General features: G+C 37.3%; 3 protein-coding genes across 4 annotated transcripts; 2 read left to right on the forward strand and 1 right to left on the reverse strand.

The window, feature by feature from the left end:
• Nucleotides 1–6572: 6572 nt before the first annotated feature.
• Nucleotides 6573–68997, reverse strand: LOC139979123 (non-lysosomal glucosylceramidase-like). Of its 2 annotated transcripts, none has more exons than XM_071989817.1 (18): nucleotides 68739–68997; nucleotides 67111–67351; nucleotides 53437–53525; nucleotides 50442–50557; nucleotides 41185–41412; nucleotides 38234–38349; nucleotides 30611–30734; nucleotides 24864–24966; nucleotides 23069–23222; nucleotides 22176–22301; nucleotides 21354–21523; nucleotides 20302–20406; nucleotides 19405–19512; nucleotides 18316–18467; nucleotides 17266–17372; nucleotides 15737–15879; nucleotides 13817–14133; nucleotides 6573–13143 (listed from the first exon to the last, which is right to left on the reverse strand). In XM_071989817.1, exons 2-18 carry the CDS (start codon nucleotides 67296–67298, stop codon nucleotides 12943–12945), a joined length of 2547 nt encoding a protein of 848 aa, XP_071845918.1. In that variant the 5' UTR covers nucleotides 67299–67351; nucleotides 68739–68997; the 3' UTR covers nucleotides 6573–12942. The 2 variants fall into 2 exon arrangements, with proteins under 2 accessions (XP_071845918.1, XP_071845919.1); XM_071989818.1 differs by lacking the exon at nucleotides 68739–68997 and adding an exon at nucleotides 68511–68702.
• An 11720-nt stretch (nucleotides 68998–80717) lies between these two features.
• LOC139979125 (uncharacterized) lies at nucleotides 80718–90207 on the forward strand. The gene is made up of 6 exons (XM_071989820.1): nucleotides 80718–80914; nucleotides 82476–82548; nucleotides 84973–85131; nucleotides 87406–87537; nucleotides 88802–89056; nucleotides 89742–90207. Exons 1-6 carry the CDS (start codon nucleotides 80819–80821, stop codon nucleotides 89969–89971), a joined length of 945 nt encoding a protein of 314 aa, XP_071845921.1. The 5' UTR covers nucleotides 80718–80818; the 3' UTR covers nucleotides 89972–90207.
• Nucleotides 90208–105401: 15194 nt separating this feature from the next.
• Nucleotides 105402–122930, forward strand: LOC139979124 (uncharacterized). The gene is made up of 6 exons (XM_071989819.1): nucleotides 105402–105607; nucleotides 106670–106742; nucleotides 115143–115301; nucleotides 117376–117507; nucleotides 119465–119722; nucleotides 120414–122930. The coding sequence occupies exons 1-6, from the start codon at nucleotides 105512–105514 to the stop codon at nucleotides 120641–120643; spliced, it is 948 nt and encodes a 315-aa protein (XP_071845920.1). The 5' UTR covers nucleotides 105402–105511; the 3' UTR covers nucleotides 120644–122930.
• The last annotated feature ends 10697 nt before the right edge of the window (nucleotides 122931–133627 follow it).

Raw genomic sequence — 133627 nt, forward strand, 5'->3', positions numbered from 1 at the left:
GCCACACATTATTTTATCGGCCCTACCGAAACTGCCGAGTGCTGTATACTGTAACAATGTATTTAATGTGTTACTGTGTTAGTGCCAATTTGTAATTTACATTATTCGATTTGCATGCATCATTCCAGGATTTTGAGCAGTAAAGAAATTACATCGGCATTGCCATTGCATATTGTTGAATTACACGGGGGGGGGGGGGGGTGTCATATGTCAGTATATTGAATTTAATTATTGATATACCCAATATGCAAATTTGGCTTTCGTAAATCGTTTCTCAATTCAAATCTCAATCTCAAATCAATTCCTGAAGCTAGCACTGTAGCACATTCCGCGGATTCATCACATGCAGAATTGAATCGCTAGTTTGTTAGCTCCAGGATTCGTAACCTGTGCTGCGAACCATGTGCTAGCTCTAGCTCCAGTTATTCTGCATGCTTCATGCTACTATGTTAATCACAAATTCGACTTAGATTCGAATCAAATAGGCCTATTTTTATAGAGCTGTTGTGGGGGAATAATTTCGATTAGGGTTGTGCACATTTGTCTGCAAAAACGACAAAAAAAAAACTAAGGTCTGGGAAAAAGTGGGGGGGGGGCAAATGCCCCCTCTTGCCCCCCCCCGTAATCCCGCCCATGGCGGCAACTGTTCGTTTTCATTTATCTAATTTGCGCGAGAAATGCTGCGTATTCGGTTGAATCAGATAATTATGTTCGGCGCTATTACAAAATTGTTGATCTTGACTAACCGTGTCTGGATAATATTTTGCTGTATTATTAAGATGCATCTAAAATTTTATTCTTCTTTTCGTAGTAGGCCTACTACAGATAAGGAACTCTATAAAAGTGCGATAAAACAAGAAATTAGTCACAATTTATAGACATAAATCCCCAGTCTGTGTTAGCTATAAGTTGTGTTTGTTTCAAGGGTATGGATGAAGGGAAGAATGATAGTAAACTTTATATCAGTATTTTTAGTTTCCCACAGTTCTGTCGCAATTAAGATCGTCCTTATTTGTTGTGCTGGGAATAAAATATTGCTACGCTAGGCGATATATCAAAGAACTGATAGTAAGATAATATAGACTAACACTGTGTTGTAGGAAGAATTATGTGAAATTGCGCGCAGACGATGTACAGAATCCTTAACGTTGAGGAAGTCTGTTTGGGAATCAGTTGTTAAAAGCTTACAATGCACCTGGCGACATAAAAAGATTTGTCCTTCGGTCTTTGGTGCATAAAAAAATACGTAGGCCTACGCCATTGGTAAAAATTTCCTTCAAGGACTGAGGAGAAAAATTTCCACAAGGTTAATTAGGGGGAAGGGACCCAGCCTCTCCATACGGGGTAGGGTGCTAATAGTTAATATTTTGTAAGTAGGCTACATGGGCTAGACAATCTTTCGTCGCTGCTAATGTGGGGAAGGTAAGGGTGTAGCGAGGTACAGGCAGAGGTTCAAGACAGAGGCGGTGAAGATGAAACCATACTGCACCGCAATGCTACATAATAAATACACTTTACATCCCTCAACTAATTCTCTTGATATGGTATGAGATCTTGTATTCTCCTGTCAAAAAAAAATCATTTCATTCGATTAAAATAAAAGAAACCAAATGAGAATAAGACGTGACATGACGAGAATGAACTCAAGAAAAACAAATACACACAAAAAAAAAACACGAAAATCTCAATAAAAATATTCAATTCGAAAAAGTTTCAATAGCTATATTTTTGATCACCATCTAAATCCACACACGATCGGCGTGTGGACGGAGTATGCCAACGCACCAATTTTGTAAGAAAAGCTGTACAGAAGAACTTAACAGTATATAGTATAAGAAATGTTTCAAAATAATCACAAAAATATTGAAAACCGTATATATACGATGTGGACAAAATCAACCCGTTCAATAGAAATATTCTAACCGTGTACATCTTCTTAAAACCTTAGACAATGATCAATAAACATATGTTGTAATTTGTAATCATAACTTATGGGTCAAAGGTCACGCATGAACCCCCCCCCCCCCCCCCAATTATAATAGCCTAGATTGTTCGAAGGTGGTTATTAAGAGTTCTAACCATCTTATTTTAAGTTAGAACAATATATTGAGAAGCGCTCGTCAGAGATGATTCAGTCTCAGTTATCTGAGGGTGACCACTATCACACTGAGTAGCATATTTGGAGGGGGAGCTAGGAGTTGTCGTGGAAATCTGATGACTCTGAATCACGTGACCACGCTTGGTCACTACTTTTTGAATATTCTACTGATAGACATCTTTCGAACGTGACCTAAAAGTTGCAACCAATACGGCGACCAAAACGGCGACCATGGGAGGACACACAATCAGCAAATAACGGGGATAAAGAGAAAAAGAATTATGATTTTTAGAAAAATTCTTCATACGCCCATGAATCTACCATTACTTTCTGAAGACATCAAAAACGGGGGGTGGGGCGGCGATACAGCGGTCTCTAGGCCCAACCTGGCATTCGGGCCCGACCTTGCATTAGGCGCCCCTGGAAAAGCTTTTGACAGTGTAAGCATTCCAATGTATAAGCAATTACACCTTTCCTCTACTAGTCCATGTCTTAAACGGAACAAACCTATAATCAAATTGCCAGCAAGTCTCAATAATTCATTTCGTAAATATATCGACTCGATTTAACCCCAAAATTATTGAAAACAAAATCATTACAAAAATAAAGCCTTTTTTGTTTGTTTATAGGTTACTATGCATGCACGAATACCATCGGCGTTGCCAAAATGATCATTTCCAGCCCCAGTCACTTGACATTAATCTTTGGAGTAAAGCATGCGGCGACGACGACGGCGTTGTTTCTGCATATATTGCGCTACCACCTAACTGTCATGAAAAGTAACAGCTATAGCTTGATCTTGTACAGAAAAAGCTGTGCGGGAGAAACTTGAATAATGGTGACGGATAAATACTACAGCTGACGTCACCGGGAGGGTACACGATATGTGAAAACACGGAACGGAATGGTCAACCCCGATTAAAAATGTATCTGTATACCTTGAATTTAAACAACCTTGTTTAATCCACAATGTCTGATATAACGCATCTTAATACATGTATATAATTAATTTTTTCCCCTCTTTTTTAGTATTTCATAGTAAGTTTTGTACACCAAAATATCCGATATTTGATAATAACATTTTCTGATTATTATTGATAATAATTAAAGTAATTTTTGTGACACTTTTTTCCCCTCACCAAAGTGCACCAATGCTATACAGTCATGTATTACTCAAATTATATTGGCAATTCATCACTTCTTGTATATTTTTGCTTAGCACATTAAAGTTTACTAATATGTAATTAAATGATGCCGTATTTGTTTTCTTATTAAACATTTTGTCGCCCGGACAATTTGGCACATTAATAATGATCAAAATGCCCAAAAAAAAAATCAAGAAAAACATGAAAGCTTTCAAACTTTGCCTTCTTATTTTGCAAAAAAAAAAGGAAGAAATTAAAAAGTAAAACCTTATGTTGATAATCAAACTTAAACTATATTTTTTTGAAGCGTTTTAGTATCCACTAGTAACGCAGAAACCCCACATTTGTGCCAAAATTATGTATATACAAAAAGTTCACAAATTACAATGAAATAAGTATTGTGCCCGTCCCTCCTCACAGTGTTCATGCCCCTCCAGTTCAGAATTCCTAAACGTATGAAGAAGCTTATGAACACACAACAGTTATGCATCTTACAAATAGCAGGTTATCTATTGTCTTCTTTCTTGAGATAAAATAAAAGCGTTTTCAAACTGAGGTGATGTAAGAGTGATGTCATACCCGATACTATTCCGAAGACAGAAAATACTAGTCTCTGGTATCTACTGCTCTTTACCATTAAGGAAAGACCCCTTGTTTTACTATACTTGTGAAAAAGTAAATTTAATTTTAAGAATAACATCTTAAGATTGAAGTTAGTGCATGTGATTAGATTAATATTATCAGGAACTGAAACAAAAATTGGCTGAAATATCAAGTAACCCCCCCCCCCCCAACCCCACAAAAAAATCTGTATTAAAATCGACTATATAAAATGTCTATTTTGCTTTTACAAAGTAAACGATTGTCATGAGTGAATAATGGGAGTCAATTAATAAAGACACCCCCGATGGGTAACCCCCATTCATCATATAATCACATTACCATGCAAATCAAGAGATTAAACTGTTTAACATTTCATATCCACTGATAAAAAAAAAATCTGTGTATGTTGCCCCTTCATTGTAAGTTTACACTTGAATTTTGATCGATAAAGGCAGGGTGGCTCCACTTTAATTGATTAAATTCGTCACAAGTATGGTTTATATCTTTCAAAATCAAAGAAAACACAGGCAAAATGCTGCATTTTCTGTTATCTTTCTCCTCCTTTCCATTTTCATTGGTGTTTGAGATTTCAAAACTTTTTGAAAAATATATATTTTGACAGTAATGATTATACTGCTTTTCTTTAACTATCAACACAAACCAGACGACTCGAAGAAGAAATACGGCCATCTTTACAAACGTTTCAGTAAGTTATGCAAAGCAAACGGTTTGAGAGTTTGCACATACAAGAGCTGCATAAACAGGAGCTGCACACACAAGAGCTGCACATACATTCAAAGATAGTCCATATGTACATTTTTATATTCATTCTCCTCTGTGAGCTCTTTCAGTTTTTGTGATATTAAAGAAATATTCTGGGAAAGAAGAGATTAAACTGATAAATTATGTTAACTAATCAAGGGCGTAGGAACCGGGGGGGCTGGGGGGCGCCAGCCCCCAGTGAAAAATATGGAGGGGCGGAAGTATCATTCCGCCCCCCCCGCTTCGCAAGTCAGAAAACCCCTTTTTCATTTCCAAATGAGAAAAAAAATCTCATTTGGAGCACCAAATTGCATCTAAGGCCTGGTGAAAATACAAAATTAAGTTTACAAAATGGAGTGGGTGTCGAAGTGTGCTATATTGCACCAAATTGCATCTGAGGCTACCTGGAAATGCAAAAAGATTCCAAAGGGGAGGGGGACACCCCCTCCCCTTAAACCCCTCCCCCAGGCCGGCCATCAGTCTTCAGCCCCCCCACTCAAAAGTACCTTCCTACACCACTGTAACTAATATTTGACTATGCCTATATATATATTAATATGATTTGAGAAAGAACCCAAGAATACGCTGTACATGATTAATCGTCGACAAGGATTTGTGCATTGGAAGGGGAGGGGGGGGGGGGGATACTGGCACTGATATTTTGTGACTTTGGTGGGATAGATACAGCAATGCCACCCTTCTAAGAATCAAACATTTTCATTGCAACATTTTGGTGGGAATAGAAAGGAATGAATAAATAAAACCATTTTGAATAAATTTAGTGTACAACACAGGAAAGAAAAATTAGTAGATGAGGTAAATATTAATTGATTGTTGAAACACATTAAAGGTCAATGTAACAAATAAATTTGTGAAAGATTCTACAAGAGTGCCATGTAAGTGCAAACGATTCTACAAGAGTGCCTTGTAGAAAGATTCTACAAGAGTGCCATGTAAGTGCAAACGATTCTACAAGAGTGCCATGTAAGTGCAAGAGATTTTACAAGAGTGCCATGTAAATGCAAATGGTTCTAAAGGGATGCCATGTAAATGTATACAATTCTACACATATGTCATGTAAGTGCTAAAGATTCTACAAGAGTGCCATGTAAATGTGAATGGTTCCAAAGGGTTGCCTTGTAAGTGTTAACAATTCTACACATATACTATGTAAATGTGAAGGATTCTACAAGAGTGCCATGTAAGTGCAAACGATTCTACAAGAGTGCCATGTAAGTGCAAGAGATTTTACAAGAGTGCAATGTAGGTGCAAAAGATTCTACAACAGTGCCATGTAAATGCAAATGGTTCTAAAGGGATGCCATGTAAACGTATACAATTCTACACATATGTCATGTAAGTGCGAAAGATTCTACAAGAGTGCCATGTAAATGCAAATGGTTCTTAAGGGATGCCATGTAAGTGTAAACAAATTCTACACATATGCCATGTTAAAAGTGTGAAAATATTCTACAAGAGTGCCATGTAAATGTGAATGGTTCCAAAGGGTTGCCTTGTAAGTGTTAACAATTCTACACATATACTATGTAAGTGCAAAAGATTCTACAAGAGTGCCATGTAAGTGCAAAAGATTCTACAAGAGTGCCATGTAAGTGCAAGAGATTTTACAAGAGTGCAATGTAGGTGCGAATGATTCTACAAAAGTGCCATGTAAATGCGAATGATTCTAAAGGGATGCCATGTAAATGTATATTCTACACATATGCCATGTAAGTGCGAAAGATTCTACAAGAGTGCCATGTAAATGCAAATGGTTCTTAAGGGATGCCATGTAAGTGTAAACAAATTCTACACATATGCCATGTTAAAAGTGTGAAAATATTCTACAAGAGTGCCATGTAAATGCGAATGGTTCCAAAGGGATGCCATGTACAGTAAATGTATACAATTCTACACATATGCCATGTTTAAAAAAAGTGTGAAAAGATTCTAAACGAATGCCCTGTCAGTTTGAAAGATTCTTAAAAGGATGCCATAACATATACAAATATATCACGTTAAAATAAAGGCGAGGGACGTAACAGAAAATCAAGACCTCTGTATATACGTAAGCTCACAAAAAAAGGTGACACACAAAGACAATAAGATATATTAAGACTTTTACAACAAAAGTGCAAACTGATTATAAAGCTTTTTCACAATAAAATGTTGAAAAAACAAAAACCAATGGAGAGGGAAAAGAGAAAAAGGAAGATATCTGCACAAAAAAAGATTGAAGATAGAAGTTGCACAAAGTTTTATCTACAAACAGAAAACAGCATTAAATTTATCAGTGCCACTATGCACAAAAACCATACGTTATTATACCAGCAGTGACATATCCATTACCAGACTGATGTCATGGAAGAAGGGGTGGGGGGGAGGGTAGGGAGCGCAGGATCCCTTTAAAATCTTTATTTGCAACTGATCCACAAATCCTTATTCTACCAGCTGTGTAAACTAGACAATCTACAAATAACAAAGATATTTTTTAGAGTTAAATTGTTATTTGGTTCACATTTTTGTTGTTTTGGTATTTTTAATCTTTTATTTTAATCTTTTATAAGTCATGGTTTGTTGACATTCAACTACAACATCTACTCTTCTTTGCGGTACACATAACAGTTCAACCTTCATTCCCTTCTCAACAAGATGAATTATTTCTTTAATTAGTGCACTTATGTTTTTTCTTTTCTTGTCATTCCATAGGATATTAAAAATTTAGCAAATAAATCATATATTTGTATTAAAAGTTATTACAGTTTTAGTAAATCAGCTACAATTCGTACTTTCATTTCAAAGTATAGATGAATCCATACATAAGCCAGCTGCATTTAGTCAAAGCACATACTATATAAGTGTACTGCGATATCACTGTGTCAAACAATCTTACTTGAACTACGGTGATCAGAAACAGTTTTTAAAACGGAGGAATAATTAGTTAACTCGGAAGCAAACATGGCACTTGGTAGTCATTAAGAGACAATTGTTCTTTACCTTGCTAGTTAAAAAGAATGAAAATTAACAGTTGTTACCTTTGTACTACTAGCATAGGAATGCATTCCTTAATACTAGCCCATTAACAATTAAATGCACTCAGTAACAGCAAAGGTATCTAAGTATTGTACAAAGGTTACATACACTGGTTACCTCAGTAGTAAAAGAAATGTACTCCATATGTTACCCTATTTCCAGCAAAAGTGTTGCATTAAGCTACCTACCTAGCAATAGAGGTACAGAATAGTTTCCTAAGAGGTAGTAGTAGGGAGGAGGGTACACAATTTGACCATCAAGGTACAAAACGGTTAGCTTCAAGAAACACTTGTAAGTTACCTCACAGGAACAAATATACACATATAATGTAACAGTTCCAAGTTTCATTCAAAGCAATTAAATGCACATAAGCGTTACCTTAAATATTGGCATAGGTATTTAGTTACCAGTTACCTTAGAAATAGCAAAGGCACAACAAAAGGGAAGACACAACAGAAAGACTCAAACATTTCTCCCCCCACCCCCCCCCCCAAACAAAAACTGGTTTGGACGAAATTATGAAAATGCAATACTGGAAAACTGAACAAAAATAACACATACATTATTGCACATATCTTGCCTATTAAATGCTCAACCAATATCTTTCTCCTTAAACTTTACAGTGAAATCAACAATGGATAGTTTATTATTATTTGTTGTTCTTCTTCTTTTTCTTCTTCTAATTCATACAGCTGCTTCTCAAAACCATCTTTCGAAAGATTCAGTTATCATAGGTTGATAACAAAACTTGTAGAAAATATGTTGAGAATGATTATCAACATAACCTAACCAATGAAGGCCTGCCAAGTTTCTCTTTCTAAATAGTAAACAATTGCATCCAAACACTCATTAACAAACTACCCTGGGTTTCCTTATTTGAAGAAAGCTCACCCCAGCTACACAGAAGTATCATATGGATGATTCTACCTTGAATAAGTAATGACATTTAACCCTAAAGCACACATCCCAGTTGGATCTTTTCCCCCTGGAGGTGCAAATGAAAGGACTGCATGTTTTTTCTTTCTCAGACAAGTACACATGCATATATGTGTGTATGTATAGATGTGTATGTATATATGTGTATATACATATATATACATATAATTGAAATCCTAGTGAGTTGGAAATCCAGAACAGTGAAAAAACTTCCAGCCTCCACCGGGATTCGATCCCGGGCCTCCCGCTTTATTTGCGGACACCCTAGCCACTAGGCTATGGACGCTGATTATATCTCCAGAGGTTAGAAACCAGTAAGAATGGTCGTAATTCCACTGGAGGCATATATACATACATATACGTATATACACATATATTTCTACAAGATATTATTAACTCTGGCAAATACATGTCCACCTTACTCTCCTCCTTTAATTTCTCAGAATGCTTCACTGTCCTACAGGGGTATCATTAATTAACTAATAGCTGAACTTGGCACTTTTCCCACAAATTAACTTCATTAAAAAAGACTTGTTCTACATTCCTTGGCAGTTTGATGTAGGTCTACAATGACTTGTTTGAGTTTGCCCCTTTTGGCATGTTCATTTAGCTAAAACTAAAATAAATACAGTTTTCCTGTAAGTGTTTGCAAGATTTAGGTAGGATGCCAGCATTGTGATAACCAGCATGAGCTTACTCGGAGAAAAAAAGAAAGAATTCTCTGCAAGTTGTTTGCATTATAATCTAGTTTGAAAGTTGGATCCATTTTTTTGTTATCATTTACAGCATGGCTGGATGATTATCAGTTAGGACACAAAACAATATACTTCTTCCAAAACAGTACTGAGTGGTGGTATTCAAAAGTTAGTCTATTTTACTTGAACGGATGTTTTGAATATAAAATGAGCTCAAATTGGGGGGAAAAATGCACAAGATATTGGTAATAAATAACAGCCATTATGCCAAAATAACTGTACAGAAACCAAAAATCTCAAAGAGTTAAAGAAACTACGAATATCTTACAAACAAGATAAATTTGACGCAGTTCTCTTAAAATGACGGGAGTCTACAATCAGCAACAAGACAAAATGTAAGCCAGTTATAACAAAGAAAACGAAAAAATAAAATGCATGAAAGGGTACCAAAAAATACATGGGAGTCTCTTCAGTGGTATACAGATCATTTTTAATACCACAAATCATTGGTTTTAATACAAAATGCAAAAATATTAGCAGTTTCTAAACTTAACGAGACTGAATCGCAATGGACAGAAAAGATAGGATTTTCATAAATATGGGATAAAATCTAATGAAATACTCTTTCAGCTGGGCTCGACAAAAATAATTGATAAAGTTAAGAATCTATGGACGAATAACAATACTGCATTTTAGCCTTTGCTGTTTTGGTCATGTCGAAATCTATATATCTAGCAAAATGGCAAATAAATAAAACTTTATAAACAGTATTAAATAGCTCTGCAGTCAAGTTTTTCGATACCACAAACGAAGCGTTAAAAACTCTAAAAAAAACTTTTTTCAAATAATACAGCCGAAATATTTTCATGGGAATGACAGTCCAGTAAAATACACAAACTTATGAAGTACTCTTTCAGCTGGGATCGACAAAAATTATCGATAAAGCTTAGAATCTACAGATGAATTACAATACTGCATTTTAGCCTTTGCTGTTTTGGTCATGTCGTAATCTAAATATCAAGAAAACAAGGCAAATAAATTAAAACCTTATCAAAAGTGTTAATAGCTCTGCGCAAGGTTTTTGATAACACAAAAGTAGCTTTAAAACTCTAAAAAATCCTTTTTCAAATATTTCTTAATTGTGTAAAGTTTTGTAGAGATGCATGCATTTTATAATTTTAGTTTGGTGGTTTATTTATCAGTCAAATTTTTTAACTTTGGTCATAACAATATATATTGCTTCCATGTAATGTGTCAATTAGTGAAATTTCACAAAACAACTTCAGTAACATTTACCAAACTAATCACAACCTATTATAGTAATTATGGGACAGATTTTGTAGTATTTCGGCACACTAAAATCCATGTTCTGGAACATAATGGGTATAAAATATACACATCCACATCCCAACAACAACTAGCAATAATTAAATGCAAACACAAAGCGGGAAGGAAGGGAACATTTAAATAAGACTTACTACATGACACGTAACAAGTCGCATTTCAGTTCAGGGTCAAAAGTCGACTCATTACCCGGTTAGAGATTTTCACGACACTTAATATAGTCGAGTCATTCTCTCAAGTCACTATATTATCTCTACAGGGAAAAAATGTCATAAACTTCTTGAGGGTCACTGCACCCTTAATATTTTGTGACTCGAGTTATGACTTGTAAGGACGTTCGTTTACTTCAAAGTCATCCATTTATTACCATAGCTTAGATATGGTTTATTAATAAAGTTTGTAATTGATTGTTGATGAAAACATTAGTACGTTTAATTTACCATCGTGTCTAATGTCAAACGTTTCTGGAAGGAAGTTTTATGCAATTGCATGAAAGGAACTCATAATTTCAATTTGACTAATATTTGCTTTGGGAGTTTTTGAATGATATAGGTAAATACTGTGAAGGCTTTAATTTTGCATGCCCAAAAAATATACTTAAACCTGCAGATTAAAATGAAACCCCAAATGCTGACGAATTTTATGTTAAATTTTGCTCCTCTGTATTGGACCTTCATTATGTTTTATGAAGAAAAAACAACAAATAATGTGCAACTTAAAGATTATTGTGATTTTTTCATGTACATTTAAGGTTTTCTCTCTCTTCAATATTATATATGTTTGGGGGCTGAATTGTTGCTTAATATGTTAATAGTATGGCCTAATTTCAACCAGAGTGACTGATCTATTGAAATCACATGGCCAGTGCAGCTGTCAAAAATCCTGACAAATTTATTTCATAGAGAGCTAAAATGGCAACTTCTGCTCATGTGATTTATATCAAAGTTAGGCTGCTAGCCTTTCATACATCTGCTGTAACATTGAATTATGCCTTGGAAATAGTATTTGTGATGAATTATACAAGACTCTTTTAAGGTATTTTAACAGGGTATTGTGACCAGGCATGACGAAAGAAATTGGGGGGGGGGGTGAGAGGGGATGGTCCGTAGCAACAGACTATGGACCTGACGTCATTTTAGAAATTGAGGGAAATATGGGCAAAAGAATGTATTCTCATATTTAGATTATACTGACAGACATCAGAAGGGAGGAGGGGGGTTTCTTGATGCCCTGATTGTGAAATGTCAATGGATTGGACTGAAAATATGTGTTGCACATTAGGGAGATTGCAATGGCTCATAGCAAAATAAGTGAGTTGTTCTACTAGCCAAAGCTGCAGGTAAAAACATTTCCAACTTTATATATATATCCAATTTAAAATCTGAAACATGTTAGTAGTCTGCTTTTAATGTAGCAAGAAGATAGCTTGAGTATAACAAATTAGTCATTGCACCTGTTAAAACAATCATACGTTGAGACAATTTCCTAGATGCTAATACCACTCAATACTGTCCTCCTATATCATGCTTCAAAGCACTCATACTGACAGTGTCAACAGTTCCTAACCTTTATCTGATAGAAACATTGCATGACGTTAATAGTATACTGCTCATACCGTCAGTACGAGCGCTTTGAAGTGAGACATGAAAGAACAGAGAAGAAAAAATTTGTCCCAACATGGTCAATCCATATCCATTTAAAAAATACTGCTTTCATACAATTTTTATAAAAGTCTTCTTCAAAATATTTGTATTAAAATATGACTTTTCAAACTCTAGTAGTACAACCTGGGGAAAAAAAATTAGCCATACTAAGAATTTATTCAAACCTGGAATTAACAAAATAAAAGAATATGCATTATCACATATCCCCCCAAAAAAAAAACCCAAATACATTCAAATCAAAATTAACAAAAATACAATTTATACCCTGGTATAATCAATCTTTCAAATCTTTATATTGTATAAACATAAAAACAATTTCCATAAATTGAGGAAGTTAATTTTACAATTGAAAGAAACTTTATTGCTAATTTTTTTTCTTTTTTTTTGGCCTTTCATCTTTTTCATGACATGACATTCCATGATTTTTTTTTTTAATTTCTCATTTTTTTCCTTTTTTTTTCACGATAAAATTGTACTTTTTTTTTTAACTTGTACCTCCTCCTCTGGTCTGATTCCTAATGAATTCTGATATGATTTGGTTGGACTTAACTGATGATTTCGTTGGGGTTATCCCAAAAGTTTATTCGGGTATTATGTGCACACAATTGTCTACAACAACAGTAGCAATGAGGTAGGTTTCACCACGTTTGATCTTCCAATTCTCATTCACTGCCCTTTTTTTCTTTGGCTTGAGTCTCGAAGGCATATTGCATGGCCCATATAGACAGCGGTCTCATGTAACCTAGGGAACGGTACACCTTCCGCTTCATGAACCCTTCGGGGGTCTGGTAGGCCAATCCTGCCCTGTTGAAACAGGTGTGGTATATACCGGAGGCTGTCTGGAAACCTTCGTCCAGCATTCCCTACAAAAAAACCAAAAAAAAAACCAAAAATAAAAAATATATATATCACCACTGACATAACATGTTAATCATTTCATCCAAAGTTCTATTCTTTGAGAGTACAATGCAACCATAGGTTTTCTCCTTTCTAAATTTTTTTTCCAAGCTCAGGCATACACCTCAAGTACTGGTGCTTGATAAATAAACTGAGGCTCTACTCTGTAGTGTAGCCATTCTGCAGTGTGTAACTGATATCATCAACCTTTGATTGACTGATTCTCTCAGATATAATAAATGTATTTGATGTCTGTCCCTCACTGGCAAGGGACAACATAATTGGATCACCCAGATAGGTTCCTTCATACACAGTTTGACCTCTACTGGCACTTTAATCTCTACCAAACATAGGGGATTTTTATATTTAATAGCTGTATGCAAATATAAGATGCTCAATTTTGTCTCCTTCATTTGTCCCAAATTTTTATTTGCCACTTTGGGCTTTATTTAAGATGACTTTTCCTGACTCATTTTGTAGGCTACGGCGATACCGTGATATATATCCGACATGATGTAAATCTCGACAGAGAGTAAGTTTTGTCGGAGCATTAAACGATGATACGCTCTGAGGAGTAATCGGCAATTTAATATGAAAAGAGAAAAAATAAAAATAAATAAAGAATGTAGCTGTGTGTACCTCTTGTATCATGTTTGCAGCGAGAGCGTATGTCACACCAGTCCATATTTCTTCCCCTTGAAGACTTGTGGAATCCACTTTGCCATTTGGGCGCATCCCGTTGATGGCGCCAAAGGTGCCGTCTTTCATACTGAGGACGTTCATCTCGTAGATGGTTCGAAGGGCAGATTGGACGTTGCTGACCGGAAACACGTTCTCTGTGTCACTGTTGGGCACGACCAGATCGCAGGCTCGGAGGTACCAATGTCCAGCGGTCTGGTCGGCCATGATGCTGTCGCTGTACACCTTGTCACTGCTGTCGTAATTATAGTACCTCCCTGTGTAGGGTTAATAGATATCGTTGTAGATAACAATGAGATGCAACGTATGTATATGTTCGATGTAATGCAAGTATCGTTGTAGTTAACAATGAGATGCAACGTATATATGTCCGATGTAATGCAAGTTATCGTTGTAGTTAACAATGAGTAGCAGCCTATGTAAGAAGGATGTAATGTAACTTATCGTTGTAGTTAACAATGATATGCAACGTATGTATGTCGGATGTAATGCGAATTATTGTTGTAGTTAACAATGAGATGCAACTTATGTAAGTCGGATGTACTGCGAGTCTTGTTGTAGTTAACAATGAGATGCAACGTATGTATGTCCGATGTAATGCGAATTAAATGCAAATCAAAGCAATTGTAATTATTGTGAATTATCCGGCTGGAAGTGATACAATTTCTAGTAACTTCACAATACGAACACAACTGCATGCTTTTGATGCTAACCGAGATTTCCACAAATCCCCTTAAGTAACGGCAGGGCCCAGACCTCACCTTTGCTAATGTCTATTTTAGGAGCTTAAAAATCTTTGCCTGCCACTTTCAAGATTGAATTGGAATGACAATGGGGTTTTATTCCCCGGTCAGGTTGTCCCCCTGTTACCATGCCTTTCTTACGGCATTGACGGATAGTCAAGGCTTGGCTCTAGGCACAAAATTAATTCGGACAACCATGCAAACCCTTCAAGAGACAGAATAGCTATCTGTTCAGGTTGTATTGCTATGAGACGTCTCATTTTTGAGATATGACACTTTAACAACTAAAATACTGGATTGACATTTAAACCTGCACTGAGAAGCCGAGGTCCCTGACAATTTTGCATCAGAGGACCAATCCAGAGGTTTAGCATATCGTAAAGGTGAATACCTTGAAAACCATAATAGCTATAGAGACGTTCCAGCAGCAAAATTTTTTCATCTTGTTTTTTTCTTGGATTCTGACATATCAAGACTTTACATTCTGCATATCGGTTACCCCTTATAAAGGGTGTGAAGACTCTCGCAAAAAGAAACGTCTAATGCCGGTAATCTGACCTAGTTTCGAATGAGGTGTAACAGAAGTGTTAGACACCACCTATCCCAGAAAATACACACACAGCTTGCAACCGTCGGTAATTAGACACTAGTGTACAGTCAGTACATAGGGCTGCGGTGGATACCCACAGCACAGTGTACAAACGATACAGCGATGGACATCTCAGGTCCAGCTAAAGATAACAAGGTATCTCGTTTCATTACTGTTTGCATTTTTTAGCGACACTAACAAAACGTCACTTGCAAGCAACAGAAAGTTAACTTTTTCAGATGGCCGCACACGGTTTGGGGCGAGTCTTCAATGCCTTTAAAAGGGATAACCAGTTACCTAATGGTTAATTGGTATAGCTTATTACCTAAAGGTTAATTGGTATAGCCAAAGCATCCTCAGAAATTGCATTCTTACTTTTGTTTCTTCTTTTTAGTTTGCTTTCTTGAATAATCCAGTTCTAGCCAATGTCACCTTTTTCCTGTTTCTTAAAAATTAACCAATTCAGCTTCTTTTTTCCAGTTCTGATTGGGATATAAAGAAAAGGTGAACACAAACCAATCTACTTACCATTCCATAACTTCTTGTCATAGGAAACTTTTCCCCTGTCGAGAATGCTCTGATAATCCTGCAATGCATCTTGGTGATCCAGTATTCTTGCCATCTCACACATACATCTCAGTGCAGCAAGCCACAGGCCACCACAATAGGCACTGGTATCAGAAAGAGACAAATATGATATAACAGCTCTTCTGGTGGCTAAAGCTGATGATTGATTTAGCAAAAATTTGCTAACAAGTGTTTCTGCATTTATTGAGTTAAAAACCCCACAACACCGAAGCATTTGGTATCATTAAGATAACTACGAATTTTTCTGATATTTTCATTCAATTTTCAATTTTTTTTTTCAATTTCTTTATGCCAGTATAAATTACAAAATTTATAAATAGGACACATTGATTCTTTGTAAATGCTTTTAGCACACGACACGCACATGATTGCATCGGGGCAATTGAGTTAAAAATGTCTTTTTTTGTTTTCCTTTATAAGATTTTCAATCATTTATCAGTTTTAACTACAGAGAGAACACTTACAGATAAGCACATATGACAAACGTATCAGATTTCAAGGAGAAATGAAACAAGAAGATTATAATGGTCTATTACGTCAAGATTTTTTTGAAGGAAATTATCCTGATGATGTCACAGACCACATACTGTGGGAGAGATTTAGCTGTTCAAAAATAGCTGACATTAAACCAACGATAATAGGAGGTGGGACAAGACGTTTCGGGCAATATTTCAATTTTTTAAACATCAGAAAAGGTACATTCTTTAGTGTTACAACCTACAGATTGGGCAAGACATTTCACTGTGGCCAGATCTTATTTGTCCCTGACCCCTGAATAAGATTGTTCAATTCAACCAAAAAAATGGTCAAGTACAAGCAGCTTAGTTGCTTATGTATATTTTACAGCTTACGCCACTGCTCAGTGACTACTGCAGTTCCCTACGATTGCTGTCAACTATTTCTTCTCAAACACAAAAGGTGCAAATTTAAGTCAAGATTTGAAGGATTACAGTCTTGTATGAAGGCAAGTTTTCAAAATTCATCTTTAACCCCTGAATTTAATTAAAATCCCTGGTGGTTCGTAACTTTGTCAGGCCCACACAAACGCAAGTGTATTCAATTTGGACAGTTGCTATCCAAGTACCACATCCGAGTGGCCTCATGCACATGTCCCCTGGGTGACAATTTCTTTAGGGTGCAGCCATGGAATGGTATACTCAACTTTATTATACAACAATATCTTAATGTTAAGTCGTCTGGGCTGAGGAAAACATGTCTCTGACCCAAGGACACAACATAATGATCTGAAGGTAATTTGCGAACCTGCGATCCTTACATCGAAAGTCCATTCTCTTAACTAACTTGACTAAACGCTCTCCTCTGTTTAACTGTTTTTAAATGTTGAGAGCTATGCAATGGTAAGTGCCTTTGCAAATTAATCCATCTGCCTTGAAGTATGAAATATGCGTTGTGATATTAATGTGGCAAATCCCTGAAAGAACGACAGAAGTTTATAAGCCTAAATGTACCTGGCTCCAGTGACTACCCAGACGTCGTAGGTTTGGTCGGCTTTACCGCAGTTATCAATGACACCATCGCCGTCCGTGTCATGTTCCTTGGCACTCTCCATGACGATCTGGAAGAGGGGGGGGGGGGAAAGAAATAAGAAACTGATATTTCATAGAAAGAATTCCTTTTCTGGGTCAGGGTCCTGAATGAATTTAAGAATAGAGATACTGACACAAAACAACCACCCTTGTTAACAGCAAGTAACACTACAAGATTTCACAATTTGTATTTTTGGCTTTGAAGTTTCCACAAATAAGCTGGTGGTACCCTTGCATTCTTGAGAGATACAGGGATGACAAAACTACCTGAATAAAATTCTCTGTTCCTTTGGGCCATTTTTCAAAATTTAGACCTGGGAATGTGTTGAACTGAAACATGAACTCCACAATATTTCATTGCTTATGACGGGTAAAAATGCAAAATTGCTCCCAAATGGAGTAATGTCTCTCTGATACAGTTTGGCTGACATACAATCACCATAAGCAAGTGTACCAAATATTGAATGACTGGCAAGCAAACTGCAATTATATACTGTTCTCTTCACAAGAAATCTAACACACAACTAGGTACAGAGGAAGAGGGCTCAGTCAGAGGGAGGAGGTGGGGTGGGTGGGAGGAGGACTTTCAGAGGCAGTGGGACATGCAATTTGCATCTGATGGAGCAAACCACAAAGTTACCCCATATTGTTCAGACAAAATGGACCCAGGTTGCATTCTGTAGCACAAATTCCACTTTTTGAATGGTTTTTAATAAAAAAGCCACTTTTTGAATGACATTTTCTTTAAGTTTTCTGCAAGAGGATATTTTTCGAATTGTATTTTTATATATATACCAAGAAAGGGCATTTCAAGTATGACAAGGACTTTTGAGCTTTTTTCACAAAATTGATGCTACCAGGAGGGAGGGGAGAAGTGGGGGGCTGTGGGGAACATGCTCCTTGATCCCCTTGGTACCACTGCATCTGCAAATACAATGATTAAATTCAGCCTGTTCTAAACCTTTTATGTACCTTGCATTTTGGCCACATGTGTGTCAGAAACTGGAGATCCTTGGTAAACTGGTAGTCTCTGAATACCATGAGTACAAACTTGGAGTTGAGATCCCGCCAGTGAGTGGTGTCGTGTAACAAATAGCTGTTCACCTTCACCCAAGGCTCCTCCTCTGTGAACACATCGAGAAAGACAAGAGAGGGAAAGAAAGAGTGAGGAAAATATCTGAAGGGATAAACATAGAGCACTTAATATGTTCAAATTTGATTCATTTCTCTGAGTGAAATTACCCTATGGGTCCCAATCAAATGCTTGGATTTTTAATAGGTCGCAAGATCGTTTCAAACTTTCAAACCTAGCTTTATGGATCGCCGACTTGCAAAGTAAACTGTACAGCCCGGGATCTTTTATCAAGCTTTCTTTCGTACTTCAAAGTTTTGTAAACTGTGGCATCAATCTCAGAATTGCATGATGGCATCTTCAGGCCAAGATCCATGAACAGAAAGCAGAGTCAACTATTGCAATAGCAACAACATCTCAGTGGCATTGTAATGATGGAATTGGCAGAGGTGGGGGGGGCAGGGAGGGTTGGTGGTGAAGATTGATCGGTCGTGGCCCAATGCCAAATTGTTGGCTGGGTTGTGGTTGCAGACTGCTGCTTTAAGGTTATCGATATATGCGTACCTCAGTACTTACCTCAATGTCACTTTCAAAGCTCTGTAAAATACCCACAAGGATGTAAACCATTATAGTCTGACTTGCAAACTCTTATTTCAAATATTGTACACAAAACTCAAAATTTTGAAAATATTCCCCAATAGCTTTTACACTGTGATTTAATGCTAATATGAAAAGGTTTCTGGGTGACACACTTATGTGAAGCTCATGAAATCACTGATCACAATGCTAATTAAGCATTTATTTGGCGACAAGATCTACTATGGTTTCTCAATCTGATCAACCCGAATGTAAATTTTTGCACTGTGATTTTTGTAATTTTTGTTTGAGTAATTTTTGTTGCAGACAGCTACTTTAAATTAAATTAATACTGTATTCCAAAACAATGATAAAATTAGGTCACAGGGAAAGAAATGTCGAGATTTCCTCACCTGGGTCTCCGATATCGTGTGGAATACTGCCAATGTATTTTCTTTGCGCTCTGTTTCCTTCGCTGAGATCGGAAAACATCTCTTGGTCCTCGTGCTCAACTAGATTGCCTGAGAATTAAACAAAGAGCACATAAACAGTCAAATCTAAATCATATTCAGAAATCATCAAATCTAAATCATATTCAGAAATTACATTGCAAGTGCCATAATGTATTACAAATGCAATCTGTACTTTCTCTTAATGTAGTAATGCATAATTTTATGCTTCCTTGTCACTCTGGCCAAGCTAATGAGACATTTGTGTTTCCCACAATACCCTAGTTAAGACAGTACCCTAGACAAACAATACCCAAGGGTCAGTTATGTTCTAACTTATACCCTATAATACCCTAGAATGACAGCACCCTAGACAAACAATACCCTAGGATCAGTTATGTTCCAACTTATTCCCTATAATACCCTAGAACGACAGCACCCTAGACAAACAATACCCTAGGGTCAGCTATGTTCTAACTTACGCCCTACAATACCCTGGTCGACAGCACCCTAGGCAAACAATACCCTAGGGTCAGCTATGTTCTAACTTACGCCCTACAATACCCTGGTCGACAGCACCCTAGACAAACAATACCCTAGGTTCATTGATGTTCTAACTTTACCAAGCATATTTTAAATGTTTATACCTGCTTACATATTTCTTCCACTCAGAGAAGAAATTCCATTCCCTTAAAATTTAAGATAAATTTTCCCTGAACAATTTATACAAAACCATTACAACTGACTGGATGATGATGTTAGGTGCATTACTGACCAAAGTGAATAACAAAATGAAATCTACTCCGAAAATTGCTACCAATCGCAGATCCAACTGAAACCCTCGCTACAGCAGTGACTTACCGAAATCATATTGCACACCGAGTTCAAGCTTTGGCCAAAGCATGGCTAGGGCAAACGATGCATAGAAATGCACATCGTACGTGTTGTACATCCTGTACTCATGACCTGCAAGAAAAACATTTTCAAGTTTCAATTGAAATTTGGAATTTTTTTAAAGTACTATAAAAAAAAAAATCTTTCAATTTGAACAAAAATTTAAACAGTTGAACTTGTCCTTCAATGCCTGACCTAAACTTTACATAACGTGCGAGGTCCTGTGACAGTAACCTTTATAACTGACAGCCACACTTTGATCTAAGGTTACACACTTTTGAAGCAGCAAAACCTTGAAGAATTGACTGATTAAGAAATACCAAGAGTTCATAGATGCTAGCTAGATCAGAAGAAAAATAATTTCATTCAGCTTAAAATGTCTGAAACACATAAACTTCACCATGTGTCTTTAGTTTTGAAATTTTAGCAGAAGTAGGCCAGACTCTGACAGAGCAAAGGAATTTAAAAGTCAGGTCATGGGGTTTCTATAAGTAAACATGGCATTTTGCATTAGAATAATTGAAACTTCTGGAAGGCTCCTTTAAGGCAAACTTGGATGAGGACCACAGTTTGTTTATGGTAGCCTTTTTGTTGAATTGTATCCAGATTTGATTAACTTCTGTAAACAAAAATTGTTGTAAAATTTGCTCAAAATAAATGAAAGAAGCACTTTCGAGATGATATTTAAAACACCCTATGTCGTCGAAAGATTTCTCATATATTGAAAACATGGCATTGAGTTAATTCTTTGTTTCTTATTCTATCTATTGCTTTTTTTCTTTGCTTGCTATTTAAGAACAAAAGAAATAGCCATGTTATGCACTACGTGAGGCAGCTTGATTAATTGATGGGTCTCCATTGACGGGCAGTTTCTCCACAACGAATTAAAAGCAGTACTGGGAATGTATATTAAACCAACACATACAGGCACGTTTGACTGACCTTGTGGACATATGAGTTAATTAGTCTAACTGGGGTGACTCTACGATCGACACCGATGTTAAATGCCTGTTACCTACCCTCCAGATAACCAAATCTGCCGTATTCTCTGACGAGCTCATGTGACCAGGTGTGCTTGTGCCTGACCCCATGTGGAAATTCTTCCACGGACTCCACCCAGACGGTACCTCCATCGCTGATGAAGTAGAGCTCGTTGAAGAGGGCGGACTTGTACCAATGTGGCAACGATCTGTTGGGAGAGAGACCAGTCAAATGACAGTTATCTTCTACTAACTTGACGTTACCAATAATGAGAGCTGCTTGATTCAATTGGGCATTTCTGCTCAATCAAGACAGAAGTCTTGAGCAAGTCCAAACAAGCGGAAAAGGACAACAGATGATAGAGGTTTCTTACAAATCACTACTGTTTTAAGTACAAGTGAATTGGCAAACTTTGAAACTACAGATATGAAAATTATTGAACCATACTTGAAAACTGTTATGGCATTCAGTGAAACATAGTATTTCAGTGACAACAAGGTTTTTTTTCACCAAGTATGACTGGAGAAACCAAGAGACTAAAACAATTCACTCCCTGATGACACAATGACATATACATTGGGAAAAATCCAGCCTCCACCAGGATTCGAACCTGGGCTTCCCGCTTAATATGCGGCACCCTAACCACTAGGCTATAGACCCTGATTGCATGTCCAGAGGTTCGAAACCGGTAAGGAAGGTCGTAATTCCACAGTAGGCGTTTGTCACCTGTATCGAACAATACTAGTTCTGTTTTGGTGACATATTTGCCTTACTCTAGAGATCAAACAAGATGCTAACCAACTCGAAAATCATTTGTGATTCCTAAAGCCGGATCTCGAAAGAGAATACTTATAGCATACTTGTCTTCCAGGACTGGCAGCTGCCATTTGTCAATCTTTTGCTCCCAGTCTTGATGATTTTCTAAGGCATACAAGGAAAGATCTGCTGTAGCTTGGCAAGATGATCCAAAGAATTTGGTGTATCTCCTGTAGGAAAGCATATTACACGAGTGGTTTATTACTACTTTAGTTTCGATTTGAAAAAAAAATGAATGATGTACCATGAATGAAATACCAACAATGATTGTAACAATCAAAGGACAACTGTGATGATTTCACATGTGCTATGGGCAAACATATTAATGCAGATGCCAAAATTCATACTAGTGCAGTACAAATTCTTCTTTTACTGAAGAAAATAAAATTGTCTCAAGTTTTAGAAATAATCAAAGAACTTTATTTCTGAACAGAGTGATGTAAGTTGATGGAGAATACCTGGTTATTCTTCTTTGATGTGTTTCCTAGTGTAAACATGTCTCACCAAAAATATGACTAAAACCAGACTGGTGATTTGTCACAAAGTGACCTTATCATCCCCACTGTCACAGTATGCCTTCCTACAGTTCTGTTACTTCCTAAACTTACACAATCATTAATTTTATCATTAATTTTTTTAACTTGGAAAACCAGCAAATCTAGAAGATTTTTTGTAAATCCTCACCAACTCACATTTCAATCAATTAAAACCCGATTGAAAGAGCTCCAGTCAGCTAGTAAACTTAACAAAGAAAAAAATTTCAATAAAATTTGATCTAATTTTGAGTTAAATGGCATTTTTCTTGAGTAATAGAAACTCTCCTTTGGCTTGGGGCAAATGTCAAACACAGTTGTTCTCACAATCATACTGGGAGCCGATGGCGCAAGCCGGCGATATTTTACCAGTCAAATGAGCACCGTCACATGAAACACGTTACCTATTGTACTTGAATCCGTTTAATTTGAAGTTGATTTGAGGCATATCCCATACGACGACAAACTCGGATGTTTTCTTCCCGGCCGGTTCCACCGTACACGACGTACACACTGCTGCCGCGGTCAGCCTGCCTTTGTCTGTCTTTGCACTCATCTCTATGGGGAGTGAATCGGAAAACAGATCAGGCGTAAAAAACTGTGCCGAGGTGATGCAACGGTACGATGAATACGAGTATAATTAACATGAAAGTTGAGCAGCATTTTTACATTCCTGAAAGCGGCTCATCCTGTTTGTGCATCAGGTTTTTGTAGACATTCCCAGAGCAATACCCAATTTTACATTTTCAAAACTGATCAATATAGGACACCCCTCCCACGTTTCTGTATAAACCACATGTAGGTTAATTGAGAGTATTTTAACGGATGGATTTTGATTCAATTCTCAACCTTTCGTGACCCGAGAAACTTGCTCGTGTCAGCATCGATCACGTGTAGACATCTCCGTTGATAAAATTTCAAATTTTTTATTTTTTTCTCTCTTACTGTACTTCAGAATTTGAAATGAAGAGTTGTTTACAGAGGTAATGAATGACCGATACTGTTATATGATTTTATGATATACTGAGTAGCAGTAAAGTGGAACCGATCTGTTTTAGAATAGCAAACTATAGTGTTATTCCATTTCACACTTGATGAAAGTGAAATAGTCTAATGATCAAAGGGAAGTGGCTATAAAGGGTTTTGAGTACCATCAAGTTGATACAACATCAAAAGTAGGAAGCTGAAGCGGTTTGCGCGATCAATACGTTTAAAAAAATTCATCCACTCTGGGTTAAGTACACTGACAGTTGTTTTGAAATGGAAGCGACTTTTTCAGGTCGAATATCTAGCCAAAACCAACTTGACAAAAAAAATAGCATTTCAATACACCCTGTTCACACTCACAACTATTCCAACACTGAAATGTTGTTTTTGACAAGGAGTGGTGAAGCATCTATTTGTATTGCATATTGTCTTATGGAAATCTCAAACGAAGCAAACTAAAACACAGAACATCATCCTGTTCCCATGCAGAGATGTTACAACTTTCAAGTGACACTGTCAAACATATACAAAATGCCAACGGGGAAATTTTAACGGTATCTACCGGCGGAAATAAACCGAAGAATAAAAAACATTCAATTTGATAACATTCTCCACATTTGCTGCCATACAAAAACGATCCGTCCAGCTACATCATACCAAAGAATAACAATGACAGAAAGATTATGCTTTGATAATGTGCCTAATATATATTTCCTCCACCCCTATGATCCCATCCCATCCCCATCCATTTCTTCATTCATATGTTAATTACACTGAACAACTTTTCATGAACAAATTCTTCCAATTTCATATACATATTTTCATGACGTTGCATCTTACTAGCAGTCTCTCTTTGCAATGCATGGTTATTAACATCAGACCAGATCATGGGTGAGTGACGGTTGGTACAAATTAATTTAAACAGAATAATAAATAATGATGGGCCTTCTCGATTACCTCCCCACCCCATGCCCAACCCATGCCCTCCCCCATGCCCCCCACCTTTCCCCTGAGTCCTAACTCTTCCTTCACACTGAACAACTTGTTTGAATCCTATCATTGCTATCAATTTTTGGCATCTTTTCAGATGTGCTACATTTTCACAAATATTTATTCACATCAACAAAGATTATCATCAGAGATGATTTTTACAAATGAATACAGTTAAACAAACAGTCAAGAAGACGGTTCAATTGATAGTAAAATACTGACCAGAGCTTGAACTAAGAGCACCATTTTCTAGCAAGTCCTTCCAAAGCTCTCCAGCCTCTCTTTCTGGGTCAAAGGCCACGCACTGAGAGGTATGCACCTCTTCCTGTAAGAGAGAGACGAAACAAGGAAGGATGATTCGACTACGTAGACTCTGTCATCATCATTTTTATGATAAGAATAGAACAAAACCTCAGGCTTTCTGAGTTTAAACGACTGGGCGTTTACACTTTTTTTCAATTCCGCTACTTCCCTGTTCTTTCATGTGTTTTTTTTTCAAGACTTAAAATTTTTTTTTTTCCAATACTTCAACCGACGTTGAGTTCATGTACAGTTCATAATATCAGCTGCTTTCAAACATAAACACAAAGTTGTCAGAAAATATGATCATTAATAGTTGAAAAACAAATAAGGAAGTATATTGCACTCATGATGTGTACACACAAAGCATTGTTTCCATTAGAAACACTGCATATATACTTTCATGGTCAAGTCTCCCCAACAGATATATAATGTTTGATGTGAAAACATTTGACAAGTGAGGTTGACATTAAAGATAGATTACTACAGAATTGGATTGTTAAATATATATATTATTATTATTTTTTTATGAAATATGTAACCAGCTGCGTTCAACACCATCTTCATCCTACATCACAGACAAGGATGGCGAGGAACAACGAAATGAAAAATCTCTTCACATACACACACACGCACGCACACATGCATACTCATTTCTAGAAACAAACACACATATGAATTTAAATAAGCCTGGTAAGCCCCCTCTCCTTAGTTTTCTGCAGAATACAATTACACAAGCCACAATGTAAAAAGTGTAGCAAATAGAGAGACAAACTCTAAGAAAATAGTCACAGGATAGCTTTTCCAAAGGGTGCATTGAAGGATACCAAACTTTAATTACAATATTTTACAAAGAAAAGGAACAGACATACAGACAGACAAACAAACGGACAAGAAGAGAAAGAAACAAAAGAAGATTCTTCCGATGAGTACGTGGGTGTTACCACTAACTGAAGATCTTGTTTTCCATAGACTGAAACATTTTAACAAACAGTGTGTGGAAATTATTTCTCTACGGCAATCAAAAATTTCAGTAATAATTACTCATTCAGAATAATTACTCATGCCAGTCCAGGGACTATATAGATATTGGTTCAAGAATGGGGGGATAGATTGGTTCATGTACAGGGACTACAGGGTGTGGTTCATTGATAGGGGATACATTTTCTGTGGCAAGTACAGCATATAGGCTGGAGCCTGGTATAAAATAGTTCAAGAATAAGGGAAATATATTGCTTTCAAGTATATTTAGTGGTTAAGGGTCTGGTCCAATTATAAATATACAGAGTCTGCAAGGATGTGCTTCAAGAATGCAGGAGAGTACGCTTGTTGACTTATAATAGGACAGAGAACACAGGGTCTTGTTCTTGTTATATATCTTAGTATATAAAGGCTATAGGACTTGATTCAAGAATAGGGGATAGTATACTAGTTCAACTATATGAGTGCATAGTCTGTTTCAGGTACTGAGGACACAGGGTCTTGTTCTTGTTATATATCATAAGTATATATAGGCTATAGGGCTTGATTCAAGAAGAGGGGATAGTGGTCAAATAAAGAGGATATAGCATATCGTTCAAGGATATGGGATACACGGTTTGGACAACATATTGAGAGACCATAATAAGGTCTGATCCACCAATAACAGATAGTGTGTCTGGCTGAAATATACAACAGGGTTAAAGATGCAATATCTGGTTGAAGTACCTGAAGGGATATAACCTTTTGTTGAAGGATATATGGTTACATGGTTTGGTTCAAGTAACCTACATATAGAGACAACAGGATCTGATCCACCTATAACAGATAGTGTATCTAGTTGATATACGGCAGGGTTAATGATGCAATATCTGGTTAAAGTACCTGAAGGGATATAACATCTCATTGAAGGATATATGGATACATATATAGAGACAACAGGATCTGATCCACCTATAACAGATAGTGTATCTAGTTGATATACGGCAGGGTTAATGATGCAATATCTGGTTAAAGTACCTGAAGGGATATAACATCTCATTGAAGGATATATGGATACATATATAGCGACAACAGGATCTGATCCAAGAATAAGGGATAGCTTGTCTGGTTAAAATCTACTCACAAGAGTTTGATTTATTGCTTGATTCAAGCATCGGTGATATTTTTTTAATTTTTTTTTTTCTCAGCGCATCGAGATGTTTTTCATGTTTTTTGCGCTTTATAAGAACTGTATATTATTATTACTACTATTTTTATATATATTGTAGGGTCTCATCCATATACAGTATAGCAGTGCCTTGGGGCTACCTTATAGGATCTGGTTTCAAGAATAAGGAAACTTCGTACAGTAGTAAGATGCCCTTTCCGTGATTGTTTTGGAGTATAATTTTCTCCCCCCCTGCAATGAATGCACCACTAGATGTCAATATGCCATTTCCGTTTTTTGTTTTATAAGTTATGAGCCTGGCATTGCTTTACATGCCTGACATCTGTGGCAGCTACGTAGTCATATGCTTTTAATACGTCACTGTTACGGTAGTTAACATTGAAGCTCTCTTCCTTGTTGATCTGAGTGATACTTGTATTTTAATAAGCCTGATGTGCAGGCAAACAATGGGAATGTTTTCATAACTTTATAAAGCACAGCAGGTCAGGTTTTTCTGTTTCTGGCATCTTATTAAAAGTTGCAGCTAGGTACGACTCTTCTATGTATAATAACATGTCTGTTGATATCAAATCTGATCCAGCAAAGGATAGATAAAGTTACCTAAATAAAACCAAACAACATGATTTACAAGTTGAGTCCACCAAACTTTCACCGACACTATTAGTGTAAATCAAGAGGGTGTAGTAGTGGATTTCAAATGTCCATGTAATTGTATCAAGCCAGGGGAATACCCTGCAGATATTAACTACCGTATTTCCTTGAAGCTGTTCATAAAAGTCTATACAAAGGTGATATCTCCAGCGTCTCAACAGAGGGCGCTGTTATATTGGTCCCGATGTGTGCGATCTGTATTGCTTTATAATGACCTCTGGATTAAAGTAACATGATCGTGTGAAAGCGCTCAGGAGATGCGAACATGAATTTGCATACTGACTAGGTGGTCCAATTGGTAGATGTCGGTTCCACTCGATCAAATTTGACCCTAATAAGACAAATCTGCTCTACAAAACAGGAATAAAGGAGCTTAAAACATTTAGCTTGACTTGAAAACTTGGTAAAAAAAAGTTCAAAAGATCTCTTCTTCGATAGTTAACAAACGAAATTCGCATTCACTGTTGGTGATCAACTCATGGTACCGTTATGGGTCTGCAGTCAAGGAAGTGCAGCTGGTCAAGTTTCGCGTAGGACCGATATGACAGCGCCCTCTATTGATCTTGGGTGTGGACAGAGCCCTATTTGATGGGATCATACTCCACCATACCGGGGAACGATACGTAACCAGATAACTTAAATCTGTTATTTATGGTCCACCAAAATCACTCTAGAGACATCAAAACTAGGAATAAATTTAAGTGATTTTGCCAATAAAAAGCTATCAGACTATATACAATCAATTTGTTGGGACACAACATTTCTGTGCATTGGACCAAACGATTTAAACTACGAATCTCGCAAGTTCAGAGTAGCCAAACATTTCTGAGGGACATAGACTTACTGGTTAGGGTTTAGGGATGTATGCAATTATTCATAAATATTACCCTGCATGGACAGAATTGAAGAGCGAAACCTGACACACCATGCAGAGCTGCTTTAAAGCATGTCCTGTTTTTGCAACTGCAACATACAGTATAAGCACAGTGTTTCCAAGGGGAAGAATGTAATTTAAAACCATATATGATACCTGTAGTGTACATGAAAACCACCAATATCTAAAAGGGAATACTGCTGGAGCTGCATTGCATTGGAATTTTAAAGCAAACATATTTACCTACGGCAGCTGGTTACAACTTTTTTCCTGTTATGCATACATAACTTAATGTATATTTTAATACAAAGCTTCCTTGCTTCCAATATTTTAGTTTCAAAAACAGGATGCGCCTTATCAGAGGGAGGGAGAACTTGGATCATGACTAGACCTGGATTGAGAACATAATGGTACCTTTACTGACTGTTTGGTTTCAAAACTTTAAGGGTTTACAAAGCTACTAACTGTAGAATTATGAATACAGCCAGCTGATCTTGTAAAAAAACATACAGAAGAGCTGTTTGATTTACTTTATAGAAAACAAAACAAACTTAAGAATTGGTGAGTTCGATTCGGTTATCAAAGATCGTTTACCCCATACAATTTTTTCGCAAATCAGTATTAATGACATGCATAAAACAAACTTAGAAAAATTGCTGTTAATACTTAATTTACATCATAATTTGAAATGAAACTTCATTAGCCAAGCTGTAACAAACTACACTGCTGTGGGAATTTAGTGTCATGAAGCAAATGAAAAATTTATCAAAATTAACTCAAAGGACCCTGGTGTCATATAAATGTTGAGTTCTTGAATAACTGGCATTCCATGACAACATGTAGAATTTAATAATCAACTTTTTTTGGGCATACCTGCTTGTATCATGAAATTAAAAGGAATTTTAAATTATGAGGCTTTCACTCTACTCAATATCTACATTCTTAATGGCTCAGTCAAAGAGGAACTCTTACGTTAACAAGAGAATTTGAAATCTAATTTATACAAGATCAACTGTCAAAGAGTTTCAACCATGTCTAACAAGGGGAACTTTAAATAAGCTAGGATACTAATGATAAGTTTGGTAATGTCTCTGAATTTCAAATCCAGAAAATTTAGTTATTTCATTGAACTGTTTACAAATTTCGTACTGCGCATAACTACGTTACTTACGGTATGATTCTTTTTTTTTCCGTGACGCAACCTGCTAGTAACTTCAAGAATTTTGGAGGAAACTCCACAAAATTCCGCACACGTTAAACAGAGCATAAAATTGATGTGGCTTTGGGGCAATCTGCCAAAGACTTTGTTCCTGAAGTGGCTGAGTTTAACAATTTGTGAGCAAAAAATCATACATTGGCAGCGCACAGAATCCCTTGTGTTTTTCGCTTCATATACTGTACATGTGTATTGCGCTGTTCCAAACAGTTGGGCCTGTTTAGGTGTTGAAAAATTCTCTTAATCATAGGCAGCAGCCAGACACCCTTTAAAAGTTCGACTTTTAATATGTTAAATTTCTTCATTTTGCTACATATTTATATTTTCAATTATTCTTTCTTGGAGGTCCTCGCGATTCAAAATTGCTCTCAGACATTTTACGAGGAATGGTACAGTAAATGACAGAAAGTGACTGGACACCGATAGCCATTTAAGGTATTAATCAAAGGTTTACCCAGTTCACTCTAAACACAGTAAATCTAGAGTGCTGACTACTTAGGCTGAGACAGGTAAGGAAGGAAGCAAAGCAACTGCAAGACACAAATACCTGGTCTGTTGAACTTAACATGCTGATAAGATTTTAATCAATAAATGAGAATCCTCAATTGTTACTAAAGATCCAGCACAAAATAAGAAAGCAATTATCACCTCATTTTTTGGTATTTGGAAAATCAGGTCAGAGGCACAGAGGGAATAACTTATTAACAATTCGAGGAGATGTCTTGCAAAAATAATAAACGCATATATTGCTTATTGGGCAATACGTCTGTGTTGCTTACATTTTCAACTGCAGATATACCCATGGTGCAGTTCATGGTAGGGTGGGCCTCGTGAAGCTTTACCCCATGGACGGTCGCCTTCTCCCCTTCAGCCTTGAAAGACTCATTCCATCTGCCACCAGATCTGGAAGGACAATCAATCCAAATGGATACTGAATGAAAAACTCTACACTGTAAACACTTGTGGACCTATCGCCTAGGCGATAGGCGAGGGCATCAAAAGCAATGATACACAAGGAAATCTGATAATATCAACACATATTCCTGAGTTAATACTAGTTAGTTAGTTAAAGAGCTACTGTATATCATGTTAGGGTATGCACACTGGAGGGGGGGGGGGGTAATTGCTACAACATATTTGCATCATGTTTAGCCAAAGAAACAAAAACAAAAAAGGCTGCATAAATTGGTGACACTAGAATAAAGTCATTAAATATTATAATAGGGGGTGGGTAATAGGGGGTGGGTGTTGACCCAGAAGAGGAGGGGTTTGACAAGGACACAGGGGCTAAAAATTGTTACCAACTAGTCGACTTGGCCAATGGGAAAGTATGACAGTAGAGTAGAGGCTGGTAAGAGAGTAGCCTATTTAAATGTAAATTATAAAACTTACTGGTTTATATATTTACGAGTGACCCACTTACCTGTCTCCCCACAACCTATGCACCGCATTCTACCGTGTCTAGAATGCCCTGGTAATCTTTTAACACTGTACACCCTCACTGGCCCAAATGGCCTTCCTTCATTTTGAGACCACTTTCCCACAAAGTGGCCCCTGACGCGACCTCGGGGAGGGTGGCGGGTAAACCCTGCCACCCGCCGAGCTCGCCGAGAAGGAAAAATCTAACGCTAACAAAGACTGCTGACGCCTCCAGGCGGAGCCCACCCTGAACAGTCGGGGTGGGGGTCCGCCCTCCGTCACCCCGTAGGCGTGCCTCCCCCTACACTAACAGAGGCCTAATTGAACAAGGGGACGAGGCCCATACTACCTTAGATGGTAAAGAGTAACCTGGTAAACCGAACTAAGGAAACAACACCCACCGATAGACAAGAAGCCGCAGGCGACCCAGGGGGTGGCGATGTCTATCGACGAAACGCGAGGAGTCATGAGTCAGGTCGAACGACCGCTCCCCCGTCCGGCTGCGTCCCACCTCCCTCGGGGGAGGGTGGCGGGAAATGGAGACAGGTAAGTGGGTCACTCGTAAATATATAAACCAGTAAGTTTTATAATATTTACTTCGTTCCCCACTTACCTGTCTCCCCACAACCTATGCACCGAGTGGCACTGTCCGATGGTGGGAGGCCCGAGGGGTGGGACCCTGGAGCTCGTATCATCGAGCGACCAAAGCCAAATCGGCCTGTGATATGTCCGATAAGTAGCAGGCGACAAAGCAATTGGAGTCTTCCACGCCGTCGTCTTGCAGATGTCCACTATTGGAAAACCTGCGAACAGGGCTGTAGAAGCAGTGAAACCCCTGCTGTTGTGAGCCGTGGATCTGCCTGGACCTGTAGCCAGAGGGCGGACGGCTTCCACCAAACAGCGGGACAAGGTATCCTCCCAGGCTGCTGAGTGGGGCACTCGAAGGAGGAAGAACAGAGATGTCGAAGTACCCAAGAGATCTTGTGTTCTGTTGAGGTACCACTTCAGTGCCCTAATGGGAAACCATACTGTAGTCTGTCCTCGGGGATCAAAGAGAAGGTCTTGATCTCTGGGATGATGATGTCTCCCGGTAGGAGAGCCCAAACCTGGTTCTAGCGAAGGAGGGGTCGAGAACTATCAGCACCCCACAAACCGTAGGACTGAAGGCACCTTAGTCAAGGCGAGCCGTTGCTGCCTGGCGTGGAGCCGTAGGGGAAGCCCCTGATGGAAGGCGGCAACAGCCGAACGAAAGTTTTTGATCGTCTAAACCCTGCCTCCCTTCTTGGAACAGTGGGTAAGGAGTCGGCGATCAAGGTTAGAAAGGCCATGGTAGGCAGAGTCTGTCTCGTTCGGCATACTCCGAATCTCCGTAGGCAGAAAACGTAAGTACCAAGGTTGTTCTCACTCTGGCGGCCAAAGTCCTTTCTGTCTAAGGAAACACCAGACAATTTCCAGGCACCTAATTGTAGGCCCTTGCTGTCCGGGTGAGCCAGCGCCCCGTCTATGGGACAACCGACTGTGGTTTGTCCGGCAGGATCGCTGGCTCGTCCGCTAGGAGCTGGATAACTTTTGCCCGAACCGGGGTCAGCGGGGCCACTATGATGGCTGACCATGCCAAGAGGGGGAAGATGTAAGCTTCCGGTCCGTTTCGCGACAGGGACCTGGCGTTATGTGGAAGGCCTGCGGGTGGGCCGCCTGAACAAAGATGAGCAGCCCATTGTTGCCCTGTGTCGCAATCAGGTCTATCAGAGGTCTGCTGAACATGTGGAAAAACCTACTTCATGTTCGTTGCAAAAGGGTCCACTCGTCAGGGTGGAGCTGTCCCCTGGGCAGAGCATCGGCCATCACATTCTCCTTTCTGGCTATCTGAGAGACTTGTAGGGCCATGCTAGATTCTGTAGCTGTGGTGAGGGTCTCCCTTGCCAGACGGCAATATCTCTCTGACCTGGTGCCACCATGTCTGTTGACGTAGCTACAGTATGTTACCACCGTCGTGTTGTCTGAGAGGATGGTAGTCAAAAGCCCTGTACCTGGGCGCCGGAGGGCTCCAGAGAGCCCAACCCTGTGTATCTGCTGCTAAAGAAGTCAAGGACAGCGGCCTGCTTGGTGACCTTGTTAGTGCTTGCAGGACAGCCGCACTCGCAGTACTGATTCAATACCACAGTACCGTTGATGACTCCTTCAGTTATCAACCCGTTGCAATCAGAAAACTCTGAAGAAAAGGAATGTCCTGATGATGCTAAGCTGTACCCTGTAGGGAGGTTTAATGGAGGTTCTTTCCATGCTAAAAAATATTAATCATAATATTGGGGAAAGAAAAGGCGTAGACCTATTGAAAGATAATGATGCCTGAGGCGCCTAACAATATTACTCCGGTCAACGAAAACCTGTCAAGCATAGAGACAAGTATCTTCTGGATGGGAAGCTGCACTGACAAAAAAGTGCCTTGCCCAAGGAAACAACTGAATGATCCGGCCAGGACTCAAACCTGCAAGCCTTAGATCACCAGTCCACTGCCTTCACCACTTGACCACAGTACTCTCTAAAAATGAGTACTGAAGGTACAGAATCTCACTCTGCTGAGTGAGTACGGAATCTTAAACAATGCTGCCCTGCTACAAAAAATGAGACTGAGTACTGAATGGATAGTTTGCTTCATCAGAATCTTAAACAAAGCTACAATGCTACTGTTTATGTGACTCCTACAATTATATGTATGTATTTAAGAACGTATTTAGGATCATCCTGCAAGTAGGAGCATGAGAAGAAGCCTCACTGGCTTAACCAAGCTGCAAGCTGACTGAAGTCAGTCTCTTACATACAAATTTAACATCCATGATTATGAAAAGTCAACAACTCTGTAGCTGGACAACATACATTAATCTTGGGGTGGCCTGAATCGGGGACCTTATGAGTGAAAGGCTTTAACCCTGAGCTAACTGAGCTATAGACCTACTCATCAGAAACAAACTCCCAACAGGGGCTGTGAAGATGGTGAGAGGGTGGGTTTGTAGAAAATCCACCTCATAAATCCCTGGCTGCTTAACGGAGCCCGGGGAGTTACTCAGCAAACACAAAAGCGTTACTAAGCATGTAGTGTTTTGTTATGACAACGTTATGAGTGGTGTAAGAGGTATGTCACCGAAAACGTTTTCAGGCTCATATTTCAAAACGATTTACGTTAAGACAATAATATAACATTAATACAACATTAATATCTCATAGAAACGTTATGTCGACGTTTTTACCACACCACATTTAACGTAATAAACACGTAATAAATGTTATGATAACGTACCCGTTACTCCTCAAATCTCTCCATGTCGAGACGTGTCAATTTCGTAGTGTAGTACAGTAGAAGTATCCAACTTCCTATTGAAACCACCTAGCGCATAGCCACGACTAGGCTATCAGGTGCTACGAAATGCAACTGTGCTTAAAATGTCGGGAACATCGAACATTATTCACGAAGCGCATACTGTATGCTCGGAGCGCGTTAGCGCTTGTACCTTTGTTGGGGTTTTATCCTACCCCTTTTCCAACTTACTACTAACGCGTTTGTCTTGGAAATTCACCCAAAAAATAGAGAGAGAGGTTTATTCCATGGGATCGCTCACGTAGTCGACAGCTCGTTGCAGCAAACGTTGAGCTTACACGTGTCAATCCAGGTGACTGCTTGGCCCCCCTCCTCTCATAACAAATACACAGCGCGGGAATATTGTCTTGGCAGTTTGCCAAGACTCTTGGAAGGCTTCGTTTTCCTGGCACTTTGCCAAGCTTCGAGAACGTTCTCTTCTTGGCAGGTTGCCAAGGTACTAAGTAACGAGACTGTACTAGAATCGCTTCAGTTTGCGCCTTTTAACATGCTCTGGAGGGGGTTCCACCAGCGTTTTAAACAACAAAACATATGCAAGGTTTCAAACCTAGACATATGGCGATGAATTATAACGAGAGAGAAATATAATTAGCGAGGAGAATATGACCCATGAATGCACAGGAAATCTATGTCATGTCCTGGTTTCTGCTGGTACTTATTAAACACACATTCGGGATGTGTAATGATAAATGGTGTAGCGATTGCAGTGTCTTTCCGCAATTGATTCGAACCTGTCGTCGCAGCTCAAGCTGCTAGTTCCGGGGGGCAACACTCCCCTGATGAAAGAGACTCTTCCCCCTCTTGGAGGCAGGATTAACTTTGAGGCTGGGGATAAGTATATCTCCGTTTGCCGTGGGAACCTCGCTCCAGCCGGCTTTCCTTTCGGATTGGGCGTTTGCCCTTACTACCCCGTTCTGGGGGCCCAGCAGTTGTTGATCTCATCGGTTCCCTGCTCCGGGACCGACTCCTGGGATCCGGAGTGGAACCTCGGTTCCGCACTCCCTGTGAGGTCTCGCTGGACCCGTGGTCTCTCGGAGCCCATCTCTGTGTGCGTACCTAGCCGGGTACCACTCCTCTCGACCCGGACATTCTGTCCATTCCGGTCGGAATTTCAAATGGGCTATTTATTGGCCTTGAGCCTTGCCCTTGCCTTCCCCCTTGGTCATAGAATCCGGACGGTGCCGGGACCTTGGGGGGCAATATCTCTTTCTCCTCTCTCTCTCTCTCTCCTCCGGCCTCTCTCGCCGGACTCGGGCTCCCGGAGCCTATCTCTGTGTGCGTACCACGCCGGGTACCACTCTCCTCGACCCGGACATTCCGTCCGTTCCGGTCGGAACTTCTAAAGGGCTTTTTATTGGCCTTGAGCCTAGCCTTCCTTGGGTCGGAGGGGAACGTCTGTTCCGGGCTCCTTCTGAGGTCTCGCCGGACCCTGGCTCTCCGGAGCCCCTCTCTTTGCGCGCACCACAACGGGTGCCGCTCTCTGCGACCCGGACGGACTGTCCGCTCTGGCCGTCTTTGTCATGGGCTTTTGGTTGGCCTTGAGCCTTGCCCTTGCCCTAGCCCTTGGTGGTACATCCGGACAGCGCCGGCACCTTGGGTGGCAAAATCTGCATCTCTCTCTCTCTCACATGGGCTTTTGGTTGGCCTTGAGCCTTGCCCTTGCCCTAGCCCTTGGTGGTACATCCGGACAGCGCCGGCACCTTGGGTGGCAAATCTCCATCTCTCTCTCTCTCTCTTCTCCGGCCCTCTCCTGGCCTCTCTCCATCTCAACTCCCACCAACTCTCTCACTTCCTCTTCATCTCCTGTCTCTCCTCCGATTCCCTCCAGGGGAACTGTGGGTTCGGTGATAGATCTAACCTGTCCCGGCCTGCTAGCCAGGTGTCGATGTGCTGCCACTGTCTGGTGTGAAAACAAAACAGACTAGACAGAGGTCTCGGAACAGTTCACACATTTAAGGTGGCTTCGAGACATGTCTGAGAAACCCACGTTAAGGAGAGACTAACGGCAAATAGTCTAACGTATCAAACGGAACGACTATAAGGAGGAAGTAGGGTGGGAGTATGCTAACAGAGAGTAAAGTTACGTGACAAAAACAACGCGCCCCGCTAGAGGCTCGCGGCTTACAAGGTACGCTACAATAGTGAAAAACTTCCCACACTTAGAAGCGAACACGTAACCAGAATACATGAAGGAAAAGGACGAAGCATGTAAACAAGGGAGAGAACCCCTCTATCCGCGTACAGAGCGGGAAGGGAGGAACAAGGCTACGAGATACGCCCCAAGTGAAAACTCCCGACACTTAGGAGGTGCACGAGTAGCGAAACCCATGGAGAACATGAAAATATGTACAAATATATGAAGGTTCAAACAAGAACAACAACAACGTAATCGAACCGCCTAGTATTGGATAGGAGTTCGCGGCTTACAAGATACGTTACAAGGAGAAACACTTCCGACATATGGAAGCAACGTAACTAAACAAATATGCATCGAAAACTTGTAAAAGGACGAAACATGTATATAAGGGAGAGAACCCCCTAACCGCGAACCAGCGGAGGGGGGAACAAGGCTACGAGGTACACCCCAAGTCATGAGACTCAGGGCGCGCACGTAGCAACAACTGGAGGAAACATGAAAATATACAACAATATATGAAATCAAGGATACTCCCGTCTTAACATGAAAAACAACGAAACGAGCCGACTATCTCGACTAGTTAGGAGAAAACGGAACGTGGCAACAACTACGCTACAAAAGTGAAAACCCACACTGAAAGCGTAAAAATTAACGAAGTACATGAAAGCAAAACATCTTATGCTAAGTAAGAAAAGCTGAAACACATGTACATACGGAAAAACATGCCTGTCCGCGTAAACAAGGCGGTATAGGCAACGCTACAAATTACGCTACAAGGGGAAAACCCACACAAAGGCGTAAGAAGTAACGAAGGTACATGAAACAAGCAAAACATATTATCTTTTAAAGTAAGAAAAGCTGAAACATGTACATACGAAAATATATGCCTATCCGCGTAAACAAGGCGGTATAGGCAACGAACGAAGTAGTCTCGCAGAGCTACTACCTGTTACCCTAAAAACGTTACGTAAGAAAAAACGAACGCATGGGCGAGAGTGTACACTAAAAACAGCCCCCAAAAACACCCTTCCCTACAAGAAAAGGATACTTATCAGGCTGGAAAAGATCCTTGGAAGTGCAGAAGTCCTGATAGGAAACTTCTAGAGTATAAATCCAAGGTAATCCGGGCGAATTTCGCGAAAATTTTTCTAACTCCGAAAAACACATTGAGACACTTTGTGGGTAGAAAAATGAAGGAAGGCCATTTGGGCCAGTGAGGGTGTACAGTGTTAAAAGATTACCAGGGCATTCTAGACACGGTAGAATGCGGTGCATAGGTTGTGGGGAGACAGGTAAGTGGGGAACGAAGTAAATTAATTTGTATACAATCGGTCAGAGCCCTCATTATGTTACGAGATGCGAACAACGTATGGAGTTGGGTCTCGGGAGATGCGATGTTGCAATTAATGCATCGTCCTCTCGGGCTTGTTTCGGAGAGATCGATTCTACGCGTAAAACATCTGATCTTACTTGTCAGTCTTCTTTGCCATCCCATTTAGCCAGGTGAACATGATGGAGACATCGACTGCTTCTTCTCCTTCATTGTAGACATCCCAGAGGAACACTCCCAATGGTAATGATGAATTCTGAGAAAGCGACAAACACAAAAACCATCGATACCGACTGGAACTAAAAAAAGATGCTCTTCTATATTTATAGATACTAAATGTAGCTTATAGCTATAATTTCATGAGTTGGCAATCATGGTAGCCTCAAGATTAGTCAACAGAAAGGTAGGGTGCTTTCAAACAATAATTTTATGTGGAAACGGAACTAAGTACGGTAAGTAAGTAGGGAAGCAAAGTAAAACACAATTTAAGAAAACTAATGACACCTCAAGAATCTCCAGAGCAGTTTACCATTGCAGAGCAGTTTACCAGGAGTAGGAGAGGGAAGTATTCTGATACTGTAGGTAAACTGAGAAGTATCGACATCACACCACACTCACTCTACAAAATTTCATTTGGTAGGTTAGATGCGGCCCTGTCATGAAGGGAGGGCGGTGTGCAGAGAGCTTGCCTGATTCCTCTCAAGATGAGGTATGCACCGTAACAACAAGAGTGCTATCACGGTGAAGCAATATAGATAGATACAGTAATTGTACCTTACTACAGCTTAGGTTTCTACATTTCTAGATGATTCTTACCCACCGACTGAAACGAATAGATTGATACAGTATTTAAATGACTGCCCAGTCAAGTAACAGAGTTTCTACATATTCGTACAGAGTCTTTTGCAAGCCGTGGAAATCTTGACGATTTTACTAAATTAGTTCATAAATATCCCCTCCTGCTCCCAATTGTTTTATATTTAATTATGATTTCATCTGTATTTAACTAACTACGCATATAAACATGAATGATTTCAGTAATTATTTTTCCAGTTAATCAGTGACTGTGGTTTTAGAAGCAGTTGCTTATGTATCTGAAATTAATTATTTAATATAAATGAATAACAGATTAAGTGATCTGAATACACCCACCCAGTCAGCATTATATTAACACTGACTAAAGGAGAGACAATGTACTTGATTCATAGATCATAAACTTGTAATTAATGACTAAGCTATTCTAATTGTTCCAGACTTTAATCAACAACACTAATGCACAGCAATCTACCTGATAAACTACAATCTTCCTAGAAACATGAAAGGCAAGAATGGAAGTACTGCTGTTAACTTCAACTCACTGAGTCACCAAAGAGTATATTTACATAGTCCTTTTAGTACCATACCCTTGTTTGTCTAGTACTGTTTAGTCGGTTATTAGGGAGGGAGGTTTGTGGTTGTACAGCTTGACTTGTTTGTCTACTGAGGTGGTTACAACCACTAAGTCTGTGTGATCGACTTTAATAGTTAGTTAAACTTTCCTGATAAACAGGGGACAATACCCTAAGCTTCAATAAATAACCACATTTTCTAGGTATTCCTATTCCAGATGATGATTGCTAAAATGTAATGCTAAAATTTAACACAGGGTTCGTGTTAAGTTAGACAAAATGTTTTTTTTTTGGAGGGGGGATGGGGGATAAAACATGGTCATTAACACAGAGAAATGATAAAACATACTGGTCCAGTGTTATGTGTTAATTGTAACTCATAGTATTTCAGCCTCTGAAGAAGATCCTGCTAGGATCAAAATGTCGGGTCCACTTACTTTTACACACTGTAACTTATACTGTAGTGTCTCTTTCCAGTGAGACGAACCCCACAATAACACTTAACCATCGACTGGCTATTTCTGTACTATGTATACTTTTTGTATAAATTTGCATTTCCCAAATATGGCAACAGCTCAGTACAATTGTTGAAGAGACAAAAACTCTGTCTTTGATTATTCATAAATTTGGTTATAGAGACTCTGGATTGATCAAAAATCTAACCAACAAGTTCACTCGCAGAATAAAGTACAATCCTACCATAAACCTAGTCGTCCGTGTGAAGGCACTGCACTAGTACAAAAAGGGAGGGAGGGCCAAAATTCCATGGGATAATAAACACCTTTATGTACAAGGATACAGTAGGAAACCTTGCATAAATGGACAGTTAACTTTTAAAAGCCGTCATCACAATGAGCATACTATTTTGTATATTTTTTTCCTCTTATATGATTTAGAAGCGTTACAGGCCTAATCACAGGCCATGTAAAAGAACTATTTACTTTTAATCACTATTTACTTTTATTAATAACTATATTTAGAAACAAGACTGTATCTATCCTGTGGTAGATTACAATTGTCCAAATACACTCAAGGCATTCCTGACGAGTGATGAAGCTAGTGTAGCAGGAACTTCCTGTACGGTACACCTACGAACCAGGCGCCCCCTTGAGCATATATTTTTGTATGATTTTATGATATCACTAGTAATTCCAAAAGAGAAAATTGTAAGATGCAACTAACAAGGCCTGGGAAGTGCCATTTCCAGCGATCTGAGAGGCATTTTCAGCCAAAATTTTCTTGTATACTTCGCGCCAACCCATGGTGGCGCTACGCTTAGATACTGTAGTTTGCAATGCCGTATCTACGGCTCTGATAGTTTGGCAAATTCTTCGCTACTGTACACGCCTGCTACGAACAAGATAATAAAAGCCATCACGGCAAGTAAAAGAAATAGATTCAGATCTTGAACTCGCAATACAAACAAAATGCAAACTTAAACAGCTGATTGCTACAGTACAACAGCCAATCTGCTAGAATGTTTCCGCTTGTTGCTGATCCAACAATTTAATACATTGTTCGGAATCTCACTGATCGATATATATAGTTATTCTTCTTCCGATCCAGTCGATATACCGTAGATTCAGTAGAGAGAGTGCAGTAGTGTCGTGGAGACAGGTAAACGAGGGAGCAAATCATTTAACCTCACAAACCCTTCTGAAAACCGAGCAGCCACTGGAAACAGATATATACTGTATACCCACCTTGTAATCGCCGGGAATTATCGGTGTTATTTGTCGACAGACTAGTTTGATCTGATGTTCTGGTATCTCGTAGACGGTCCAAGCTCTTGGGTAGAGTCCGGTATACGACGCCTGAGATCCCGGGAATCCCCACTTCCACGATGACGATAAATGTTTATTTTTAGGTTTTCTAGATGAAAGCACTTGTTGGTATATGGTTTGGTTGTTCTTTCGTATACAGACCGTGAACTGCAGTTGGAAAGGAAGAGAAAGATCGGCTTAACATACATATCTAGCTTGATGTTGAGAGTTAGTTTTTCTGTGACAAGGACATGCACATGCCATCCATGATAATTTACAAGGTTTAACAGGCCACATGATTTCGATCGAAATCACAAAGTGAAATTCCACTTCAATCCTAATTATGTATTAATGTATGAAATTTAAAATTTTGGGATGGTACAGCATGGGCAAAATAATCTCTTTGCAAGGCATGAGCAGAGTGATGAAATTTCATTTGTTTGTTTATCTTTTCCAGACATTGTCCTTTATCAAAGGTGAAGGAGGGGAACTGTAGTACTTCATAAGGAACCATGTGGGTATAAGGTACTGCATTGAACAAGTATGTACTGTACATGGCTGCTATGTTGCAGTTTAATAAAACACATCAGTTCTAGGGACAAAACTCTTTAAGGTTGCCCATTTCCCATGTAGGTCTCTTTCTGAAATCAGACACGAGAGCTGGTTACTACACATTTCTACCCCCTCTTCATGAATGTTTCCCACTGTTTGTTCCTTGACTTTCCAAACTAATACCTTTTAGTAGTTTTATCACAGTACTACACTGCATGTCCAAGTGTACATATATACAGTATATATATATACGACAGACAGGCCTGAATGTTTTTATAGAGCTTCTAAACCCGAGTACTATTGTACTTCAAGGTAATCCCTAGTAAAGGAAGTCCTTACGATCACATATATGAGATCAGTGACACTACTCCATACACACTCATTTCCTACATTATTGAGCTTACAAAGTTCAAAAACACAAATACCTGTTTGTGTTGTTTTTAGTTAAGAAAAAAAAAAGAAGAAGAAGATTAAGTAGAAATTTCACATTTAAAGTGAAACTAATATCCACGGCTTTTAATGGAATTGATCCATGATGCATACCGTAACTTTTTCAATTCAAATTAATTGACTGTAGGCAACACATGTTTTATATTATCCGTCGCTGTGGGCGTAGAGTCAATTAAAAACGTTATATCCAATTTACTCTAGAGGCAAGAAAAGAGCCTTGGTGCTGACTGTGCAAAGGTTGTGAGGAGATATGTACAGTAAGCAAGAAAGTGAAGTATAAATACATCTATTTACTTTTTCATGTCCATCCTTAAAATCTTTGAGACAAAATTATCAACACTTAAACAGTTATGGTGAAACAATGATCATATTGAGAGCTTGCAGACCTAATATTATATTCCAATTCCAACTTTCTTATTATTATTACTTACTTGATATATTGGGGGGGGGTTAGTTATATTTTCTTTAAGGATGAAGGGGAGGAGGGGCATATGGGATGGAATGTGAGGATTTAAAGAACAGACATTCCTCTCCCCACCCCCTCCCCATCCCACCTGTGTTCAGTACATTAATCAGTATTACATCCAGTTTGCAAAATACTGTACTCTCTACATTTTAAGCTCAAAAGTTGGTCTCTTGCTATCAAACTAGAATATTTCACATCTCAGGTTTACTATCAATTCTCATAAGTGTTCTTATAGTACTGTACATGTACTGTATCATCTTTCCTCTTATTTTTATTATTTACTTTTTTTTGCACCGAAGTATTTCCTTGTATAATATCGCCATCCTACATGTAACAATTCTCGGAAGAATAAGTGAATGTAGAATAGAGTTTACCTACAGGATGAACATTTGGGAATTTAACATCTAGGGGTACAGTATACTACACTATAGTCCGTCCATCAATGATATTTCAGCTCTTACGGGTATCAGGCAAAAATTCAGCAAAACTCTGAATATGTTTTATACTGTACTGCTGCCTACTGTCAGGTATCGCTGCAATTTCAGAGGATATATTCTTCCGAAGAATAGAACCTGCAATTTTTTACATACCTACGTCATCGGTGTAGGGTTACCCACATCTTTGTTACCTGACTCTTCTCAGAGGTGTAATTATGCGCACTTTCGCCCGTGATCCCAAAAACTCTTAATATTCATTTCAATGCTTGATGTATCAAGTCAATAATGTACACCCTTTATGTACTGTACAAGTATATCCATGGGTCACTTCTGCAAACTGGTCTTTTTATTGACTATTTCCAAACGGAATTTCAACATATACCACATAACAGAATTACAATTTATGCAGGCCAATACCTGAAAAGAGAGTTATCGAGAGCAGTTTTCGATGTAATTTGTTCTAAGTACAGTGACTCTGTTGCTATAAAACTCATTGTACCCTCAATTCCTGAAACCTGTATTTTGCATTTGTTTGGAATTTTTTTAACACTCTTCCACCAACCTTGACTATCCACAGGTGCAGTATATCTGCATGGGAATCCCACCCCCAACCACCCACACCCCTACCCCACCCTCCTCTCGCCCTTCCAGCCTCAATGTCATTAAGGGAGATTCTGTACGTATGGTTTTAAAGAAAACCTGGCTGTTAATGATCAGAGGTGCTTTTTTTTATTAATTCAATGACGAGAAAGTTTGAGCAACGCAAAAATTCAAATTCATGTAATATTTTCTTTCCTGTTTTTCACTTTCAGTCCTTTGAAGTTTTTTTTAAGATTCCCTAATTTGATAATTGATTCCTGGTGCGATTTGAGTTAATTGAAATGGTTGTACAGCTAGTATACAGGATGTATGCTAGACAGTCACATTACAGTATCTGTTTTTCATTTTATAATTGGTTGAGTAACAAGGGGGGGGGGGGGGGAAATGTAAAATTGTGGCAAATTCAACAGGTTTAAAACAACAATCAAACATTGCTACATAGTTGATTAAATTTAGTTAAGTTAAGCATCTCTCTACATGACATTTTGAAAAAAAAACAAATCTTTGTATTTACCTGGTTATATATCATAACTTAGTGACACAACATTAGACTGTACTATGGATGTCTGGATTTTAGCTTTAAGTCAAAATTACTTATGATGCTGACTTTACATCTTGAAATATATAACGGTTGTTATTGTTAATGTTACTTTCAATTCACTACTATACTTTATACATCAGGAAGGGAAGATTTCCTGGAAAAGACTGTTTTATGTGACGCACAGCGTGCATGTCCAGTGGTACAGCATGATAAACAGCTTGTGTATACAATATACATGCTTGCAATCATGTTTACGAATTCGTCCTTTCTTTTTAAAAGTTCAATTTACTCCTAAACTTTATACATCAGCAAGGAGGACGGGGAGGTTGGGGGGGGAGGGGGGAAGGTGCTTTCTGGGAAACAATTTGTTATGAAGCACAGTTTGCATATCCAGCAGTACAGCATTATAAACAGAGTGTATGCTTGCAGTCATGTTTACAAATGATTGATTCTTTTAAGAAATGGTTGAGTCAAAACAAACCAAGAAAGTAAAATTGTGGCAAAATTCAACAAACAGTGGAGCTTTCAAACGACAATCAAATATGCTTCTGTGTTTCATGAAAATTACCACAAAAAAAAACAAATCTTTTCTTTGCATTTACTTGGTATATAAAAACACAAGAGGACAATATTTTAGTGTATCGATGTTTGGAGTTCAGCTTTAAGTCTAAATTACTTTATAATGCTGACTTTAGATCTTGAAAAATAGAATCTTGTTAATGTTACTTTCAGTTCACTCCTATACTTTATACATCAGGAAGGAAAGGTTTCCTGGCCAAAAAGCTAAGATAAACTCTTTTTAATGTCTTGTGGTACAGCAGTCTACAATTGTGAAGGACAAAATGTGCTATACTGTACTGTACATTAACTATTTTTTTCCTACTCTTTTGTTGTGTTTTCATTTTTGCGATAACTGTTTATGTTTTATTGTTCAAATGCAAGATTATTATCCTGGGAAAAGACAGCATGTCGGTCACTGAGCCACTGCTTTGTTTTAACTCTCCTTTGAATGACTATATGTTCAGATACAGTGTTAATAATTAGCTGTAGAATTTTATATTCATTGAAGGAGTAACTGAAACTGAATTTGAAACAATCTGCGCACAACCTGAAAGTGTACCTCTGTAGCTGTAACATCGATAAATTACAACTTACATACGAGTTGAATGCTAGAAACAATCACAGAAACTTCACAAAAAGTATTCAACATCTCATACCATATTGTGTTGAAAACTCTGTCACTCATAACGATGAACACTGATCGTGCAAACTTCTACTTTCCCACGATTACCGTACAAGCGAAAAACTAGTATTCACACAATGTGAGACCCTCTTTTGAAATTCTAGCACATTTCCTGGCAATAAATAACTGCTGACCTTGTATATGTGAACCCCCTCCTTGCCCCCCTCCCCAGGGATAGGAAGCAGACACAAGCACATTTGAAACCAAATCTGTTGTATGTAATGATCAAGGATGACCACCAGCTACAGTAGATGTACTGTACACCAAAGCCTAATCTCTTTAAGTTTGGACTAGTGAGCAGATGACCTTGCAGTGTATTACAGCTACTGAACATACGGTATGGGCATTAATGAAGTTCTCTCCAATCCATTGAGAGAAAAGAAAACATTAAACATCAGTTCCTAATTTCCAAACCAGAATTACCAAATCCATAAATGATATCTCAAGAACATTGCTAAGCAGCAATTTTAAGAAGGTCAAGGGAACCTGGTTTAATGGCAAAGTTTTAAATGAGGAACCAAAAAGGTTGTGGGGAGTATCGACACTCTTTTAGGACCTTCTTTGCACCTCCAACCAAAGCATAGCAATACTGCATATCAAAAAAAAGAAAAAACAGCCCTTACTGAGATTCTATCTAGCTAAAAGGGCTGGATTAAATGCTGGATTTCAACAACTTCCTGTTACAATGTCAACACTGTAATGGTATACACAGGGTACTGCAACTTAAGAAGCTTATCTCTCTGTGGTTTGGGATAACAGAAACCACTGTACCTGTACATGAGAACAAGGGCCACTTATTTGTCAATACTATGCAGGCATGTTTCCAGCCATATATAATGCATTCAATTATAAGCATCCACCCACACAAACTGGATGTATATATCAAAACAGTTTATTTTTAAAATACTTTTAACAGCCAGTTGCCTACAATCACAATATTATTTTGAGGTACTGTACAGTGTATATAAACCCAGTTCCAGAGAGGTATAGCCCTTTGGAAACAATGAGCATATTATGCTTTTGTTTATAAACAAGTGAATGGAAACAAACAAATTTATACACCCAATATAAATAGAACTTATTATATTTATGCATTCACTACAAAGTGATAAGGTCAATATATGTAAATACACAGGACAGCCATGCAAGGTTAGGACACGTGTGCAATCTTCCACGGTCTATTACAGTGTTCCAGTGCAACACTGTACGTATGTAACAATATTGTGTGTTCCAAATAAATCCTTTACAATACTACACAGATCTTGTACGATACAGCCTTAAAAAGCCACCCTTGGCAGCCCAAGTTAGCATTAAAAATGCTGCAGTACAGAACAGTACCTAGCTCTATATACAGTAATCATTCCTGAGGTTTGACTGTTTAAAGCTTTATTCGTCAGACACTGACATTTTTCGGTTAGCCACTTTACACTGTACAGTAAGTTACTGTGCATTGTACAGTCACTCTGTATGAAGTGGGCCGTAGGAAACCGCTTGTTGGAGTTTTAGCAGGAATTACTGCAGTATTTAAAACTTCTTACATACTGTACTGTACTTTACTGTGCTGTACTGTACTACACTGTGCTGTACTACACTGTACTATGCTGTACTGTACTGTACTATGCTATGCTGTAGATTAATGTGTTAGCAAAACTGGTGAATTTCTATACAAGACTCAAAGCACACACAATGTCATCAAAAGTAATATGATATTGCAATGAGTGATAATAAGGAGAATTCAGTGTCTGTAAAAAGTAAAATCATGCAGTGATAGTACACACAGCTGTTGCAGGAGGGATCAGGTGGTCAGATACTGTATGCCTCATGTACAGTACTGTAGTACAGTAGTAGTACTGTTTATATAATATGCAGATTCCAAGAGCAGATTTTGAGTGAAACTTGTCCAGTTTGTTGATCACAGACAGGTTCATAAACTGTCACTGATTTTATGTACCAGCTTTTACACATTCTGCCACTGTAGTGGTAACAAGAGTTACAGGTATAGTTCAGCTGTAACTATATGTACTGTATGTACTGCCATGCACAATACATCCGTCATACGTAACTTGGTGTCAGAAAATATCAGGGACCGATTGTTGTCCTTCTTCTACCCCTTGACATAACGGAGATTATTTCTTCACTTATTATCATTATGACTAAATTTCGTGATTTAGATTTCATTGCCGGCAAACTATGACTAGCTGTGTCAGTTACACAATTCCGAAACATAACACCGATGGCATGGCAGGATAAAGTAATAGACTGATGCTGGCAGACTCTAACCATATATGTTATGTGAGCTAATATGCTGTATACGTTAGACAGGGAAACCTGTCAGCCTTGCAGGATCTTACTGTACCCATATGAGATACAGATTATTAATACTGACCAGGTCTAGAAATGTTTGCAGGTTTCCAAAATATGCAAAGTTTACCGCCCCGATAATCGAGATTAGGCTTGATTCTCCAACCTTTTAGACAATCTCTAGCCGGGCTGAGCTAAATGAGTATTTGAAGAGACTATTTCATCTCAAAACTATTTACTTTTTCATCCCAGCTACTTTTTTTATCAGATCAGATGATGATTTAGCCTGAGGCTGAAACTTTGTTCAGCAACCTCTCCAAGTTTGACCACTTTGCCACAGTTTATAGTGATGTGTGCATTTGAAAACTATTAATTTTCAAAGAATGGAACTTCGATTAGGCGGCTTATCTGACGAGCCATGAAAATTGAAGATCATACTTCATGAGTACAGTACGAAGATAATACTTCATGAGTACAGTACAAAGATCATACTTCATGAGTAAAGTACGAAGATCATACTTCATGAGTACAGTAGTAAGATCATACTTCATGAGTACAGTAGGAAGATCATACTTCATGAGTACAGTACGATGATCATACTTCATAAGAACAGTACACATCAATTGACATTCAATGATGAGTGACATGACAAACTACACTGTAGATACTACGTGTACCTCTGTAGAGCTAAATACTGTACCACTGTACATATCCAGATCATCAAGATTATTTAAAATAGTCATACTTTGAAGGCACTGGCTTTCTAACTTACTGTCACTGTTCAATCAACATTTACATGACTTCAATACCATGCATGCAGTGTCAAAGCTCCATGTGGCCTTGATATCTTCATGTTCTTGAGTTTCAATACTATTATTTACTGTACATGCCAATATTATTGATTCTTACATATGTATCTTTCTGATGAATACACTGTCTATACATGTCAGTTACACACTACTCTATAGTATAAAGGTGACGATATTGCATGTGCTTGAATAATATCATGTTGAACAAGTTCACTGTTTTGTCATGAAAAAAGAGAAAAAAAGCACTCAACAAAACATTTTGCCCTTGAGCTATATAGCGATATATACAGTAAAAATATGAACTTAATAAATACTGAGTTAACAGCAGAAGGGAAATGTACTTTCTTGACATCAAAATACGGGTTAGGTTTATGATAACAAAGAATTTGGGGGATTTTTTTTTTTTTCTTTTGGCGAATCGGTTAATATCATAATTCATTCGAATGCATAAATGATATGAAAATTTTTTGGTGAAGAAATAAAAATTATTAAAAAGAGCAACAGGAATAAAAAAAATGTGACATAGTTCTCTTTCCTTGGGTCAGAAAATGTCATGGCTGTATTCATAATTTTATATTGGGTTTCTAGTGCAAGACCTGTGTGTTATTCTACACTCATGTTGGGTACAGCGCAGTCATGTACAAATTCACTTTCTTTCGGACACTTTTAGACATTTAGACAGCGTAGAGCTAAGATAAGATCAAAGTTAGTAAGGTGACCAGGTGACTCTCAATATAACGTACTGTCAGAGTGCTATCAATATTGTTACTAGGATTTTACAAATTGCAACTCCATTACATAGCTTCGATGAAAATGGTATGGGCTATGAATTTCACAATAACAGGAAATGAAGCTTTGTCTGAGTAAACATTCCAAAATCAAACATTTACAGACATGAAAATCACTTTATCATGACTGATCAAAGACAGGCAGTTTGCGAACCTTTAAAGTGATGATCAGTCACCATGGCGACAACAACAAAATGAAATACTAATTCCACATCCATGGCAATCGAGGAGAGCACCTCATTATTGACATTTTCACTTCTTTCATATATACATTATGGTGTTAAAAGAGCTGTATCGCACAGCCGTGAAAGGAACACAAAGAGACAAAGTGTTTTAATGATATATTGCATCGGTAAATAATAAAATAAATAAATCCTCTCAAGATTAGTGTAACGTTAACGTTAACGTCTACTCAAAGGATAGTCGAGGTGAAAATTTACTTTTCGCTGATGGAAAACAAACATATTCTAAAGGGTCTTGGTTAAATTTGCATTCAATTCTTAGAACTTCTTACCTATTATATTCTAGATTATGACAACATTTGAATGTTGCCATGTTTTTGTACCAAAAGTGAGCTCGAGGCAAACAAGTGCACATGACATCTTGCAAACATGCATGTACAAATAAACTGGTTTTATTTATTTTTTCATTAATATGTACATCCAAATTAAAATTGGGAAGCATCACCTTCATATAGTATGAAAAAGTCATGACTACTGGGATATTGATCAATTCACGTGCCGTACTGTACTCAATAAAGTAAATTTACAGCTCTCTACAATACATAGTCAAATCAATAAAATGAACAAATAAAAGGAAAACAACATTTTGCTGTCATTGTGCAACCATGAATTCACATAATTTCAACTGTCATTATCTCAAAATGCAATTTCAAAAATTGCACGCTAATTTCAGGATGACAAGGATGATAGCATGATAAGTGTGTAAATTGAAGTTAGTAAAAATAAATTAAAAATTTTCTGGAAAACCTTTTAAAACCTCAGACTAACCTGGTTTACTTCCACAGTTTTGTAGGTGTATATACCTGGTGTGAGAGACCATCTTGAAAAGTCTCCCTTCCAGCCTCTGTTTATAGTTCCAGCACCAATCCCTCCTATTGGAACACCTGTTGTGCAAAAAAAAAAAAAACAAGAAAAGGTTTAACAACACCTTTATGAAATCATGTATATAACATTAAAGCCATAAGGCAAATTTTAAAAAATCAAATAAATATGCTCCGAAGCCTATGTTGCTATGTACTGTACATATATACATACCAACAAACTTGCACATTAAACAGTACACAATGAAAGCATACTGTACACAAATGATAGTCAAGTTATAAAGTAAAGGGCACATAGTCCAGAGGTAAATTTATTTTTGACTAATGAAAGAGGAACATACTCTTAAGCATCAAGGTGAAATTCAATTCTCACGTTTTTTTTTAGATCTATACAGTAAGTACTACAATTGCTGCAGTTGTCACAGCATGTACTGTTGATCTCCACGCAAGCAGGGTTAGAATTACAGTTACGTATATTAATAAACCCAAATACTTAGTTGGCTGACTTTGTTTCTGGAACGACACAAACGCTAATCGTCCAAGGTTAATGTGATGTACTGCATGGAACGGCAAATGTTGTATGATTTAGTAATTTATCGATGGGGCGTGGTGGTGAATAGTGTACTAGTACTTATAGATACAATGTATGCAGGTAGTACTTTCACTGACTTTACTGTCCATACTGAAACTATCAACAGTATCTGAAACAATACAGTACTGTAGGTGTACACAGTTTATCTGTATAGTGTCTACTAGACATTAGTAAGGCTCTGAAACAATCTCCCCATCCCTTATCCCTCTCCTCTCCTCTCAACCCACCTCCCCCGCCCCCCCCCCCCCTCCCAACCCTCACTTCCCTACAACACTCCTGTGCCCATGCACGATCAAACCAAGCAGTTTCCATAACAACTGCCTGATCAAACACTGTGCATTGCATCACATTCATTATGTTATTATGTAGTATACATATCAGTAAGTATGCAGTGCAGTGCTGTGGTGGTAGTGATCAAAGTTACAGACTTTACGAGTGTTTGTGGTCGCAGGTGCAAATGGATGGGCATTGATTACACGTCCTTCTACCAAACTAATTAACCAACCATCTGGTCATTCACTCTGGATTTTCATGGATATTCAATATACTGTACTGTACTTAACTCTTTATCTTCATTCAAAGTTGAGCAATCGTTACCATGTACAGTATCCATTTACTAAAACAATTTACTATATTACAACTCAAACTTGAAACCTGTATTTACAGTTTGAATGAATAAGTTAGGAACACTGTAGGAGGTCATTAGCCTTTGTCTTAAAATTCTATCACATACAAAACTTTAAGTACTGTAAACATGATTATGGTCCCAAAGCTATGGTAGATTGAGTGGGACAGACATCTAAATCTGATGATACTGTGCAATAAGACATGCATACAAAAGTATGATTTACTGCATGCTTATTATACAATCCCCCCCTCTCCCCACCCCCAAACTTTTTTATTATTATTTGAGGTCAAAATATGTCTTCAAGACTTTAATATGATTCATCAAGGTTTTGTTTTAAAGACATCTCAAGCTTCTTGAAATTCATGATTCAGGTACCAAAAGCTAGTTTGATTCTATCCAAGGAAATTTCCAAAGTTTATTAAAATAATAACTTTAGTACTATATATATTATTATATTTAAGGCTTGTTTGACTTCATACAGAAAACATCATTGATCACTCTGCCAGACAACAATATTTAACTTGGAAACAATCCCTTTCATTTCTTTATTTCCATTTCAACTACATTTTTAACCATCAGCTGATTCAACACTGATTTACAACGGATGCAAAAGGAACAACTTTTACATTATTTCCTCTCCCTCTTCAAATGGATTAGCATTCCTCTCAACAGCTGTATCAACTATAGAATCCCAGTCCAAAGCTGGCAAAGTGTGATGTTGACGATGACGCATGATTATGCTAATGATGATGAGGTAATCTACTCTAAGTATGTACTGTAAATATAGACTATCTATGCAAGGTGCAGGTCACAGAAAACCAGTGTAGTATCGACCCCCACTTGTATAACAGAGAGCATTTAACCATTATCTCCCCTTCCCCTTACCCTAGGTTAACCTTTATAATCTCTTAGCGAGCAGCACAGACAGGAAGTCCTCCTACTGTACATCACACTTCCCAGAAAGATTGCTAATAGTTTCCATTTACAAGCCAACAATAAACATGATAACATACTTTTCTAACCTCTAAACCTGTAGTAGCCGTGCTTAGCATGTTTCTCTCAAGCTCACTTTCTCCTGACACACTCACTGTACTCAGTAGATATCTAGCCAGTTGAAGATCTAATATACCATTTAATTCAACTACTTTGTTCAGGTCTTTAATTCTTGGTCACATACAGCTGGGACAATTGTACTGTACAGTTAGATATCAATAGTGCACTATACTTGTGTTGTACTGAGATATCCTTTGTACATACAGTTTACATATTACCTGATACTGTTTAAAATTACATTAAATTGAAAATTTATATCTAATTTGTTGTCCCTAACTAATAACTAAATAAACAGTGTAACTTTGGTAACAGTAAAAGTCAGCACTAAATGTAATAGATTATAGGCCACTGTTTATGGGTACTATAGTGATACTGTTCACACAATGAGATAAGTAAGTGACAAGTAATTGTTCCAATTATCTCTTTAGGGTTTTGAAAATCAACTTTGAAAGCACTAAAGGTAAAAAAAAAAAAAGATGATAACACTAGATAGCAACAGAAAAACAACTAGATATTGTATCTAAGGAGGATGGTTAATTTTTATGTTAATTATTAAACAGATCATGTACAGTATGCTCCATCAAAGATGATAATGGGAATAACTTGTGTACCCTTTTAAAAAGAGAATCGGATATAATTTGAATATAATTTGATGGGATATCATCGTACCGTAGATGGGTTTATGTTGCAAAGGCCTAACTGCATTGATGAATGGTCTTCGTCCTTGTCTCCTCAGCCTTCGAAATAGCAGAAGAAACCTGCAGAGAAAAAAAAATGAGAGTATAATTAATATTCATTCATAAAAATATTGATACCACCAGATGTAATGATTTACATACTATAAAATACAATGTTATAATAATGTACAGATTTGAATTGAGCCACAACTATGTCCAGGACTGTTTTTTGCACTTTATTTTAAAGTTTGTCTAAATCCACTGAAGTGTTCATCAACCATTTAACCAACAGTCCCATTCTTGATCCAGTACCCACAAAGATTTAGAACAATTGGTCAACCAATCACAGAATGCTTCAATTAATTGTTACATCGTTCAACATTTCATAGGCATCACAGAGGTAGGGGCATGCAGACTGTTTGTCTGTACTGTACATGCCTAGATACACTGTAACCATTCTATCAAGCAGCATATATATTGCAAGTCTGTATGTCTCTATAGATACCGCAAATTTATGGCACTGTTAGGTCTGCAAGATAATTTTGAGCAAAAATCAATGAAGGCCATTTTCGACAAAAGTATCAAGTACAGTGTAATACTATAGGTGTTATAAACTGAGGCCAAGCATAGTGTATGTATGCATAGTTCTGCAATTATGTAACAATAATTTATTTACTGTACTGTAGGTTTCAGTATTAGACTAATACAATATTAGTTTCAGTTCATTTCTCCACATAACCTTAGTGAGGTATAAGAAACATTTACAATTAACATTTTAATAACAATCCAGAGATTAACAATACGACAAATAACATATAACTGATAGCCATAGGGAGTAAAAAGAAAAGAGAAAAGAATGACACAATTAGTTCTTGCAACGATTTGTGCTGAATAGTAGTTTGAGAGGAGAGAGAAAAGGGGGGGGGGGAGGAAGACTTTGGAAAAGACTAAAATTGAATCATATGGAACCAGAGACTGTTAAGAGAAAGAAACTTCCTTAAGAGACAAAAGTTTACTACAAAATTTACTTAGATTTACAAGGATATTTTTACCCGATGACTGAAACAAATGCTTCAATCTAAAATAGAACTGGGCCTTTTCCTAGAATATGGTTTCAAGAACTCAATCCTATTGGCTGAAAAGTCAGGACATTCAAAAATGTAATGTAGGTACTATATAGTTCCATTCTGAATTTAATGAACTTTATGTAATAACAAAGGAGATTAATTAAGTAAATGAACTTGAAATACGGACTAGCTACTGTATAGGGTACTAAAAAATATGACCACAGTAGATTACCGGGTAAAAATACTACTTAGTTTGTACACATTATACCTTACATTTTACAGCTTGAGTAAATTGCAGAGCAATATACAACATCTAGACATAGCTGAACGTGTTCACCTGAGGTTTGCTGTACAGTAGGAAGTACCACTGTAAGTGTTAGGCTATCTGCCTATACTTTGTGTTCACAATGTACAGTAGTATAGATTACTGGGGTTAGTCTGTGGAACTCAACTTATAGTATATATCCATGTGTGTGTGTGTCATGGTACATGTATTTATTCAGGCAGATTAATACTGGCAAATGTGCAGAGCATTTGTTAAGTACAGTATTTCCTTCTGTTCTGGATAAAAGCTACGTAGCTACGGCAACGATAGCTAATTAACAGTACAATATACCAGACGTTACCACAGGTACATAGCAGTTCGAGTTGCATAGATCTAACAAAGGAAGAAGATGCATTTAAGGGTTGCATATATGAAGAAGGTAAAGTGAACGCAATGTGAACACCCCCAACCAATCATCTAATATTGCCCATTAACTATACCTGCCAATTCAACGTACGCTTCATTTAGTAAAAAAAATCCTTTTAAGTATCGATTTCCCTTTCTCTGTCAATAATGGAATCATATTTCATTTCTTTCCTTAAAAAAATTATGAATATTTATTGGAGAGGGAAAAAAACTAATATTGTACATGTATGATACAGAACTAGTTAATTTACAAATGAAAAGAAACCACCTTACATGCAAGAATCAATTTCAAATGAGTTCACCAAGGAAATGTAGATTTAAGGTTGCACAGGTCTACAGTACAGTAAGCACAGTTTACAATACTGTAGGGGCATGTACAGTAACATGCACAACAAAGTATGCATGTACACTGGCTCACTGGACACTAAAATACAAAGCCTATAATCAGGATAATATTTAAAGTTGAAGGTTGACAGTCTTGTTTGAGGCCAAGGCCCCCCCCCCCCCCCTCCTCCTCTAACTACTGTACTATACAACTTAATCCCTGGTGATTGGTAACTTCTCCAACCTCACACCTTAGTGTGCACAATTCAAACAATCCTAGGACACTGCAACTAGTGCACCACATCTATGTCCCCTGGGGGACTTCCCATGGGGTACAATCACAAAACCTGCAGACACAACTACTGTATACATACATAAGTTACCTTCCTAAGTTCCCATTTATAAACCTGGGTGAAGAGAGTCAATGAAGCTTTAAGTGCCTCGCCCAAGGACACAACGTACAATTCATGATCTGGTCAGGACTGGAACCTGCAAACCTTAGATCACAAGTCCAATGCCTTAAACCACTAGACCTCAATGCTCTCCATACTTAACACAGTTTTGTAACTGCACATGTTTGTAAATTAAGTCTTCAAATTGGTTTTACGGTTTGTTGATTGGAATGTAGGTCAGCCTGTATGAAATTGAGGGATTCAAGCAGCTGATTCACCGTCAACAACAACTGGTCCCAACTTCTTTCCTTTAAACTCCACTTGGTAGATTATTAGTTTTTTTGCCAAGCATGTAGTTTAGCACAAAGATTTTCCAATTCAATCTCACACACTCTTCTTTTCCCCCCACCCCTTGCCCACTCCCCCCCCCCTTCAAATTGACGGAGGTCATTCGACTTTTAGACCATGGTTCATTCATTCAGAAATCCTGGAACAAATAGAAACCAACACCATTTGGTTTAATTCAATGAGGAGAGGGGAACTTTCAAAATTTGAACAATTACCAAAACCTCACACCCATTCAGTGACCGTTATATTTATTGCCAACACCTTCATCACAAGTACCGCAACCAATAGATATGCCTGTCCATTGTACTTGGGGAACAAATTAATTAATCTATCTAGCCCTCTCAAAAGCAAATAATTAAGGATTATCAATCATTTATGTTTGTCATCATAATCTTGGGTTTGCTCGACAAATAAGTACCCAAAAAGTAAGAAAGTCAACAAGTGATCAATATTTTCTGTGGTTTTAATTTACTGTAGCTCAGCAGTTTTGCTTGGCCACCAAATAAAGCTGGTAAATGCTGTTACTTATTAAACTTAAACAGGCAACTGTATTTACCTGCACTTGGTAAATATCTTCGCAGTCCACAGCTATATACATGTTCATTGTATATGTGTATTACTACTTAGTATGCCAATGTTATGTACTAAAACAATGCAGAGAGAGAGAGAGAGATATGGATAGAGAGCCATTTTGATACACCTGCACACTGTAGAATATTAGTAAGTGATAAAAGTGAGTGAGTAAGTAAGTGATGTAAAATGTAAACACTACATTATTCCAATAAAATAAATAAAATTATATCACTTGACAGTTGTGAAAAGAAATTTGAACTTGTAAAGAATATATACTTGATGGTAATGCCTTTCTTTCATTATTGGCTCAAGGTATTTATATAAGAGCTTATATAAAAAATGCAATAGAGGTCTGTTGACCAAAGTTATCTAAAGAATGTCCATGACATAGAGAAGTTAATTCCAGACAATTATACCAGGAAAGAGCTTCCTGTGGGCAAGACCTCGTTTCCTGATCAAATAGCAAAGCAGACCAAAATGTTTAACAGGTCTAGATCTTACAGAAACTGATGTTGGTGGTTGGTCTATTTTTAGTGCATAATTTGTAAAAGAACCACTGCGTTGTTTCTATTCAATCTTTCAATGCAGTACTCTACAATGACTGGACGATCAAGCATAATAGTTAGTACAGTACCTAAAGGACTTGACTTGTACTGCATGTATCTCACGGGCTGGTAGAAACATTATTATTGACTGCAAAGACATTTGAGTAGACAGAGGAGCTGAGAGTACTTGCACAGACTATACTTGAAGAGACAAGTTTTTGTAGCCTAGAGTAACTTACATTCACAGCAACAACAACAAGCATACGGCCTTGTAGTTTTGTCTAGTTCAGTAACTGATAATAATAACAATAATACAAAATTTATATAGCAAGTAGCAACCGAATCAGTAAACACTTGCTCTAAAGCGCTTTACAACGAGAATAAATTACTGAACAAAAGAGACTTAATGGGATAGATCCGAAATAAATACGATTTAACTTTACGTCCAAATTTAGTTAAAGAGTTTGCGTCTCTAATGTTTTATGGTACAGAGGTCCACAGGTTTGCATCGGCCACACTGACACCCTGGTTCGCCATAATACTTTCTACGACTTACAGGTACTGTACATTGAGCAGGGATTTGTGGGAGGATCTAAGATTGAGTTTAGGGCAATGGGTTATTCCATGTCAAATGACCAAATTTTAGAATATGTTGTAAATTTGACCTCTTTTAAAACTTACCAAATTTATTGTATGTTTGGAACACCATGAAATAAGCATATTCTGAAAATTTCAGTTGCATTGCTTCAAAATTAGGCTGATTTATGACCCTTTTTTCCGCCACTGTGGCGTTTTGTTGATTTTTGAGGTCTGATTTCTCATGATCAATTAAACATCCTATTACCTTTCTATTACAGAAGCCTATAGACTCTATCCCATACAATAAAAATTACAAAATACAGGCTATAAAACCATTGTCTTGTGGAGTAAAAGGTAAACTTAAAAATGCCAAAGTATCCAATTTTATAAACGTCAAAGGAATATGTGTAAATGAAATCGGACACTGTCAAATAATTTCTCACAACTCTGATGATCGCAATTTTAAGCAATCGACTGATAATATCACAAGGATCTGTTAGGTTAATTGAGAATGTGTAAAAGTAAGTTGGCCTGACGTTTCGATCCTAGCAGGATCTTCTTCAGCTCGGCTAAAAAAAAAATTTTTTAAAAAGAAGGTTAATTGAGAAGGAGACTGACAGTATGTTGTTTGAGCATTGTTTGGTATGGTAAGTGGTTCAACGTGATTAAAATTCAAATTTAATGTAAAATAAATACAGTGTAAATTCTGTATTACTGAGAATCAACTAAATGCACTGTAGACTCATTTTTGAAAGTTACCTGGGCCCAGTATCTGTCTTTTAAAACTGTTGCCATCTTAAATTTGTCTAGTAGTGTACTTCACATTTCCCGAGCATATATCTACGGACACTGCACAATTGCTTCCTCAGGACTTGTGAATGTAAAGATGGCAAATAAAGTGCTTATAATTGCAGTCATTTTGCATGAATTTGGCAGAACTTTGCTATGGGCTGGCCTAGTACAGTAGGTACTATTCCATACTGTACATGTACTGTAAGTCAAGTTTAATAGCGCTGTTCACGCTTGAAAGTAAATACTTATGGGAGGGTGCTATGAGGGAAGAGGTATGTTGCTCTTGAATTCTTTCATGATGCATCAAATTGGTCGCAGTTTTGGGTTACTAGTCGACATAACATTTGAAGAGACAGATAACTGTACCGTACGCTTTACAGGCATGTATGTTGTAGATGTTCATGTGCACTGTCTACACACAACATGTTGTACAGTATACAGTAACGTTCCAATATATCAGAAAATTAATGCAAATGTATACAGACCAGTCTGCAGGGGTATTGAAAGTGGCAGAGCGGGTAGGCCCGGTGGGTGTAGGGGTGGGTGTATTTAGTGGTATCTCAGTAATAAGGAAGATGTATGTAATAAAGCAGTGTTTCACAACATTTGATACCTATCAGGTCTTGGTTGTAGTCATCAATTTGAAATTTGTAGTACCGTGGCTCAATTTAATACCAGTTTGGGTATCTAAATATTATCATTCTTTGTACATGCAGGCATCCGGTCCTTAAATTAAATAGTGGAATACACACATATGCAAACCATGTCAGCAAATGAAGCCTTCCTTGTGCAATTGGTGGTTTAACAGAAAAGTCAACATTTGGGAATTAAGTCACCATGAATGAAACAATTTTGGGCAAACTGTGTTTGTAATGATAGAATTAACAGTACAGTAAAGATCAGAAGGAATAAAAAGTGAGAAAATTGGGGTTGGGGTTGAAACCTTCACTGTGGGGTAAAACTACACTGTAGCACTACTCAAATGTAACAGAACTTCATTTAGGCTGCCCAGTGTAAACTGTATCAAACCATAAAACATTTTCAAACTTTTAAAAACAATATCAAAATTTAGCACTAAGAGTCTGATATATCATGTAGTAGTGCTATGCACAAGTTGCCTGTACAGTAAAAGTAAAACAGACACTTCTTCAACTGTAGTTACTGTCACTGTTTACCATTTGATCACAAGAGCAGCACTTGGTAAACAATGTCTGGAATTCTCTCAAAGTGGTAAAATGTACATCTGCAATTTTGAAGTACTTTCAGCTTTGACAGAACTGGCACTTTCGTTTCATGAAAACATACATGTACTGTATCATGGAATGCAACAGTACTATGGGACAACAAATACTAACTTTTAGTTCTAATCAGTAAAAGGTAATGTACAATACTGTACACAGTGGGGTAACAATGCCTCCACCCCCCCCCCCCCCCCCCAATGCAATAAGAGTCAGCCCCTACTATACCCAACAAAAAGCAATTGCCAGAAAATAAATTATATTTAGAATATTGGTCATGCTTGCCCACCCTAGGAAAGGTGAAAGAGACACAGATGGACAGCCAGTTTTAAATTGGACAAACGAGCAATGAATATAGAGTAAACAATGGCACAACAAAGGATGGTAGGAGGTAAGATGAAAGGAAAGAGTGATGAGAGGATTAAGGTCTTAGTGGAGATAAACTTTAAGGGATGTAACAATGGGAGGTATATGCAGGTGGAAGGGAAGGAAAGGGAATAAGGAAGAAACTCTATGAATGTGGATTGACTAGATAGAGAGGATGGGGGATGGAAGGGGCAGGGAGACTGGAGGATAGGAGGAAGGGGAAGGGCACAGGAGAATGGAAAGAGGGGGAGGAGGAGGGATTTTCCTTCAACAGTCCTGTGCTAGTGCTGAACAGTATGATATACTGTATCTACACTAGATCTGACAGTTGTTATTCTGAATATCAAAATAAAATTAAACTGTTAGCAAACTGCTTATCCACTAGAGAGCCTGTGTAATAGAATGTGTTTAAAAGTAAGTTGGTCTGACGTTTCGATCCTAGCAGGATCTTCTTCAGCTCAGGCTAAATTGAAGAAGAAAGAAGGGGAGGAGGAGGAGGAGGGATTTTCCTTCAACAGTCAGGTGCTAGTGCTGAACAGTATGATAGCCTCTGAAGAAGATCCTGCTAGGATCGAAATGTCAGGCCAACTTACTTTTACACAGTTGTTTTTCTGAACAGCAATTCCCTAGTCAGATTATGACAATTTGAGCTTATTCAGTATAACACTTAGCTTTTACAGGTCATTGATATGGTTTCAGAATTTCTTGTTAGATTTTTTTTTTTTTCTTTTCACAAGTAGTTAAAGTATCAATGCAACATTTCCTGGGAGTTCGCCTTGATACTAGTAAACTTTTGTCGCGGTGTGTGTAAATGCTTTCGGGTCGGCATTTTAACACCTGATACGTTTATTTGTTAACTCACACCGTAGTAAAATTACCATTACAGTATAAATTGTATGCGTTATACTGTATACTCCTAACATAATAACTGGTGGAAGCTCACGGTGCAAAGATAAACCGACAGCTGGTTAATGCAGCTGCATTGCACAGATTGTGATATACAGTATACTAGTCCGGTGGGACTGAGGGTCAAACACACGTGCGTCGGGCACATATATAATCATCACTACTGTACATTTTCCAGACTATTAACACCTTATAAAGAAACACCTCAAAGATTTCATCGCTCACAACATAATCTTAATTGGAGGAAATGATTCGTTATCCTCGTTAATTGATGCTGAGTTTTGTAGTAGCAGCTGTACAAAAAGGGGAGTAAAATGAGCCGGTAAGATTGATCATAATGAGCAGAGTACATCATATCATTGCTGATCATACATCCAGACAGTTGAAATTTGTTAAAGTTCTGTAAATGAGTATAGAGTGGATCAAAGCTACAGGGGGAGAACCCTTAAATTCACCTCAGAATACAGAATTTAGTGAATAGATCTACGGCTATATAAACAGCAACTTACAGTACAATCAAGTATTGTCAAGTTGGTTTGAAAAGGTTTATACAATTTTCAAATTTTCAACACAAAAGGGACAATCAACCTTTTGCTGAACTGAACACTTACACAGTTATCAGGAATTGCTGTTCTGCAAACTGTAGGAAAACTTGAAAGAGTTCAACGGAAATTCCGCTTCTAATGTATACTTTTATATCTACAGTATAGTGCTATATACAGAAAAATGCAATACTGTACACGCTTCAATAGGTTTTTACTTTCCAATAACATCCCTCACACTGTAACAAACGAGTCTTTGAAAGCCATTTGAAATTGAACACCTGAAAGCTTATTGTAAGGTCCTACAGTATCTGTACTGTGCAGATTATATACATATACATGTAAATTCTATACGTGTACAGTAGTTGTATGCCAGAAGAATCTTGACAACAAATTTAGGGGGGAAATACTTTATTGTACTTTTTCGTTAAATTCTCCCTTTTCATGAAACAAATGCACAGAAGATCAAGTCGCATGTAAACTGATTTTAAAAATGTTCTGTAATTGGCTGGAATAGACAGATAGTAGAACTGCCCAAAATAAAGACATTTGGACTACTTTAATACAGAAAGTATCATGTTTTGGGCGTGAAACGAAAATGAACAATTTCCACAGTTGCAGTTCTCCTCGGACTACAAAGCTGTGTCTGTGCTCGTGCACACAGTATATTACTGTACAACACAGGAAACAAACAGCTATGTAGTAAGTTGTAGTACATGAATCCAACCCAGCTTTCCGCAAGCTGATGAAGTACACCTTCTCAATCCTTGTGTAACATGATTGTTTAGCACTTTAGCCTTTAAATCGCATTTCACAGTCCATATCGCTCTTGTTTTTTCATCTGTAAAGGATCAGTGATTCATAGCCAGGGCCAGTGATCTAGACAAAGTCATCGCGGGGGGTGGGGGGGTGGGTCTGGGTGAGTTCCAAGGGGAAAGCTCCTGGCCAGGGGTGAAATGAGCAGAAAACCCCCCATAGAAAGTTTCAACATTTTAGCGCTCATTTTAGTGATATATGTAAGCTACAAAAGCATATATGACTCTATAAAACAAAATGAGGAAGAGAAAGTGCCACTCACCCCGCTAAGTTTTCCAATTACTAGCTGACTCAATGACAGGAGCCGGTAAAGGCTTCAGTGTAGGGCCCAATAATATAACCACTAATCAAGGCTACAGTGTAGGGCCCATTGATATAACCACTGACCTATTTCATTCAAACAGGCCCATATCCATGACGCAAAGTTCCAACAAGCATTGAAAAATGTTTCCTCAGTTTTGTAAAGTACGGAAATTATCATTTATCTTCAACAACTTAAGTCAGCTTCAACAATCATTAGAGGTCAGGCCTAGTGTTATAGAAGCACATGTGAATAGGGTTCATAACACTGAAGCTCTAGATTAAGATGCAGGTAAAGAGAAGGTTTACTGCTTTATTCTCTCAAGTGCTGGCGCGAAAATTGACCGGGGTCATTGGTAAACTCAAATTCAATGTTCAAAACTGCAGACCATTAAAACATCCTTCCATGAAGCTTACAGTAAGTACCGGTATACCATGGACACTCCCCCATCCCCTGCCCCTACCTCTCCATGCATTCAGTTTCAAGTTAACAGATTGTAGACTGTTGATTTGTGGATTTTTGAATTTACTTGTTCAAGCTCAAATACACTCTCCGTATAGAATGGTATTCTAAGCCGTACAGTGCATATAACTCATCATTATCAGACGATTTCTACTAAATAGCTCATACACGTATGCAATTTTTAAAATGACCCTCTTTAAAGCATGTGAAGTAGGGTGATATTTCCATGGTTCAAGCAGAAAAAGCTTCTATGGTTATTAAAAGTGGGGAAAAAAAGAAGTCAATTTGCTACTTGGAGTTAACATAATGTCCCTGAGTAATTCATACTGTACAGTATATTATATGACCTTGATGTCCTAAGCAACCAATAATAATTATGTAATGCCCAAATTTAAATTCTTGATCCACTGATCAGTCAGGCTCTTCACAGTACTTGCAGACTCAATGGTGAGTACTACACTGCAATAAACATGTAAAGTGCAAGTATATCGTACAGTAGTTCCAGTTTGAGTGTCCCATCGTCAGAGTGGCCTGGAATAGTGTGTTTTAAACAGGAGTTTAAAACAGACAATAGGCAGAGTAGATGCGAACTTGTCATACTGGGCCAGAAACAACCACAGTACTTAATGAACATCAGTGTGCACTGCATCAGTTAAACTGCATATGTACTATATATAGTAATACGTTACTGTAGAGCTACATACGTTTAAGCTGTTCAAGTCAAACTTTGGTTTTATGGTACAGTATTTAGCATGGCAGCACTGTACTGCCACAGTACTTAATGAACATCAGTGTGCACTATATATTGTTATACTGCATATCATGTACTATAGTAATATGTTACTGTAGAACTACATACAGTATATCTTTAAGCTTTTCAAGTCAATCTTTGGTTTTTATGGTATTTAGCATGGCAGCACTGTACTGCCACAGAACTTAATGAACATCAGTGTGCACTGCATATCAGTTATACTGAATACGTACTGTATAGTAATATACGTTACTGAAGAACTACACATGTATACCTTTAAAAGGATTGTCTGGTGGCCCAAAGAAGTTACCTTAAAAAGTAGTAAATAATTTTCCAAACATGTTGTCAAAAGTATGAGGACGCTAATGTTGCATTTGACAGAGAAACGATTTTTTAATCTTTATCGATAGACATTTCAAATATGATTTGAACAGTACAATACGTGACGTCAGCTCTGCCATAGCAGATTGCGTCATAACCCACCCTCCGCACAGTACCTATACGGTAATCACAACAAAAACAGCGTTTGTATACAGATAAATTTCTTCCTTAATTTCTGGTGAAATTTCTTAAAAATTAGATATGTTTTCAAAAACTCCTTAAGCCGCCGTGTACTTGATCGTTGGTTCCGTGGTCTTTGTGTAACACAAGGTAATATTTAACAGCAGACTCTGAGTTGTTCAGGCTATACATCGCGCTATCCAGCTCCAACGCGAAAAATGTTCGCATGTAGGCTATACTCAAACGTTGACAATCGAACAGTTCTGCGAAGCCTAAGCTTCTCAGTGCTACATTCTGCTCTGATAACGATTCGATCAATTTCTATAATAATTTCCGGTGAAATTTCTTATAAATTAGACATGATTTAAAAAACTCCTTAAGCCGCCATATATGTAGTAGATCGGTGGTTTCGTGGTCTTTGTGTAACACAAGATAAGTTTTAACAGCAGGCTCTTCGTTGTTTATACATCGCGGTATCCAGCTCCAGCGCGAAGAATGTTCGCGTGTATAGGATACTCTAACGTTTACAATCGGACAGTTCTGCGATGACATCGATTCCGCCAAGTTACATCTTTCGGTTTAACGAATACTTTACAAGTTTCCTTTTACTGTTAATTTGATCCGTGAATTTTATTTCAGCGATTTCGAAGAACAGTTAATGAACTGTGGTTTGAGTGTGAGTGTACTATGTGTAACGCTATACAAGTACACCAACTGAGCACCGTAGTATATACGTTCGCGAGTATGTACGTTATATATATGAGGCAATCCAATGTGCTTACACGTGAGTTTATTTGCTGCGGAATTGGGAGTGCCAACTTCAAGTCGCCTGTTTTGCCTAACTGCAAGCACTACGTCAATCACCATATTGAAGCGTTCGAACAAACAGTACTTTTGGTGAGAAACTGGTGAATTTGAAAACCAGATTTCTACAAGAAGAAAACGTCGAATGGGGACAATTTTTACTTGGTTAGAAAGAGAAAAATAATAACTACAAGGACAATGTATCAAAATCTTCCACCAGACAATTCCTTTAAGCTATTATTTGTGAAACTTTGGTTTTTATGGTATTGGCAGCACTGTACTGCAGCTTCTGTTGAACAGGGAAGTACGAAATCCAACTCTCAGCTCAAGGTGTATAATACTCTAGTATCCATTTCTATATGAAACAGTTTCATTTTCCTAACAATTTTATCACACTCACAGAGGTATATAGATATGGACAGTACTGTATGAATTGTGTATAATTATAGTTATATATATATACTACAGTACTTAGCAGTGGATTACAACTAACAGAGCATCAGTAAACTACTGAGGAACACTTTAATTGTCCTTTCCAGATGATGGTCTTTTACATACTGTAATGTTTATGAACTGCTATTAAATGATGAGGGCTTACCAATTGGACAAAGTACTGTACTGTAGCTTGATTCTCTCTTGCAGATTCTCAATGGTCCTCATGTTATTTCTTAGTGCATGTGAGATGGTCTGATTCTATACAAAGCATCTTATCTGGTACTTTTTATGTTACAGTACTTAGCTTCTAAGCCAAGTTGTCTCACTCCTTGATCTTGTTCCTAACACTAGATTGATTTGAATACGTAGAGTAAAATGAGTTTTATCAGCTTGGAAACCATTCCTTACTCCATTCTGTGGTGTCATCACGGCTGATATTCACCAAGAGCTTCACTTAATTCCTATCATTATAACATTGTTCACTTGTCCAAGTTGACATACATGTGAGACGTTCGGAAAGTTTGCTTCACCGTCCATCGTCTCTTCAATCAGAAGTTTTGACACTGTTCGACTTGAATGAGAGAATACTATTTTCCTCAGTCTACAGATAAATGATTTGTACATTTTGTTAGAACAAAACAGGCCCCCACTTCATAGCATGTTTCTATGTCTTTACTCACTGTTTTGTCTACCTCTTTGAAAGCAACAAGACAGTTTGCCATTTCAGGAAATTGAAACGATACTTAAACTTGCCACTAATTTTACAAGCAATCACCGAGATATAATAGATCTCACTCTTTATATTTATATATATTGTTTAGAGTGTTCGCATGTAAAGCAGGAGGCCCGGGTTCGAATCCCAGTGGAGGCTGAATGTTTTTTCACTGTTCTGGAGTTTCCAACTCACTTCAATTTCAATTATATACATAAAGTTTGTTACAAAATTGAGTGCAGAAGGTTTATTTCCAGCTATATCTAACAGACAATTCGGGTAAATTCTTTACCTGCTGGATGAGACGACGCCAGCTGAATTATTTGTCGCTTTTCTGTTCACAGTAGATTAGAGATTTATCTCTGATTGCATGCATGTACAGACTGCGTAAAATAATTACAAATTTAACTTGCACAAATGCTCCTTTGTTCTGTCTTTATACATACATATCTGCACAAACAGAAATTGGCTTATTAGGCAGTGAATAAAAGGTACATTAGATCTCACTAATTAATACTCACCGAACTAACGGCATTATAAGGGAAAAGACTTGGTGAATACGGAGTCTTTTCAGAGGTTTCCATTTCTCTGGGAACTTATGATCCAGGTTGACCTTGAAGCCATAGGCTGGTACCCCATATTCCTCAGATCCATCGGAGAAATCGCTCGGTGCTGTGCTGTTGCCATCTAATGTTTGGTAAGATGCCATAGCCTCAAGAGGTCTGGCAGATTTGCAATTTTTGACTTCTCCTTTCTGTGAGCCTGTTATTGAAGTATATTTAAAGAATACAAGCATAGTTTGTCTAATTATAATTGTTCTATAAAGTTTAGGTTATCTTAATGTTTGGCAATTGGCATATTGCTGCACTAAACAAACTGCTTATTGTCTTGCCTCAACAATTCTTCTGAGTCAAATAGCTAGCTAGTTAAAATGGTATAAGCTTATTTCTATTAAGCAAAATAATCAATACTTACTCACAAACTGCAGATAATTAAAGCAATAAAATCAACACTATCCACCATTGTGCTGAAAAGTCCTTGCACATATGAATGCATATGGCTATGTAACTAGTACTACTAAAGAAGTGGTAGCAGCAGTAAAAGAGCAGCCTGAAACCGTACATGTGCTGAACAGTACTTAGTGATTACAGTTACCGTTAGCATATAAGTAGTGTCCATAACAAGGTGATACAGAAATAACATCAGCTCAATTGCAGCTCTTTGATTAATAAAATAATGTTCATATAAATTAGAAAGGAATATGAACATCATTAATCATGAACAGTAAAATATTCGCAACTGAAAATGTGACAAATGGTAATTACAATAGAATCAGAGTTAGAATCTAGTAATGTTAACTTGGTAAATTTTGCACTTTGCTATAAACTTTCTGAATATAATCTCCATAATTACAAAGTGCTTTATTAAACAGATATATATATATATAAATATAACAAGCCTTAGCCTTCCCTGGTATGGCTAATTATGAATTTTGTTGAGTAGTTCCTATTACACTACCAAAACTACCGCTAAATTTACTAGTGGGACAGGCAGTTAATTTAGATGAAGGTCAAACTTTTCTGCCCGCAGTAAGGCACTTAAATTTAGACAACCCTAATGAAATTATATTTGTCTGAAGCCAAACTATGGAAAGTTCCCTTATAGTCTGATCTGCTTTTAATCATAACACTAGCAGTGTGGCCATCCTTTGTCTCTTGGTCTTAGGCCAGGCCAAACTTAAGAATCTAGGCCTAGTCTAACTCTAACTTCTCATTTTTAATCTAAGCTAGCCTAGGCCCGCAACTAACTATTGAAATGCTTCTTCATATCGCCAATTACGCTAGCTTCAGTCTAGGCCTACTAAATTCATGTGAAATATTATTTTAAGAAATTCCCATTGCCGAGAGAGAGCAACACATACCAAAACGAACTCGTAGTTAGCGTTGGAACACAATAACCACAGATTAACTTATTACTGGAACTGGTTTTGTTTATACAACAGTATATTACTACTACTACTAGTCCTAAGCCTAGTGTTATGTTCTTCCGGTGTACACCGGTGAGTTTATTGTTTCCATCCGTAAGTCTACAATTGATTACAAATCCAATAGTTATGTGTGTGGTTAAGTTAGGCTGATCGTTCTCTCACCTGGTGTGATCGGTCTTCTGTCCACAAAGTAGCACCGACGAAGGAGTAAATTGAGCAGAAATCGCCGAATAAAGAATGACAATTATGTCACGATAATCGAAAGAAGATCCAAATCTAATTCTTCATTTTATTAATTTTTAAATGTGGACATCAGTGCTTTCCTCATGTAGTCTCAATTCAGGGAATTATAATGACGTATGCTTGACTAATGTGTATCGAACAAAAACAGCATACACCATAACCGGATGAGAATGCACATGTACCATAGACAATACCCCTTAAGAAGAAGAGCTTCAGAGTAGGTAGAATTATTTGATAGTGGATTATAGCGCCCCCATAAAACTGACTCAATGAATGTGTGTGCGTCAAATTTAAGATAGATAAACCTATTACAATACCATTTGCCGTTCTGTTAGGAGATTTACCTCTCTTTCGATAAAAATTTAGTCTTTAAATATACAGACCACATCGTGCGCCTACTGACCGAAACGTAGGCACGAACATTTTCCAGATTATTAAGCTAGTCCAACCCTAGCACTGTCGTTTGGTATTCTAACCCTGTCGACCTAAAAACGTATTTTAATTATTACCTTCCTTCTGTTTGTATTTGGGGGTCTTATTATACAAACAGTGGCTTGCACACGGTTTAGATAGGGGAAAGGGGTCAGATGGGGATTCAAATTTCCTCGACTGATTGCAGGTAGGGTTATGAACATTAATGGAAGGGTCAGAGACGAATGAAGGGTTTTTTAAAAGGAGGGGTGTGGCTCTGGTGCCTCTGGAGCCGACACCCACATAGTACGGAATCTGGGGGTCCTACCCAGAAAAAAAAAGTTTATATGTTAAGTTGTGCATTCTGAGCCATTTTTTAACTATAGATTTGGTCTATAAGTAGATCTTAATGCAAATGAGTGGTAATCATACCGTCATTGAAGTTATGTGTGAGCTTGAAAGTTGTTTTTTTTATATCCTATACAGCTGGGGCTCGTTCACTAATTGAACCTAAAGAGAGTTTTATGTTTAGGAGGTGAATTTATCAACGACATACCTCTTCAACAACAACAAAAAACAGGGAAAAATAAACAAAGAAAATCATGGATGCATGCACTTACCTGCACTTTCTTCGAAAGTATACATTATCTAAATGTACAAAAAAAGAAATAGCAATTGCCTGGCGTTTGAAGCATGCAAGACTCATAATATCAGCCAACGTTCTGTAGGCTAAATACCGAAACATAAAATAATCTCGGTACTTATTATATCAACAAAATGTAAAATGAAAACCTATCAAGTAGAGAGTTTGAGCCATGAGTTACTATAGAAAATGTGTATTTTGGTAGAAACGTTTTCTTCAACAACTGAGGCCAGATTCTTCATCCCCATGCATGCAGAAAGTCAGCCTTTTCTAGATCTTACAACGTTTGTTTTTGTTCCATATTTTTTCTTTCCTTCGGAATTACCTGCATTTTTATTTGACTTTGTAACCATTTGCTTGTTCTATTGGTAAATTAATGGTGAAGAATCTGAAACTATAATCTGTTAAATACGGCGAAGTTCACCAATGGTCGCATTACGGAACAATGGCTGTCAGGCAATAGTTTGCAATTGAAAAAAAAAAAGTTTAAGAAGTCTTTTCAGACTTATGACATTTATCATCATCATCTGAATACTGAATTTAAACTAACAAATTTTGAGGAAAAAAATGATTTCTCAAAATATGATGTTTGTCAATAACTAAATATTCATATGTCTTGGTTTCATTGCAAGACTACTATACAAACTTTCGACACGGATAGTAGACATATCATTGAAATTGAGGGCGCATGTTATTAATAGGATAAACAGAGCCGCATATATACGGCTCTGATAGTAAATAACGTAATTGTATACTGATATCTGTGTAAAGGAACTCTAATAGTGTAGACTGTATGTTATTAGTGTAACGAGTTTGTCTGTATGAAAATTAATTCCTACTTTGACGTCATAACGTTTCCTTCTATGAAACGACACAGAAACATTAAATTCGACTCGTATCTCCTTATCATCGCGGAACCGAGGGGGGTGGGGTGGGGGGCTGGGGGAGTTGTTGCTAATATCCTCTGCCTGTCATTCAACATGCATATTTCAATGTTCTGTTACTTTGTTCCTTTAAGGTAGCATACGCACATTAAAAGCCCCATTGACTAACACACTAAATCACAAAAGTAATGTGGCCTCTAAGCCTAGATAGAAGTTCTCACTAGCTAAGTGCGACCCATCACTGGATAGCTGACAAGTTGGCATTTCATGGCACCATCATTTTTTTTTTGTATTATGACCGCGCAGATTGTTTTGCTATCAGAGCCTGAAGTTTTAGTCACTTGTAAAACAAACCTCTTCACTTAGTAGTAAAATATTTTCCTGCGCTGCTCCTGGGAGGCCTAAAATGTCCTCAAATGAGCCCATTTTGGCACCACATTTACTTCCATTCATGCTCTTTAACATACAAGCCACAAAAAAAGCAGATCCTGATTGAAAACATATCGAAAATGATGTTCTCCTACTGCATTTTGGCACTTTTCCTGAAAGAGAACATTCAGGCGGATTGATATAGACGCTAATAGGAGTACGCCACCTTGAAAGTTATGGTTCAACCAGCTGTAGGGAGCTACAACCGTGGAAATTGACACTCAACCGTCCAATGATCAAGTTTTTGTTTCGCGTTTTCCATAATCCGTCGACGTTTTGATTTTTTCCCCTCAAAATTCAATAGAAAGTGTATTAATTTTCTGAAACCTCGAGGCCATTCAACAGTCTGTTTGGACCTTTCATATTACTCTTATACATGCCTTTATACACTACCTAATATTTTTTTTGGGGGGGGGGGGTGGGGTGGTTGTTCCCTAGTGTATGTATATAATTTCACTAGCGTATCTATGTCGAATAAATTAAAGGGTCCTGGAGACCCCTTTGCTATCACAATAGGCGTAGGAGGCGGGGGAGGGCTGGGGGGCTGGGGCTGCAGCCCCCCCCAAACCAAATATTATTGTGAAAATTTGGGCAATATGATGAGAATTTTTCGGGCACCTACTGAAAAAATAATTTGCAATGTGTTTTTCAATGGTTAAACTTATATTATTATGATCATAATTATTGTAACGACTTCCCCAATAATTATAACCAATATGGAAGGGTAATAACAAGTAAAACAATTGTATGTGATGTAGAAACCGATGCAAGCCTATATAATATGCCTATACGATGTCGAACGTGTGCGGAGCACGCGAAAAAAAATGGTGATATTTTTCGGGCAAGTCGTTACAGCCCCCCCCCCCAAATCAAATTGGGCTCTTACGCCTATGGCTATCACGTGACAGTTTAATTGCTTTTTACGTGGCCAACAATAAGCAATGCTTTTCACTTGAATTTAGTCCGGTACAGTGTTTCAACTAAGTTGTAACCAACGAACCTGCGAGAACAGAAAGAATAACTGATGGCGCTAGTTTAAAACACAGCGCTATTTAATACAGAATAACTAACATATCTTAATGCATGAAATGCTGCTAAAATTGCTTGCATTTAGGAACATACTTTATTCTGATGAGAACAGCTGGAGGAGACTCTAAATTTAAACGAACAGTTCATGTTAAGCAAAGGGACGAGAAAATCTTTGCAGGGGCAAACTCGTAAAAATAGTGCAGGAGACTGTTTAGGGACCTAAACGACTCATTTTAAGATTAAAAAGAAATTTGAGCAGTTGACACAAAATGTCAAAAGGCTACATCAAGGAATAAGTCGAAATGTCTTTATCATAATATTGGAGGGATACAGTGGAAGATTTTGGGTAAAGTAGTAGCTATTTTGAGATGAGAAACCAAGATCACGAGATAAAAAGTCGTCAATTTTGAGGAACGAATCAAAGAGTCGAGATGATTTGGAATCCTGTGCACGGCAATGTGTGGAACTGAAAATCACAATGTAAAGTACCGATAAAATAATTACGGAATAGCGTCCTCGTTAACCTACACGGACTCACTTCGAAATAAATCGTTTTGTGAAATACTCGAGATGAGAATATAGAAATTTGACATGCATATCCGTATAGAACCGGAAGTGTACAGTTCTGTAACATATACAGAGATGGACGAGCTATATGTTGTACAGGACAAGGACTAGTTGGACGCATAACGTGTTGAAGAGTAGCCTAATAAGAAAACTTTTAAATAACTTAGTTTAAAATGTAGTTATATTATTGACTGAGTGTATACGAAATAAGAACCTTTGACGTTTAATTTTTGCTCAAACCGCGGTCAGCAAATCAAAGCGTTTCTCTGTGTGTGGCTGGACTGGAGGTGTGATACTTAATGTTAGCGATGTGTCTACTTATAGACCGGCAGCCCAGTGCACTTTGATCAAACGAACGAGGTACCAATATCTGAGTATTGGAACATTTGTGGAAAAACCCAGTATATCCAAAAGTGGATGTCTGCCGTGGTCGCTCTGCTGCATGTGGCCCCTGGGGCCGGTTAAAGGGGGCCCAAAAATGCATCTGATCAAACGAACGAGGTACCACTTGAAACCAATGTCAACTTAATGCATGAATGCCACATAGTACTGAATGGCCCATGCCAGACAAATTTTCTGCTGCAAAGGGCCCGCCAGACGCCCAAGAAGGGCCCCCATAAAAATGCATCTGATCAAACGAACGAGGTACCACTTGAAACCAATGTCAACTTAATGCATGAATGCCACAAAGTACTGAATGGCCTATGCCAGACAAATTTTCTGCTGCTAAGGGCCCGCCAGACGCCCCCAAATATGGCCCAAATGCCCGTTAGCGTAGCATTGACCCAGATTAAATATGCAAGGTACCACTCAAAACCGGTTTGGAATGTTCGGGTTGATCTTACAGACTATGGAAATCATCATGCCAGACAAATTTTCTGCTACAAACGGGCTAACAGACACACTAAAAAAGGGCCCCCAAATGGGCTATGATCAATCATAGTTGGTACCACACAAAACCAATATTAAATGCAAAGGTACTTTCCACAGAGTAAAGAACTGCCAATGCAAGACAAATTTTCTTCTGCATAGGTCCCACCAGATAGAAAGTATAGGTGGCCCAATGCGGCCCTATATGGGCCTAATGAATTGTATATCGATGCAGACTTTATGTGCCTTGTGACATGACATTTGTAGCATTCCACAGAGTAAAGAAATGCCAATACAATACAAATTTTCTTCTGCAAAGTGCCCACCACATGTAAAAAAAAAATATGCAGTTTAAATAGTTAAGATACCACAAGAAACCAATCTATAACAATCAAGAACATCCTGAATTATTCAAATTCCTTCCCGCTACATAGGCCAATGGAATAATGAGATTAGTATACTAGTAGGTGTATCCATTACTGAACATTTCATTGAGCAAAACAAAAATGACGCGAACTCAGTCTTTGAGGGAGATCCTGACAGTTATAATGCATTCTCAAATCCATTCTTTTTCCTTTTATCCATTCTTTTTCCTTTTATCCAGTCAGTACTTTGTATCGTGAGCAGTGTTTAACTTGGCAGTTACTTTGTTTCGCTGGAAACACTGGAGCAGATTAAAATCAGTTTATGTATTGTAAATAAGAAACCCAAAATCATTTTGTATCTTAAAACACTGTGTTTACGTTAGCATTGTAAATCTACAAAGTTTAAAATCTTGAGAAAGAACGCTTAAGTGTCATCTTAAGACATACATGTAGTCGAACAAAAGAGATTGTTTTGTTTCTTAAGCTCAGACAAAGAAACAATTATCAAACAATGGTGAAAATGCTTTATAACGTGTACTTAACGATAAAGGTTTGGGTTGAAACTGTCCAATATGGTTTTTAAAAGATACATAATTGAAGCATAGAAATGTATATGTACCTTTATGCTAGGTACACTCTTTAAAGGACTTAAAATGCTAAGATTGAACAAACAAATACTGATATCACCACGTATGACTCCATTCCTTGATACAAAATATAAAATGAGTAATTGGCCTATATTACTCCATCTTGGTCTTTTAGAACTTCCATCATTACACTAATTCAATTCGAATAGCTTGTAACAAGTCCAACAAATAGATGTGGCATCCATTTTTCAGAAATATGAATGCTAGATGAGGGTTTTTGTTTTCATCTATGAAGGAATCTTTTACCTTTCAAGAAAGTCATCTTGCTAGTTTAAAATGTACTAAAATCATAATTGGCAAAGATAGTAACAAAAGATCACTATGTGGTTACTCTGAACATGACACATGTTAGGTTCGAAGTATAACAACTGAGAATTCATGTCTCTTGACAGTGATTAAACACTGGAGTGTGTGCATTGTAAAAAGACACTTCATTTGCCATTCAGACAGATCTCAAAAGAATCCTTAGTAAGTGTATGAAAATTAAGTATTCCCATGAACTTGATTCTAAAAAGACAATGGAAGCTCAAATCTATGTTTCATTGTCGGAGTCATCACTCCAAGATGGTTCAGTACTTGAATCATCGGCATCAAACTCGGAAGCCACGTCTGGTCGGCTACTTTGAAAATCTTCGCTCAGTTCCCCCTCTTGGAATAGATGATCTGGGAGAGCCGGTCCCTCAAACCATTCAGGGCTGTAGCACCCATTCTTGCTCTTCCAACCGTAGTTCTGTGGATCCAAGCCAGGCAAGACTCTTCCTCAGAGTGTTAGAATTATAATGTGGGGAACTGTAATTTTTGCCCAGGCCAGCAAATCCCAAAATATTTAGAGGCTTAGGTGAAAGTGTTATCTTTATTTTGCTTAGAGCAGTGAATAGCTAAATAAGATAAAACACTGGTCTTGTGTACAGTAACTCCAATTTATGCTGGAAACAATATAATCATGAGCTTGAAATGTCATGTTACAAGGCACATATATCCAATTCTTTAGACCCATATATAGGGCCACATTGGGCCACCTATTCTTTCTATCTGGTGGGACCTATGCAGAAGAAAATTTGTCTTGCATTGGCAGTTCTTTACTCTGTGGAAAGTACCTTTGCATTTAATATTGTTTTTGTGTGGTTCCAAACCGGTTTTGAGTGGTACCTTGCATATTTAATCTGGGTCAATGCTACGATAATGGGCATTTTGGGCCATATTTGGGGGCGTCTGGCGGGCCCTTAGCAGCAGAAAATTTGTCTGGCATAGGCCATTCAGTACTTTGTGGCATTCATGCATTAAGTTGACATTGGTTTCAAGTGGTACCTCGTTCGTTTGATCAAATGCATTTTTAGGGGCCCTTTTGGGGCGTCTTTTTGCGGGCCCTTTGTAGCAGAAAATTTGTCTGGCATGATGATTTCCATAGTCTGTAAGATCAACCCGAGCATTCCAAACCGGTTTTGAGTGGTACCTTGCATATTTAATCTGGGTCAATGCTACGCTAACGGGCATTTGGGCCATATTTGGGGGCGTCTGGCGGGCCCTTAGCAGCAGAAAATTTGTCTGGCATGGGCCATTCAGTACTTTGTGGCATCCATACATTAAGTTGACATTGGTTTCAAGTGGTACCTCGTTCGTTTGATCAAATGCATTTTTAGGGGCCCTTTTGGGGCGTCTTTTTGCGGGCCCTTTGTAGCAGAAAATTTGTCTGGCATGATGATTTCCATAGTCTGTAAGATCAACCCGAACATTCCAAACCGGTTTTGAGTGGTACCTTGCATATTTAATCTGGGTCAATGCTACGCTTATGGGCATTTGGGCCATATTTGGGGGCGTCTGGCGGGCCCTTAGCAGCAGAAAATTTGTCTGGCATAGGCCATTCAGTACTTTGTGGCATTCATGCATTAAGTTGACATTGGTTTCAAGTGGTACCTCGTTCGTTTGATCAGATGCATTTTTTAGGGGCCCTTCTTGGGCGTCTGGCGGGCCCTTTGCAGCAGAAAATTTGTCTGGCATGGGCCATTCAGTACTATGTGGCATTCATGCATTAAGTTGACATTGGTTTCAAGTGGTACCTCGTTCGTTTGATCAGATGCATTTTTGGGCCCCCTTTAACCGGCCCCAGGGGCCACATGCAGCAGAGCGACCACGGCAGACATCCACTTTTGGATATACTGGGTTTTTCCACAAATGTTCCAATACTCAGATATTGGTACCTCGTTCGTTTGATCAAAGTGCACTGGGCTGCCGGTCTATTATGTTATCACTCGCTTATACAACGCAATGACTTCTATTTGGGTGCTTTCAAAAAATATGAGGCGTGCCGTACCAGGACCTGCGAAAGAGGGTGCTTATCTCCGGGTGGCTGGTGGCAGGATGGGGGGGGGGGGGGACACAAACGTCGAGGTGCAATTTGACTTAACCTACATGGGAGAGGAAACCATCAAATCACCCCAAAACTTCCCAAAGACTGGATCCTATGTGGCTTCTGTACAACAAATTCCAGGAGAGGATACTTCGTAATTACTGTACTATTGTTTCCATGATTCAACAAAAGTGTACTTTTTCATTATAACAATGAAAATAGTTATTGTATCAACAGTTAGGTCCGTGTTAGCTTCTTGCTTATAGGAGAGGGGAAGGATGGATGGAAGAAAGGCTGGAGTTGAGCTCTACAACCAATCACAGCATGTGTAGACAATAATACAGCCAGGACGAATCTCCATGCATCCTTGCGACAGATATAAAAGTTACGTCTTTATCATGACATTGACAGGGTGAGTAAAGTGTGTGTGGGGGTGGAAGGGAGGGGGAGTGTTTATGCCATTAATCCTATAAATGCATGGCGAGTAAGTTGAAATTCAATTAAACAAATGCTTAACGAAGTATGATGTAATACTTGTTTATTACTAGTTCTTTTGTTGATTCCCCCTAATTCAATTCGTCATTTGTTCCAAATGACATTAACTTAGACGGCGGGTAATCCAATTATTAAGCTGTATAACTATAGTTACGGCAAATACCAAGGTAACCAGACATTGTGGTAGACTTAACTATATATATATATATATATATAGTATGCAGCCTACTAATTTGATTACCCGCCCTCTAAGTTACATAGAAAATAATTGAATTACTGAAATCAAAGGTAATCTTGGGAATTAATTAACCTTTTCTGTGCGTATAGGAGCTTAATTGATTGCGAACGATGAGCCTATCGACATTCACGAGATAAAAAGTTCCGTTTAACTACCTAACACAAGATTGGTAGAAAAGAAACACATGTTATGCATGTTAAATTTTCGCATTTCTCTGGTAAAACAGTCTCGCTTCAGAAACAGTCTTCTTAAGTTCTTCGATGAAATAAAAAAGAAGAAAAACCTTGTTAGAGTGTTGAGGAGAAAGTGGCATAGAATGGAATAAGAATTAATGAGAAAACAAAAATGTTAACCAATGACTGGGTAACGAAATTTTGGTGAAACCGTTTTTGACTCAAATTGTATACGGTACCTCCAAACGAACGAGTATGGATAAAAGTCTTTTTCATTCCTTAGTGTGTCGAGAGATTTCCTTGAATTATATTGAATACATTTTTGAAAGATTCTCTTGCATAATTGCCAAAGATCGTTTCACTTTATCATTAAAATTAATATTTAACGTTTTTGAATATTTTAAGAATACTTTTAAAAAGACCCATTTTTGAAAAAAAACCATGATGAATTAATTTGTTTCATAGTCGACGCAGTGATTTTTTTATCACATTATTTTTATTACATACTTATATTATAAACTTTATGTTTTGAAATCCCTAAAGTAGCTAAGACAATTAATTTATAGCCGAATGTGAACCTAGTTTGTAAATAATCTTGTTTAGTTTGAAGAAAATTCCTCGATCGAAGACAGAGTTTCCTTGACCTAACTGGAAATGGTTACATGTCATTTAACCTAATTCTAAGGCAAGTTTGAAGTGTAGTAATTTAATAATCGAATACACCTCATATGCTTTGATCCGTAGTTTCTGATTCAAACGTTCAAAGAACTCACCATCAATAAGAATTCGACATATTTGCAATGAAATATTGATTACGTGAGGTGACAAGCTTTGGAAGAAATTGCCAAAAGAATATTCATACCGATTATTGATACTTTCTTTGTGGGGTGGTGGGGGGGGGGGGGTATGAATTTACTTTAAGTTCCCTATTTCTTTCTTAGACTAATCTTTTTTATTGTTATTTAGCCGTTATATTCTTTTGTAAGTTTTGAATTTCTCCTCGTTCCTTTTTTTGATGTACAATTATTCATATTTTATTGCTAGCATGTAAGTACTTTTTTATGGATATAATAAATTTGAAATCAAATCAAAAGCAATGTGTGTGAAACGGTAAATGTATTTCAACCGATGGGACAAAATAGCAGCGTGTTTACATTCCGTTTTTAAGTCAAGGACAAATGATGTTGAATACCATCAAATACATATTTAAACGAAATGCTTGAAATAATCTTGCATGGAGAATTCTTAAAGCAATGAACGACGAAAAAAGTTATTATACAAGAATATGTCATTTAGAGAAAATAGCGCTTTGAAATTCTGTCTACACGCTAATCTAGAATTTAGCTATCAATGTTTAACTGACAGTCGTATAAAGTAACATGAATACCAAGTAACTTTATATGGCTCCCAAACAACAAACGTTTCCGATACAAGCCGGGAAAGTGACTTTGGGATCTCAAGAGAAGTTTGTGTAAGTTCTTTGTTTAAATTCGTTTGTATATATAGGCCTATTTTACCTTTCACTATAATTGAATGAAATTTTGTATTATATATCCTTTTTTTCAAGTGAGAAAGTAAAGAGAATACCAAGAAGAAATTAGATTCCGTTATAGATAAATGTGACGGGACGTACTGTCTCCTTGATTTTATCCTTTTTGTGGCATATAAAGACAAACGAATTTCCTCCAGGTCGGATGTATGTATGTGTGTATTTGTGCGTGTGGGTGTATGCATGTGTGTGTGCGGACGTGACATTTTCGAATCTCTGTAAACATACAAATCTATGGTGGTAAAGTGATGCTGTAAATACATCTATGGATAAGTTATTATCATAACACAGGTACCTCCTTAAAACAAGGAACCAATGTGATTAAATAACTTTATTGTATTAATTTACAACATCGCCTTTTCCCAGAAGTATTGCAGTAATAGTTTGTGACATTCTTTTCAAGCAATAATTTCAATGTAACAAATACTGAGCTATAGCAGTCATTGTTTAAATTTCGGTACCGTTTACTGACTTTGCTGTCCATCCGAATAACTTTTCAATATCTTATACACCTGTTTGGCCACTTTTATAAGATCTTGTTCAAGAATATGTTTTCAAAGGTTCTTGAAGAATTATGGCATCCAGTGGCTGGCCAAACCCCCAATCGGGTTTAGCGAGCAAAAAACATTATCTTAGGAGCAAACAAATATGCCATCGGTCACCAGAATATGTATTTGTAAGTTTTTTTGTGGGGGTGGGGGGGGGGGGGAAAGCATATATACCAGTTTTATCATTTGTTTAAACTCTTCATTTGTTTGGAAGTGTTTCATCTGTTACTAGATTCTTGACAAGATCAATTTCCCCTCGGATGTGAATTTTGCTTCATTTTTATCACTGTTAACGGAATTGGGCATGCCCTTACTTGATAGTTTGTATTCATTTCGACTCTGTTTATGTTGGTAGTGTCAAAATATTTATAAGTACCTCCTGGTCCTTTTTATTGTGTTCTTTATGAAATCACATCAGATAAGCTTCGAAAAATTCATATCTGTGTACTTCGTTTGTCATTTGATTTAATATTCTTACCTTTTACTCCGTGAACTTCTACATGGGATACTAAATAATTCCATGCAAGGCTTTCTTCAAGTTGTTGTAGTAAGTATTTAAATATTGAGTGTTCTCATTGGTCAAAATGTAGTCACCATGTGGGTGGTTACTACCAGCTTTAACCAATCACAAGTCGAAAAATAGCAGGGTCACAGTTTCCTTGTGTGGTTTAGTTTCACGGAGACCACCTGCTCCACTGGTGGTGAAGTTCTTCTACCTCACAAACAGTTCCAATGGTTCAGTCAACTCAATAAGTCGATATATTTTCCTTTTGGATAGTTCTTGAGTGAATATATGAAAGAAACATGTTGGGGAAGCCAACTTTGTGCCTTTTTATTTTGTTTCTCGGTTGTCGAGCTTCAAATTCTGATCACAAAGGAGACACTGAATTTGTTGAAAAAGTAAGTTATCAGTTTTCAATTTTTTCTTTGCTTTGACTTGCTCAGATTGAAAAGAAGATATTTTAGGCAGATTTGTTTTTTGGATGTTGATTTTGTTAAGTTTGTGAATGCTTCTGGTTTCTTTTCGAGAAATGATTATAGCAAGAAAAATAATTTGGACAACAGATTAAGGAAGTGTAAATCTAATAAAATATATTTCGTGAAAAGTTTGTTTATAATGTCCCACTCGTTTCAAGATAATCATTTAACTTGCTTATATGCATAAAAGGCTGAATTTCTCTTGAAGTCCCAAATACTCTGCCAATTTCATATCAAATGATATTGGAGTATGATATCTAATTACACGGTATGCGAGGTAATGTGGCTTCTGACTGCGGACCAGCAAAGAATTGGCCACATAAGGATCGCAACAAACTAAGTACTGGACAGCTCAGTTGGTCAAGCCTGGGCAGTGGCTTGCACAATGGGAAGGGGCGGAGAGAACATGGTACCCACTTACACCTAAAAATATACGTTCAGTTGCAGGGTTTTTAAAACTGCACGATATTTATCAGCACAGCCTTTCGTGTAGACCTAATTAAAAACCACATTTATAGTCTAAATATGCATCCGAATTACTATCTGATATCTAAACCCCATACATGGCAGCCGCATTCATCCACGAATAGGCAACATCCTCCATTCGTTACATTTTGATCTGTCAAGGTTCGATCCTACCAAAAAGGGCGGGAGAAATTGGTAATTTCATTTCATTTCATTTTTTTTGTTCTATCACAACATAAGTATGACGTATAACATAGAAGGAGATAAGAAACAAAACTTGTGAAAGGAAGTGTACTAAAAAAACCTATAGGGCTTGTCGGGTAGTGACACTCCCTGAAAAAAAAAACAGAAAAATACAGAACTACCCCTTCCTCTGCCTTTCCTCACCTACCCCTCCCACCATCCAATAGCCTCCCTCCCCATTTTTGAAATCCGGTGCATGGCACTGAGTGCAGGCATAAACCATTAGATTAATTGTTGAAATCCTATTTCAGCCAACACGTTCTTGGCTCTTTTCCAGTTTCCTTGTTATTTTACCAGTCATTTTCTGTTGTTCATCTACTAATATGTATTTGAGTAAAATTCTATGAAAAGGTCTTAAGTTTCATCCAATGCAATCTTACTTTGTGTAATCCTTGGAAGGTTTCAAAAATTGTTTAAAAATGAGATAACCAAGTATAAAATGGCTGCATTAAAATCTTTCCTGGAGTTTCGATAATTCCATTTCACTAATGTATATTTCATGTTTACTTTAAATAATTTTGTTTGGGAACTTTTAATTGTGTTTTTAATATTCAATTCTAGTCTATCACATATTGTATTTGCGATACAGGTATATACATACACCTCAGGAATAGCAAATTAATTGTGGTTTTAAAACACATTGAGTATAGAATCTGCATGTAAATATTAGACTTACATAGAAAATGTAATAATGTTTTAACTTATAAGGCTGATTTCTGTTTGAAAACAATAATGTTCACATGTAGTTTTTTTAAATTTTGGTTTCTTGTTTTAGGAAGATGATAACAGGAGAGTAAGAAGAAGTCTCGGAACAGAAGGCAGTCAATTACCTCCGCAAGCCAATGCAGGTAGGATTCCTATAAATAGACGTTATGCTATCGTAATTATCAATGGAATTGTGACAAACCAAAGAGTTGACAGACTTAGATGTACTGCAGATGTTGTTAGTAGTTTCAGTATTCTATGAGAGCAAGATAATTCACTAACCTCAAAACTTTATAACATAATATATCAATAAATGAATACTAAAGCTGCAGAAGAACAGATGACCTACTGTGATCCATTTTAAAAAGTTTATTAAGTAATTCTTTATCTTTAAATGGGGACACAAAAATATTTTGTGAAGAACAACTCCCCAAAGAACTAAGAAATACTTTGTTCCGTTTGGGAGATATGATACAGTTGAAAAGTCGAGCCTGGGGCTGCCATTTTGTAAACCTGTAATGTCATATTGCCAATAGGACCTGAAACATTTGAATTTCTGTTCTATTTTTGTTTATATTATCAAGGTATATAATAATAATAATAATAATAATAATAATAATAATAATAATAATAATAATAATAATAATAATAATAATAATAATAATAATAATAATAATAATAACAATAATAATAACAATAATAACAACAACAATAATAATAATTATTATTATTATACTAATAATACTAATAATAATAATACTAATAATTATAATGTTAATAATAATAATAATAATAATAATAATAATAATAATAATAATAATAATAATAATAATAATAATAATAATAATAATAATAATAATAATGTTAATAATGTTAATAATGTTAATAATAATAATAATAATAATAATAATAATAATAATAATAATAATGTTAATAATAATAATAATGTTGACACTGAAACCAATGCCATCATTAGGTCATATTAAAAGGCTCAATATTTTAAGTCAACATTTGTAAAACCCATGTCAATGGCAGAAAGTAAACATTGTGATATATTTATAACACCTTTAAAATTTGAAGCACGTGTGGCTCGATCATGTGATATTTAGACTTGATCAAGTCTTCAGCTATGTGTGTAAAGAAATAAAAACTGAACCTGTGGAATCTCTCCCAAATGAAATGAGGTTGTCTTGCTGTTTGGGGAAGTAGTTGATGAAAGTTATATCTATCATGAAGTAGACCAATAATAATGGTTGGGGTTTTGTCTCGTTTTGACGTTTCATCCTAATAATATTAAAGACATTCTAGCAGTAGATTATGTAACAAACAAGATAGGTTAGATAGTAAACAGTATAAAATACACATTCACTTCTTTAAGGCATGTATACTTGCCTCTATCCGTGAATTTGTACACATACTTGATATTTTATGTAGCCTTTATTTCTGTGTAATACCAAGATGGAAAGGACAGATAAAATACAAAATCTATGAACATATGGATAACATATTGAAAGAGCCTGTGTAGGTAATTACCTTGATCTTAGTGGTATCTTCTTATTAAATCTTCTTAAGTAATTTACCCCTCTCATACCTCCCCATATCTCCTCTACCCCATACCTCCTCCCCGATTTGATAAATGTCAGGCTATCTAACATTTAGAGGTCAGTTATTGATGCAGGTAGTTGTTATGGAACAACTCCCTGATTGATGTAACTTTAACTTCTGTCTGTTTAACAATTTTCTCCTCCCGCCTCCTTCCTCTTTGTAAAATCAGGCTAACTAACGTTTAGAGAAACATACACTGGTCAGTCATTTGTGCAAATTTAATTTCTGTTTGCTTCAAAATTCGTCTTTACAATTAAATATGGACATGGCTGTTGCTTGGAAAACTCATTTGCTACGCTGGGAATGCTTGCTGTACGTAGGCTTGCGATATGTAGTGAGGCTGTCATGTCAGTCCTGATGTTAATTTTTCTTTTGGATAGGTGATATCATGTAGGTAGGTGACACCTTAATAACAAGGGGCATCCGTAGAATGTTTTTTACATGTGGTTAATCATGAGGGGTTTTGGGCAATGTATTTTAACCGCCATCTTTTGTACTGAATTTGGAATAAAGCAGAGGGCGAATGAGTGACAACTGCAGCAGATTAGCAAGTAAACTAACGTACGATAATATTACATCTTGGCGAAAATGATCAAATTGTCGACTTGCTGCATCATACGTAACTTGACAAAAATGACAAACATGTCAGTTTTGATGCTCATTTTCACTATTGGATGATATATCATTTAGATCGTTGTTTCTTACGTGTTGTCAAGTAACGAGCAACGTAAACAACTCAACAATTTGATCATTTTCGTCAAGATGCCACATCAGCATTAACTCGCCAATTCGACAATAAAAATAAAACAAAACTCGTCGAGGTGTTGCGTTATGCTAGGACGCTAAGTCAACAACTCACATGTCCAATTAGAACCACCGTACATTCCATAGGTTTGTTGTAGTTATTATTGTAGAATTGATGTTATATGTTTTGCCCGAAATGGCATCTTGCTTCCTTCCAGGGTCGCCTTTCCTCATGAGCTCAAACATGCAAGCTTCTTATTTTTTGGGTCAATGTGTGATGTGTCCTCCTGGGGATCCAGGACCCAGGGGAACTCCTGGTCCTCAAGGGATGCCTGGTCGTGATGGCCGTGACCAGATCATACTCGGTCCCATTGCAGGTATTTGCCATTATTACGTTATGTATAGCCTTTTAAAGTAGTCTTGCGTCTTAAATTAGGCTTGTTTCAAATATCATCGCAAACTTGCTTGGATGTTGCTTCCTTCTGAACAAGAAATATGTCTTTTGGTTACTCGATCAACATATTTCTTTAAAATTGTAAAGAAACGCCACTCAAAATGGAGCATAGGAGAGCGTTGATGTATGTATGTTGTATGTATGTATTTTAGATCCTCCTACAAGCAGGAACACGCGAAGAAACCATCATTGGCTTATCAAAGCCGCAAGCTGACAGAAGTTAGTCTCTTAGATTCATATTTAACGTCCATGATTATGAATTGTCAATTGTCAACAACTTTGTAACTGGACGACATACATTGATCTTCGAGTGACTCGAACTCGAACTCAACTCGAATATATTGGTTAAAGATTACATACTTTCATCTTCAAAGGACACTTTTCTTGCCATTGCTTATAGTTTTAAATACACACTTTAATTGCGAACCAGTTAATTTCGATGTAGTATGTTTCTAATGTTCTAATGTTTTAGTCTGCGTTATCTGAGAATTTACAAGCCCATACTGCATTGAAAGTAATCGTCGACTTCCAAGGAAGAAAATACATGGTATAGTTCTCCCCTGAAAATAAAAACACTCTCTGGCCTTTCCTTCCCTTATACTTTTTCAATTTGTTCACTACAACACATACGTATTTGATAGTACAACGCTTTTCACTTTACTCCCTACTACGAAGCATTAGTAAAATATATATTAAATAAATATCATTACTTTTCATGGATTTCAGGCGGATTGATAAAGTAATATACACTCCCTTCAAAATGTTTTTCTCAAAGCAAGCCAATCAGTTTCACATGATACATGCGGGATTTTTTTTTTAAATTGGAAGTAACTGTTCTGCGTGATGTGCTTTACGTCTGCTTGAACCTAAAGCAACATTCGTATGACCTCCTGCCATCCTCACATCTTCCCATTTGAAAACAGTTGCAGTAAAATAATATCAAGTAATTACATTAATTACAGTAAATCTTTTCGATCTCAATTCTGCGTGTCTGTCTGTCTTTATCTGTGTGTGAAATATTGACATAGCTACCCCATCCGATTTATAGGACCACCGGGATATGGACCAATCTTTTAAGCAAATGACTCTCAGAGAAAAGCAGATGCAGGCTTTAGCCGGAAAATGCAACTTGAGAACGGCACGCTAGTGTAATATTGTGACGAGCCCGGCTCCTCCGATAATAATACTATATCGGGACTCGCGATAGAAAGGTACTGGGGTTATCTTGATGCCGTATTTATGCTTCTTCAGGAGATGTCTCGAACGGGCGAAAACAATGAATTCACACAAAAACAAGTTGACGAGATAGGATTTGATTATTGATTCGGTATAATTTCTTCTCTGTCGATTCTCTTACAAATAAAACAAAATTACAATGATTTGACTCCGTCAATTACGCAATTAGAAGGAGTGATGAAATGGTGACGAAGCAATGATGAAGCGACGAACTGATGACGGAGTGAAGAATTGCGGACCCATGCCCCCTTTTATACCTTACTTCTATAAAATCCCTCTGCGCACAATCAGTAGGCAGCCAATAACCTGACCATCCTGTATTAACTTAACGATATAAAAATAAGTGCGCTGGCACTGATCTGCCCTGATTGGTTGGGAGTTTGGAAGTCCATCCCCCTTTCTATGGAAACTTCCATACCACGTGAGAGAACCTTCTCGAATGTTCCACAGACATAATGGAATCTATTTTGGGAAAAGGCCCTGTACCAAGATTCAATAAGATAGTTAAAACTTCTCGTGGGAAAACTGAATCCATGACCTAGGTAAATATATAAGGGGCCCTGTAAGGTGTCTCGATGGAGTGTTTCGGTAACATCAAAGAGATGGTATCACCATTTCATAACACTAGAACAGCACAGATATCCATGGTAGTCTGCTCTGTGCAATTGGTATAATTAAATGGAAATCCCTTAAGATGATTAAAATGATCGTGTAGATAAATTATTGATCATTTGGCTTTACATAAACAGTGGCATATGCTATATAATCAATTGGATCAAAGCTCAAGGGTTCGCCAATGGAAATGTTGTATGCAGAACGACGAATGACTCTTTCCCCGTAGAATTCAAACATATCTTTCGATAATGTTATTCATTAATTGTTTGTTTTACTAAAACTCGAGTTACATGAACACCACCATATCATCTGATAATAATATTGATTGATTTGTTATTATTTGTAGATCATGTTCTTCAGAGTCCTCCAGAAACACCTGTCCCTCCTGCCGAATCGAGTACATCCTCTGCGACTGGAGTTATTTACACTCGTTGGGGAAAAACATCTTGTCCCAGCACATCTCAACTGGTATATCAAGGTGAGCCTGGATATTTAGGCAATGATATGTGACAATGATGTGATGTAATAATAAAACCTGTACTTTTGAAGGACGACAGTACAATATCGACTGATTGGTTTATTATAAAAGAAATGTTGTTAACCAGTAACCCAAGAAGCAAGCTCTGTCTGCGAAATGTTCATCCAGCAGAGTTTATGCGATTATTTGGTCTAATGTGAAAGTAGCGGAGGCAAGCGCTGAAATTGTGATTAAATTATCTGTATGATTGTGACTGATTGGACCAATCTGTATGGTTGTGACTGATTGGACCAATCTGTATGATTGTGTCTGAATGGACAATTGTGTATGATTTTGACTGATTGGACCAATCTGTATGATTGTGACTGATTGGACCAATCTGTATGATTGTAACTGATTGGACCAATCTGTATGGTTGTGTTTCTGAATGTACAATTTTGTATGGTTTGACTGATTGGACCAATCTGTATGATGGTGACTGATTTCAACAATATGTCTGATTAAGATTGCATGGACCATTTTGTATGATTGTGACTGATTGGACCAATCTCTATGATCATGATAATTGTACCAATCTGTATGATTGTGACTGATTGGACCAATCTGTACAGTTGTGTCTGAATGGAAATTTTGTATGATTTTGACTGATTGAACCAATCTGTATGATTTTGACTGATTTGAACAGTCTGTATGATTTTGCATAATTGGACCAATCTGTACGACTATGACTGATTTGGACAATCTGTATGATTTTGATTGGATGGACCCTTTCTTTTATGGCTCTGGCTGATTAGACCAATCTCGTTGATTGTTCATGTACAACACATACTTTCTTTTTATAGGCCTATGTGTCTCAAGACAGATTCCAACTCTACTCAGTCATGCTTAGGTTGTGTTAAAATTAAATCGTTCTGATAGTTGAACAAAATCCATATTTTTCTAGCTTCACCCAAAGTGATTGTATAGATTTTACGGTTCTTGCACTCAAATCCTAATTGGATTTGCTTACTTAAATGAGTTCACTAATTTTCAATACTGATTGATGCCATTAATTGTACAACTTAAAAGAACGGATGGCGGTTCTTCAGCATTGATTCTTTGGTTCTTGTGTATGAAGACTGCATGGTGAAGACTGTCCATAATGTTAGACCTAGTAAATTTACTCTCTTCTCTCTACAACTACAACCTATTGCAAACTTCTTCAATACATTTTCAAAGCTTTCTGAAACCATGCTTTTCTTATGATTTTTTTATATTTATATAGGTGTAATGGGTAGTGGTAATAACTATAACCAAAAAGGATCTGGTGTGGACTTTCTTTGCTTACCCCTGGAACCAACTTTCGCTGACCCTCCAAACCATGGTAGTGGTGCTAATATATATGGGGTTGAATATGAGAGTACCCTTCCAACCTCTCCGAATATCCAACAAAGTGAAGCTCCTTGTGCTGTGTGTCTGTCTCCAGGCAAGCATTCTGTTGTAACAATCCCTGGAACCAACACCTGCTTAGGAAGTCAAGGTAAGGATGATGTTATTAACTTTGCAATTGATGTTCAAGACTCCATTGCATAGATCTACAACATCAATACTTTCTACGGGAAAAGTTTAGGCACTTGGGCAGATATATACATGGTGCTACGTAATTGCACATTGAAAAATTATGTTTCTGTGCAGTATGAAATTTAAAATTTTTCAACCAAAAGTAAGTGTTGAACAAAGTAAAACATGTCGAAGAATCATAAATAAGCATCTAGGCCTATTGTAGTGTCTCAAACAGATCAAAATAAAACATCTGCAAAATACCTATGAAGATAGCTTAGCTTCGTACTTCGTAAGCTCGAACCGTTCCCTCTAATAAATTGTTATTTTAGAGTTTAAATTATGCTTTTGCTGATGTTTGTAAATGCTCCACGAAATTTGTGAACAATATCCGCACATGAAAACTTCCCGTACGGTCAGCATCATGTTTGATCTCTAGAGTAAGGCAAATATGTCACCAAATCAGAAATAGTATTGTTCGATACAGGTGACAAACGCCTACAGTGGAATTACGACCTTCCTTACCGCTTCGAACCTCTGGACATACAATCAGCGTCCATAGTCTAGTGGTTAAGGTGTGCGCATATAAAGCGGGGGGCCCGGGTTCGAATCCCGGTGGTGTATATTTATAAGTATGTATTTATCCGAAATTATCTTTGTTACAGAGTGGACTTTGGAATACCAAGGCTACATGATGTCATCTCATTATACTTACTACAAATCTCAGTTTGTTTGCATCGATCAAAATGCCGAGGGGATTCCCCGTACAAACCACGACAACAATGAACCATTACTCTATATTGCTGATGCAAAGTGCAGTGCTGGGGGAGGTGGTCTACCCTGTCCTCCTTATGTAGATGGTTATGATATTCTCTGTGCTGTTTGTACGTTATGAGTTATCAGAAAACACCATGAATGGACAGTATCTTTAAAGATGCCTTTTATTGTTACACTCTTAGGGTTACATAGTACCCTCCTTCGGCAACCCTTAACATTTTCCTTCATGTGTTATAATACTTAAAATAAGTAATGGGACATGAAATTATAAATGAAACATGCACTCATGTCTGTAACGTTTATTTGGTATCCTTATTGTTGCTTGAATCTATTGTTTTTCTTCAAGTCATTTTGGTTTGCTTGGAAGGGGGAGGGCGGAGGGGGGGGGGGGGTTGGCATTGCTTTCAAGTGGTATTGATATAGATTTGTGCTTCAAGAAATGATGGTCATTGAAAGTATTGATCCGACCATTCCATTTTGTCCAGGGGTATGACACTTCATGCCAAATGCTCTCCTCACTCAAGTGTATTAATGAGGACCTGCGAGGTAATTTGTAAATATAGCTGTGTTCTCCAGGGGACGTTTAAAAATGTGGCACTTTAAAAAAAAAATCTGTTTTATCTTGCTTGCTTTATCTGTACCCATATGATATTGATGAAGAATTCATTTTGCAGATGTTCCCTATTTTAACTTTGCATAAGACTGAGTGATCAATTAGTTAAATGTTCATTATCATTGATTGGTATATGACCCAATTTAAACCCCCTGAGAGAGGCAGCTGTAATTTGTCTGTATTTATTACTTTGTCCGCAGATACTGCTGCAGTTTGTTATGATCATGATATCATGACATTCCTTTAAAGAAATAAATCTTGTCTCATTTCTTTATCAAGTTGATCTTGTATGTAGTACGTATTTTAGATCCCCCTGCAAGCAGGAACTCCCGAAGAAGCCATCATTGGCTTATCAAAGCCGCAAGCTGACCGAAGTCAGTCTCTTAGATTCATATTTAATCGTCCATGATTATGAATTGTCAATTGTCAACAACTCTGTATCTGGACGACATACATTAATCTTGGATTGACTCGAACTCGGGACCTTATGATTGAAAGGAGGCACCGGTGTTAACCACTGAGCTAACACTTCTATACTGTGATCATGTGATCCTGTAAAGGTAATTCTGTAAAAAAAGTGATCCTGTAATAAATCTTGAAATCCTATCAAACTGGATTCTCAACAGTGGTTGATTGTATCTCATAGGTTCGTAACATAACAAAGTAAAAACTTGAGTGTCTCATTCAATATGGTAAGTAACCAACTATGGGAGATCAACTGTTGTTAATTATTGTTACTTCTTTGTGAGATACAAAGGAAAAGCATAGTTATCAACCTCTGTTGGTTTAAATTGACAGCTTCTATACTTGGTATAAGTATGTTGAAAATGTAAAGAATGAGTATTCTCATTGGTTGAAATTCTTGGTCTTGGACCATTGATAGTGGATTTCCACCAATCAAAAACAAAGTATTTGAATTGCTGAATGATTATTGGCTATATCCGTGAGGGAAGTGCTTTGTTTGGTGAGGGGTCGGTGTTCTTCATGGTTGTACTATTTTGAATGAAGAATAAAATTACAGTTTGCTCTTTTTCAATGCAACCATCGTAAATTTGGATAAAGTAGAGATACTGTATACTTCTTAGCAGTTGCCTTTGGTCATTGTATTTAATCGAGATCTCACCTTTCTCTTCATATGAAAGGTAATGCCTTCCTTTACATGGGAATATCTCAGCAAAGTCACATAACTCTGCAGAGAGACAGAAAGAATGGAATCATGAAGTTTTTACTCTTTATTACAGTAGAATTTGCAGAGATAACAGTTAAGTTTTAATGGACGTAATCATCTATTAAGAGCTGTAGATTTATCAAATTTCAATGAGCTTTTAGTACTACCTTGATATCTTAGGGAGGTTTGGAGCTGCTGAAAAACCATTTGTTTTCTTTAATTAAAAACTTTAGTTAGAGGGCGAGCAATATTCAATTGAATTGAATAAGTCACAAGCATCTGACTAGGATTGCCCAAAATTGGTGATGACGTCAGAAGTTCTCACATTGTGGCTAGTTGGCAAATGGTAGGTTAAAATGGCGTCATGAAAAATGTATTTTCTTTTGTTTCCTTTGTTTTTGAAGACATATTATTCGATAATATAATAATATTTACATTGTATTTTATTGTCCTTGTTTTTGTATTAACGTATGTGGTATATTCTTGTTGATTTTATTTACTAAACAATACTGATGCAAAAAAATGACTAAATATTACCTAATTTGCCAAATAAATTACCTAATTAAAGAAATTGATTGTCTTTATTGCAAAACACTAGTAAATAAACTATGGACAGCTCTGTTTGCTTACTTTTACCTGAAAAAAAAATAAAACTGAAATATATACTCCTTTTGTCTACTTTCATATACTTTATAATCTTTATTTTGAAAGGAAAATTCCTCTGGAGTGACTTGAAAAAGAATGACAGTGTGCGACAGAATACTACATATTTCTGGTCAGTTACTCTTAGTATAATTAGATCTTTGAATGCAGCCACTTAATATGGATGGCTTGATGAATATACTAAGCATTAGCGCCTTCATAAGTGAAGCCAACTGTTCAAGTCGTGTGGAAGCTTTTTATATTGTTGGTGATGACATATTAAACAGTATGTAGCAGAATGCAAAATAAGAAATATTTGAATAATTCAAACATGTTTCTATTCGTTTCATACATTTGCAATTTCTTCCTTCATTTCAACACACTTGGCAAGAAAACTCACCAATAGATTATCAACTTGGCTCTGTATATCAAAGAAGTGAGCGGTATGATAATTTATACATATCGCCGTCGATTTGGTAGTCTTATTTCAGCTTGAAGGAAATTTGGAAAGAAGTACATTTTGAAAAGATTCTATAAGCGTTAAGTAAGCACATATTTACTTCTAAATTATGGATTGTAACAAAATATGACGAGAAAAACAGAGGACCGAGTGACTTAGACAATTTATAAGGAGTCTTAATTCTCATGTACATCTATACATCTTGATAGAATTTCGTCTGTTGTTTAGGTTTGAGAACTGCTCGATTGCTCTTGTCCATATGACAGTGTCATATTCATCGTGTGGAATAGGCCTATAAACACTTCACGTAGGGTCAAACATGTGTTACTATATCGAGAGAAAAAAGATATTTAACTTAACAAGCAGAGATAAGGCAATAGTTTGGAAATGTGGTGTCATCACGGCTGATATTCACCAAGAGCTTCACTTAATTCCTATCATTATAACATTGTTCACTTGTCCAAGTTGACATACATGTGAGACGTTCGGAAAGTTGGCTTCACCGTCCATCGTCTCTTCAATCAGAATTTTTGACACTGTTCGACTTGAAGGAGAGAATACTATTTTCCTCAGTCTACAGATAAATGATTTGTACATTTTGTTAGAACAAAACAGGCCCCCTCTTCATAGCATGTTTCTCTGTCTTTACTCACTGTTTTGTCTACCTCTTTGAAAGCAACAAGACAGTTTGCCATTTCAGGAAATTGAAACGATACTTAAACTTGCCACTAATTTTACAAGCAATCACCAAGATATAATAGATCTCACTCTTTATATATAGATATATATTGTTTGGAGTGTTCGCATGTAAAGCAGGAGGCCCGGGTTCGAATCCCAGTGGAGGCTGAATGTTTTTACACTGTTCTGGAGTTTCCAACTCACTTCAATTTCAATTATATACATAACGTTTGTTACAAAATTGAGTGCAGAAGGTTTTTTTCCAGCTATATCTAACAGACAATTCGGGTAAATTCTTTACCTGCTGGATGAGACGAAGCCAGCTGAATTATTTGTCGCTTTTCTGTTCACAGTAGATTAGAGATTTATCTCTGATTGCATGCATGTACAGACTGCGTAAAATAATTACAAATTTAACTTGCACAAATGCTCCTTTGTTCTGTCTTTATACATACATATCTACACAAACAGAAATTGGCTTATTAGGCAGTGAATAAAAGGTATATTAGATCTCACTAATTAATACTCACCGAACTAACGGCATTATAAGGGAAAAGACTTGGTGAATACGGAGTCTTTTCAGAGGTTTCCATTTCTCTGGGAACTTTTGATCCAGGTTGACCTTGAAGCCATAGGCTGGTACCCCATATTCCTCAGATCCATCGGAGAAATCGCTCGGTGCTGTGCTGTTGCCATCTAATGTTTGGTAAGATGCCATAGCCTCAAGAGGTCTGGCAGATTTGCAATTTTTGACTTCTCCTTTCTGTGAGCCTGTTATTGAAGTATATTTAAAGAATACAAGCATAGTTTGTCTAATTATAATTGTTCTATAAAGTTTAGGTTATCTTAATGTTTGGCAATTGGCATACTGCTGCACTAAACAAACTGCTTATTGTCTTGCCTCAACAATTCTTCAGAGTCAAATAGCTAGCTAGTTGAAATGGTATAAGCATATTTCTATTAAGCAAAATAATCAATACATACTCACAAACTGCAGATAATTAAAGCAATAACATCAACACTATCCACCATTGTGCTGAAAAGCCCTTGCACATATGAATGCATATATGGCTATGTAACTAGTACAAACTAAAGAAGCGGTAGCAGTTGTAAAAGAGCAGCCTGAAACCGTACATGTGCTGAACAGTACTTAGTGATTACAGTTACCGTTAGCATTGTAAGTAGTGGAAGGTGATACAGAAATAACATCAGCTCAATTGCAGCTCTTTGATTAATAAAATAATGTTCATATAAATTAGAAAGGAATATGAACATCATTAATCATGAACAGTAAAATGTTCGCAACTGAAAATGTGACAAATGGTAATTACAATAGAATCAGAGTTAGAATCTAGTAATGTTAACTTGGTAAATTTTGCACTTTGCTATAAACTTTCTGAATATAGTCTCCATAATTACAAAGTGCTTTATAAAACAGATATGTATATATATATATATATATATATATATATATATATATATATATATATATATATATAAATATAACAAGCCTTAGCCTTCCCTGGTATGGCTAATTATGAATTTTGTTGAGTAGTTCCTATTACACTACCAAAACTACCACTAAATTTACTAGTGGGACAGGCAGTTAATTTAGATGAAGGTCAAACTTTTCAGACCGCAGTAAGGCGCTTTAATTTAGACAACCCTAATGAAATTATATTTGTCTGAAGCCAAACTATGATAAGTTCCCTTATAGTCTGATCTGCTTTTAATCATAACACTAGCAGTGTGGCCATCCTTTGTCTCTTGGTCTTAGGCCAGGCCAAACTTAAGAATCTAGGCCTAGTCTAACTCTAACTTCTCATTTTTAATCTAAGCTAGCCTAGGCCCGCAACTAACTCTTGAAATGCTTCTTCATATCGCCAATTACGCTAGCCTCAGTCTAGGCCTACTAAATTCATGTGAAATATTATTTTAAGAAATTCCTATTGCCGAGAGAGAGCAACACATACCAAAACGAACTCGTAGTTAGCGTTGGAACACAATAACCACAGATTAACTTATTACTGGAACTGGTTTTATTTATACAACAGTATATTACTACTACTACTAGTCCTAAGCCTAGTGTTATGTTCTTCCGGTGTACACCGGTGAGTTTATTGTTTCCATCCGTAAGTCTACAATTGATTACAAATCCAATAGTTATGTGTGTGGTTAATAAGTTAGGCTGATCGTTCTCTCACCTGGTGTGATCGGTCTTCTGTCCACAAAGTAGCACCGACGAAGGAGTAAATTGAGCAGAAATCGCCGAATAAAGAATGACAATTATGTCACGAAAATCGAAAGAAGATCCAAATCTAATTCTTCATTTTATTAATTTTTAAATGTGGACATCAGTGCTTTCCTCATGTAGTCTCAATTCAGGGAATTCTAATGACGTATGCTTGACTAATGTGTATCGAACAAAAACAGCATACACCTTGACCGGATGAGAATGCACATGTACCATAGACAATACCCCTTAAGAAGAAGAGCTTCAGAGTTGGTACTATTATTTGCTAGTGGATTATAGCGCCCTCACATTGACTGACTCAATGAATGTGTGTGCGTCAAATTTAAGATAGATAAATCTATTACAATACCATTTGCCGTTCTTTAGGAGATTTACCTCTCTTTCAATAAATAGTTTAGTCTGTTAATATACGAACCACATCATGCGCCTACTGACCGAAACGTAGGCACGAACATTTTCCAGATTATTAAGCTAGTCCAACCCTAGCACTGTCGTTTGGTATTCTAACCCTGTCGACCTAAAAACGTATTTTAATTATTACCTTCCTTCTGTTTGTATTTGGGGGTCTTATTATACAAACAGTGGCTTGCGCATGGTTTAGATAGGGGAAAGGGGTCAGATGGGGATTCAAATTTCCTCTACTGATTGCATGTAGGGTTATGAATGTTAATGGAAGGGCCAATGGCGAAAGAAGGGATTTTGAAAGGAGGGGCGTGGTAGTGGTATCGCTGGAGCTGACACCCATAGTATGGAATCTGGGGGTCCTACCCAGAAAAATCATGGATGCATGCACTTACCTGCACTTTCTTCGGAAGTATATTATGTAAATGTAAGAACAAGATAGAAGAATCTGAAACTATAATCTGTTAAATACGGCGTAGTCCATCAATGGTCGCATTACGGAACAATGGCTGTCAGGCAATAGTTTGCAATTGGAAAAAAAAAAAGTTTTAGTAGTCTTTTCAGACTTATGACATTGATCATCATCATCGGAATACTGAATTTTAAACTACCAAATTTTAAAAGAATTTATTTCTCAAAATATGATGTTTGTGTATAACTAAATATTCATGTCTTGGTTTCATTGCAAGACTACTACAAACTTCCGACACGGATAGTAGAAATATCATTGAAATTGAGGGCGCATGTTACTAATAGTATAAACAGAGCCGCATATATACGGCTCTGATAGTAAATAGCGTCATTTTATACTGATATCTGTGTAAAGGAACTCTAATAGTGTAGACTGTATGTTATTCGTGTAACGAGTTTGTCTGTATGAAAATTAATTCCTACTTTGACGTCATAACGTTTCCTTCTATGAAATGACACAGAGACTTTAAATTCGACTCGTATCTCCTTATCATCGCGGAACCGAGGGAGGGCCGGGAGAGTTGGGGTCTTTGCTAATATGCTCTGCCTGTCATTCAACATGCATATTTCAATGTTCTGTAACTTTTTTCCTTTAAGGTAGCATACGCACATTAAAAGCCCCATTGACTTACATACTAAATCACATAAGTAATGTGGCCTCTAAGTCTAGATAGAAGTTCTCACTAGCTAAGTGCGACCCATCACTGGATAGCTGACAAGTTGGCCTTTCATGGCACCATCTATTTTTTGTATCATGACCGCGCAGATATTTTGCTATCAGAGCCTGAAGTTTTCGTCACTTGTAAACAAACCTCTGCACTCAGTAGTAAACAATTTTCTTACGCTGCTCCTGGGAGGCCTAAAGGGGCCTAAAATTGCCTCAAATGAGCCAATTTTGGCACCACATTTACTTCTATTCATGCTCTTTAACATGCAAGCCACCAAAAAAAAAAAAACAGATCCTGATTGATAACATATCGAAAATTATGTTCTCCTACTGATTTTGGGCACTTTTCCTGAAGGAGAACATTCAGGCGGATTGATATAGACGCTAATAGGACTACGCCACTTTGCAAGTTATGGTTCAACCAACTGCAGGGAGCTACAACCGTGGAAATTGACACTCAACCGTCCAATGATCAAGTTTTTGTTTCACGTTTTCCATAATCCGTCGACGTTTTGATTTTTCCCCTCAAAATTTCAATAGAAAGTATATTAATTTTCTGAAACCTCGAAACCATTCAACAGTCTGTTTGGACCTTTCATATTACTCTTAAACATGCCTTTATACACTACCTAATATTTTTTTTGGGGGGGGGGAGTTGGTTGTTCCCTAGTGTATGTATATAATTTCACTAGCGTATCTATGTCGAATAAATTAAAGGGTCCTGGAGACCCCTTTACTATCACCATAGGCGCAGGAGGCGGGGGGGGGGGCTGGGGCTGCAGCCCCCCAAACCAAATATTATTGTGAAAATTCGGGCAATATGGTGAGAATTTTTCGGGCACCTACTGAAAGAAAATAATTTGCAATGTGTTTTTCAATGGTTGAACTTATATTATTATGATCATAATTATTGTAACGACTTCCCCAATAATTATAACCAATATGGAAGGGTAATAAGAAGTAAAACAATTGTATGTTATTGGCATGTGATATAGAAACCGATGCAAGCCTATATAATATACCTATATGATGTTGAACGTGTGTGGAGCGCGCGAAAAAAAATTGTGATATTTTTCGGGCAAGTCGTTACAGCCCCCCCCCCCCCCAATCAAATTGGGCTCTTACGCCTATGGCTATCACGTGACAGTTTGATTGCTTTTACGTGGCCAACAATAAGCAATGCTTTTCACTTGAATTTAGTCCGGTACAGTGTTCCAACTAAGTTGTAACCAACGAACCTGCGAGAACAGAAAGAATAACGGATGGCGCTAGTTTAAAACACAGCGCTATTTAATACAGAATAACCTTAAAGATTTTAAACATGCATGAAATGCCGCTAAAATTGCTTGCATTTAGGAACATACTTTATTCTGATGAGAACAGCTGGAGGAGACTCTAACTTTAAACGAAAAGTTCATTTTAAGCAAAGGGACGATAAAATCTTTGCAGGGGCAAACTCGTAAAAATAGTGCAGGAGACTGTTTAGGGACCTAAACGACTCATTTTAAGATTAAAAAGAAAGTTGAGCAGTTGACACAAAATGTCAAAAGGCTACATCAAGGAATAAGTCGAAATGTCTTTATCATAATATTGGAGGGATACAGTGGAAGATTTTGGGTAAAGTAGTAGCTATTTTGAGATGAGAAACCAAGATCACGAGATAAAAAGTCGTCAATTTTGAGGAACGAATCAAAGAGTCGAGATGATTTGGAATCCTGTCCACGGCACTGTGTGGAACTGAAAATCACGATGTAAAGTATCGATAAAATAAATACGGAATAGCGTCCTCGTCAACCTACACGGACTCACTTCGAAATAAGTCGTTTTGTGAAATACTCGATGAGAATAAAGAAATTAGACATGTATATCCGTATAACCGGAAGTGTACAGTTCTGTAACATATACAGAGATGGACGAACCAGTGGCGGCGGAACCGGGGGGTGCTTGGGGGGGGGGGGGGGCTCAGCCCCCAATGAAAAAGATGAGGGGCAAATGCATGATAAGCCCCCAAATATTTACCAAGGCTCCGAAACGTGCATCTGCCCATTTTTCAACGCATACTCTGTCCGATGCACACGTATACTATATAGATGTAATAATTTTAGTAAATGCTGGGGGACCCTCGGCCCGTCCCCTGGCTATAGACCACATTGATTGTCTGTATCATGCCTCATCGAATATTAGTGTTTTAAATAAGAGTGTAATAAGCTAAACGCTACACTCATCAAAATTTGCGTTTACACTACGAGTACACGCAAGGCGTGGAACATGGCTCTATGTTTAAACGCAATCAATTATTAAACGAACAAAAACACATTATTAGCATTGCACCTGTACTGTATAGGGTACATGCATTCGTGACAGTGCTTGGTTCATAGAAATTTGTTGGCAACTGCACATGGTTTTGGAATTACCCATTTGTTGACATTAAGAAATGCTTTCTGTTTTTTCCTATGACATTTATTTAATTATTGCATTTAATTGCAAGTAGTAATTTATACTACACTCAAAAACGTCTTTGCGAGTACACTACGAGTAATATCTACACTCTTGATACACCATCGAATATACAAATTACAATGTTTTTACAGATTTTTACGTGCAATCTGAGAAATTGCAGGCTTGAGACCCATATTTTAGGGCTAGGTATTCGCAGCATAAAACACTCGGGAAGTGCCGTTTCCGGCCATCTAGGGGTTTGAAAAACCCAAAATTTTCTTGTACGCTCCAAGCCAACCGATTGGGGCTCTCCGCTTAGATAGTCTCAACACATTAGCCCCCCCCCCCCAATAATTTTCCCGTTCCGCGGCGCCTGGGACGAACTATAAGTTGTACAGGACAAAGACAAGTTTGACGCACAACGTGTTGAAGAGTAGCCTAATCAGAACACTTTTAAATAATTAGGTAAAAGGTAGTTATATTATTGACTGAGTGTATACGAAATAAGAACCTTTGACGTTTTAAGTTTTGCTCAAACCGCGGTCAGCAAATCAAAGCGTTTCTCTGTGTGTGGCTGGACTGGATGTGTCATAATTAATGTTAGCGATGTGTCTAATAATGTCATCACTCACTTATACAACGCAATGACTTCTATTTTTTGGGTGCTTTCAAAAAATATGAGGCGTGCCGTACCACGGCCTGCGAAAGAGGGTTCTTATATCCGGGTGGAAGGTGGCAGGGTAAGGGGGGGGGGGCACAAACGTCGAGGTGCAATTTGACTTAACCTGCATGGGAGAGGAAACCATCAAATTACCCCAAAACGTGCCTACAAAAATGGATCCTCTGTTGATTCTGTACAACAAATTCCAGGAGAGGATACTTCGTAATTACTGTACTATTGTTTGCATTATTCAACAAAAGTGTACTTTTTAATTATAACAATGAAAACGTGGTACTTTTCATTAACCCAAACGGACACCAATAATGGTCATAATGTTTTCAGGTTTCCCACAAAGCTGAGGTGGTGAGGACGAGGGGGGGGGGGGGGTTGGTGAGCCACTCCCCTCATGTACCCTCGTCTCTGCCGCCTTAAATAAATAATTATTGTATCAACAGTTAGGTCCGTGTTAGCTTCTTGCTTCTATAGGAGCGGGGAAGGACGGATGGAGGAAAGACTGGAGTTGAGCTCAACAATCCTTCACAGCATGTGTAGACAATAATACAGCCAGGACGAATCTCCAGGCATCCTTGTGACAGATCTAAAAGTTACGTCTTTATCATGACATTGACAGGGTGAGTAAAGTGTGTGTGTGTGTGGTGGGGGGGGGGGGGTTGAAAGGGAGGGGGTGTTTTTTATGCCATTAATCCATTAAATGCATGGCGAGTAAGTTGAAATTCAATTAAACAAATGCTTAACGAAGTATGATGTAATACTTGTTTATTACTAGTTCTTTTGTTGATTACCCCTAATTCAATTATTGTCTATGTTGTTTCGTCATTTGTTCCAAATGTCATTAACTTAGAGGGTGGGTAATCCAATTATTAAGCTGTATAACTATAGTTACGGCAAATACCAAGGTAACCAGACATTGTGGTAGACTTAACTATATATATATATATATAGTATGCAGCATACTAATTTGATTACCCGCGCTCTAAGTTACATAGAAAATAATTGAATTACTGAAATCAACGGTAATCTTGGGAATTAATTAACCTTTCTGTTGCGTAGGAGCTTATTTGATTGCGAACGATGAGCCTATCGACATTCACGAGATCAAAAGTTCCATTTAACTACCTAACACAAGATTGGTAGAAAAGAAACACATGTTATTCATGTTAAATTTTCGCATTTCTCTGGTAAAACAGTCTCGCTTCAGAAACAGTCTTCTTAAGTTCTTCGATGAAATAAAAAAGAAGAAAAACCTTGTTAGAGTGTTGAGGAGAAAGTGGCATAGAATGGAATAAGAATTAATGAGAAAACATAAATGTTAACCAATGACTGGATAACGAAATTTTGGTGAAACCGTTTTTGACTCAAATTGTATACGGTACCTCCAAACGAACGAGTATGGATAAAAGTCTTTTTCATTCCTTAGTGTGTAGAGAGATTTCATTGAATTATATTGAATACATTTTTGAAAGATTCTCTTGCATAATTGCCAAAGATCGTTTCACTTTATCATTAAAATAATATTTAACGTTTTTGAATATTTTAAGAATACTTTTAAAAAGACCCTTTTTTGGAAAAACCATGATGAATTAATTTGTTTCATAGTCGACGCAGTGATTTTTTTATCACATTATTTTTATTACATACTTATATCATAAACTTTATGTTTTGAAATCCCTAAAGTAGCTAAGACAATTAATTTATAACCGAATGTGAACCTTATAGTTTGTTAATAATCTTGTTCAGCTTTGACGAAAATTCCTCGATCGATGACAACCTTTCCTTGACCCAACTGCAAATGATTACATGTCATTTAACCTAATTCTAAGACAAGTTTAAGTGAAGTAATTTAATAATCGAATACACCTCACATGCTTTAATCCGTACTTTCCGATTCAAACGTTCAAAGAACTCACCATCAATAAGAATCGACATATTTGCAATGAAATATTGATTACGTGAGGTGACAAGCTTTGGAAGAAATTGCTAAAAGAATATTCATACCGATTATTGATATTTTTTGTGGGGTGGGGGGGGGGGTATGAATTTACTTTAAGTTCCCTAAATCTTTCTTAGACTAATCTTTTTTTGTTTTGTTATTTAGCCGTTATATTCTTTTGTAAGTATTGAATTTCTCCTCGTTCCTTTTATTGATGTACAATTATTCATATTTTATTGCTAGCATGTAAGTACTTTTTTATGGATATAATAAATTTGAAATCAAATCAAAAGCAATGTGTGAAAGGTTTAATGTATTTCAACAAATGGGACAAAATAGCAGCGTGTTAACATTACGTTTTTAAGTCAAGGACAAATGATGTTGAATATCATCAAATACATATGAAACGAAATGCTTGAAATAATCTTGCATGGAGAATTCTTAAAGCAATGAACGACGAAAATAGTTATTATACAAGAATATGTCATTTAGAGAAAATAGCGCTTTGAAATTCTGTCTATACGCTAATCTAGAATTTAGATATCATTGTTTTACTGACAGTCGTAAAGTAACATGAATACCAAGTAACTTTATATGGCTCCCAAACAACAAACGTTTCCCGATACAAGCCGGGAAAGTGACTTTGGGATCTCAAGAGAAGTTTGTGTAAGTTCTTTGTTTAAATTTGTTTGTATATATCAGGCGCGTATCCAGGATTTTCTAACCCGGGGGGCGCGAATTACTATCTAAGCGGAGCGCCACCATCGGTTGGCGCGGAGCGTACAAGAAAATTTATGGTTTTGATACCCCCCAGATCACCGGAAATGGCACTTCTCGGGCTTGAAAATGACCAACCAGATGTACACTTTTGCCTGAGAACCAAGTATTTCCCAAAAGTTTTTTTCCCCCATCCATAACCTTTTTGAAGATTGTCATCAGTCACACATCATGTTCGACCTCATTGCATATATGGATCATTGCTTTTGTAGGTGATTCTATGTCACGGCCCACAATATCCGAAAGCCCCACTTTTGAAGGTTTTAAGCCCATTATTTGTTGAGAATTTGAAAATTCACATTTCTCGTGAATAAAAATCACTTCAAAACATACCCATAATGTTGCACAAAATTCTATCTTTGAACAACCAATATAGAAAAACCTCCTTGAACCCCTAATAGACAGGTCAAAATTGCACGAATAGAGGAAAGTATGATGAAGAATGTTGGTGAGGAAATTTTGGAAAATTCCGACACAGTTAATTTATTGGTGTAGAAATATTGCAACCTCTTATAATGGCTATTATAAAACTTGGTTGAAGGAAATGAAAAATAGCAGATATTTCCGATATCAGGAACACTACACACATAGGCGTAGGTCCCGTAGGAGGCGGGGCTGCAGCCCCCCCCCCCCCTTCCCGCAAAAGTTTTTCCCATTTTTTCGGGCACCTACTGAAAGAAAAATAAATAGCAATGAATAGCTTAAAAATGATCTCCTTGGTAATTAAAATAAAGTTGTAAGCTTGGCCGACATTACTACTGTAAAAGAGAGTTTTGACATAAATGGATCTGTATGCTTTTTCTCCATCTACATAAGACATTTGGTTGTTTACATTAGCATCCGGCGGTATACTGTGTAACTTTCACGGACCGTGCGGTACACGATGCCATTCAATGTAATGACCGATGCTTGCTTGTATGATATTGGCATCGGTGTATCGAACGCGCGCTTAGCGCGCGAAAAATTTTGGCCTTTTTTTTCGTTACAGCCCCCAAATCCAATTGGGCTCCTACGCCTTTGACTACACACATATACAGTTTTTGAGGCTGTTCATCGTGGAACATGCATTTCAATGCTCACTGATACGATGTTATATCTGCTCTTTGCTTTACAAACTCGAACAGGCGTGTAGCGAGTAATTGCCAAGGGAGGGGCGAAGCCGGTAGGCAAACTATCTAAGCGAAGCGCCACCATGAGTTGGCGCGAAGCGTACAATAAAAATTTTGGCCGAAAATGCCTCCCAGATCGCTGGAAATGACACTTCTCAGGCCTTGTAAGTTGCATCTAAGCATTGTCTATTTTGAAATTACTAGCGATGTCATAAAGAAAATTTGCTCGGGGGGGGGGGGGGGCGGTCGCCCCCTTCCCGAAATGCGTCATGTTCCCCGACGACTCGGTTGAGTTCAAGACCAGCCACAGTTGGTTCCATATAGCACAATCGTACAATTGTTTAAGGCGTCCATACACACACGCGCGTTATGATAGACCATATATAGTATTTATATAGATACATTAGTGAGAGGGAGTGAGAGTCGGTGTAAGGGGTAGGGTGAGGCGCACACTCGCTCCGTAATCCTTGATCTGTCACTGGCTACCCTGTGTATATAATAGGGATCAGCGCTTTAACTATGACTGTTCCTCTTTCTCTTCCCGAGGTCTTGGCTATCTTCTACTCCCTCCTTTTCTCATTTTTCTCTCTTTTTCTTTTCCCTTCCTTCCTCTCCTCCTTTTCTTTTTTCCCCCTCCATTTCCCTTTTTCTTCTCTTTTTTTCTCTCCTCTTTTCCTTACCCGGGGGGCGCGCGCCCCCAACGCCCCCCCCCCCCCCTGGATACGCACCTGATACCAGTTTTATCATTTGTTTAAACTATTCATTTGTTTGGAAGTGGTTTATCTGTTACAAGATTCTTGACAAGGTCAATTTCCCCTCGGATGTGAATTTTGCTTCATTTTTATCACTGTTAACGGAATTGGGCATGCTCTTACATCATAGTTTGTATTCATTTTATCTCTGTTTATGTTGGTACTGTCAAAACATTTATAAGTACCTCCTGGTCCTTTTTATTGTGTTCTTTATGAAATCACATCAGATAAGATCCGAAAAATTTATATTTGTGTATTTCGTTTGTCATTTGATTTAATATTCTCACCTTTTACTCCGTGAACTTCTACATGGGATACTAAATAATTCCATGCAAGACTTTCTTCAAGTTGATGTATTAAGTATTTAAATATTGAGTGTTCTCATTGGTCAAAATGTAGTCACCATGTGGGTGGTTACTATCAGCTTTAACCAATCACAAGTAGAAATATAGCAGGGTCACAGTTTCCTAATGGGTGGTTTAGTTTCACGGAGACCACCTGCTCCACTGGTGGTGAAGTTCTGTACCTCACAAACAGTTCCAATTGTTCAGTCAACTCAACAAGTCGATATATTTTACTTTTGGATAGTTCTTGAGTGAATATATGAAAGAAACATGTTGGGGAAGCCAACTTTGTACCTTTTTATTTTGTTTCTCGGTTGTCGAGCTTCAAATTCTCATCACAAAGGAGACGCTGAATTTGTTGAAAAAGTAAGTTATCAGTTTTCAATTTTCATTTTTTTTTCTTTGCTTTGCCTTGCTAAGATTGAAAAGAAGATATTTGAGGCCAAATTTGTTTGGATGTTGGTTTTGTTAAGTTTGTGAATGCTTCTGGTTTCTTTTCGAGAAATGATTATAGCAAGAAAAATAATCTGGGCAACAGATTAAGGAAGTGTAAATCTAATAAAATATATTTCGGGAAAAGTTTGTTTATAATGTCCGAACTAATGTCCAAACTTTCTTGGCACTTTCCAAGTTGTATGTATGTATGTATGTATATGTGATCTTCCCGCAAGCAGGGACTCGCGAAAGAAGCCATGGAGGCTTATAGACTCGCAAGCTGACCGAAGCCAATCTCTCGGCACACACCCATTTAACGTCCATGTCGGGAAGTTGTTATTGAACAACACCCTTGCCAGACGACACACATTGCTGTCGGCGGGGAATCGAACCGGGGATCTCATGACTGGGAGACGCCGGCGTTAACCACTAGGCTATACACTCCGCCCAAGTTTCCTTGTAATTTTTACCAGTCAGTTTTCTGTTGTTCATTTACTAATATATATTTGGTGTAAAATTCTATGAAGAGGTCTTAAGTTTCATCCAATGCAATCTTACTTAGTGTAATCCCTGGAAGGGTTAGAAAAAAATGTTTTAAAAAATGAGATAACCAAGTATAAAGTGGCTGCTCTAAAATCTTTCCTGAAGTTTCGATAATTCCATTTTACTAATGTATATTCCAATGTTAACTTTAAATAATTGTGATTTTTTTGGTAACTTTTAATTGTGTTTTTAATATTCAATTCTAGCCTTTCACATATTATATTTGCGATACAGGTATATACATATAAACCTCACGAACAGCAAATGATTTGTGGTTTTTAGAACACATTGAGTATAGAATCAACTCTGCTCGTATTCTCTGCATGTAAATATTATACTGCCATAGGAAATGTAATACTGTTTTAAAATATTAAAATATAAGGCTGATTCCTGTTTGAAAAAAAAAAAAAAATTCACATCTAGCTTTTAATTTTTGGTTTCTGGTTGTAGGAAGATGATAATACGAGAGTAAGGAGAAGTCTCGGAACAGAAGGCGGTCAAATACCTTCACAAGCCAATGCAGGTAGGATTCCTAGACGTTATGTTATTATCTCTGTGATTGTGACAAACCAAAGAGATATTAGACTTAGATCTACCTCAGTTGTTGTTGGTGGTAGTTTCAGCATAGTAGTTTCAGTATTCTATGAGAGCAAGATAATTCACTAACCTCAAAACTTTATAAGATAACTTCTCGATAAAATGAATACTAAAACTGCAGAAGAACAGATGACCTACTGTGATCCATTTGAAAAAAAAAAAAGATTATTAAGTAATTCTTTATCTTTAAATGGGGACACAAAAATATTTTGTGAAGAACAACTCCCCAAAGAACTAAGAAACACTTTGTTCCCTTTGGGAGATATAATAAAGTTCAAAAGGGGATCCTGGGGCTGCCATTTTGTAAACCTGTGATGTCATATTGCCAAAAGGATCGAAAGCATTTGAATTTCTGTTCTATTTCTTTTCATATTATCAAGGTAGATCATAATAATAATAATAATAATAATAATAATAATAATCATAATCATAATCATATTCATAATCATAATCATAATTTTGACATTGAAACCAATGCCATCATAAGGTCATATTAAAAGTCTCAATATTTCAAGTCAACATTTATAAAACCCATGTCAAAGGCAGAAAATAAAAATTGTGATACATTTATAACACCTTTAAAAATTGAAGCACGTGTGGCTCGATCATGTGATATTTAGACTTGATCAAGTCTTCAGCTATGTGTGTGAAGAAATAAAAATTGAACCTGTAAAATATCCCCCAAATGAAATGAGGTTGTCTTGCTGTTTGGGGAAGTAGTTCATAACAGTTATCTCTATCATGAAATAGACTAATAGTAATGGTTGGGGTTTTGTCTCCTTTTAACGTTTCATCCTAATAATATTAAAGACATTCTAGCAGTAGATTATGTGACAAACAAGATAGGTTAGATAGTAAATAGTATAAAATACACATTCACTTCTTTAAGGCATGTATACTTGCCTCTATCCGTGAATTTGTACACATACTTGATATTTTATGTAGCCTTTATTTCTGTGTAATACCAAGATGGAAATGACAGAAAAAATACAAAATCTATGAACATATGGATAACATATTGAAAGAGCCTGTGTAGGTAATTTCCTTGATCTTAGTGGTAACTTCAGGTCAAGTGACACGTAACGGATTTCCTTCAAACTTACACAAATTGAAAAGCTACATATCAAAACCCTATATTCCAAATTTGGAGTTCCACAATTGTTTCTTTGCTGTTTTAATTAAGTTAATAACCAAGCTAATGCCGTAAGATAATGACGTCACGGGGGAACCGCCAATGTTACCAAAGCTAGATATGCCTAATATGCTAACCGAGATCAAAGCCGTAAACAATACGTCACGAACAGTAAACAAAATATCAGATGAGAATGGGTGCACAACAGTACAAGAAAGTTTCGTGTTCGTCAAACACTGTACACAGCGATAGCTTAGTACCAGTGCACTCAGCCAGCCTAGCTGCTTAAGTACAGATTGGCTTGGACCTTCGAGCGAATCTTATGTGTGCAGTGCGCCCTTCACCAGTAAAAGTTTCGATTCCTATCGCCTATCCGCGCAACTTGGACTTGGAACACCAACAGCTCGCCGTCTACAAGACAATGCCGTTCCTTCTCTATTTGGAGAAAGTATCTTCAAATCTCGAGGAGATATACGGAAACAAGTAGACCAGTACTAAGTAGTTGCGAAGCTGGATCGGAAAAGAGTAAGTGTATTTTCTGGCCTAGGCCTACTACAACAAGGACTAACTTGGTATTATTATTACTAACTTACAGTAGGCTAATTCTTATAATTTCGTTCAGTTAGTTGGGCCCTAAATTAGGAACGGCGACGATAAAGTTAGGCGTAGGCTAGGGCTATATTAACTTTTATCTGTGGTACATCATGAAAAATCCAGAATAACAAGCATAAGATGTTTACATGTCATTTTGCCCAATATTATAATGTGCTCCCACCTATCTATATACTCAGAGTCATAGCTCATATGTTTCACAGTAAATGACATCCTTATATTTTGCCATTTTTGTTGGAAGGGCTGCAATTTTTGTTACAAGAGAAAACGCTTGTGACAGGTACTTTCAAACATATCAAACTGCTTTCTTAAATGAACTTTCCTAACTTCCTTGTTATTTTCTTTCCCAATTTTCAATACTTAGATTAATCTAGAAGCTGTTCCCCAACCAACTGCAGTGAAAATAAAGGCAGGATTCTGCAGAATGTACATCTCCATCTAAAGGTAGCATGATCTTATAGACATGTGCTTGATATTACCGAAAAACAGTTGGGAAATGGGGGAGGGGAGGGTGGTGACAGGCATTAAAGATTTAAGTAGTCAGTTTTGAACGGGATAAAAGGAATCTCCACCAGTAAAACATCGAGGCATGTATATGGGGGCAAGCTACCAGACAAAAAGGAGGCAGCAGTATTACGGCCGAAAGGTCCCCATAAATAGGTTTTAATAGAGTGATGAATGGGGAGGGGGGGGGGGGGTGGGGGAGAAAATGTGGTACAGAAGTGTAAGCTAGGGTAATACAAGGAAGAATGGAAAACTTTCATACATCTATAGAGTATTCTATAGCAGAAGTGAGTACAGGGGCCAAATTTTTAGAAACAGTACTCGTTGAAAGCAAAATAGTAATTAAAACTGCACATTGGGCAGGCTGACTAGGGGATAATATACATTGTATTTTATCCATCATATCCGCCTGCCTGACGAGAGTGGTTGAGGAGGCTATACCTGATGGCTTCACAGGAAAATATAAAGGCTACATCTATAGTTACTGAGAGAAGGGAGATTACATTGTAGTTATACTATATGAAACCAAGCTGAAGTCATTTGCAATGCTCATGGTGTGAGTGGCCCATATTTTTGCAGCCACACAAAGCAGGAGGATATGCTCTCCTTCAGAAAAGATAAGTGAACCATCTAGGCAGCTGACCCCTGTCCAAGAGCAGCCTACTGTATGTGTGTGGTATAATAAGTGTTTATTCTAATTTTCAGTGAATGTAACACAGTTATGTAGAAGTCCAGTGTTCATTGGTCCCCCTACCACCATTGAAGTTGCTGACTGGACCAACAGAGACAAGAACACCATCAAAGCAACCAGGACCATCTCACAGTGGCGATGATGGTCCGTCTGCTGCTGTGGAATCCACATCGGGATACACCGAAAAACCGCCAGGTAGTCCGGACTACACTCCATCAGTTAACTCATCTGAACATGACAAAGATGACGCTTCAAGGTAATTTTCAAGATTGATAGTAGATAAGTCCGGAAAATCAATTGGTGCCATAACTTTCTGGAAAGAGGATCATTATTAATTTTGACACCAACACTGTGGGGTAGTCTGGAATGTGTGGTGAGGCCATCAGTCTTTACTTCAATTAGCATATACATACTGTATCTGGTAGAGTTGTCACAGCTGTATGTGAACAAGAAATAAAGGCACAAACAAGTAGTTGGATTTAACAGAGTATATTATATCTTCACTTGGCTGGATATCTGCTACTGAATACAAATGGTGAAAGTTGCATCTTATACACTCTTTTACTATGGATTACAAGGGGATGGGATAGGATGTTACTCTGTCCACATGTTTACTTTACTACATAAACAGTGGTTAAGCTACTGAGACAATGACCACACATCCTGCTGAAGATTACATAATCCATAATATTAGGTGCACAAACAGGTGTAGGGTTTTGTTGTAATCAGTAAAAAATATATTGGAATTGTTCAGGCACAAGTTGTCAGGTAAACCTGACCCATGTATCCACACCAATTGAGGTGTACTCAGCTGTCGCCTTAGTTGGGCATCCAAAGACTCGACTGACAACTGTGCCATGCCTATTGACCGAAATGGAGTGATTGGAATGCCTCTATCTAAATGGTATGTTTTTATGAACTATTATTATATTATTCTTCATATCTTTACTATTCTACAGATTATGTATGGGAACTTCTTGACTGCTTGAAACAACTTCTGCAGAAGTGGATCTCTGGGAGAGGAGTGTCCTGTTCCTGTCAGAAAAGAGCCCCCACCACTTGCAAGCTCCTATGTTCATCCGAACAATAAGGATGCCATAAAACAACACCGAAGCAGATTTCAAAAGCTTTGCTGAAATACGGTAGTTGATGGCCTCCCAATTTCTAAATTTGTTTCATTGTAGTGGGGAGCAATCGACTCTGTGAATCGTCTGTTCACATGATGTTTTGGCACAGCTGCAGAGCAGTGTTAATTAACAGGTCGCTACCAGCCTTTAGGGAAGTTGCTAAAGTTTTACATTAAAGTTTTACTTACATCTGGTTTCCATTCTAACTAAATGATAACATTATATTTAAAAAAAAAGTTCCAATGACAAGTATTCCTCTCTAGAGAGCTTAGACTTCATAAATATAAATTTCATGCTGACTTACTATTTGTATGCAACTTTGGTGTTTCAAACATGTTGCCAAGTTTTTGTTTTTCTCAAAAAGAATTGACAGAAATTTGCTGTTTGTTCCCCGCATGGGATAAAATGTGATTTTTTTTATCCCATTTATGATCAAGTAACCTTGATATTCCATGGATTAATGAACAATTTCAGATTGATTTTCATTACACTTTTATTAAAATGAAAGCCTAAGCTCTCCAGATCCCATTGACATAGTGGTTTAGGGTACTTTATTCAAACTATTCTTCTATTTTAACCTAGTATATTTGAGGTTTCAATCATCCAGATTTTGTTGGCAGGCTACTAGAAGTGACAGCTTTGCTTACAAGAGAGAATACATACAAAAAATTAACTTGAGTTTTTATTATTTATTACTGTTATGTACTTCTCAAACTTGAAAATGTAAAATTTCATCCAAGATTGTAGTTAATACCATGAATCAGAAAAATGTAAGCTGGAATTCCAAAATGTTCACCATTCAGCCACAAAACAGACAGGACTGAACCCTGTTTCTATAAAACTTTGCAGAAATGATACTATGACTTGGCATAAACAGTCCACATTCTCAGTCTTGATAATTTAAATCCTTCATACTGTTCAGATGGTAAAGCTTCTCTAATCCTCCTTACTGCATAGGATGGGAGAACAACACAATATCCTTCCCTATAAACTGCTAGCTCATCCGTGCAAGTTGTCTGTATGCTCTGTGTCTGTATTTCCTGTAAAATAATCATGAAAACCAGCAATAAATGATGAAGACACACAAAAGCTTGGTAGCCATCTGGGGACGTCAATTTTAAAATAAATTTCTATATGATTTCCAGAATTTGCTTGGCCCCTAAATCTGCCTCCCCTAAAGTAAGCCTAGCTATGCCATTTATACAAACTGATCATTGTATCTCGGGGACTAAAATTTGTAAATGGATCGTGCACAAGCATGGTGGACATTTTTTGTGTGGCATTTGGTTCCATGGCTCAGTGTTAATGACTACTATGTCAGTCAGCATGATAAGGGTTAACCTCAAGGGCATTACACCAGTTTTTGGACAAAATGACCTAATCATCAGCAGGTTTTGAACATGGTGCACAAATTTTCTTGATCAAATCTATATCTTAATGTTATTCCTTTCACAACAAAACAAAACTATGAATACACCCTCTGTATTGTTACATCTTTCAACAGCAGGTCAGAGCAATGAATAAAGGTATACAACAAAAATAATGTATTCTGGATCCTGTTTTCCTGTGCACGTCCACCATACTGTTGACGGTACATGTAGTAGGCTGTCTGAAGAAACAATGGGTTCAGGCACATAGCTTCAAAACCTGGGTGTAAGGTGATGCATGCAGCACCTTCTTCATCCATCACAGTCCTTACTTATCTATTTCGCTGCAGCATCTACACTCCCTTGCTGTAGGCATCACAGCACATTGGCCACAATGACACCTGTAAACAATACAAACCAGTTCAAATAATAAAAAAGAGCCAATTCAATGACTTCATACCGACCTCAATTATTGGGGCATACTGTACTGACATGTCAAAATAGAAAAGGGGCACCCTCTGAAGGGCAATCTACCGTTGAAGCTCCTTACAAATAACATCACTAGCAAGGAGTGGGTAGCCTCTTCTTAGAAGTCTTGCCTCTGTTGGGAGAATGCTGCAAAGGAAACTAAAACAGGCCGATGTTGCCTCGTTTCCAACTCTATCCCACTTCTGAATCCATTCCCTAGATTGAGAAAATCTGGTTAAGAAATTAGCTAAGGGGAAATGACAAAATGGTGGTGTGAGGTGCCACCTTCTCCATCCCCCCACCCTTTCCCTGATTTGTGGTAACTTCACTAATTTGCCACTACAACTGCTAGGAAATGAATAATAGGCCACCTCTGAATTTGTTGTGCACTCTTCCAATTGGCTCCTTCAATCTACTAACCAAATGAAATATGTCTGTGTGACATGTTCCGGGGCATGTGCTGCCACAACTTTTAAGGAAAATAGTAACTTCCTTAACTTAACTCGACCGCACTTTCATGTTAATTTTGCTGCCCCATCAACAAATTGGCTAGCTAAGAGTATGAGCAAAGTTAGGAAACATTTATCGGTTCTACAGTAGGCCTGGGCTTAACTAGTGACACAACTATCCTATATACAGTATAGTACGCTAGGCGTAACGTTACCGTTGTATTCCGTCAAGACGATCAATTTCGACATCGCTGTCCGATCCCGCTTCCTCTTCGCTGGTCTCCGGTTCGAACATGTAGGGAAAAACTTCCCCACGATCGTCCATCATGTCCTCCATTTCCCTTACTTCTTCGCCGTTGCTATCTAAATACTGTGTGTCAATACCACCGGCAGCCATTCCGCGATATGTATAAGCTATGCTGTGCTGTGTATATATGCGTACTACAGTGCGTGTATAGAAACTGTATGTGGTAGCAATATCGTATGCGACGATATCATGCACTTTCGGCTTGGTAAACAAATGACGTCATTTGTTTTCAGCTTTCCCTGAACGAGTCAATCTAGCCGATTTTTGCGGAGTTTATGTTGCTTGATAGGAAGAAAATGCAAGGAATTTATGAAAAAAGAAGTCAATGGATGTTTTGTTCGATGTCTTATGTATAAATTTGTGATTTTTCATCTTAATCCAAATCTTAACTTTCTTATAACAGACTGCTGAAAAAGGTCATATTTTCGAGAAGTTTGAGATTTCTACATACCCAATGCACTGCGCAGAACATATACAGTTTGCACTCTTCTGCGCTCCCCCGTGACGTCACTGAATCTATTACGTAATAGAACTTTTTACCGATTTCTACCCCTTTGGAGACCGAAAAAAATCGCGGTGTTGGGTTTTTGTTAATGTAAGAATTGTTAAGTTTAATATTATGTAAAGTCAAGTCTACGTGTCGCTTGACCTTTAAGTGATAATAAATCTTCTTAAGTAATTCACCCCTCTCATACCTCCCCATATCTCCTCTACCCCCATACCTCCTCCCCGTTTTGATAAATGTCAGGCTATCTAACATTTAGAGGTCAGTTATTGATGCAGGGAGTTGTTATGGAACAGCTCCCTGATTGATGTAACTTTAACTTCTGTCTGTTTAACAATTTTCTCCTCTCCTCTCCTCTCCTCTCCTTCCTCTTTGTAAAATCAGGCTAACTAACGTTTAGAGAAACATACACTGGTCAGTTATTTGTGTAAATTTAATTTGTGTTTGCTTCAAAATATGGACATGGCTGTTTCTTGGAAAACTCACATCATTTGCGGCACTGGGAATGGTTGCTGTACGTAGGCTTACGATATGTAGTCAAGCTGTCATTCAGACCTGATGTTAATTTATCTGTTGAATAGGTGATATCATGTAGGCAGGTGAACCCTTAGTAACAAGGGGCATGCGTAGAATGTTTTCTACATGTGGTTTTATCATGAGGGGTTTTGGGCAATGTATTTTAACCGCCATCTTTTGTACTGAATTTGGAATAAAGCAGAGGGCGAATGAGTGACAACTGCAGCAGATTAGCAAGTAAAACAACGTACGATAATATTACATCTTGGCGAAAATCATCAAATTGTCGACTTGCTGCATCATACGTAACTTGACAAAAATGACAAACATGGCAGTTTTGATGCCCATTTTCACTATTGGATGATATATCATATAGATCGTTGTTTCTTACGTGTTGTCAAGTAACGAGCAACGTAAAAACTCAACAATTTGATTATTTTCGTCAAGATGCCACGTCATCGTAACTCGCCAACTCAACAATAAAAAAATAAAACAAAATCGTCGAGGTGTTGCGTTATGCTAAAGACGCTAAGTCAACAACTCACATGTCTATTTAGAACCACCGTACATGCCATAGATTGTACTGGTTTTTATTGTAGAATTGATGTTATATGTTTTGCCTGAAATGGCATCTTGCTTTCCTTCCAGGGTCGCCTTTCCTCATGAGCTCAAACATGCAAGCTTCTTATTTTCTGGGTCAATGTGTGATGTGTCCTCCTGGGGATCCAGGACCCAGGGGAACTCCTGGTCCTCAAGGGATGCCTGGTCGTGATGGCCGTGACCAGATCATACTCGGTCCCATTACAGGTATAGGCCATTATTACTTCAGATATCGCCATTTTAAGTACCGTAGTCTTGCGTCCTAATATTTGCTTGTTTCAGATCACATCGCATAATTTGTTTGGGTGTTGCTTCCTTCTGAAAATGAAATTTGCCTATTGGCTACTCGCTCAACATATTTCTTTAAAATTGTAATGAAATGCCACTCAATATGGAGCATCGGGGAGCGTTGATATATTGGTTAAAGATAACATTCTTTCATCTTCAAAAGGACACTTTTCTTGCCATTGCTTATAGTTTTAAATACATACTTTTATTGGATACAATTGTTTTTCATTGGTCATATAGTTTGTTAATTATATTATTGCTTTAAGAGATGTTTAAATCCTTGAGAAAGGCACAAAGGTTTCCATTCATTAAAAGTTTAAGTTGAACGACCTACAATGTAATCTTTGCAGATGCACCTAGCCTAGTCTACTTTGCATATAGGAATCGGGGAACTGTTAAGATTAATAATTATACAACACCTGATTGTATTCTGGTCATTTGATTGGTCAATTGCTCGTTGATTGCATGCAAAATCCGCTCTATTCCACTCTATGAAATAGAACCATGGGTTATACTTTTTTGGTAGCACTTTTTTTCAATGGTAAGAGAGCAGAGAAACCTGTCTGTTCAAAAAAATCTGTTGCATGAGTGCATTTTACCCATCTTTATATAATATGTTGTATAAAACAAATCATGAATGGTTTCCATTCGTGCAATAGTGCAAATATTTCATTCGTTGAAAGATGTAATCTGTTCCATTCAACGAGGCGCAGCCGAGTTGAATGTAACATCCCATCTTTCAACTCATGAAATATTTGCACTATTGCACTCATAACCATTCATTCTTTGTATACTAGCTAACTGTACCATTTTGGATGTGAAAATTTACTTCGTTGCAGTAGTTATAACTACTGCAACGAAGTAAATTTTCACATCCAAAATGGTATAGGTGAAATAGTCTGTTTGAATATGAAATATTATCATGGAATGCGAACCAGCTAATTTTGATGTGGTATGTTTCTAATGTTCCAATGTTTCTTTGGCAACACAGCAGTCTGCGTTATATGAGAATTAACACCCCATACTGCCTTGATAGTAATCTTTCATCTTCCAATGAAGAAAATACATGGTACGGTTCTCCCCTGAAAATAAAAACACTCTCTGGCCTTTCCTTCCCTTATACTTTTTCAATTTGTTCACTACAACACATACGTATTTGATAGTACAACGCTTTTCACTTTACTCCCTATCACGAAGCATTAGTAAAATATATATTAAATAAATATCATTACTTTTCATAGATTTCAGGCGGATTAATAAAGTAATATACACTCCCTCCAAAATGTTTTTCTCAAAGCAAGCCTATCAGTTTCACAGGATACATGCGGGATTTTTTTTTTTTAATTGGAAGTATCTGTTCAGCGTGATGTGCTTTACGTCTGCTTGAACCTAAAGCAACATTCGTATTACCTCCTGCCATCCTCACATCTTCCCATTTGAAAACCGTTGCATTAAAATAATATCAAGTAATTACATAGTAAATCTGCCCGATCTCAATTCTGCGTGTCTGTCTGTCTCTATATGTGTGTGAAATATTGACATAGCAACCCCATCCGCTTTATAGGACCACCGGTATATGGATCAATCTTTTAAGCAAATGACTCTCACAGAAAAACAGATGCAGGCTTTAGCCGGAAAATGCAACTTGAGAACGGCACGCTAGAACAGCACAGCTAATATGGTAGTATGCTCTGTACAATTGGTATAATTAAATGGAAATCCCTTAAAGATGATTAAAATGATCGTGTAGATAAATTATTGATCATTTGGCTTTACATAAACATTGGCATATGCTATATAATCAATTGGATCATAGCTCAAGGGTTCGCCAATGGAAATGTATGCAGAACGACGAATGACTCTTGCCCCGTAGAATTCAAACATATCTTTCGATAATGTTATTCATTAATTGTTTGTTTTACTAAAACTCGAGTAACATGAACACCACCATACCATTTGATAATAATATTGATTGATTTGTTATTATTTGTAGATCATGATCTTCAGAGTCCTCCAGAAATACCTGTCCCTCCTGCCGAATCGAATACATCCTCTGAGACTGGAGTTATTTACACTCGTTGGGGAAAAACATCTTGTCCCAGCACATCTCAACTGGTATATGAAGGTGAGCCTGGATATCTAGGCAATGATATGTGACAAAATGTAATGTAATAATAAAACCTGTACTTTTGAAGGACGACATGACAATATCGACTGATTGGTTTATATAAAAGAAATGTTGTAAACCAGTAATCCAAGAAGCAAGCTCTATCTGCGAAATGTTTATCCAACAGAGTTTATGTGATTATTTGGTCAAATGTGAAAGTAGCGGAGGTAAGCGGTGAAATTGTTATTAAATTAGTTGTGTGATCGTGAGTGATTGACACAATCTGTATGATTGTGACTGATTGCACCAATCTGTATGGTTGTGACTGAATGGACCAATCTGTATGATTGTGACTGATTGGACCACTTAGTATGGTTGTATCTGAATGGACAATTGTGAATGATTTTGACTGATTGCACCAATCTGTATGATTGTGACTGATTGGACCAATCTGTATGATTGTGACTGATTGGACCAATTTGTATGGTTGTGACTGATTGGACCAATCTGTATGATTGTGACTGATTGGACCACTTAGTATGGTTGTATCTGAATGGACAATTGTGAATGATTTTGACTGATTGGACCAATCTGTATGACTGTAACTGATTGGACCAATCTGTATGATTGTGACTGATTGGACCAATCTGTATGATTGTAACTGATTGGACCAATCTGTATGATTGTGACTGATTGGACCAATCTGTATGATTGTGACTGATTGGACCACTTAGTATGGTTGTATCTGAATGGACAATTGTGAATGATTTTGACTGATTGCACCAATCTGTATGATTGTGACTGATTGGACCAATCTGTATGATTGTGACTGATTGGACCAAGTTGTATGGTTGTGACTGATTGGACCAATCTGTATGATTGTGACTGATTGGACCACTTAGTATGGTTGTATCTGAATGGACAATTGTGAATGATTTTGACTGATTGCACCAATCTGTATGATTGTGACTGATTGGACCAATCTGTATGATTGTGACTGATTGGACCCATTTGTATGGTTGTGACTGATTGGACCAATCTGTATGATTGTGACTGATTGGACCACTTAGTATGGTTGTATCTGAATGGACAATTGTGAATGATTTTGACTGATTGGACCAATCTGTATGACTGTAACTGATTGGACCAATCTGTATGATTGTGACTGATTGGACCAATCTGTATGATTGTAACTGATTGGACCAATCTGTATGATTGTGATTGCATGGACCATTTTGTATGATTGTGACGGATTGGACCAATCTCTGTGATTGTAACTGATTGGACCAATCTGTATGATTGTGACTGATTGGACCAATCTGTACAGTTGTGTCTGAATGGAAATTTTGTATGATTTTGACTGATTGAACCATTCTGTATGATTTTGACTGATTTGAACAGTCTGTATGATTTTGCATAATTGGACCAATCTGTACGACTATGACTGATTTGGACAATCTGTATGATTTTGATTGGATGGACCATTTCTTTTATGGCTTTGGCTGATTAGACCAATCATTTTGATTGTTCATGTATAACACATATTTTCTTTTTATAGGCCTATGTGTCTCAAGACAGATTCCAACTCTACTCAGTCATGCTTAGGTTGTGTTAAAATTAAATCGTTCTGATAGTTGAAAAAAATCCATATTTTTCTAGCTTCACCCAAAGTGATTGTATAGATTTTACGCTTCTTGCACTCAAATCCTAATTTGATTTGCTTACTTAAATGAATCCACAAATTTTCAATACTGATTGATGCAATTAATTGTACATCTTAAAAGAACGGATGGCGGTTCTTCAGCATTGATTCTTTAGTTCTTGTGTATGAAGACTGGTGAGGACTGTACATAATGCTAGATATAGTAAATTTACTCTCTTCTCTCTACAACTACAACCTATTGCAAACTTCTTCAATACATTTTCAAGGCTCTCTGAAACCATGCTTTTCTAATGATTTTTTATATTTTTATAGGTGTAATGGGTGGTGGTAATAGCAATAGCCAAAAAGGATCTGGAGTGGACTTTCTTTGTTTACCCCTGGAACCAACTTTCGCTGACCCTCCAAGCCATGGTACTGGAGGTGCTTATATATATGGTGTTGAATATGAGGAAACCCTTCCAACATCTCCGAATATCTATCAAAGTGAAGCTCCTTGTGCCGTGTGTCTGTCTCCAGGCAAGCATTCTGTTGTAACAATCCCTGGAACCAACACCTGCTTAGGAAGCCAAGGTAAGGATGATGTTAATATTACCTTTGCAATTGATGTTCCAGTCTCCATTGCACAGATATACAACATCGATACATTCTGGGAACAATGTTTAGGCACTTGGGCAGATATATACATGGTGCTACGTAATTGCACATTGAAAAATTATGTTTCTGTGCAATATGAAATTTAAAATTTTTCAACCAAAAAGTAAGTGTTGAACAAAGTAAAACATGTCGCAGAATCATAAATAAGCATCTTGGCCTATTGTATAGTGTCTCAAACAGATAAAAATAAAACATCTGTAAAATACCTATGAAGATAGCTTAGCTTCGTACTTCGTAAGCTCGAACCGTTCCCTCTAATAAATTGTTATTTTAGAGTTTAAATTATGCTTTTGCTGATGTTTGTAAATGCTCCACGAAATTTATGAACAATCTCCGCACATGAAAACTTCCCGTACGGTCAGCATCATGTTTGATCTCTAGAGTAAGGCAAATATGTCACCAAATCAGAAATAGTATTGTTCGATACAGGTGACAAACGCCTACAGTGGAATTACGACCTTCCTTACCGCTTCGAACCTCTGGACATACAATCAGCGTCCATAGCCTAGTGGTTAAGGTGTGCGCATATAAAGCGGGGGGCCTGGGTTCGAATCCCGGTGGTATATATTTATAAGTATGTATTTATCCGAAATTTGCTTTGTTACAGCGTGGACTTTAGAATACCAAGGCTACATGATGTCATCTTATTATACTACCAACAAATCTCAGTTTGTATGCATCGATCAAAACGCCGAGGGGATTCCCCGTACAAACCACAACAACAATGAACCATTACTCTATATTGTTGATGCTAAGTGCAGTGCTGGAGGAGGTGGTCTACCCTGTCCTCCTTATGTAGATGGTTATGATATTCTCTGTGCTGTTTGTACGTTATGAGTTATCAGAAAACACCATGAAAGGACAGTATCTTGAAAGATGCATTCTATTGTTACACGCTTAGGGTTACATATAGTACCCACCTTCAGCAACCCTTCACATTTTCTTTCCATGTGTTATAGTAATTAAAATAAGTTAAAGGAACATGAAAACTAAAAGAAACATGCACAAATGTCTGTAACGTTTATTTGGTATCATTACAATGCTTGGATTTATTTTTTTCTTTAAGTCATTTTGGTTTGTTTGGAAGGGGGAGGTGGGGGGGGGGGTGCATTGCTTCCAAGTGGTATTGATATAGACCTTGAAAGTATCGATCCAATCATTTCATTTTGCCATTGGGCATAAACACATTGTGTCAAATGCTCTCCTCACTCAAGTGTATTAATGAGGACCTGCGAGGTAATTTGTGAATATAGCTGTGTTCTCCAGGGGACGTGTAAAAATGTGTCACTTTAAAAAAAAAACTGTTTTATCTTGCTTGCATTATCTGTACCCATATGATATTGATGAAGAATTCATTTTGCAGATGTTTCCTATTTTAACTTTGCATAAGACTGGGTGATCAATTAGTTAAATGTTCATTATCATTGATTGGTATATGACCCAATTTAAACCCCCTGAGAGAGGCAGCTGTAATTTGTCTGTATTTATTACTTTGTCCGCAGATACTGCTGCAGTTTGTTATGATCATGATATCATGACATTCCTTTAAAGAAATAAATCTTGTCTCATTTCTTTATCAAGTTGATCTTGTATGTACGTATTGTAGATCCTCCTGCAAGCAGGAACTCGCGAAGAAGCCATCATTGGCTTATCAAAGCCGCAAGCTGACCGAAGTCAGTCTCTTAGATTCATATTTAATCGTCCATGATTATGAATTGTCAATTGTCAACAACTCTGTAACTGGACGACATACATTAATCTTGGATTGACTCGAACTCGGGACCTTATGATTGAAAGGCACCGGCGTTAACCACTGAGCTAATACTTCTATATTGTGATCCTGTGGTCCTGTCAAAGTGATCCTGTAAAAAAAGTAATCCTGTAATAAATCTTGAAATCCTATAAAACTGGATTCTCAACAGTGGTTGATTGTATCTCATAGGTTCGTAAAATAACAAAGTAAAACTTGAGTGTCTCATTCAATATGGTAAGTAACCAACTATGGGTGATCAACTGTGGTTAATTATTGTTACTCCTTTGTGAGATACAAAGGAAAAACATAGTTATCAACCTCTGATGGTTTAATTTGAAAGCTACTATACTTGGTATAAGTATGTTGAAAATGTAAAGAATGAGTATTCTCATTGGTTAAAATTCTTGGTCTTCACCATAGATACTGGATTTCCACCAATCACAAACAAAGTATTTAAATTGCTGAATCATTAGTGGCTATATCCGTGAGGAAAGTGCTTTGTTTGGTGAGGGGTCGGTGCTCTTCATGGTTGTAGCATCTTGAATGAAGAATAAAATTACAGTTTGCTCTTTTTCAATGCAACCATCGTAAATTTGGATAAAGTAGAGATACTGTATACTTCTTAGCAGTTGCCTTTGGTCCATGCATTTAATCGAGATCTCACCTTTCTCTTCATATGAAAGGTAATGCCTTCCTTTACATGGGAATTTCTCAGCAAAGTCACATAACTCTGCAGAGAAACAGAAAGAATGGAATCATGAAGTTTTTATTCTTTATTACAGTAGAATTTTCAGAGATAAAAGTTAAGTTTTAATGGACGTAATCATCTATTAAGAGCTGTAGATTTATCAAATTTCAATGAGCTTTTAGTACTACCTTGATATCTTAGGGAGGTTTGGAGCTGCTGAAAAACCCTTTGTTTTCTTTAATTAAAAACTTTAGTTAGAGGGCGAGCACTATTCAGTTGAATTGAATATGTCACAAGCATCTGACTAGGATTGCCCAAAATTGGTGATGACGTCAGAAGTTCTCACATTGTGGCTAGTTGGCAAATGGTAGGTTAAAATGGCGTCATGAAAAATGTATTTTCTTTTGTTTCCTTTGTTTTTGAAGACATATTATTCGATAATATAATAATATTTACATTGTATTTTATTGTCCTTGTTTTTGTATTAACGTATGTGGTATATTCTTGTTGATTTTATTTACTAAACAATATTGATGCAAAAAAATGACTAAATATTACCTAATTTGCCTAATAAATTACCTAATTAAAGAAATTAATTGTCTTAATTGCAAAACACTAGTAAACAAACTATGGACAGCTCTGTTTGCTTACTTTTACCTGAAGAAAAATAAAACTGAAATATATACTCCTTTTGTCTACTTTCATATACTTTATAATCTTTATTTTGAAAGGAACAATTCCTCTGGAGTGACTTGAAAGAGAATGACAGTGTGCGACAGAATACTACATATTTCTGGTCAGTTACTCTTAGTATAATTAGATCTTTGAATGCAGCCACTTAATATGGATGGCTTGATGAATATACTAAGCATTAGCGCCTTCATAAGTGAAGCCAACTGTTCAAGTCGTGTGGAAGCATTTTATATTGTTGGTGATGACATATTAAACAGTATGTAGCAGAATGCAAAATAAGAAATATTTGAATAATTCAAACATGTTTCTATTCGTTTCATACATTTGCAATTTCTTCCTTCATTTCAACACACTTGGCAAGAAAACTCACCAATAGATTATCAACTTGGCTCTGTATATCAAAGAAGTGAGCGGTATGATAATTTATACATATCGCCGTCGATTTGGTAGTCTTAATTCAGCTTGAAGGAAATTTGGAAAGAAATACATTTTGAAAAGATTCTATAAGCGTTTAGTAAGCACATATTTACTTCTAAATTATGGATTGTAACTAAATATGACGAGAAAAACAGAGGACCGAGTGACTTAGACAATTTATAAGGAGTCTTAATTCTCATGTACATCTATACATCTTGATAGAATTTCGTCAGTTATGTAAGTTTGAGAACTGCTCGATTGCTCTTGTCCATATGACAGTGTCATATTCATCGTGTGGAATAGGCCTATAAACACTTCACGTAGGGTCAAACATGTGTTACTATATCGAGAGAAAAAAGATATTTAACTTAACAAGCAGAGATAAGGCAATAGTTTGGAAATGTGGTGTCATCACGGCTGATATTCACCAAGAGCTTCACTTAATTCCTATCATTATAACATTGTTCACTTGTCCAAGATGACATACATGTGACACGTTCGGAAAGTTGGCTTCACCGTCCATCGTCTCTTCAATCAGAATTTTTGACACTGTTCGACTTGAATGAGAGAATACTATTTTCCTCAGTCTACAGATAAATGATTTGTACATTTTGTTAGAACAAAACAGGCCCCCTCTTCATAGCATGTTTCTCTGTCTTTACTCACTGTTTTGTCTACCTCTTTGAAAGCAACAAGACAGTTTGCCATTTCAGGAAATTGAAACGATACTTAAACTTGCCACTAATTTTACAAGCAATCACCAAGATATAATAGATCTCACTCTTTATTTATAGATATATATATATTGTTTGGAGTGTTCGCATGTAAAGCAGGAGGTCCGGGTTCGAATCCCAGTGGAGGCTGAATGTTTTTTTCACTGTTCTGGAGTTTCCAAATCACTTCAATTTCAATTATATACATAAAGTTTGTTACAAAATTGAGTGCAGAAGGTTTATTTCCAGCTATATCTAACAGACAATTCGAGTAAATTCTTTACCTGCTGGATGAGACGACGCCAGCTGAATTATTTGTCGCTTTTCTGTTCACAGTAGATTAGAGATTTATCTCTGATTGCATGCATGTACAGACTGCGTAAAATAATTACAAATTTAACTTGCACAAATGCTCCTTTGTTCTGTCTTTATACATACATATCTACACAAACAGAAGTTGGCTTATTAGGCAGTGAATAAAGGTATATTAGATCTCACTAATTAATACTCACCGAACTAACGGCATTATAAGGTAAAAGACTTGGTGAATACGGAGTCTTTTCAGAGGTTTCCATTTCTCTGGGAACTTATGATCCAGGTTGACCTTGAAGCCATAGGCTGGTACCCCATATTCCTCAGATCCATCGGAGAAATCGCTCGGTGCTGTGCTGTTGCCATCTAATGTTTGGTAAGATGCCATAGCCTCAAGAGGTCTGGCAGATTTGCAATTTTTGACTTCTCCTTTCTGTGAGCCCGTTATTGAAGTATATTTAAAGAATACAAGCATAGTTTGTCTAATTATAATTGTTCTATAAAGTTTAGGTTATCTTAATGTTTGGCAATTGGCATACTGCTGCACTAAACAAACTGCTTATTGTCTTGCCTCAACAATTCTTCAGAGTCAAATAGCTAGCTAGTTGAAATGGTATAAGCTTATTTCTATTAAGCAAAATAATCAATACATACTCACAAACTGCAGATAATTAAAGCAATAAAATCAACACTATCCACCATTGTGCTGAAAAGTCCTTGCACATATGAATGCATATGGCTATGTAACTAGTACTACTAAAGAAGTGGTAGCAGTTGTAAAAGAGCAGCCTGAAACCGTACATGTGCTGAACAGTACTTAGTGATTACAGTTACCGTTAGCATATAAGTAGTGTCCATAACAAGGTGATACAGAAATAATATCAGCTCAATTGCAGCTCTTTGATTAATAAAATAATGTTCATATAAATTAGAAAGGAATATGAACATCATTAATCATGAACAGTAAAATGTTCGCAACTGAAAATGTGACAAATGGTAATTACAATAGAATCAGAGTTAGAATCTAGTAATGTTAACTTGGTAAATTTTGCACTTTGCTATAAACTTTCTGAATATAATCTCCATAATTACAAAGTGCTTTATTAAACAGATATGTATATATATATATATATATAAATATAACAAGCCTTAGCCTTCCCTGGTATGGCTAATTATGAATTTTGTTGAGTAGTTCCTATTACACTACCAAAACTACCACTAAATTTACTAGTGGGACAGGCAGTTAATTTAGATGAAGGTCAAACTTTTCTGCCCGCAGTAAGGCACTTAAATTTAGACAACCCTAATGAAATTATATTTGTCTGAAGCCAAACTATGGAAAGTTCCCTTATAGTCTGATCTGCTTTTAATCATAACACTAGCAGTGTGGCCATCCTTTGTCTCTTGGTCTTAGGCCAGGCCAAACTTAAGAATCTAGGCCTAGTCTAACTCTAACTTCTCATTTTTAATCTAAGCTAGCCTAGGCCCGCAACTAACTATTGAAATGCTTCTTCATATCGCCAATTACGCTAGCCTCAGTCTAGGCCTACTAAATTCATGTGAAATATTATTTTAAGAAATTCCCATTGCCGAGAGAGAGCAACACATACCAAAACGAACTCGTAGTTAGCGTTGGAACACAATAACCACAGATTAACTTATTACTGGAACTGGTTTTGTTTATACAACAGTATATTACTACTACTACTAGTCCTAAGCCTAGTGTTATGTTCTTCCGGTGTACACGGGTGAGTTTATTGTTTCCATCCGTAAGTCTACAATTGATTACAAATCCAATAGTTATGTGTGTGGTTAAGTTAGGCTGATCGTTCTCTCACCTGGTGTGATCGGTCTTCTGTCCACAAAGTAGCACCGACGAAGGAGTAAATTGAGCAGAAATCGCCGAATAAAGAATGACAATTATGTCACGATAATCGAAAGAAGATCCAAATCTAATTCTTCATTTTATTGATTTTTAAATGTGGACATCAGTGCTTTCCTCATGTAGTCTCAATTCAGGGAATTCTAATGACGTATGCTTGACTAATGTGTATCGAACAAAAACAGCATACACCATAACCGGATGAGAATGCACATGTACCATAGACAATACCCCTTAAGAAGAAGAGCTTCAGAGTAGGTAGTATTATTTGATAGTGGATTATAGCGCCCTCACAAAACTGACTCAATGAATGTGTGTGCGTCAAATTTAAGATAGATAAATCTATTACAATACCATTTGCCATTCTTTTAGGAGATTTACCTCTCTTTCAATAAATAATTTAATCTTTAAATATACAGACCACATCATGCGCCTACTTACCGAAACGTAGGCACGAACATTTTCCAGATTATTAAGCTAGTCCAACCCTAGCACTGTCGTTTGGTATTCTAACCCTGTCGACCTAAAAAAGTATTTTAATTATTACCTTCCTTCTGTTTGTATTTGGGGGGTCTTATTATACAAACAGTGGCTTGCGCATGGTTTAGATAGGGGAAAGGGGTCAGATGGGGATTAAAATTTCCTCTACTGATTGCATGCAGGGTTATGAATGTTAATGGAAGGGCCAATGGCGAAAGAAGGGATTTTGAAAGGAGGGGCGTGGTTGTAGTGTCGCTGGAGCCGACACCCACAGTATGGCATCTGGGGGTCCTCCTCAGAAAGAAGAAAAGAAGTTTATATGTCAAGTTGTGCATTCTGAGCCATTTTTTAAACTATGGATTTGGTCTATAAGAAGATCTTAATGCAAATGAGTGGTAATCATACCGTCATTGAAGTTATGTGTGAGCTTGAAAGTTTTTTTTTTATCCTATGAAGCTGGGGCTCGTTCGCTAATAGAACCTAAAGAGAGTTTTATGTTTAGGAGGTGACTTTATCAACGACGAACCTCTTCAATAATAAAACAGGGAAAAATAAACAGAGAAAATCATGGATGCATGCACTTACCTGCACTTTCTTCGAAAGTATACATTATCTAAATGTACAAAAAAAGAAATAGCAAATTGCCTGGCGTTTGAAGCATGCAAGACTCATAATATCAGCCAAGGTTCTGTAGGCTAAATACCGAAACATAAAATAATCTCGGTATTTATTATATCAACAAAATGTAAAATGAAAACCTATCAAGTAGAGAGTTTGAGCCATGCGTTACTAAAAAAATTGTATTTTGGTAGAAACGTTTTTTTCAACAACTGGGGCCAGATTCCTCATCCCCATGCATGCAGAAAGTCAGCCTTTTCTAGATCTTACGTCTGTTTTTGTTCCATATTTTTTCTTTCCTCCGGAATTACCTGCATTTTTATTTGACTTTGTAACCATCTGCTTGTTCTATTGGTAAAGTAATGGTGAAGAATCTGAAACTATAATCTGTTAAATACGGCGTAGTCCATCAATGGTCGCATTACGGAACAATGGCTGTCAGTCAATAGTTTGCAATTGGGGAAAAAAAAGAAGTTTAAGTAATCTTCTCAGACTGATGACATCTATCATCATCATCATCGGAAAACTGAATTTTACACTAATAAATTTTGAAAGAATTTATTTCTCAAAATATGATGTTAGTCAATAACTAAATATTTCATATGTCTTGGTTTCATTGGGAGAAAACTACAAACTTTCGACACGGAGGGTAGAAATATCATTGAAATTGAGGGCTGCATGTTATTAATAGTAAACAGAGCCGCATATATACGGCTCTGATAGTAAACAGGGTCATTTTATACTGATATCTGTGTAAAGGAACTCTAATAGTGTAGACTGTATGTTATTAGTGTAACGAGTTTGTCTGTATGAAAATTAATTCCTACTTTGACGTCATATCGTTTCCTTCTATGAAACGACACAGAGACTTTAAATTCGACTCGTACCTCCTTATCATCGCGGAACCGAGGGGGGAGGGGGGGGGCGGGAGAGTTGGGGTCTTTGCTAATATCTTCTGCCTGTCATTCAACATGCATATTTCAATGTTCTGTAACTTTGTTCCTTTAAGGTAGCATACGCACATTAAAAGCCCCATTGACTAACACACTAAATAACAAAAGTAATGTGGCCTCTAAGTCTAGATAGAAGTTCTCACTAGCTAAGTGCTACCCATGACTGGATAGCTGGCCTTTCATGGCACCATCAATATTTTGTATCATGACCACGCAGATTTTTTTGCTATCAGAGCCTGAAGTTTTCGTCATTTGTAAAACAAACCTCTTCACTTAGTAGTAAAATATTTTCCTGCGCTGCTCCTGGGAGGCCTAAAATGTCCTCAAATGAGCCAATTTTGGCACAACATTTACTTCCATTCATGCTCTTTAACATACAAGCCACAAAAAAAGCAGATCCTGATTGATAACATATCGAAATTGATGTTCTCCTACTGATTTTTTGGCACTTTTCCTGAAAGAGAACATTCAGGCGGATTTATATAGACGCTAATAGGAGTACGTCACCTTGCAAGTTATGGTTCAACCAGCTGCAGGGAGCTAAAACCGTGGAATTGACACCCAACCGTCCAATGAACAAGATTTTGTTTCACGTATTCCATAATCCGTCGACGTTTTGACATGTTTTCCCTCAAAATTTCAATAGAAAGTACATTAATTTTCTGAAACCTCGAAGCCATTCAACAGTCTGTTTGGACCTTTCATATTACCCTTATACGGTACACCACCCAATATACGTTACTAACCATCACATCATACTAAATAGGCTATCACTCTAATTGTAAATTTGAAGAAAAGTTGGGGGGGGGGGGGGTAGAATGGTTGTTCCCTAGTGTATGTATATAATTTCACTAGCGTATCTATGTCGAATAAATTAGAGGTTTATGGAGATCCCTGTATTATCACGTGACAGTATAATTGCTTTTACTTGGCCAACAATAAGCAATGATTTTCACTTGAATTTAGTCCGGTACAGTGTTTCAACTAAGTTGTAACCAACGTGAACCCGCGAGAACAGAAAGAATGCTTCATGGGAACTGATGGCGCTAGTTTAAAACACAGCGCTATTTAATACAGAATAACCTTACAGATTTTAATGCATGAAATGCTGCTAAAATTGCTTGAATTTAGGAACATACTTTATTCACATGAGAACAGCTGGAGGAGACTCTAAATTTAAACGAACAGTTCATTTTAAGCAAAGGGACGATAAAAGCTTTGCAGGGGTAAATACGTAAAGACAGTGCAGGAGACTTATCCTGTATAGAGACCTGAACGACTCATTTAGGATTAAAAAGAAAGTTGAGCAGTTGACACAAAATGTCAAAAGGCTACATCAAGGAATAAGTCGAAATTTCTTTATCATAATATTGGAGGGATACAGTGGAAGTTTTTGGGTAAAATAGTAGCTATTTTGAGATGAGAAACCAAGATCACAAGATAAAAAGTCATCAATTTTGAGGAACGTATCAAAGTGTCGAGATGATTTGGAATCCTGTCCACGGCACTGTGTGGAACTGAAAATCACGATGTAAAGTATCGATATAATAAATACGGAATAGCGTCCTCGTCAACGCACACGGACTCACTTCGAAAGAAATCGTTTTGTGAAATACTCGAGATGAGAATAAAGAAATTAGACATGTATATCTGTAGAACCGGAAGTGTACAGTTCTGTAACATATACAGAGATGGACGAACTATAAGTTGTACAGGACAAAGACAAGTTTGACGCACAACGTGTTGAAGAGTAGCCTAATAAGAACACTTTTAAATAATTAGGTAAAAGGTAGTTCTTTATTGACTGAGTGTATACGAAATAAGAACCTTTGACGTTTTAAGTTTTGCTCAAACCGCGGTCAGCAAATCAAAGCGTTTCTCTGTGTGTGGCTGGACTGGATGTGTCATAATTAATGTTAGCGATGTGTCTAATAATGTCATCACTCACTTATACAACGCAATGACTTCTATTTGGGTGCTTTCAAAAAATATGAGGCGTGCCGTACAATGGCCTGCGAAAGAGGGTTCTTATATCCGGGTGGAAGGTGGCAGGGTGGGGGGGGGGGGACACAAACGTCGAGGTGCAATTTGACTTAACCTGCATGGGAGAGGAAACCATCAAATTACCCCAAAACGTGCTTACAAAAATGGATCCTCTGTTGATTCTGTACAACAAATTCAAGGAGAGGATACTTCGTAATTACTGTACTATTGTTTGCATTATTCAACAAAAGTGTACTTTTTAATTATAACAATGAAAACGTGGTACTTTTCATTAACCCAAACGGACACCAATAATGTTCATAATGTTTTCAGGTTTCCCACAAAGCTGAGGTGGTGAGGACGAGGGGGGGGGGGGATTGGTGAGCCACTCCCCTCATGTACCCTCGTCTCTGTCGCCTTAAATAAATAATTATTGTATCAACAGTTAGGTCCGTGTTAGCTTCTTGCTTCTATAGGAGCGGGGAAGGACGGATGGAGGAAAGACTGGAGTTGAGCTCAACAATCCTTCACAGCATGTGTAGACAATAATACAGCCAGGACGAATCTCCAGGCATCCTTGCGACAGATCTAAAAGTTACGTCTTTATCATGACATTGACAGGGTGAGTAAAGTGTGTGTGTGTGGTGGGGGGGGGGGTTGAAAGGGAGGGGGGTGTTTTTTATGCCATTAATCCATTAAATGCATGGCGAGTAAGTTGAAATTCAATTAAACAAATGCTTAACGAAGTATGATGTAATACTTGTTTATTACTAGTTCTTTTGTTGATTCCCCCTAATTCAATTCGTCATTTGTTCCAAGTGACATTAACTTAGAGGGCGGGTAATCCAATTATTAAGCTGTATAACTATAGTTACGGCAAATACCAAGGTAACCAGACATTGTGGTAGACTTAACTATATATATATATATATATATAGTATGCAGCCTACTAATTTGATTACCCGCGCTCTAAGTTACATAGAAAATAATTGAATTACTGAAATCAACGGTAATTGGGAATTAATTAACCTTTCTGTGCGTAGGAGCTTAATTGATTGCGAACGATGAGCCTATCGACATTCACGAGATAAAAAGTTCCGTTTAACTACCTAACACAAGATTGGTAGAAAAGAAACACATGTTATGCTTGTTAAATTTTCGCATTTCTCTGGTAAAACAGTCTCGCTTCAGAAACAGTCTTCTTCGATGAAATAAAAAAGAAGAAAAACCTTGTTAGAGTGTTGAGGAGAAAGTGGCATAGAATGGAATAAGAATTAATGAGAAAACAAAAATGTTAACCAATGACTGGGTAACGAAAGTTTGGTGAAACCGTCTTTGACTCAAATTGTATACGGTACCTCCAAACGAACGAGTATGGATAAAAGTCTTTTTTCATTCCTTAGTGTGTCGAGAGATTTCCTTGAATTATATTGAATACATTTTTGAAAGATTCTCTTGCATAATTGCCAAAGATCGTTTCACTTTATCATTAAAATAATATTTAACGTTTTTGAATATTTTAAGAATACTTTTAAAAAGACCCTTTTTTGGAAAAACCATGATGAATTAATTTGTTTCATAGTCGACGCAGTGATTTTTTTATCACATTATTTTTATTACATACTTATATCATAAACTTTATGTTTTGAAATCCCTAAAGTAGCTAAGACAATTAATTTATAACCGAATGTGAACCTAGTTTGTAAATAATCTTGTTTAGTTTGAAGAAAATTCCTCGATCGATGACAGAATTTCCTTGACCTAACTGGAAATGGTTACATGTCATTTAACCTAATTCTAAGGCAAGTTTGAAGTGTAGTAATTTAATAATCGAATATGCACCTCATATGCTTTGATCCGTAGTTTCTGATTCAAACGTTCAAAGAACTCACCATCAATAAGAATTCGACATATTTGCAATGAAATATTGATTACGTGAGGTGACAAGCTTTGGAAGAAATTGCCAAAAGAATATTCATACCGATTATTGTTACTTTTTTGTGGGGTGGGGGGGGGGTATGAATTTACTTTAAGTTCCCTATTTCTTTCTTAGACTAATCTTTTTTTATTGTTATTTAGCCGTTATATTCTTTTGTAAGTTTTGAATTTCTCCTCGTTCCTTTTTTTGATGTACAATTATTCATATTTTATTGCTAGCATGTAAGTACTTTTTTATGGATATAATAAATTTGAAATCAAATCAAAAGCAATGTGTGTGAAACGGTAAATGTATTTCAACCGATGGGACAAAATAGCAGCGTGTTTACATTCCGTTTTTAAGTCAAGGACAAATGATGTTGAATACCATCAAATACATATTTAAACGAAATGCTTGAAATAATCTTGCATGGAGAATTCTTAAAGCAATGAACGACGAAAAAAGTTATTATACAAGAATATGTCATTTAGAGAAAATAGCGCTTTGAAAGTCTGTCTATACGCTAATCTAGAATTTAGCTATCATTGTTTTACTGACAGTCGTAAAGTAACATGAATACCAAGTAACTTTATATGGCTCCCAAACAACAAACGTTTCCCGATACAAGCCGGGAAAGTGGCTTTGGGATCTCAAGAGAAGTTTGTGTAAGTTTTTGTTTGTATATATAGGCCTATTTTACCTTTCACTATAATTGAATGAAATGTTGTATTATATATCCTTTTTTCAAGTGAGAAAGTAAAGAGAATACCAATAAGAAATTAGATTCCGTTATAGATAAATGCGACGGGACGTACTGTCGCCTTGATTTTATCTCTTTGTGGCATATAAAGACAAACGAATTTCCTCCAGGTCGGATGTATGTATGTATTTGTGCGTGTGGGTGTGTGCACCTTGTCCATTGAGTTGGGACCTCTGTTGGAATACACACCTAGAAGGTCAGGACATTTTGAAAACACGGGACCAAAATCCCGGTCTCCACTTTTTATTGACCTGCAGGCCTTAGAAGAGCATGAGGGATGTACTGCGAAAGTTTTAAGGTGGTCCCACCTTTGCGTATGTTAAGCCTTTAAGTGTGTGGTTTGACCTTGTGAAAACAAAAACACTTATATTTTTTAAGCAAAGGTGTTATTTGAATGGCGCCCTCGGTCCTCATATTTTTGAGTAAGTGTGTATGTCCTGTGTTTGTCCATGTTTTTCTTTATATGGAAGCATAGACACGGGCTATCCATTTCGTTTGGTCAACTAGGAGGGACACTCTGTAGGCTTTTGATAACATATACTATAAACTATACCACTGTTGCACTGTGTTAAGATGTCACTCTATTCACATCTTTTGAGGGCAAACATTGCAGTGACAAGTTGGAATGTTATGATGTGATAATATAGTGAA

The sequence above is a fragment of the Apostichopus japonicus genome, chromosome 13, assembly GCF_037975245.1.
Source record: "Apostichopus japonicus isolate 1M-3 chromosome 13, ASM3797524v1, whole genome shotgun sequence".
NCBI classification, from domain to species: Eukaryota; Metazoa; Echinodermata; class Holothuroidea; order Aspidochirotida; family Stichopodidae; genus Apostichopus; species Apostichopus japonicus.

Coding starts and splice junctions, on each gene's coding strand:
- LOC139979124 (XM_071989819.1), top strand. CDS start 105,512: ATGTTGGGGAAGCCAACTTTGTACCTTTTTATTTTGTTTCTCGGTTGT. Junction 105,608..106,669: donor ACGCTGAATTTGTTGAAAAA/GTAAGTTATCAG, acceptor TTCTGGTTGTAG/GAAGATGATAATACGAGAGT. Junction 119,723..120,413: donor CACCTGCTTAGGAAGCCAAG/GTAAGGATGATG, acceptor GCTTTGTTACAG/CGTGGACTTTAGAATACCAA.
- LOC139979123 (XM_071989817.1), bottom strand. CDS start 67,298: ATGGCATCTTACCAAACATTAGATGGCAACAGCACAGCACCGAGCGAT. Junction 24,967..30,610: donor GTATATCTGCAGTTGAAAAT/GTAAGCAACACA, acceptor TCTCTCTTACAG/GAAGAGGTGCATACCTCTCA. Junction 15,880..17,265: donor TGGGTAGTCACTGGAGCCAG/GTACATTTAGGC, acceptor TTCTGATACCAG/TGCCTATTGTGGTGGCCTGT.
- LOC139979125 (XM_071989820.1), top strand. CDS start 80,819: ATGTTGGGGAAGCCAACTTTGTGCCTTTTTATTTTGTTTCTCGGTTGT. Junction 82,549..84,972: donor ACCTCCGCAAGCCAATGCAG/GTAGGATTCCTA, acceptor GCTTCCTTCCAG/GGTCGCCTTTCCTCATGAGC. Junction 85,132..87,405: donor CATACTCGGTCCCATTGCAG/GTATTTGCCATT, acceptor TATTATTTGTAG/ATCATGTTCTTCAGAGTCCT.